Genomic DNA, 144179 nt, shown 5'->3' with positions numbered 1-144179 from the left:
TTATGACTGTCTACCTCACGAAGCATGTGTATTAAAATAATTTTTTGGCACATCTATTTTACTATTCAAATATGATATCTGTACAAGCCACACCAATACATTACTATTGCAAGTGCTGTTTTTATGGACATGTGGATACCTAGCATATCTTATCACATAATTTTTGGGAATGGGGTAAAATTGTATTTAAAAAAAATAGAGAAAAATTTCAAAAAAAATTTACAATGTGTAGACATTTAACTGTACATGTCTATTTTTGTACATCTGTAATACTAGTCTAATTTGATAAGCATACAAGCCATACTTACACAGCATCTTCCTGCCAAATTTTGTTTCCTGTATGTGAAACTACCTACCTACAAATTTTTGAAACTTTCCTTATGGCAAAGGTTGAACAATTTGGGTTGACAAAAAGGGTAAAAAATTTGTTTTAGAGTTGTACAAAATGTATAGTAAAATAAAAAGTAGCAATCGCACTATACGGGCACTGTAAAACGAAATACATAGGTGTATAAGCGTGGCCATGATTACAGGATATTATACCAGTGATCAGACTAGCGAGGGTAAAAAAAAGTAAATGACATTCAACACAATTTGTAAAAATCTAAAAAAAAGAGTAAATTACAAACAAAAATAATGGGAAATATTTGCAACTAAAAACACTTCTTTATGTAAAAATAAAAGTAAAAGAAAAATACATATAATTGGTAACACCACATCTGGAATGACCCAAAGTGTAAAACTGTCACAATTTTTAGCCCATCTATTAGCTACTTTAAAAAAATATTAAAAATATTGCTTTAAATTATATTGACACCAAAAAAATTGAATAAAGATTGGTAAGAGAGTCACATTAAAATATGTATCTCTAAATACATAATTGTGAAAAAAGTCCTTATTCAGCTGTCTCAGCAAAAAGATATTAAAAGTTGTAATCAGAGTTTGGCGATGCAAAAAACAAATTACTTGTTGCAAAAAATAGTTTTAAGGCTGCAAAAGTAGCAAAACGTAAAACAAAAACTATTTAAATGTAATATCAAGTTGTCTTATCACTTTTTTCAGATGTGGAATGGCGTTAATAAACGCATTGTGTGCCTGCATGCTAGTTTATTCTTTCAAAAATACTGCTGAATTCAAATGAATGAGATCTGAAAATAATGAAGCATAAAATATAGTAGAGAGTGCACTATTTTTTTTTTTTTTTTTGGGTGGGAGCAAATAAATGCTTTGTACAGAGAAAATAGGGCTAAACAGGAATAGCTAGATTGTCCAATGTGAATTTTAAATATTCAAAGGTTCCCTGGCAGAGGCAATGAGAAAAATACAGGACAATAGAATAATATTTTATTCGTGAAACTGGACAATACAAAATAATTACTTTGAAGATTTAGCTTCTATCTATAATAAAATCAAACTGATACATAAAAATTGAGCCTTGCAATCATCTCTTTGTTAGAATAGACAAGGAGCAATCAGAGTTTACTGATCATCATCAAAAATTAAAAGGTAAAAATTACAGGATGTTAATATAAAGAATTGCAAAAAGGATGTGAAGGCTTTGATCAATATGCTAGCAATATGACGTCTGCTGAAAAGTGGTTGTCATTGAAACTTACAGGACAAATTAATAGTATCTTAATTAGAAAACAATGGGGAACAAAAATCAAGCCTCTTTGGATTAAACGTAGATTAAGACCTTTCTAATGAAAATGGTATATTAATAATTGACTAATTAGTAAGGTCTTCTAATTTTGGTTAATTAATGTTAAGACTGAATAATTCTGATTTGTACTGCCCTGGTCTGGTATTCAGTCCAATCATCTGTGTCAGTCATGAGATTGAAAGGATTTGTAAATGCCAAAGGTGCCCAGGATCATGGACCAAGGATGACGGTCACAATATTTAAGATCAGCTGCAACTGACTACAGAAGTGGATAGCACTGCAGCCTTGCAGCGCTGGAGTCCTGGGTTCAAATCCCACCAAGGACAACATCTGCAATGAGTTTGTATGTTCTCCCAGTGTTTGCGTGGGTTTCCTCCGGTTTCTTCCCACATTCCAAAGACATACTGATAGGCAATTTAGATTGTGAGCCCCATGGGGGACAGTGATGATAATGTGTGCAAACTGTAAAGCGCTGCGGAATATGTTAGCGCTATATAAAAATAAAGATTATTATTACTGTTATTATTATTGCAGACTAGGGAAGCATAATTTGAATTGCTTATCTTTATTTACTGTACATTAAATTTAGTCTGGTATGAAAAATCACTTTAAATGCTGAACATGGTCACATATGGACTATTAAAGAGCGATATCTCTGCCATTGTCACAGATGTCGTATGTCATGAACTAAATGCTAACCTAAAGATGGACATGAGATTGCAACTATAAAGGCTTTGTCATGAAAAATCCCACAATCAAAGATTCTTGGTTAAAAAAGACAAATAAAGCTCTATGTAATTTTATGTGATTCCCACAGCTTCAATGGTCACAGTCATTTTGATCAAGTTAAGCTCATCTGATCAACAATGCAATTATTAACACAATTGCCAAGGACTTTATTTACCCAAAAGATCTCTAGAAAGTAACCTCCACTAGATGCCTTCATTTTGTCTAACTTGCTTATCTTCTCTGAACTTCATCATTATCAATATGACAGGAAAACAGGGAGGACAGCAGTGTACAAAGCTTACTTTTATCTAAGCACCCACTGGTATCTCCAATATTAGATCAGAATATCTGCTGTGAGTACATCTTATTTCATGGGATGAGCTAATCAGTTAGCAGAGAATCTAGTCCAAGTGGAATTTCCTGAAATCCAAACATTTTGAGATTCGTTTGCAGTTCACAAAACTTTTTTTTAAGAAACCTGCTCAGGACCATTGCTAACAGTGCTGAAGCATTAGAGAGTGAGCTAATGTCATTATGTATTACCTCGAGGGCTTCCCTATAATGCCCTGCAGCTGTGACATTTTACAGATTATCATACCTTGTACAGTGGTGGTCAGTATCTGGATTATCACAGATCAGAGGTGGAGCACAATTTGTACAGCAGAGTCATTTCCATCTCCATAGTCACTGGGTAAGACTCTGTCTCCTGTAGAGTGTACAAAGGAGTTTAAGGACTGGAGAGACACATGGCGCAAAATAGGGTCTTATCTGGTAAAAATGTTAAAAGAATTGCACAATGGTCTTCACCTGGTCCAGTTGTGTGCACACAACCACTGATAATGTGTTAGGCTGCGGCATACCCATGAAAAGATGAAAGTGCATGAAATGAAGAAACAAATGGGTTAATTCTGCACTACCGTGTGAGAAGTATAAAGGATGCTAATCTGAATATATGGGGTTTAATCATCAACACGTTTCAACGTATACAACTTCTTCTTCAGGACAAACAAGCTAGCTCGTGGTTGTCAGCAGTACGGAATTAACTCTATTTTCTCCTTTACCTGTCCTATAAAGTGTAAGCTCTTATGGTCAATGGGATCCTCGCTCTGTCTCTATCAACTGTAAAATGCAAGCTCTTATTGACAGAAGGGTTCTTTATCTCTCTCTTCTGTAGCGTGTAACCTTTTATGGTCAGCAGGGTTCTCTGTTATGATCCTTAGTGGTTGAGGATCACGAATTACTCCAGCTAAGTAACAAACATAGGACAAGCTCTAGGGAGGTGGCAAACTGGACTGACCGCAAATCTGAACCTATCCAAACACACTAGAAGTAGCCGGTGAACGTGCCTAAAAATCCTAGACGTCTCGAGCCAGCCTGAGGAACTAACTACCCCTAGAGAGAAAGAAAGACCTCTCTTGCCTCCAGAGAAATAATCCCCAAAGATATAGAAGCCCCCAACAAATAAGAACGGTGAGGTAAGAGGAAGGCACATACACAGGGGTGAAAACAGATTCAGCAAATGAGGCCCACTAATACTAGATAGCAGAAAATAGTAAAGGGGTCTGTGCGGTCAGTAAAAAACCCTTACAAAATATCCACACTGAGATTTCAAGAACCCCTGCACCAACTAACGGTGTGGGGGGAGAAACTCAGTCCCCTAGAGCAACCAGCAAGCGAGGAGATCACATCTTAGCAAGCTGGACAAGAAACATGATGAATGCTGATAATCAAAAAATGAACGGACAAAAACTTAGCTTCTCTTGGAGAGGCTGGGAGCAAGGTAATCACAAGGAATCTGAAGAGCACTGAATACATTGATAGCAGGCAAGGAACTGAGTATCCAGGTGAGCTAAATAGGAAACCTGTTATGACCCCAATGGCAGAGGGTCTCAGAAATATTTACTAAGTCTGCAAACACAAAAACCAGCTCATAGGGCAGTGGTAACTGGGCTGACCATATATCTAATCCTAGCACCCCAAATAACAGCAGCCGGGGAACGTGCCTACGTTGATTCTAGACGTCTCGCGCCAGCCGGAGAACTAACTAACCCTAGAAGGGAAAAGAAAGACCTTTCTTGCCTCCAGAGAAAAGACCCCAAAAGTTGGATACAAGCCCCAACAAATAATAACGGTGAGGTAAGAGGAAAAGACAAACGTAAGAATGAGCTAGGTATTTAGCAAAGAGAGGCCCACTAGCTAATAGCAGAATATAGTAACATAACTTATATGGTCAGCAAAAACCTTATCAAAAATATCCACGCTGGAAATTCAAGAACCCCCGAACCGTCTAACGGCCCGGGGGGAGAACACCAGCCCCCTAGAGCTTCCAGCATGGTCAGGAATCACATTTAGTACAAGCTGGACAAAAATGAGAGCAAGCAAATAACCCAAAAAAACAAAGAAGCAGGACTTAGCTTAATTTAGCACGAACCGGGACCAGCAGATAGGAGCAAACAGAAAGGATCTGATTACAACGATGCCAGGCACTGGACTAAGGATCAAGGAAGTTTATATAGCAACGCCCCTGGACTAACGGCCCAGGTGGGTGCAAACTGAGGGAAGAAACTCCCAGAGTAATATCACTAGTAACCACAAGAGGGAGCCAAAAAGTCTAATTCACAACAGTACCCCCCCCTTAAGGAGGGGTCACCGAACCCTCACCAAGACCACCAGGGCGATCAGGATGAGCAGCGTGAAAGGCACGAACTAAATCGGCCGCATACACGTCAGAGGCAACCACCCAGGAATTATCCTCCTGACCATAGCCCTTCCACTTGACCAGATACTGAAGTCTCCGTCTGGAGAGACGAGAATCCAAGATCTTCTCCACCACGTACTCCAACTCGCCCTCAACCAACACCGGAGCAGGAGGCTCAGCAGAAGGAACCACAGGCACAACATAGCGTCGCAACAAGGACCTATGGAACACGTTGTGAATGGCAAACGACACCGGAAGATCCAAGCGAAAGGACACTGGATTAAGGATTTCCAATATCTTGTAAGGACCGATGAAGCGAGGCTTAAATTTAGGAGAGGAGACCTTCATAGGAACAAATCGAGAAGACAGCCACACCAAATCCCCAACACGAAGTCGGGGACCCACACCGCGGCGGCGGTTGGCAAAACGATGAGCCTTCTCCTGTGACAATTTTAAGTTGTCCACCACATGATTCCAGATCTGCTGCAACCTATCCACCACAGAATCTACCCCAGGACAGTCAGAAGGCTCCACATGTCCCGAGGAAAAACGAGGATGGAAACCAGAGTTGCAGAAAAATGGCGAAACCAAAGTAGCGGAACTAGCCCGATTATTAAGGGCAAACTCAGCCAACGGCAAGAAGGTCACCCAATCATCCTGATCTGCCGAAACAAAACACCTCAAATAAGCCTCCAGAGTCTGATTAGTTCGCTCCGTTTGTCCATTAGTCTGAGGATGAAAGGCAGACGAGAACGACAAATCAATGCCCATCCTAGCACAAAAGGATCGCCAGAACCTGGAAACAAACTGGGATCCTCTGTCAGACACAATATTCTCAGGAATGCCGTGTAAGCGAACCACATTCTGAAAGAACACAGGAACCAGATCGGAAGAGGAAGGCAGCTTAGGCAAAGGCACCAAATGGACCATTTTCAAAAAGCGATCACATACCACCCAGATGACAGACATAACCTGAGACACCGGGAGATCAGAAATGAAATCCATGGAAATGTGTGTCCAAGGCCTCTTCGGGACAGGCAAGGGCAAGAGCAACCCACTGGCACGAGAACAGCAAGGCTTAGCTCGAGCACAGGACTGCACAAATGACCGCACATCCCGTGACAAGGAAGGCCACCAAAAGGACCTAGCCACCAGATCTCTGGTGCCAAAAATTCCCGGATGACCTGCCAACACCGAGGAATGAACCTCGGAAATGACTCTGCTGGTCCACTTATCAGGAACAAACAGTCTGTCAGGTGGATAAGAGTCAGGTCTACCAGCCTGAAATCTCTGCAACACGCGTCGCAAATCAGGAGAAATGGCTGACAAAATAACTCCCTCTTTAAGAATACCAACTGGTTCTGCGACTCCAGGAGAGTCAGGCACAAAGCTCCTTGAAAGAGCATCAGCCTTCACATTCTTTGAACCTGGTAAATACGAGACCACAAAGTCAAAACGGGAGAAAAACAATGACCAGCGGGCCTGTCTAGGATTCAGGCGTTTAGCAGACTCGAGATACATCAAATTTTTGTGATCAGTCAAGACCACCACACGATGCTTAGCACCCTCGAGCCAATGACGCCACTCCTCAAATGCCCACTTCATGGCCAGCAACTCCCGATTGCCAACATCATAATTCCGCTCAGCAGGCGAAAACTTCCTAGAGAAGAAAGCACATGGTCTCATTACCGAGCAACCAGGGCCTCTCTGTGACAAAACGGCCCCTGCCCCAATCTCAGAAGCATCCACTTCGACCTGAAAGGGAAGTGAGACATCAGGCTGGCACAAAATAGGCGCCGAAGTAAACCGGCGTTTCAACTCCTGGAACGCCTCCACGGCTGCAGGAGCCCAGTTAGCAACATCAGAACCTTTCTTGGTCATATCCGTCAAAGGTTTAACAACGCTAAAAAAATTAGCGATAAAACGACGGTAGAAGTTAGCAAAACCCAAGAACTTCTGAAGACTCTTAACTGACGTGGGTTGAGTCCACTCATGAATAGCTCGGACCTTGACTGGGTCCATCTCCACAGCAGAAGGGGAAAAAATAAACCCCAAAAAGGGAACCTTCTGTACTCCAAAGAGACACTTTGAGCCCTTAACAAACAAAGCATTCTCACGCAAAACCTGAAACACCATCCTGACCTGCTCCACATGTGAGTCCCAATCTTCAGAGAAAACCAGAATATCATCCAGATAAACAATCATAAATTTATCCAGATACTTCCGGAAAATATTATGCATAAAGGACTGAAACACTGAGGGAGCATTAGAGAGCCCAAAAGGCATCACCAAGTACTCAAAATGACCTTCGGGCGTATTAAATGCAGTCTTCCATTCATCTCCTTGCTTAATGCGCACAAGGTTGTACGCACCACGAAGATCTATCTTGGTGAACCACTTGGCACCTTTAATCCGGGCAAACAAGTCCGACAACAGAGGCAAAGGATACTGAAATTTAACAGTGATTTTATTCAGAAGCCGATAGTCAATACAAGGTCTCAAAGATCCGTCCTTCTTGGCCACAAAAAAGAATCCCGCACCAAGAGGGGAAGAGGATGGACGGATATGCCCCTTCTCCAGAGACTCCTTGATATACGAACGCATTGCGGTATGCTCAGGTACAGACAGATTAAATAATCTTCCCTTAGGAAATTTACTACCTGGAATCAAATCTATGGCGCAGTCACAGTCCCTATGAGGAGGCAGAGCACTGGATCTGGACTCGCTGAACACATCCTGATAATCAGACAAATACTCAGGAACTTCCGAAGGAGTAGAGGAAGCAATAGACACCGGCGGGGAATCAGCATGAATTCCCTGACAGCCCCAACTTGACACAGACATTGCCTTCCAATCCAAGACTGGATTGTGGGTCTGTAACCATGGCAGCCCCAAAACGACCAAATCATGCATTTTATGCAGAACAAGAAAACTAATCACCTCCCGATGTTCAGGAGTCATGCACATGGTTACCTGCGTCCAAAACTGCGGTTTATTTTCCGCCAATGGCGTAGCATCAATACCTCTAAGAGGAATAGGATTTACCAACGGTTCAAGAACAAAACCACAGCGCTTGGCAAATGACAGATCCATAAGACTCAGGGCAGCACCTGAATCCACAAACGCCATAACAGGGTAAGAAGACAATGAGCAAATTAAAGTCACAGACAAAATAAATTTAGGTTGCAAATTACCAATGGCGACAGGACTAACAACCCTTGTTAGGCGTTTAGAGCATGCTGATATAACGTGTAGAATCACCACAGTAAAAACACAACCCATTCTGACGTCTATGATTTTTCCGCTCATTTCTAGTCTGAATTCTATCACATTGCATTAGATCAGGTGTTTGTTCAGACAACACCACCAGAGGATTAGCGGTTTTGCGCTCCCGCAAACGCCGGTCAATTTGAATAGCCAGCGCCATGGAATCATTCAGACTTGTAGGAATGGGGAAACCCACCATCACATTCTTAATGGCTTCAGAAAGGCCATTTCTGAAATTTGCGGCCAGAGCACACTCATTCCACTGAGTAAGCACGGACCATTTCCGAAATTTTTGGCAATACACCTCAGCTTCATCCTTGCCCTGAGAAATAGCCAGCAAGGCTTTTTCTGCCTGAACTTCAAGATTGGGTTCCTCGTAAAGCAATCCGAGCGCCAGAAAAAACGCATCAATATTTGCCAATGCCGGATCTCCTGGCGCTAGCGAGAAAGCCCAATCCTGAGGGTCGCCCCGTAAAAAAGAAATAACAATTTTAACTTGCTGAGCTGAATCTCCAGATGAACGGGGTCTCAGAGAAAGAAACAATTTACAATTATTCTTGAAATTCCTAAACCTAAATCGGTCTCCAGAAAACAGTTCAGGAATAGGTATTTTAGGTTCAGACATAGGACTACTGGTAACAAAATCTTGTATGCCCTGCACACGAGCAGCAAGCTGGTCTACACTTGTAATCAAGGTCTGGACATTCATGTCTGCAGCAAGCACAAGCCACTCAAAGGTAAAGGGGAGAAAGAGAAGAAAAAAAAAAAAAAAAAAAACTCAGAATTTCCTTTCTTATTATCCCACTTCTGCAATGCATAAACATTCAATGTTGGCCTGTCTTACTGTTATGACCCCAATGGCAGAGGGTCTCAGAAATATTTACTAAGTCTGCAAACACAAAAACCAGCTCATAGGGCAGTGGTAACTGGGCTGACCATATATCTAATCCTAGCACCCCAAATAACAGCAGCCGGGGAACGTGCCTACGTTGATTCTAGACGTCTCGCGCCAGCCGGAGAACTAACTAACCCTAGAAGGGAAAAGAAAGACCTTTCTTGCCTCCAGAGAAAAGACCCCAAAAGTTGGATGCAAGCCCCCAACAAATAATAACGGTGAGGTAAGAGGAAAAGACAAACGTAAGAATAAGCTAGGTATTTAGCAAAGAGAGGCCCACTAGCTAATAGCAGAATATAGTAAGATAACTTATATGGTCAGCAAAAACCCTATCAAAAATATCCACGCTGGAAATTCAAGAACCCCCAAACCGTCTAACGGCCCGGGGGGAGAACACCAGCCCCCTAGAGCTTCCAGCAAGGTCAGGAATCACATTTAGTACAAGCTGGACAAAAATGAGAGCAAGCAAATAACCCAAAAAAACAAAGAAGCAGGACTTAGCTTAATTTAGCACGAACCGGGACCAGCAGATAGGAGCAAACAGAAAGGATCTGATTACAACGATGCCAGGCACTGGACTAAGGATCCAGGAAGTTTATATAGCAACACCCCTGGACTAACGGCCCAGGTGGGTGCAAACTGAGGGAAGAAACTCCCAGAGTAATATCACTAGTAACCACAAGAGGGAGCCAAAAAGTCTAATTCACAACAGAAACCAACCAAGGATAATGAACCAGCTGATGCAGCCAACCTGCAGAAAGACAACACTACACAGTACCGCTTGTGACCACTAGAGGGAGCCTAAAAATAGAGTTCACAACAGTACCCCCCCTTGAGGAGGGGTCACCGAACCCTCATCAAGACCCCCAGGGCGATCAGGATGAGCCGCGTGGAAGGCACGAACCAAATCGGCCGCATGAACATCAGAGGCGACAACCCAGGAATTATCCTCCTGACCATAGCCCTTCCACTTCACCAAATACTGAAGCCTCCATCTAGAGATACGAGAATCCAAATTCTTCTCCACCACGTACTCCAATTCTCCCTCGACCAGCACCGGAGCAGGAGGCTCAACAGAAGGAACCACAGGTACCACATACCTCCGCAACAAAGACCTATGGAACACATTATAAATGGCAAACGATGCTGGGAGATCCAAACGAAAAGACACCGGGTTAAGGATTTCCAAGATCTTATAAGGACTGATGAATAGTGTTGAGCGATACCGTCCGATACTTGAAAGTATCGGTATCGGAAAGTATCGGCCGATACCGGCAAAATATCGGATCCAATCCGATACCGATACCCGATACCAATACAAGTCAATGGGACTCAAGTATCGGACGGTATCCCTGATGGCTCCCAGGGTCTGAAGGAGAGGAAACTCTCCTTCAGGCCCTGGGAACCATATAAATGTGTAAAAGAAAGAATTAAAATAAAAAATATCGCTATACTCACCTGTCCGACGCAGCCGGGACTTCAGCGAGGGAACCGGCAGCGTTGTTTGTTTAAAAATCGCGCTATTACTTGGTTACGTGAATTCCCGGCTTGTGATTGGTCAGGTCGGCCGAAATTACGTCACGGCTTGCTGTGATTGGTCCGCGTCCCGGCAATATGGCCGCCCTGACCAATCACAAGCCGGGACGTCACGGGAGGCTGGACACGCGCTCATTTTAAAATGGGCGCGTGTCCAGCCTCCCGTGACGTCACGGCTTGTGATTGGTTGCGCCGCGATCAACCAATCACAAGCCGGGAGGCTGGACGCGCTCATTTTGAAATGGGCGCGTGTCCAGCCTCCCGGCTTGTGATTGGTTGACCGCGACGCAACCAATCACAAGCCGTGACGTCACGGGAGGCTGGACACGCGCCCTTTTTAAAATGAGCGCGTTTCCAGCCTCCCGTGACGTCACGGCTTGTGATTGGTTAATGGCGGCCATGTTGCCGGGACGCGGACCAATCACAGCAAGCCGTGACGTATTTTCGTCACGGCTTGCTGTGATTGGTCCGCGGCCCGGCAACATGGCCGCCCTGACCAATCACAAGCCGGGACTTCGCGTAACCATGTAAAAGCGGGAATTTTAAACAAACAACGCTGCCGGTTCCTGCGCTGAGGTCCCGGCTGCGTCGGACAGGTGAGTATAGCGATATTTTTTATTTTAATTCTCTATTTTACACATTTTAACATTAATGTTGTTCCGATACCCGATACCCGATACCACAAGAGTATCGGAATCCCGGTATCGGAATTCCGATACAGCAAGTATCGGCCGATACCCGATACTTGCAGCATCGGAATGCTCAACACTACTGATGAAGCGAAGCTTGAATTTAGGAGAGGAGACCTTCATAGGAACATACCGAGAAGACAGCCACACCAAATCCCCAACACGAAGTCGGGGACCCACACCGCGGCGGCGGTTGGCAAAGCGCTGAGCCTTCTCCTGTGACAACCACATGGTTCCAAATCTGCTGCAACCTATCCACCACAGAATCCACCCCAGGACAGTCAGAAGACTCAACCTGACCCGAGGAAAAACGAGAATGGAAACCAGAATTGCAGAAAAAAGGCAAAACCAAAGTAGCAGAACTAGCCCGATTATTAAGGGCAAACTCGGCCAATGGCAAAAAAGTCACCCAATCATCCTGATCAGCAGAAACAAAACATCTCAAATAAGTTTCCAACGTCTGATTAGTTCGCTCGGTTTGGCCATTAGTCTGAGGATGGAAGGCCGACGAAAAAGATAAATCAATGCCCATCATAGCACAAAAAGTCCACCAAAACCTGGACACAAACTGGGATCCTCTATCAGACACAATATTTTCAGGAATGCCGTGCAAGCGAACCACATTCTGAAAAAATAGAGGAACCAAATCGGAGGAGGAAGGCAACTTAGGCAAGGGCACCAAATGGACCATCTTGGAAAAACGATCACACACCACCCAGATGACAGACATTTTCTGAGATACTGGAAGATCCGAAATAAAATCCATGGAAATGTGCGTCCAAGGCCTTTTCGGGACAGGCAAAGGCAAAAGCAAACCGCTGGCACGAGAACAGCAAGGCTTAGCCCGAGCACAAATCCCACAAGACTGCACAAAGGAACGCACATCCCGCGACAAGGAAGGCCACCAGAAGGACCTAGCCACCAAATCTCTGGTACCAAAAATCCCAGGATGACCCGCCAACATCGAAGAATGAACCTCGGAAATAACTCTGCTGGTCCATCTATCCGGGACAAACAGTCTCTCTGGTGGACAACGGTCAGGTCTATCCGCCTGAAATTTCTGCAGCACTCGTCGCAAATCTGGGGAAATGGCAGACAAAATCACTCCCTCTGAGAATACCAGCCGGCTCAGAAACTCCCGGAGAGTCAGGCACAAAACTCCTAGAAAGTGCATCAGCCTTCACGTTCTTCGAACCAGGCAGGTATGAGACCACGAAGTTGAAACGGGAGAAAAACAGCGACCAACGAGCCTGTCTAGGATTCAGGCGCTTGGCAGATTTGAGGTAAATCAGGTTTTTGTGATCAGTCAAGACCACCACACGATGTTTAGCTCCTTCGAGCCAATGACGCCACTCCTCAAATGCCCACTTCATAGCCAACAACTCCCGATTACCAACATCATAATTCCGCTCGGCAGGCGAAAACTTTCTTGAAAAGAAAGCACATGGCTTCATCACAGAGCCATCAGAGCTTCTCTGCAACAAAACAGCCCCTGCTCCAATCTCAGAAGCATCAACCTCGACCTGGAAGGGGAGAGAGACATCTGGTTGACATAAGACTGGAGCTGAAGAAAACCGGTGCTTCAGTTCCCGAAAGGCCTCCACGGCCGCAGGAGACCAATTAGTCACATCAGAACCCTTCTTGGTCAAATCCGTCAAAGGTTTAACCACGCTAGAAAAATTAGCGATGAAACGACGGTAAAAATTAGCGAAACCCAAGAACTTCTGAAGACTCTTAACAGATGTAGGCTGAGTCCAGTCATGAATAGCCTGGACCTTGACTGGGTCCATCTCCACAGTAGAAGGAGAAAAAATAAAACCCAAAAAGGAGACCTTCTGTACTCCGAAAAGGCATTTTGAGCCCTTCACAAATAAAGCATTAGCACGCAGGACCTGAAACACCATCCTGACCTGCTTCACATGGGACTCCCAATCATCAGAAAAGACCAAAATGTCATCCAGATAAACAATCATAAATTTATCCAGATATTCTCGGAAGATGTCATGCATGAAGGACTGAAACACAGAAGGAGCATTAGAGAGTCCAAAAGGCATCACTAAGTACTCAAAATGGCCTTCGGGCGTATTAAATGCTGTTTTCCATTCATCTCCCTGCTTAATGCGCACAAGGTTATACGCACCACGGAGATCTATCTTAGTGAACCAACTGGCCCCCTTAATCCGAGCAAACAAATCAGACAATAGTGGCAAAGGATACTGAAATTTGACTGTGATTTTATTCAGAAGACGGTAATCTATACAAGGTCTCAAAGAACCGTCCTTCTTGGCCACAAAAAAAAATCCTGCACCAAGAGGGGAAGAGGATGGGCGAATATGTCCCTTCTCCAAAGACTCCTTTATATAACTCCGCATCGCGGCATGCTCTGGTATAGACAAATTAAAAAGTCGTCCCTTAGGGAATTTACTACCAGGAATTAAATTAATAGCACAGTCACAATCCCTATGAGGGGGCAGGGCACTGGACCTGGGCTCATCAAATACATCCTGGTAGTCAGACAAAAATTCAGGGATCTCAGAATTAGTGGAAGAAGCAATAGACACCAACGGAGTATCGCCATGAATTCCCTGACAACCCCAACTTGACACAGACATAGCTTTCCAATCTAAAACTGGATTATGAGCCTGCAGCCATGGCAGACCCAAAACGACAACATCATGCAAATTATGCAGAACGAGAAAGCGAATCACCTCCTGATGTACGGTAGTCATGCACATGGTCATTTGCGTCCAATACTGAGGCTTATTCTCAGTCAATGGCGTAGCATCAATTCCCCTCAGAGGAATAGGAAATTCCAAAGGCTCCAGGACAAAACCACAGCGCCTGGCAAACGACAAATCCATCAGATTCAGGGCAGCACCCGAATCCACAAAAGCCATAACCGAGTAGGACGACAAAGAACAAATCAAAGTAACAGACAAAATAAATTTAGGCTGTATCGTACCAATGGTGACAGGTTTAGCGATTTTTTTTAAACGTTTAGAGCATGCTGAGATAACATGAGTAGAATCACCACAGTAAAAGCACAACCCATTTTGACGTCTATGACTTTGTCGCTCAATTCTGGTCAGAGATCGGTCACATTGCATAGACTCAGGTCTCTGTTCAGAAAATACCGCCAAAGGATGAGCAGATTTGCGCTCCCGCAAACGCCGATCAACCTGAATGGCTAAAGCCATAGAATCACTCAGACTTGTAGGGGTGGGAAACCCCACCATAACATTCTTAACGGCCTCAGAAAGACCTTCTCTGAAATTTGCAGCCAGGGCACACTCATTCCATTGAGTAAGCACCGACCATTTCCGAAATTTTTGACAATACACCTCTGCTTCATCCTGACCTTGAGAGATAGCCAGCAACGCTTTTTCTGCCTGATTCTCAAGATTAGGCTCCTCATAAAGCAGTCCAAGAGCCAGAAAAAATGCATCTACATTAAGCAATGCAGGATCTCCTGGCGCCAGAGAGAAAGCCCAATCTTGAGGGTCGCTACGCAACAAGGAGATAACAATTTTAACTTGCTGAGCGGAATCATCAGAGGAACGAGGTCTCAGAGACAGAAATAACTTACAATTATTCTTAAAATTCTGAAACCTAGATCTATCTCCAGAAAACAACTCAGGAATGGGCATCTTTGGATCTGACATAGGGCTATGAATAACAAAATTCTGAATACTTTGCACCCGTGCAGTAAGATGATCCACACTAGAAATCAGAGTCTGAACATTCATGTCTGCAGCTGAGCTCAAAACCACCCAGAGTTCAAGGGGATGAAAGAAGCTAAACAGACTGCAGCAAAGGAAAAGCGGGAGGAAAAAAAAAATGTACTCAGGTCTTCTTTTTATCCCACTTCTGCGATGCATTAAACACTTTTTTGGCCTGCTATACTGTTATGATCCTTAGTGGTTGAGGATCACGAATTACTCCAGCTAAGTAACAAACATAGGACAAGCTCTAGGGAGGTGGCAAACTGGACTGACCGCAAATCTGAACCTATCCAAACACACTAGAAGTAGCCGGTGAACGTGCCTAAAAATCCTAGACATCTCGAGCCAGCCTGAGGAACTAACTACCCCTAGAGAGAAAGAAAGACCTCTCTTGCCTCCAGAGAAATAATCCCCAAAGATATAGAAGCCCCCAACAAATAAGAACGGTGAGGTAAGAGGAAGGCACATACACAGGGGTGAAAACAGATTCAGCAAATGAGGCCCACTAATACTAGATAGCAGAAAATAGTAAAGGGGTCTGTGCGGTCAGTAAAAAACCCTTACAAAATATCCACACTGAGATTTCAAGAACCCCCGCACCAACTAACGGTGTGGGGGGAGAAACTCAGTCCCCTAGAGCAACCAGCAAGCGAGGAGATCACATCTTAGCAAGCTGGACAAGAAACATGATGAATGCTGATAATCAAAAAATGAACGGACAAAAACTTAGCTTCTCTTGGAGAGGCTGGGAGCAAGGTAATCACAAGGAATCTGAAGAGCACTGAATACATTGATAGCAGGCAAGGAACTGAGTATCCAGGTGAGCTAAATAGGAAACCAACCAAGGATAATGAACCAGCTGATGCAGCCAACCTGCAGAAAGACAACACTACACAGTACCGCTTGTGACCACTAGAGGGAGCCTAAAATTAGAGTTCACAACAGTTCTCTCCTGTATAGTACAAGCTCTTATGGTCAGTGGGATCCTCTCTCTCTCCTGTAAAGTGTAAGCTCTTATTGTTCTCTCTCTTGTCCCACAAGTGTGTCTTACAAGCAATTACAAGCTTTCTAGTATTGAAATCAATGGAAATTTATTTGCAGCAAATTAAATTTTTGGAGAAAATTTGGGAAAGTTGTTGAATTTGAATTTCAAAAGAACCCTTATCTCTAGTGAATATATCTTCCAGTATAATCAGAATATCTACTCTCAGTACATCTTCTTGTACTGTAATATAATTCTTATCAAAAAGAAGAGATGCTGAAATGATTACAGAAAGCCGTGGCAGATCTTTGTGTCTCTGCTCCTGCTCTCCTGTCTGACAAGCTACAGTACATGCAGCTCCTGTAATACTAGCAGAATGCTGATGAAGAATCATGGGCTGAAAAGGAGTAAATGAAGGGTTACAGAGCATGAGAATCAGTTTATTGCCAAATTGGCTTTCGAGTCTACCAAAGGCAGATTTGTTGTGGAGAATATGGAAAGCGAGACCATGCTTTTACTCTGATCTTTGGTGAAATTACAGGAATTTTTAAACATTTGTGTTGATAAGCAGTGATGAGCGAATTTGTTCGGAAAACAATCATCAAACATAAATTTGGCACGAATATGGCACATTCGGATTCCTGATCGGAAACACAAGCAAAATTTTGTAAAATTGGAAAAATCTGAAAAATTCAGTAAGAAGTGCGGGAAAATACAGTACAGACCAAAAGTCTGAACACACCTTCTCATTTAAAGATTTTTCTGTATTTTCATGACTATGAAAATTGTACATTCACACTGAAGGCATCAAAGCTATGAATTAACACATGTGCAATTATATACTTAACAAAAAAGTGTGAAACAACTGAAAATATGTCTTATATTCTAGGTTCTTCAAACTAACCACCTTTTGCTTTGATGACTGCTTTGCACACTTTTGGCATTCTCTTGATGAGCTTCAAAAGGTAGTCACCGGAAATGGTTTTCACTTCACAGGTGTGCCCTGTCAGGTTTAATAAGTTGGATTTCTTGCCTTACAAATGGGGTTGGGACCATCAGTTGTGTTGAGCAGAAGTCTGGTGGATACACAGCTGATAGTCCTACTGAATAGACTGTTAGAATTTGTATTAAAGCAAGAAAAAAGCAGCTAAGTAAAGAAAAATGAGTGGCCATCATTACTTTAAGAAATGAAGGTCAGTCAGTCCGAAAAATCGGGAAAACTTTGAAAGTGTCCCCAAGTGCAGTTGCAAAAACCATCAAGCGCTACAAAGAAACTGGCTCACATGAGGACTGCCCCAGGAAAGGAAGACCAAGAGTCACCTCTGCTTCTGAGGATAAGATTATCTGAGTCACCAGCCTCAGAAATCGCAGGTTAACATCAGCTCAGATTAGAGACCAGGTCAATGCCACACAGAGTTCTAGCAGCAGACACATCTCTACAACAACTGTTAAGAGGAGACTTTGTGCAGCAGGCCTTCATGGTAAAATAGCTGCTAGGAAACCACTGCTAAGGACAGGCAACAAGCAGAAGAGACTTGTTTGGGCTAAAGAACACAAGGAATGGATATTAGACCAGTGGAAATCTGTGCTTTGGTCTGATGAGTCTAAATTTGAGATCTTTGGTTCCAAACACCGTGTCTTTGTGCAACGCAGAGAAGGTGAACGGATGGACTCTACTTGCTTAGTTCCCATCGTGAAGCATGGAGGAGGAGGTGTGATGGTGTGGGGTTGCTTTGCTGGTGACACTGTGGGGGATTTATTCAAAACTGAAGGCATTCTGAACCAGCATGGCTACCACAGCATCTTGCAGCGGCATGCTATTCCATTCGGTTTGCATTTAGTTGGACCATCATTTATTTTTCAACAGGACAATGAGCCCAAATACACCTCCAGGCTGTGTAAGGGCTATTTGACCAAGAAGGAGAGTGATGGAGTGCTACGCCCGATGACCTGGCCTCCACAGTCACCAGAAATGAACACAATCGAGATGGTTTGGGGTGAGCTGGACCGGAGAGTGAAGGCAAAAGGGCCAACAAGTGTTAAGCATCTATGGGAACTTCTTCAAGATTTTCATATATGAAATATCAGTGGCGCTTGCTAGACTGCTTCCTTGCAGCAGATATTGTCACAGTACCACTTATCTGTGTCATATACTAAAAATAATATAAATAATGATATATCTGCGCTAGGAATAATCCCCTTTTCATTTATATAGAACAATAAATCAGAGAGCAGCCTCTCTTGTTTCAGTTACCAACTAGTCCCAATTATATCTAGGATTTTACTTTTTTAGACGTAGAAAAAGACCTTCAGTTTTTTTTCCTCCTTTCTCTCCGTACCCACTAGGCTCTTTTCAATGTAATTCTCATCCAAATTTGGATACTATATCTCATCCAAATTTGGATACTATAGAATGAACGCACAGAATATTCTTTAGTATTATAGGGGCGCACCAATTTTCCCAGAAAAATATATATAAAATGGAAACACCTAAAAGACACACGTAAAAAACACATAAAAACAAATTGCTCGAGTTTTTTTAAGATATTTGCCAGAGAAGGGGTTACCTTCTGTATTCCTGTTTGTTCCTCCGCTCTTTTGTGGCTGTAAACACTCCTTGTAGTATATCCTGATGTCCAGGTAAGTGTATTACAACACTCTTGCGGGTGGTGAGCGCTGCCCCGGCCGGTAGCAGTGCTCCAACACACCCGTTACTTGCAGTCAGTAGCGTGGAGTGGCTGTGCGCTGTAGGTATTAGCCGCTAGGTCTCCTGGCAGTGCAGGACCTAGCGTGACGTCACATTCATGTGTTAACACACGTGACTGGCTATGGATAGCGCGATGGACCAAAAAGACCGACGCGTTTCGGAATAGACGTATTCCTTCTTCAGGGATGGTCCATGTAGGAGTGTATGTCCTTTTATTCACAGCCGCAGTCACTTAACCCCTTCATGCAATGAAGGCAAACAATTCGATCTCGCTATTCAGACCTTTTGGCATGAGAGTATCCAATTCAAAAATCATCCGACTCTCTTCTCTTGACATTTGTCTAATGTAGTCTCCTTTCCGCCAGCTTTTGTTCACTATTTTTAGGCCCGTAATGATGGTGCCTTTTATGATACCTCCATGATGATTCAGAAAGTGCTTTGATAATGGATGGACCTGGAATTTCTTTTTTACATTTCTCAAGTGTTCGTTTATTCTTATATATAGTGGCCTCTTTATTCTCCCTATATATAATTTATTGCATGGGCACTTTATGGAGTAAATGACTCCTTTGGTGTCACATGATATATGATCTTTAATCATCCATTCATTCGGCCCATTTGTAAGCGATAGTTGTTTCTTATAATTTAGTCGCCTGCATGGTTTAAACTTAAGACTTGGATAAAATCCTGGATGTGTACAATTAGGAGGATGCGTGATAAGGGCTTGTGGATTCGGAACCGTGGGGGCTATTTTGTTAGCCAAACTGTTAGCTTTTCTGTATACAAACACGGGATTTTCCGATATTTTTTCTCCTATAATTTTATCGTCTTTTAGGATATCCCAGTGTTTCTTTACTATCTTCTTAAACAAATAGGTATTAGCATTATATTGTGTGATTATAGGGACCACCTCAGACATCGTTTGATTATTATTTTCTTTATTTTGTAATAATTGGGCTCTTGGTAGCTCTTCAACTAGTTTTTTGTCCTAGATAGATGGTCCTGAGAATAACCCTTTTGAATTAATTTGGTGGTTAGAATCCCCACTTCCTGATTGAAATCCTGTATATTTGAACAGTTCCTATGGGCCTGAATAAATTTACTTCTTGGAACATTTGTTAACCAGCTGGGGAGATGACAGCTGTCAAGAGATATATAGTTATTAGCATCCGTAGGTTTGTGGAAGGTTTTTGTATGAATTTTCCCATTATCGATAAAAATAGTTAAGTCTAAAAAATTTATAGATTCGGAACTGGTGGTGCCCGTAAAATTTAAAAAATACTCATTTTTATTTAAATTAATGATAAAATCAGACAATGACTCAGGGCCCCCAGACCATATAAAAACAATATCGTCAATAAAGCGTTGCCAGAGTACCAGGTTCGCACAATCGGGTCCCTTGCTGTAGATGGTATGATGTTCCCATTTCCCTACATATAAGTTTGCATAACTTGGTGCGAACATGATACCCATGGCGGTGCCCCACTGCTGGGAGTAGTGGTGCGCCTCATATTTAAAATAATTATGGGTTAATATAAATTCTATACAGTCCAAAATAAAAATCACTTGTTCCTCTGGTAGTAATCCTTGCTTATCCAAAAAGAATTTTACTGCCTCACAGCCTTTGTTGTGCTGTATAATTGTATACAGCGAGGTGATGTCTAATGTACCCATAATATAGTGTGATTTCCATTCTACTTTTTCGAGGATTCTGAGAATATGAGTACTATCTTTCAAATATGATGGAAGTTGGGGGACTACTTTTTGAAGATGACAATCTACATACTTCAACATATTTGCTGTGAGACAGCCTATTCCGGATATAATTGGTCTGCCTGGTGGATTTATTGAGCACTTGTGGATCTTTGGAAGAAAATAAAAGTATGGTATCCTCGGATGTTCTATATTAATAAAATCGAATTCATGTTTAGTAAGAATTCCCTTTTCTTTCTCTTTTTTTATTAGCTCTTTCAATTCATTAGTATATTTATCTGTTGGGTCACTAGGTAAGACACAATATGTCTGTTGGTCTCCTAGTAGTCATAAGGCCTCTTCACTGACTGCAAGTAACGGATGTGTTGGAGCACTGCTACCGGCCGGGGCAGCGCTAACCACCCGCAAGAGTGTTGTAATACACTTACCTGGACATCAGGATATACTACAAGGAGTTTTTACAGCCACAAAAGAGCGGAGGAACAAACAGGAATACAGAAGGTAACCCCTTCTCTGGCAAATATCTTAAAAAAACTCGAGCAATTTGTTTTTATGTGTTTTTTATGTGTGTCTTTTAGGTGTTTCTATGTTATATATATTTTTCTGGGAAAATTGGTGCGCCCCTATAATACTAAAGAATATTCTGTGCGTTCATTCTATAGTATCCAAATTTGGATGAGAATTACATTGAAAAGAGCCTAGTGGGTACGGAGAGAAAGGAGGAAAAAAAACTGAAGGTCTTTTTCTACGTCTAAAAAGGTAAAATCCTAGATATAATTGGGACTAGTTGGTAACTGAAACGAGAGAGGCTGCTCTCTGATTTATTGTTCTATATAAATGAAAAGGGGATTATTCCTAGCGCAGATATATCATTATTTATATTACTTCTTCAAGATTGTTGGAAGACCATTTCCGGTTACTACATTTTGAAGCTCATCAAGAGAATGCCAAGAGTGTGCAAATCAGTCATCAAAGCAAAAGGTGGCTACTTTGAAGAACCTAGAATATAAAACATATTTTCAGTTGTTTCACACTTTTTTGTTAAGTATATAATTCCACATGTGTTAATTCATAGTTTTGATGCCTTCAGTGTGAATTTACGATTTTCATAGTTATAAAAATACAGAAAAATCTTTAAATAAGAAGGTGTGTCCAAACTTTTGGTCTGTACTCTATTTGCATTGCCTGAAATGTATTTTCAGCCCTTTTTCAAGAATGATGGTGGTTTATTATGAGTGTTTTGCATGTGCTTGATGAGGGAAGGGGGTTTGCAGAGGTCAGAAGCACAGCGTTCTTGTAAACTTTTTTTTCCCTAACTTTATGTCTGCACATTGTGGGTAGCCAATCAGGGCACGGGAAATATCCACAATGTCCTGACACCATGGCTTGTGTCATGGGCTGCTGAAATCACATGTCTTTCTCCATATAAAGATTGGACATCTTATTTTAGCGCCATTTTGACACTGTAACAGCGCAGAGAGGCTGCGCCAGACGCTAGCACTGTTAGCAGGAAGATTTTAGCAAGTTAGCTAGTCGGTTGTGTATCAGTCAGATAGTGTAACTAACCAGTTTCCAGTGTGGCTGCTACATTTACCTTCCAGCACTTTTTTGCTATTACTGAGATCCATAGACAAAGCCAGCAGGGCACATGCCCTAAAAGTGTGTTGTGCACTGCTTCTATTTTGCTCCATGCACGAGTATAGCATTCTAAATAATATTTTTTTCACTAGGTAAATAGCCTGCCACATCACACTTTGTCATTTTGTTGCTTTAAATTAAGCTGTCTGCAGTTCTCACACACATAACCAAAATATTGCTAAATGTCATTAAGTAGGGGCCCTGACTTTAAAATATTTTGTCGCATCCAGTGTTTTATAGAGGCCTGATCCAGAGGCCACAAAAAAAATGTTTTTTTGTTGTTTTATTTTGAATGGGACGAAAGGGGGGGTGATTTGAACTTTTATTTTTTTTTATTTTTTAACACTTTTTTTTACTTTTGCCATGCTTCAATAGTCTCTATAGGAGACTAGAAGCTGGCACAACTCGATCGGCTCTGCTACATAGATTCGATGATCAGATCGCCTCTATGTAGTAGAATTGCCGACTCGCTATGAGCGGCGACCACTGGGTGGCGCTCACAGCAATCCAGCAGTGAAAGCCATAGAGGTCTCCAGAATTTGACAGCGGCATTTAACTAGTTAATAGCCGTGGGTTGATCACAATTCCACACGCAGATATTGAGGGCAAATGTTAGCTGTTCAAAACAGCTGGCATGTCCTCGGAAAGATGTGAGCTCACTGCCAGAGCTCAGTCAGCGTACTATTACGTCCGATGTTGGAAAGGAGTTAAAATAGTTTGTAGCATCTAGTGTGTTCTAGAGGCCTGATCCAGAGGCCACAACAGATTCTTCTGTTCCTAATGTCATACAGTAGGGGCCCTGACTTTCAAATTGTTTGTATCATATCTTCTTTGTCATAAAGGCCTCATCCACACTAAAACAATTCCTTCTTCTGTGACTAATGCAATACAGCACACCATATTTGACCTTGGAAGTTACTGCCCCTGAAATTCAGCTGTTTGCAGAGGTGGTGCAGAGTTTGAAATCTAATTTTTTTTCTTGCTAATACTGTGCTCCTGCCACACTATCTGAGCAAAAAGTGAGGCTGTGGTGAAAGGGGAATTAGGCTTGGTGTTCATAGTGTACGTGGGGTAGGTGGTAAGTTTAGTGAAAGTTAACGTCACAACTTATGCAAAGACATCTGACAACTTCTGTTACTGGATGGCCTACTCCACTAACTTTCTTTGGCAGATGGCATAGCGGTATGCCTTGAAGATGAGACCCAGAAATAGCATGTGCTTGAGTGGATAGGAAGCAGAGCTTCAAGTGGCCTCTCCTCCTCAACATCACACCCACTATAGTCCACATAGGTGGCACCCAAATTCCCCTTGCTTACCCCTGTGTCTCAACTCTCCAACTGTACAATTGAATGTATGGAACCACAGATGGGTGAGTCTGAAGAGCTGTTCACACATTCTATGCCACGGTCATCTGAAGTGTACTCAAAAGCTTCAAAGAGTCAAAAGGAGGAAATCTGCACCAATGTCCCCAATTGTTTTTGCTTGGATCCGGGGCAGGACAAAGTAAGGTCTGAACAGTATCCTGACCATCATCATCAGACATTTACCTGTGGGGGGAAGGTTATCCTGATAAGACTCAAATATCTGAGGCTCACGTGGACTCTACTGTGCTGTCAGTGCAGGATAGAGGAGGAGTGTGACTCCAAGGGCGAGGAATGTGATTTCACGAGGATGATGATGATGATGAGATGTTAGATCCCAGTTGTGACTTGGCACCTGTCCACACTGCCAAAAGTACCAATACCTGGTTTTAAGGCAACAGTATCACTGTGCTTGATTGGCCAGCAAATTTGCTCAACCTTAACCCCCATAAAGAATCTATGGAGTATTGTCAAGATGAGTGACACCAGACCCAACAATGCAGATGAGCTGAAGGTTGCTATTAAAGCAACCTGGCCTTCCATAACACCTCAGCAGTGCCACAAGCTAATCTTCTCCATGCCACACCGCATTGATGCAGTAATTGATGCAAAGGAGCCTCGACCAAGTATTGAGTGCATTTACATACATTTCAGTAGGCCAACATTTCAGATTTTTAAATCATTTTTCAAGTTGGTGTTATAAAGTATTCTAATTTACTGAGATAATGACTTTTGGTTTTCATTGGCTGTAAACCATAATCATCAACATTAACAGAAATAAAAACTTGAAATAGATCACTTTGCTTGTAATGAGTCTATATAATATATGAGTCTCATTGAACTGAAATAAATTAACTTTTTGTTGATATTCTAATTTTGTGAGAAGCACCTGTATACTGTGTCCAACCATGCAGAGCTGCTAAAGCTCTTGGTCAGCAGAAAGTTTAGTGGCATGTGTTAGTGATTTAAAAAGTAAAAAAAAAATTATGTAGAGATTATTAAATTGTAAAGATCTTTTAAGACTAAGAAATAATAAAGATGACATAGATAAAAAAGCACAAACTGTCCTTGAAAAATAAGTTTAACTAAAAAACTTGATTTAAATAATAGATTAGTTTCTGAAGATGAATTTTGCCATTTCTGAATGAAAACCATTATTAAGTCACATAGCTATTTTAAGGTGTTGTTTTTTGGTGAGGAGTTGCATTTTTAGGCACTTTTTTTGGTGGTAAATATAGCAGCATTTATTGTACTTTTTTAATAATGGGGAATGTATAAAAAAGGAATTTCATCTTTTTAAAATATTTTTATGTCACTAAAATTTAAATTAGTAGGGAAGATTACTTTATTGTATAGGACATGGGTTAACATAGGTTAAATCAAAACTAACAGACAATTCTCTATTCTGCTCCTTCTTGACCTGTCCTCTGCCTTCGATGCATTTGACCACAGCCTCCTAGTACAGATCCTCTGTTCCTTTGGCGTGAAAGACCTTTCCCTATCCTGGATCTCCTCATACTTTATCAACTGCGCATTTAGCATCTCCTACTCCCACACTACCTCCTCATCCCACCTTCTCTCTGTCGGAGTCCCTCAAGGCTCTGTCCTAGGACTCCTACACTTCATGATCTACAACCTTGGCCTGGGACAACTCATAATGTCCTATGGTTTCCAGTAGCATCTGTATGCTGATGACACTCAGATCTACAGTACTTCTCTGGCCCATATGTCACTTCTCTGCTGTCCAGAATCCTAGAGTGTTTATCAGCCATATCCTCTTTCGTCACCTATCACTTCCTTAAGTTCAACGTGGACAAATCTAAACTCATTATCTTTCCTCCATTTTATGTATCTTACCTATCTGATTTATCCATCACAATAAATGGCATCACACTTTCCCCTATACCGTAAATCCATTGCCTCAGAGTCAAGGACTCTGCCCTGTCCTTCAAGCCGCACATCAAACCTCTCGCCACCTTCTGTTGCCTCCAGCTCAAAAATATTTCCATAATCTGTCCTTTCCTCAACCTTCAATCTACTAAGATGCTTGTGCATGCCCTCATCATCTTCCGCCTCAACTATTGCAACATCCTCCTCTGTGGCCTACCTTCTAACACTCTCTCTTGCACCTCTCCAGTCCATCCTTAACTCTCACTTCACTACTCCCCTGCTTTTCTCCTTTGTAAATCCCTTTATTGGCTCCTAATTCCCCAGCGAATGCAGTTCGAACTACTAACACTGACCTACAAAGCCCTCCATAACCTTTCTCCTCCATACATCTCCAAACTAGTCTCCCAATATCTTTCCTCATGTAATCTCTGGTCCAACCAAGACCTCCTTCTCTCCTCTACACTTATTCGTTCCTCACTCAATCGCCTCCTAGACTTCTGACGACTATCCCCCATCTTCTGAAATTCTGTTCCTCAACACATCCAATTAGCCAACACATTTGGATCCTTCAGAAGGAAACTGAAAACCCATTTCTTCAATAAAGCTTGCAAGTTGCAATGACCACGCTGCCACCTCAACACCTCCGGAGCCATGGAAACTCTCCAACCCTACTTTCTCTTTCCCCATCATTCTGTAGAATGTAAGCCTGCCAGGGCATGGTCCTCTTCCCTCTGTACCAGTCTATCATTGTTAGTTTGGTTACTGTAAGTGATATTTGTATTTTGTATGTAACCTCTTCACATGTACAGCACTATGGAATCAATTGCTATATAAATAAATAATAATTTATTAAAAAATAAATCTTTTAGGTTTTTTATGTTTCTGAAACATAATGAACAATAGTTTTCAAGCCTTTTTACATGAATAGAAAATACACAAGATAAAGAAAATAGAGAAGGAGCATATGGAAATTTAAACATATTATCTTTTTGGGATCTGTATTGAATTAGATTACCATTAATCATCCAGAATTGCCTCTAAACCTGTCACTTCCATGTGTACACTGTAGAGCTCACAGGAACAGTGGCCTTTTTGCCTGTCACTTGAAAATATATTGTTCCCTGCCTGTCTAAGGTAGTCTCACATGTGTAATCCCTCTCTCTCTCTAAATGCATGCTTGTAATTACAATGGAATTAGGTAAAAATTGATGAAGGGAAGGGGTGAGGACAGTTCTGGATCTTTGTTTTAGAGAATTCATACATTTAATCAATTTGACGGTCTCTTGGTATTTCCTGTATGAACTCACTAAGTACATAATCCACAATGTACTCTTCTATTTGAACTTCTTTATACAATGAAAAGCCATTATTTTCTTTGAAAGGCTGTTGCTTCATATTTTTCTTCTAATGTACTGTCCTTCCTTTGATATAGTAACTCACCTACAGTAACATTTAAGTGAATGGAAAATATATGGCTAGAAAAAAAATAGTTAACCCTTTTACTGATAACAGCAGGTAGAGCCATGTTCAATCATTTACATGCTATAGTTTAAACTCTTGAGGACATTGCCAATTTCACCTTTCGGACCTAAATTATTTCTTTTACCTTTTTTTGCCAAGTTGACATTCTGCTGATTATAACCTTTTGATATTTTTTATGATTTAGAAAATGATTTTAGAAGACAAGTTGTTCTTAAGTTCTATATAATTTTTGGATACCTAAGTCAGCTTTCTCTTCAATTGGTCCATGTGTGTATCTGAAAAATTAGATTGAGAGGCTCACTGGAGACATGGACTAGTGTGACTGCAATCTCTGTATATTACTGTGAAATATGTTTTTGTTAAAATAGAAATGTTATATTTGTAAAAACTGCCTAAATATCAGAGAGATTGTGGTAAATTGCAGCATATTCTGCCACTATCAGGACTTACAATCTAATTTAACAACCATAGAAAGGAAGCCCATTGATCTATTTGTAGGTTTTTGAAGTATGGGGAGTAACCTATGCTATACTAAGAGCACACAAACTCCATACAGATGTTATCATTGGGCACATGCATACCCAGTGAACGATAGATTTGTAGAATAGGTGAGATATAGGTAGATATGCAGATAAATAGATATTTATTTTTGGTTATAACAATATTAATCATGACATCACAATTGTTTTACATAAAATATAGCTATGATATGATAGATTACAATGGCCAAATTAATTTTATCCAGTATTAAATGTGTCCACACCTTCAATGCAAATGTGTTTTTTTGTTCTAATGCCTCCAAAATTAAATATTATGCTATTTTTCAAGCAGTTTTGAGTATATTGTTTTAAGTCTAGCGTTCCTATATGTTTCAATAGTGCCAGGCTACCACCAAGCTATAGGAGGCCATACCCATACTCCCTTCCATATGTCCCCTTCTTCTTTCTAATGCATCAAATGGATTGTTGGAAAAAAAGTTGGGGGCAGGTCAATAAGTGCATGGGCAGATGACAAATATTTTGCTCATAGTCTGGTACCATGGTAATGCTCAGAAGCCATAGGCACAAAATATCAAGCTTTTTTTTTTAACTAAGATCCATTACATAGTTGCTTCATGTCTCCATTTTGAAAGCATTAGAAAGATTTTTTTTTTTAAATGGAGGTTAATGTTGAACATATTCTTTAAAGGTTTTCCATGTTTATATTTATTACGTGTACATCTTAGTTTCACAGCATATAACACACGGAAATAGAAAAGAAATATTAAGTTTTCAATTGGAAAAGTTTTATTTTGTGCTAAACAAATAATTTCCAAAGACTGTAGCCTGGGATACAAAATTCACGGACATCTACTATCTACTATTCTTAGCTACTCACAACTAACACTAAACCACACATCCCTGTGCCCTGAAAGCAATATAGAAATCAAAATGTACATCACAGTTGATAAACTAGCCTGCAGGAAACTGAACTCGGTGTCTAAAATTGATTTCCTTTCTCAGTAACAGAATGACATTTGAGACTAATTGTAGAAGACTGAAACAAGAATTCCTTTTTTGTTGGACGTGTCAATGCATTTATTCAGTTGGATCTATAATCCTGATTATGAGACGTTAGAAAATCAAGTGTAAGTGAATGATACGTAAATTATGCTAAAATGGTCCTTCATCTCGATGGATTGGATACAAGAAGCCCTATTTTGTTCACATCTTACGTAGGGTGACAGAGTTTTCTCAAAATCGTAAGTTGTTCCGTATCGAGGTAAGTGATATCGGCATCCCCACTGATTAGCCACTAGCCGCTGTGGCCGCCAGGTATAACTACTAAACAGAGCTGCACTGCTCCTATTTTCTTGAACAGGAGCCAATCTGCAGCAGGAGGCTACAATCTGGAGTTTACATCCAGTCAACACTGCAGCTGCATCATGGGGATGCCAGGTGTTGGAACCCCACTGAGCTATTCCTCAGATAAATTATCAATATATTACATTTTGCATACAGGAAATCTGTGGGAAATTAGAAGATTCATTAGTAGTTTATTATTTTTTATATCTACCAGCCCATAATTTTAGCAAGTAAAGATTTGAAGTGCAAAAACTATTGGATGAAGTGCTATATGGAGAAAGAAGAACCCTAAAAGAAAACTGAAGTGCAGCCATAATGTTTCAAGCCCCTGAAGAAGCATGGTGAAATATGCATAAGGGTGAACGGTCACGGTGCCTGGTATAAACTATACAGTGGTGATTTCATTCCTGGAAAGCTACTTGCATATATATTATTGTCTGTATTGGCTACACTGGAAACTAGTGATCATAAGACTTAGCAAGCTTATACTATGGAGGGAGTGGTTTATTATACAGTGACATGAAAAAGTTTGCACAAGGGATTAAACTGCTGTTATTGTGAACTGTTAAGCAAGTAGAAGAGGAAATTATTTGTAAAAGGGCTAAAGTTAAAGTTGACCCATTTCCTTTGTACTTTAAAATATATTTGTTTTCATTTTTTACATTTTAAAATTACAAAAATGAAACTGGGCCAATGGAACAGTTTGGGCACCCTGCATGGTTAGCACATACAGTAGTAGCACCCACTTTTTACAGTTTCACAGCTTGTAAACACTTTTTGTAACCAGCAAACAATCATTCAATTCTTGTTGGAGGCATTTTCATCCATTTTTCCTTTGAAAATTCTTCCAGTTCTGTGAGATTCCTGGGTCATCTTGCATGCACTGCTTTTTTGAGGTCTAGCCACAGATTTTCAATGATGTTCAGATCATCTAATGAGTGTACATTTATCGCAGCACTCCTGATGCAGAGATTCTGCCTCCCATGACAATGCTCCTCTGCCACTTCCACATACCCCCTGGTTAGCTCACTTTGGATTTAAGACAATGTTAGGGCTAGCGGAATGCACAAAATGATAAAGAGATTGATACGAGGTGCATTTGCAGCCCGGGGTCCACCGTGCAGAGATGGTACCTGCTGCTACATAATGGCGGATGGACACTTAGCTCACACGTGGGTTAGACTTCACCCCGTGTGAAAAGGTAGCGAGCTCTGTTGCTTCACAGAGTCGCACAATATGCTGTTAGCAGTCACAAGGTGCAGCTACAAGACACTAGTGGGATCCCTAAGAATCACCCCCACTAATCTGGTGATTGAACTGGCTCTGACCCTCGGTGGCTTTTGAGCCCACGCCTGAGGATGCCCCGAGTCAGATGCACAGTTCAAGGGGGAATTCCCACCCTATACTGACGGTTGTCAGGAGAGTGCACCGTTTGCGCACGGTGCCGTAGAGACAGGCACTGCAACGTGTGCTTAGTGTGCAGATAGCACTGTCGGGCACTAGATAGCTTCCACTATTCACGAGCAGTCAACAACATGAGGAATGGGAATGATTAAAGAGCTTTCATCCATCAACAGTCATTCATCTACACACACACATTGTCAATGTTTATACTAGTGCATAGCCGAGCGCCCATGCAAACCTTTTATAGCAGTAGCAGACCGAGACCTTCCAGATGGTCCAATAGGAACCACAACAGGACCTGAACATGTGACCCCCGACATCCAATGGGAGGTCATCCCGTGAGCATGCTCAGTATGAGAAAAGCAGCACTTAGTCCAAGAAAGGCCTGCTCGCTGCCAGTCAGTACTGGCTACAAGGGTAGAGCCTGGAAAGGCAGCAATAACCAGTCACACAGTATCAGCCTGAGCCAGACGCTGGGACCGACATCTCCACTGAGCAGGTTCTACTGCAGCTGGAGAAGAATGGGAGTCTGCAGTGGACATGGTTCGAGATTCCCCCTGAACAGCGGCGGGAACTCGACACCTAACAGACGCAACCCCATTTTCTTACCAAATTTTGAGGAAAAAAGTGCATCTTATAATTGAAAATTAGCGTTATCTGAGGTTTCAGATGCACATATTCCGGCTTCTGCCAGATGAGTAGCTGCAATAAACTTTATCTGTGTTGTGCTTTAAATTTAACTCACACAAACTATGAGGGCATTATAGTCAATATTTCCTATTGCCACTGAAAAATAAATGGCCTTATTGGTGATCATACGCTTTAGCATTAACTGTAATGCTATGGTCTTATATATACGCTAATCATGTGTCATGCAAATATTGGCTATACTGTCTTTTCCTACCATACCTTTGTGCTTTCTCAGGACTCTGCTCAACATGGATATTCTTTATTATTGATTGGTCGATCAGTATTTTTTGTGATACATCTACCTTAGCACATTTTTCATACTCTTTATGATTCTTATTTTTGAATTGCAAGTCAGTATCAGTAATGTGACAACATTCTTTTATCATGTTTAATTGTCTTTTTATATGATTTGTTATTAAAGTTAAGTCCTAAAAAATTATTACTTTGCAAATTTAAATTCATATAGCATAATAAAAAAAATTAAATCTTCATACTTTCACATTATTTTTCTCATTGCGACAAATCGTGTTGTTTAAACTGACTTTTAGCAAAGTATTGCATGGAAGAAAATATATTCATTGCATTTATAACAAGATAAAAGCAGGCATATCCATAGCCATGAACTGCAAATATGGATAAAAATATAAAAAATAGTCACTTACAGTTATGAGGGCCTTCGTCAATGAATGCTGGAAAAAAAGAATAAAAATCCTTGTAATTCTTATCTATTTTTAACCCTGTATATAATATAATACATGTTTACTTGTCGATATAAAAAGTAGAGGATGAGACACATTGGACCATTTAGTATGAAAAATAAATACATTTATTGCTGACAAAAAGCTCGGCTTGCAAACATTTCAGAAACTGCATGTCATGAGTGTTTATTAAATTTGCAAATTGGTAAACTTTCTCTCGAAAGCATTCCGAGAATATTGTATGTTAATTCATATACTTAAAAAAAATCAATGAATAATCTTGTCCTTGAGTCTTACAAAGGTTGCCTTGGAAACAAACTTTACAAAGCTGGATATTGTCGATAAAGAGGCTTCCTACAGCCATAAAGAAACTTGTGCTCTTTCCTGTACACTCTTACAAACACATGGACACTTTGAGCAATTGCGGATTTCCAGGGATTGCTGAGGGTTTTATCTTCTTTAAGACAGCAGGTCTAAAACATAGTGCCAATATAATAGTTTGAAAAAGCTATATGACCAACGGTGCAATTACAACAAATGGCCCAATGTTATTGCTATGATAAATAAAGAACGAAAAAGAAAGCAGTAATCTTTTGTATCTGGTATGATTTTTTAAAAGTAATTCTTTAATTTTGTGCATCATGTAATCCATAACGCCCAACTTTCATACAACAGAAAGTCACAAACAAGCCACACTTAGTTATCATTTCTTTTTCACCCTGGCAGGAGGAGGTCATGGTGGTAATGAGGGAAATTTAGCATGGGACAGCAGGGAGTAGATCCAAATCCAAGACTGTCTCACTGTTTGCGGGAATATTGAGATTTATGACTTTTAGCAATGAGCGAATGTGCTTGGTGATATTCGGATGGCTCTGTACACTGTGGCCTCTGTTCACACAGGATGCATTATGGTGAGCCCGCTACAAGGCATCATTAATAGGCTTTGAGCCATATACTTTGCATTCCTGTGTGAACACTCCACATACAGACTATTTGTTTGCACAGGTGCACCAAGTAGCCAATTCCTGATTGTAGGGTGGCTGCATTATCGGTATTATTGCACCTGTGTACTTGCCATCTTAACTTGGGTCCGCTGCACCTTGGTTAGTGAAATTGTTGGAGGCCTTGAACAGGTAAGCATCTCTGCCTGTATACTGGTGTTTTTTTGATATTCGGATGTCACTCGAGTATCTGGATGCTCGAATATGCTCGGGACTCGGACTTGAATTTTGATGTTTGACACCTGCACCTGTTGCATGTTATACAGCCAATAAGCATGCGGGGATTGGCTGCCAGTCACTGTAATACTGTTGCCATCTTGGTAGTGGCATTATTGTGGTTGCCTAGCCGCATTACTTAATCAAAGGTTATAAAAGGATAGGCACCGCCGCGCTTGGCATACTGACGGCATAGCACAGCTAGAGACAGTCGTGATTGGAGGGAAAGAGCAGTTATCCAGGCCACTTGTGTTCATACTGGTGCTAAAGCTGAACCTTCTTACTATCAGTCCTTCTAAGGGCTAAGCCTGTGCTTTGCTGTTTGTATCAGACACATTCTGTATTTAGCCTAGGGACAGTTGCAAGAGCAGGAAGAGTGGCAGAACACAGCCTGTAGGCAGGGCTTAGGGCTTTGCAGTCCATTGCTAAATATATAGCTGCTGCATGTGAAAACATTATTATTATTTTTTTTGGGGGGGGAATGTACTATGTTGACATCCATACAGTTTATTGTGCTTAGTTTTACAATATGGTGGTATATAAATCTCCGAGGAAAAGTTTACAATTTTTTTCTGGATTCAATTAGTCATCCATACAGGTGCTCTGTGTAAAATGACAGTGATTTAAAATCCTCCTCTTCCACCTTCAAGTATTGAGTCTTAAAGCTGGACATCTGAGCATGAGCTGTCACTCTATAAATGAAGATGTTGTGCTGCTCTGCCTCTAGTGTCGTCTGAGGAGGTTTTTCGTGCCGTCGGGTGAGGGGGGAGCAGTCATAACAGATGCTTTTGGCCATCAACAGAAAAGGCTCATTCTGATAAAAATGAGCAAAGCCTGTTTGTGCCCCATCTTTTCCACACCAAAAGATGATGGCAGCACATAAAGTGTTTAATCTTCATTATTTGAATGAGGCCCACTAGTTGTTGTCTTCAAGGGTATATGGATGACTGGATGACCCTTCTTAGAATTTTTTTATGGCTTTCCACTGTGTGCAGAGCCTTTATGAATGTAGGAGTACCACAACTACATTTTCTTAACATTTGAATGAGGCACTACATTTGATGCCTTCAATGGTATATTGATGACCCTGCTTTTAATTTTCAATAGGTTTTTTACTGTGTGCATAGATTTTATGAGTGTATGAGTGCCACAACTACACTTTGTTCACAAAATGTAAATAATACACTACAGTTGGTGCCTTCAAGGGTGTATGGATAACCCTGATTGTAATTTTTGGCAAGTTTTGCACTTAGTGCAGAACTTTCATGTGTGTGGGAGTACCACAACTACACCTTGTTCACAATATTTGAATTAGATACTACAGTTGGTGCCTTGAAAGGTGTATGGATGACCCTGCTTGTAATTTTTGTCAGGCTTTGCACTGTCTTCAGACCTTTTATTAATATGGGATTACCACAACTATACTTTTTGTTCACAATATTTGAATGAGATACTACAGTTGGTGCCTTGAAGGCTGTATGGATGACCCTGCTTGCAATTTTTTGCAGGCTTTGCACTGTCTGCCAGGCTTTTATGAGTGTGGGAGCACAGCAACTACACTTTATTCACAGTATTTGAATGAGGTACTACAATTGGTGCCTTCAAGGGTGTATGAATGACTATGTTTGTAATTTTTTACATCCTTTGCACTTTGTGCATAGCCTTTACGAGTATAGGTATACAACTACATGACAATTTGAACAGAATGTGTATGAGACCCTCCTTTATGTATAATATAAGATGTATGTGAGTCCCTTTTTCACTCCATTTTTAGCAGTTTTTGCTTCCTTCATAAATTACAATGAAATTTCCAATTTACAAATAAAGATTTCAATTTATTTTGATTTACTCTAATTATTATTTTTTTAATGAATTTTAGATGTTGCCTTATGTACAAGTCATTATACAGGAAAGGATGTTTAATAACATTTTTTTTCCGTAAACTCAAATTTCTTGTCAATTTTGAATGTGTTATTGTCATTTATTATCCTACCTCAGCACTTCTGTTGCAACTTGACCTAGGTACCAGGGTACAAGAAGTACTCCAGAAGAATAGAGTTTTTTTTATTGAGTCGTCACATGGAAAGTGCTATTACCCACTGCTTCAATTTAACAATCAAAATTTTGATATGGTACTATAAATGGTATGATGACATAAAATACTTACTCTATCAGTGCACAACTGAACCATGTCTTAAGCACAGTGTGTCTTAAATTCCATACTTAACTTATCTGTCTAGTATTTTGCTATATTTTAATATTCTATGGTACTATAAAATCTTTGATTTCATTGGTTTCTATGTCTAACTTTACTGTAGACTTTTATAAAGAAATGTATCATTTGTTTGCAAAGGGATTACAAAGTTGTTGGAGAGTAAACGTGGGTATTTCCTTCATTATTATACCAGTCACACATTCTCTTTGCCAGAAGCCATATACCCCCACCTTTGTTTCAGAGCCATCAAAATAATAATCAAAAATGATGTCACAGCTGAAAAATCTCCACTACCACTATGTCAGTGCATATGGGAGCTCAAAAATCTCCTACATAGGTATACATCCATGATATTAGCTCTAATGCCTGGTGAAGATAATAACATTTATTATCTTGCTCAAATTACACCAGTCATGGAATAGGATATCTTTGACAGTAAGGGATCAGCCAGTTCTTGAAGTTCACATATTGGAAATTTGAAAAATAGGTAAGTGTTATGATCTGAGCAACCATGTCAGGAGGCAAATTGATGAAGTCTAAGAAATTGAATACGAGTATTTTTAAATGGCAGGTATTTTTAAGTTGTAAAAGGGGATCAAATTTGGGAATGTGTACTATGATATTTAACGCCTAATACCCTTCAAGTATGGATAGGTGACTAAAAAACACAGCAAGGTTTAATTCGAAAACATTTTTACTCAATATGAAGCAAAAAGCTTATGAATAGAGAAAAACTTGATAAACCCAGTGCTATTTTTTTTAGCAACATGTATCAAAATTGAGTTCTGTATTAAAATTAAATAGAGAAACCTCTAACAATATGAAGCCATCTTTAAAGTGTCTGCAAAAATTATTTTTTTCATTCTAAACTAGGATCTCTATCAGGTCAGCAAAAAAGACAGACATACTGTACCATGAAAAAGTTTAAGGTAGGCGTGAAACAATTTTGAAAAGTAAGAATTCTCTCAAATAGAACAATAGTTTATTTTATCAATTAATAAATTGCAAAATGAATGAACAAAAGAGAAACCTAAATCAAATAAATGTTTGATTTTCAAAACAGCATGAAGACTTTCTACAGTGGGTACACTTACCTACACTTTTGAAGGAATTTGGCAGGTAAGTTGTGCTAAACATCTTTGAAAACTAAACAAATCTGTGGATGTAGACTTGAATAATTCTTCTGTCTCTTCAGGTAATCCCAGACAGATTCAATGATGTTGAGATCAGAGCTCTGTGGGGACCATATAATCACTTCCAGGACTCCTTGCTCCTCTTTATTCTGAAATTAGTGCTTAATGACATTGTCTGCATGTTTGGGTTTGCTTTCCTGCTACTGAATACATTTGGAGCCAATGAGATGCCTCTAGATGCATAATGGATACGTATCTGCCTTAATTTCTCAACAATGAGAACACCATTAATCTTGACCAAATCCCCAAATCCATTCGATGGAGTTTTACAAAGAACTTGCTCCATTATAAATGAGCAAATGTATGAGAGTAGAATTGAATTATACTATAATACACTTTAAAGAAAAAACAAATCAGCATTGTAGATTTGTGCAAATTTGGTTTCTGTGAATTCAGCAAACTGGCGGTTGCCTGGCTGCCATTTTGCTAAATCTTAGATGGCTGGCAAAAACAAAAAAAATTACTTATACTCACCACCCTGTTCACTTGTCTCGCCCCTCCAGTGCTTGATGACTGACCTTCAGTCCTCAGAGTCAAGTCTTCTTTTACCATTATGAATCACATACCTAGGCCTGTCCACTCTATGCAGGGACTTCAGGCTGACACCAGTTCACTGTTCACTGTTCATCATGACATCATGGACATGAAATGTGCAGTGACCTCTGAGGACATCATTGACAAAATTTTCGGCCTATAGTGAACAGGTCAAAGATTCAACAGCTGAAAGAATAGTACCACCTGCTAATTGCCCTCTGTCCAGTCCATATGGCCTTATCTTTTTGCCATTGTAGCTCTGACCTGTTCACTGTAGGCCTTGATGGAACAAGCCGGAGATGAGGTTTGCACCAGGGGAAAGATGAGATGGCTCTGAGGACCAGACGGCAAGCATTGGGCAACAGAGGGGCTGGACAGTTGACTGATCACGTGAATATAAATTTAGTAGTTTTTTACATCTTACATTTATTATGCTCTGGGTCAGTAGAGGTTCTCAAACTTTATAAGGGGCATACAATACATAGATAACATTGCAGCTCATCTAATTTGGGAGGAAAATTTTCACAATTTGGCAAATTCAAATTTTGTCAGACCTGCTCATATGTATTTACCATGCTTCAAGATTACCTGCAGAAGCTCATTATTTTACTGCCCTCCAGCTCTTCACTGAACACACTGTCTTCTGTTATAGCTAAATACATCACGTATTAGCTCATCAGTCCAGAGTAGCTGCTGACATTTATCTACACCCCAATTCCTAGGTTTATGCAAATCACTTGCATCAAGCAAGGGAATCATATGATGGACTCCATATTAGTACTTTGGACCTATCTTCACCATAAAAAGAAAAAGGTGTCATAAATGTGATTATATGGCAATTTAAAGCTCTTAACTTAACATTGTTAGGCAAGTCTATATCCAGGAGCACAGCTAGACTGCAAGAAAGGATCTCTAGCACAAGGTCCCCACCAGCCCACATACTAAAACCGCCTCCAAACACCTACCAATAATTTTTTATTTACTTATCACTCTATAAAAGGAGTCATTTGAAGAACCTCTTGAAGCTCATCAAGAGAATGCCAAGAGTGTGCAAAGCAGTCATCAAAGCTACTTTGAAGAACCTAGAATATAAGACATATTTTAAGTTGTTTAACACTTTTTTGTTAAGTATATAATTCCACGTGCATGTTAATTCATAGTTTTGATGCCTTCAGTGTGAATTTACAATTTTCATAGTCATGAAAATACAGAAAAATCTTTAAAAGAGGTGTGTCCAAACTTTTGGTCTGTACTGTATATATATATATATATATATATATATATATATATATATATATATATATATATATATATATATATATATATATATATATAGTGGGGATAATAAGTACAGTGGGGGAAGTAAGTATTTGTTCCCTTGCTGACTTTGCAAGTTTGCCCACTGACAAAGACATGAACAGTCTATAGTTTTAAGTGTAGGTTAATTTAACATTGAGAGATAGAATATCAAAAATAAAATCCAGAAAATCACATTGTATAAATTATATGAATGTATTTGCATTTTGCAGTGAGAAATAAATATTTGATCCCCTACAAACCATTAAGAGTTCTGGCTCCTACAGACCAGTTAGACGCTCCTAATCAACTTGTTACCTGCATTGAAGACAGCTGTGTAAGGCTACTTTCACACTAGCGTTAACTGCATTACGTCGTAAATGCGTCGTTTTGCCGAAAAAACGCATCCTGCAAAAGTGCTTGCAGGATGCGTTTTTTCTGCATTGACTAACATTAGCGACGCATTTGCGACGCAATGACACACGTCGCAACCGTCCAGCGACGGTTGCGCCGTGCTGTGGCGGACCGTCGGGAGCAAAAAACGTTACATGTAACGTTTTTTGCTCCCGACGGTCCGCTTTTTCCGACCGCACATGCGCGGCCGGAACTCCGCCGGAACTCCGCCCCCACCTCCCGGCACTTCCCCGCACCTCACAATGGGGCAGCGGATGCGCTGGAAAAATGCATCCGCTGCCCCCGTTGTGCGGCGGGGACAACGCTAGCGTCGGGGACCTCGGCCCGACGCACGGCGACGGGCCGAGCCCGACGCTAGTGTGAAAGTAGCCTTACATAGTCACTGTTATAAAAGACTCCTGTCCACAGACTCAATTAATCAGTCAGAGTCTAACCTCTACAACATGGGCAAGACCAAATAGGCTTATAAGGATGTCAGGGTTAAGATTATAGACCTGCACAAAGCTGGGTTGGGCTACAAAACCATAAGTAAGATGCTTGGTGAGAAGGAGACAACTGTTGGTGCAATAGTAAGAAAATGGAAGAAATGACTGTCATTCAACATTGATCTCATTGATCTGTGGCACCATGCAAAATCTCACCTTGTGGGGTATGCTTCATCATGAGGACGGTGAGAGATCATCCTAAAATTACACGGGTGAACTTGTTAATGATCTTAAGGAAGCTGGGACCACATCTACCAAGAAAACCATTGCTAACAGATTACGCCGTAAAGGTTTAAAATCCTGCAGTGCTCGCAAGGTTCCTCTGCTCAAGAAGGCACATGTGCAGGCCCATCTGAAATTTGCCAGTGAACACCTAGATGATTTTGTGAGTGATTGGGAGAAGGTGCTGTGGTCATATGAGACAAAAATTGAGGTCTTTGGCATTAACTCAACTCGCCGTGTTTGGAGGAAGAGACATGCTGCTTATTACCCAAAGAACACCATCCCCACCATCAAGCTTAGCTCTGCTAAGGGCACAGGACTACTTCACTACATCAATGGGAGAATGGATGGAGCCATGTACCATAAAATCCAGTGTGACAACCTCCTTCTTTCCACCAGGACATTAAAAATGGGTCATTGCTGGGTCTTCCAGCAAGACAATGACTCAAAACATACAGTGAAGGCAACAAAAGAGTGGCTCAAAAAGAAGCACATTGAGGTCATGGAGTGGCCTAGCCCGTCTCCAGACCTTAATCCAATAGAAAACTTATGGAGGGAGTTGAAGCTCCGAGTTGCCAAGCGACAGCCTCAAAATCTTAATGATTTAGAGATGATCTGCAAAGAGGAGTAAACCAAAATTCCTCCTGATATGTGGGCAAACCTCATCATCAACTATAAAAAAGTCTGACTGCTGTGCTAGCCAACAAAAGTTTTGCCACCAAGTATTAAGTCTTGTTTGCCAGAGGGATCAAATACTTATTTCTCACTGCAAAATGCAAATAGATTTATATAATTTATACAATGTGATTTTTTGGATTTTATTTTTGATTCTATCTCTCAATGTTAAAAATAACATACCCTTAAAATTATAGACTGTTCATGTCTTTGTCAGTGAGCAAACTTACAAAATCTCCCGAAGAAGCATTGCGAAACATGCGTCGAGGCAGAGGGAAGCCAAGGATCTCAACACGTCCGACACTAGGTAATATGTAACATATACTTCATTTCTTTGCGGCTTAGCATTAACATTTACCTCAAATCACCTTATGGATTTTATTTTCATGCCTTGTTTCCCCAACAATAATGTAGCATGCTATTGTAGCTTATACTTAGTCCAATAGTTAGGGGCAATTATCTGGCATTCACTATGTTGTGCAATTTGCACTAAGAGGTTTTGTATGTGAATCATTGACATACCTTTTTATAGGTGTTTATTTAATGCATGGCCAATTGGTTGGAGTATCTTATGGCACTTCAGTCCCTCTACAATTGGATCTAGCACCTTCTTATTATTGTATGTAGTATTAACCTGTTGTTAATAATAAAAAAATATTTTATATTAAATTACCACTCTGTTTGGGATTATTCCTATTTTGATCACCAAAACCGTGAAATAAAATCTACAAAGGATCAAATACTTATTTACACCACTGTATATGAGTTTCATTTTTTCTATTGAAGAACTGAAATAAAATAACTTTTTGATGATATTCTAATTTAGTGAGAAGCACTTGTACATACTATATTATGCTATATACATCACATGGGATACAATAACATTGCTGTGAACACATTATGATGGAGACACTGAAGCTGCTGTCACATAGGAGATATTTTGAATGCTGGTTATACATCAACTAGGAGACTGTGACTGCTGCATATACATCATATAGGAAACTGCAACTGCTGTATTATATAACATAAGAAACACTGCAAATGCTGTATATACATCTTATAGGAGACACTTTGGCTGCTGTATATACCTCACATAGGATATCCTAAGACTGCTATATTCATCACATGGGAGACACAAAAAACCTGCTGCACATACATTACATAGGATACACTGTGACAGCTAAATACTGTATACATTACACAGAAGACACTGGGAACCTGATGTATATAGGAAACTCTGACTGCTGTATATTCATCACATAAAAAACACTGAGAAACTACTGTATATACATCACACGGAAGATACTGCGACTGTACTATATACATCTCATAGGAGAAGCTTACACTGGTGTATATTCATCGCATAGGAGACACTGAGGTTGATGTATATGCATCCCATTTTAACTGCTGGAGCTGATGCATATACATTACAAAGGACACAATGAGGCTGATGTATATACATAGCATAGGATACACAATGACTGGTGTGTGTACACCACATAGGATACACTGAACTGCTGTATATATACATCACATAGGTGACACTGGGAACCTGCTGTATATACACTATGGTTCCAAAGTTTAGGGTCACCCAGACAATTTTTTATTTTCCATAAAAACTCATAGTTTTATTAATCAAATGAGTTGCCAAATGAATTGAAAATCTAGTCCAGACATTGACAAGGTTCTAAAAAAAGATTTTTATTTGAAATAATAATTTTCTCCTTTAAACTTTGCTTTCATCAAAGAATGCTCCATTTGCAGCAATTGCAGCATTGCAGACCATTGGCATTGTAGCAGTTAATTTGCTGAGGTAATCTGGAGAAATTTCACCCCATGCTTCCAGAAGCCCCTCCCACAAGTTGGTTTGGCTTGATGGGCCCTTTTTGGGTACCATACGATCAAGCTGCTCCCACAACAGCTGAATGGGGTTGAGATCTGGTGACTTTGCTGGTCACTCCATTACAGATAGAATACCAGCTGCCTGCTTCTTCCCTAAATAGTTCTTGCATAATTTGGTGGTGTGGTTTGGGTCATTGTCCTGTTGTAGGATGAAATTGGCTTCAATCAAGTGCTGTCCACAGGGCATGGCATGGCGTTGCAAAATGGAAAGATAGCCTTCCTTATTCAAAATCCCTTTTACCTTGTACAAATCTCCCACTTTACCAACACCAAAGCAACCCCAAACCATCACATTACCTCCACCATGCTTGACAGATGGTGCCAGGCACTCTTCCATCATCTTGTCAGTTGTTCTTCGTCTCACAAATGTTCTTTTGTGTGATCCAAACACCTCAAATTTGGATTCTTCTGTCCATAACACTTTTTTCCAATCTTCCTCTGTCCAAAGTCTGTGTTCTTTTGCCCATATTAATCTTTTCCTTTTTTCAGCCAGTCTCAGATATGGCTTTTTCTTTGCCACTATGCCCTGAAGGCCAGCATCCCGGAGTTGCCTGTTCACTGTAGACTTTGACACTGGCGTTTTGCGTGTACTATTTATTGAAGCTGCCAGTTTAAGGTTCGATTTCTCAAACTACAGACTCTAATGTACTTGTCTTGTTGCTCAGTTGTGCAGTGGGGCCTCCCACTTCTCTTTCTACTCTGGTTAGAGCCTGTTAGTGCTCTCCTCTGAAGGGAGTAGTACACACCATTGTAGGAAATCTTCAGTTTCTTGGCAATTTCTTGCATGGAATAGCTTTCATTTCTAAGAACAAAAATAGACTGTTGAGTTTCACATGAAAGTTCTTTTTTTCTGGCCATTTTGAGAGTCTAATGAAACCAAAAAATGTAATGCTCCAGATTCTCAACTAGCTCAAAGGAAGGTCAAGTTTATAGGTTCTCCAATCAGCTAAACTGTTTTCAGCTGTGCTAACATATTTGCACAAAGGTTTTCAAGGGTATTCTAACCATCCATTAGCCTTCTTACAGTTAGCAAACACAAAGTACCATAAGAACACTGGAGTGATGGTTGTTGGAAATGGGCCTCTATACACCAATGAAGATATTGCATTACAAATCAGACGTTTGCAGCTAGAATAGTCATTTACCACATTAACAATATATACAGTAGAGTGTATTTCTGAATCATTTAATGTTGGCTTCATTGGAAAAAAACTGCTTTTTTAAAAAAATAAGGAAATTTCTAAGTGACCTTAAACTTTGGAATGGTATACATTACATAGGAAGCACTGTGACTGCTGTATGTTCATCAAATAAGATACACTGAGTCTTCTGTATGTATAACATAGAAGACACCAAGACCCTGTTGTATACACATTATAGGAGATACCCCTATAACTGCATTATATACATCTCATAGGAGACACTGACACTGGTGTATATTCATCACATGGGAGACACTGAGGCTAATGTATATGTATTTCACAGGAACCGCTGGGGCTGATATATATATATATATATATATATATATATATATATATATATATATATATACATCACATAAGAGATAATGAGTCTGATGTATATACATAACATAGAATACACTGTGACTGGTGTATAAACATCACATAGGATGCACTACAACTGCTGTATATACATCATGTAGGATGTTTAGACTGCTGTATGCATCACACAGGACACCAAGACCCTGATGTACATACATTACATAGGATACACTGCAACTGCTGTTTATACATCCCATAGGAGACACTGGAAACCTGCTCTGTATAAATTACATAAGAAACAGTGACTAATGTTTAATCATCACATAGGATACACTGAAATTGATGTATATATCACAGAGAAGACACAGATCCTGCTGTAGATACATCACATAGGAGATACTGTGACTGCGTTATATAAATCTCATAGGAGACACTGACATTGGTGTATATTCATCGCATACTTGACACTGAGGCAGATGTATTTGAATCCCATAGGAGATGCTAGGGCTTATGTAAATACATCACGTAGGAGATAATGAGTCTGATGTATATAAATCATATAGATGACTATGATTGCTGCTAAAAGGCTGCAAGAGGCTCCATCTCAGGACTCACACAGATCCTTGAGATGTGGAAGATGGAAGATTAAAGGCTGCATCAAGTTCAGCTCAAATCACAGTGGAGTTGGTTAACTTTCCACTTCAGGGACAGGAGAGAAGAGTGTGAACTCCTGCCACAAGACCACAGTCTGATGATGGCACTGGATGTTTTTTTACTTAGAAACAGCTCTGTGCTGTGCCACTTGTGTGTGCAAGCACACACGTATTGACAGTATAATGAAAATGTAAATGGCTAGCAGCAAATAACTGGGCTTGTGGCCGGATAACAGAGCTGGTGGCGCACTTTGTACTTCAGTGCTGTAGCCCACTAGGAATCTTCCTGGTTGGGCAGATGGACTCTCTGGGCCTGTCCACTTAATATCTCTTGCTAGCTCTCGTTGATGTTTGGAGCATCCTGCCTGCTAAGGTCCTTCAAAAACTGTGTGCAAGTATACCTAGCAGAACTGATGCTGTTTAGAAGGCAAAAGGTGATCACATGAAATATTGATTTGATTTTGATTTCTCATTTTTTTTACTAACTTTGCATTTTGGTAATGGATAAAAATAAACTATCAACATGTTTATTTTTGAAGCATTCTTCTTTGCAGTCCGAATGGCCAAAATCACTAAAACATGTCCAATTTTGTTCTGGGTTTTGTATTAAATTCATCAATCCAAATCTATGGGTGAGTGAAAAAAATTGGACAGCCCTCATGTGCAGTCCGTGTGCTGTATGTTTTTCATGGACTGATTGATAAGAGAAGCTTAAGAAACCTCCTCCAGTTTTTTTTTCATACGAAAAAAAAAAGAAGCTCTCACTAAACTCTGTGAGTAAAAACTAACATGCTGACCAATCTCTGAGGACAATATGGTCAACAACGTTTAAAGAAACTTCCACCTTTTTTGAAATTGTGATTTATTAAGATAAATCATTGCCGTCTGAATGAGACCTAAGTACAAATGTTTCTGCTCTTTTGGGGTCATTAATGGTAGAGAAAAATGTTACATACACGTCTTGGACAATAGCATTATGATTTACACAACATTTTCTGCGCAATAAAATCTCCATGGAAACAGCAATTGCTTTTAGGGTAGAAGGTCATACTAAATGTTTAACCACTTCATGACCTTCATGTGTATTAATGTTCTATTAAAAACATTGGAGAATGCTTATTTGACCTTCTGTCATCAGTAAAATTGGGTGGTCACATTTAGGTTCAGATTCCAGTTTTATGACAGGGAGCACATAGGTTCATAGTTATTATTGCAGGAAAACACTTGATAATACAAATGTAATTGTTCCACATAGTTGGAATGTTATTTTATTAATCAAGGTCTGATAATGATTGCACTCAGTGCCCTCAAAACCTCATATAAAGCATGTGTTCACATTTATTTTGCGTTACTTCATTACAGATATGACTACAATTTTGGAAAACATCAATGGCCTGTTAGAATAAAGTTGGGCAGTTGATGAGCACATTTTTTGAAATTCAAATTTTCTATATTACTCAAAATTTTCCCAAAAATGTGATTTGCAATCAATGCTGAAGCCAATCACCATTTTTGCTATATTACATATGAAAAGCATTTGAGGTCCACTTTTCTTAAAGCGGAAAACCCTTTTAACTCTGTGACTGTCTGTCTCAAAAAGTGTGCATGTCACAAACTAATGATTTTTTTGCACAACCATTTTATTATTCTAATGTTATGTATGCAAACGCCAAACCAATAATGTGACCTGTTGGTGTTAGTTTCTTGTAATTTACTTATTATTAGGATGGTCTTTTTTGGAAAGGGCTAAACGGTGTTAAAAAAATACAAAAGAGATGTAAAAAATAGAAACATTGAACTCTGTGACTGTCTCACAAAATGTTCATGTAATAAACTATTGATTTTTTTTGCACACCCATTTTATTATTCTTATTTGTCAATGGATGATGTAATGTAAGATAAAACATATTGCGGCATCTGGCAATAAGAATCTGGAAGCTGCAAGTAGCAGCATCAGACGTATCACTAGTGGCAATAGGCATCTGAACAATAGTACTTACAAATGCAGCTTCAATAAACAGATAGGGCATGAACAGCATTGTGGTCTATGGCACACCATTCTTCTAGGTCACAGCAGGATGATGTTACCTCTGACCGTGACACCATCAGTTTGAGCAAGTGTTCTATACATTCCACATTGATTCTCCTTCTCCACCTTAACAGTTGATCTTTTCTATTACAGACATTCAATTCTGTCAATTTAAATTTCTGTATTTTCTGTCTTTAGCACCCTAAGTCAAAACACTTCAGGGGCTAACTAAGATATTTCACAACAACTTCCTACAGTCAATGTGTTGAATGAGAAGAGCCTGGATTTTAACTTATGAGAAGGGTTTGGAGGACATAATATGATTCAAACACTTGTGGTGATGTTGGCTGTGGAAGTAGTGGCACTGGCTACCATAGGGGTAATGGCTTTGGCAGTAGCAGATGACATTGTGGTGCTCAGTCAGGACTTTTCTAGATGTGGGAATCAGAAGTTGGGGCAAGGAGCTCAGGACATTTCCAAAACAGACAACAATCCTCGGAGTCAGGGATGATGGTAATTGGGATGGTTGTGTAGCACACAGGGCCTGCAAACAGATCAGGGTGATGTTGTTGGCAATGAATATCGGAGAGGATGTCTTGCAAAAAGATCTTCATGTGGTAGATCTGCTTTTTTGTATATACCTCCTTAAATACACCTTAATGGATATCTTCTTCTCCAAAAGAGAAGCATGATAATTCGTATCAACTGTAACTCTAGATGGATCCATGTAAGCTACAACTGGGCTACTTAGAAAGTGACATTATCAAAAGCATCATGGCATGGCAGCAAAGAATCTAGGCAAAGTAATGAATTCCCTCTACATGGCACACATCTCAATTTGATTCAATAGATTTTGACAAATATACTGCTTGAAAATATTTGTTAGTGGTGACAACAGTGGCATGAATAATGTCATTCTCCTAAGAATGATATTGTAGTAAATACTGAGACGGATGTATCAAAAGACGGAAGACAAATAGCAATTTCCATGTTGCTCCATGACAATTCCTAACGCTTTATCATAGGCCAAATTATTCATATGGGCCTATATCTGCTGCTTCATATTGTTTTATAAATGTTCATACCTTCTTCAGGCTATCTTTGGGCAAGAATATGTAACATTTCTAGGTATTTTATTGCTGCTCTGACGCATAATAATTTTTGCAATAAATTAGAATTTTCCCCTAGTAAGCTCCTATGCATGACTGGGCAAGAAAAGGCTAAAGTATATATGTATATATATATATATATATATATATATATATATATATATATATATATATATATATATATATATATACATATATATATATATATTTTTTTTTTAAAGAAATCAATTTAAATCGTGTGAATTTTCCAGATAGATCCCTGCACAGAATTAAGCCTCAGCAGCACAGAACAGATGCAAAAAAGCAATTTTTTTTAAATCCATAGCTTGCATTATTAATGTTTTATATACAGTATCATCATCTTTAGTTATGTTTACCTTGGCATTAAATGGTGGGAATTCCCTTATTAGGCACTGGCAAAAGACTGAGTCACTGCACATGACTGAGCATGAAAGACTAGAATTAAAAAAAATCCATGACTTTCACAATTACTATTAAAAATGATGATTTTCTGGGCATAATAACATATTTTCCACCATTATCATTTTTGTGACAGCTACAGAATGGTCTAACTGATAACAACAAAAACAAAAAAATATGTATATAGCAGCAATAGTGTAAGCACATTGAGTCAGCTGCAAGTCAGATCCTAAACCACACAGGAATTTATAAAATACTAAAGGAAAAGTCAGTATACTTGCGCTATGAGTCAGAGTGCATATAGATATACAATAATGATTAATATAAAATACCTGTTAGATGTTAGTTGACATTCATATGCCTGTAGTAAGTGAGCAGAATCAGATTTGCGATATTGTAGAACAAATTGTATGGTGATAGGGGCATGTGCCGTTCAAAGAACTGGTGCCTGAGTCCTAATGACAGTGACAGACACTCAATAAGCCAGAGGCGTGAATGTCCTCAAAGGTGTGCTTGTAGTAGGAGCCAAAAACCAATGCGCTTTGGAATGACTATGGATTCCATTCCTTCCCTGATGAAGGAATCCGCAGTCATTCCTAAACGCATCGGTTTTTGGCTCCTACTACAATCCGTACTTGTCTCTGATACCACATGACCGCGCAAGTCACGTGACTGGAAATGTCACACAGGTCCTGCTATGTCCTGCAAGCACATCGTTGAGGATATTCACGCCTCCGGCTTATTGAGCATCTGTCACCACTCCAGACAGTGCTCCTTGACTTATTAAAGCCGACAACTGAGGACGTCTTCCACTACCAGCAAAGTGCCATTCCCTACTACTATCCATTAGGACTCAGGCACTAGTTCTTTGAACGGCACATACCCCTATCATATTACAGATTGATCTACAATATCGCAAATCTGATTCTGCTCTCTTGCTACAGGCAAATGAATGTCAACTAACATCTAACATGTATTTTATATTAATCTGTATTGTATATCTGTATGCATTCTGACTCATAGAGCAAGTATACTTCAAAAAGAACCTGAAGACCCACCTCTTCCAACAAGCCTACAACCTGCAGTAACCACCGATCGACCAAACCGCTGCATGACCAGCTCTACCCTCACCTACTGTATTCTCACCCATCCCTTGTAGATTGTGAGCCTTCGCGGGCAGGGTCCTCTCTCCTACTGTACCAGTTATGACTTGTATTGTTCAAGATTATTGTACTTGTTTTTATTATGTATACCCCTCCTCACTTGTAAAGCGCCATAGAATAAATGGCGCTATAACAATAAATAATAATAATAATAATAATAATACTGACTTTTTCTTTGATAACCACAAAAGGATACGTTTTAAGCCATTTTCAATTTGAAAAAGTGCTGTTTGCTACCATCTGGTTTCTTATAGCAATATATGTTGAAGACACTCTCTTTGATGTTAATAGGGCTGTCTTTTTTTAACCCCTTCATGACCCAGCCTATTTTGGCCTTAATGACCTTGCCGTTTTTTGCAATTCTGACCAGTGTCCCTTTATGAGGTAATAACTCAGGAACGCTTCAACGGATCCTAGCGATTCTGAGATTGTTTTTTCGTGACATATTGGGCTTCATGTTAGTGGTAAACTTAGGTCGATAATTTCTGAGTTTATTTGTGAAAAAAACAGAAATTTGGCGAAAATTTTGAAAATTTCGCAATTTTCACATTTTGAATTTTTATTCTGTTAAACCAGAGAGTTATGTGACACAAAATAGTTAAAAAATAACGTTTCCCATATGTCTACTTTACATCAGCACAATTTTGGAAACAAATTTTTTTTTTGCTAGGAAGTTATAAGGGTCAAAATTTGACCAGTGATTTCTCATTTTTACAACAAAATTTACAAAACCATTTTTTTTAGGGACCACCTCACATTTGAAGTCATTTTGAGGGTTCTATATGGCTGAAAATACCCAAAAGTGACACCATTCTAAAAACTGCACCCCTCAAGGTGCTCAAAACCACATTCAAGAAGTTTATTAACCCTTCAGGTGTTTCACAGCAGCAGAAGCAACATGGAAGTAAAAAATGAACATTTAACTTTTTAGTCACAAAAATGATCTTTTAGCAACAATTTTTTTATTTTCCCAAGGGTAAAAGGAGAAACTGGACCACGGACATTGTTTTCCAATTTGTCCTGAGTACGCTGATACCTCATATGTGGGGGTAAACGACTGTTTGGGCGCACAGCAGGGCTCGGAAGGGAAGGAGCGCCATTTGACTTTTTGAATGAAAAATTGGCTCCAATCTTTAGCGGACACCATGTCGCGTTTGGAGAGCCCCCGTGTGCCTAAACATTGGATCTCCCCCACAAGTGACCCCATTTTGGAAACTAGACCCCCCAAGGAACTTATCTAGAAGCATAGTGAGCACTTTAAACCCCCAGGTGCTTTACAAATTGATCCGTAAAAATGAAAAAGTACTTTTTTTTCACAAAAAAATTATTTTAGCCTCAATTTTTTCATTTTCACATGGGCAACAGGATAAAATGGATACTAAATTTTGTTGGGCAATTTCTCCTGAGTACACCGATACCTCAAATGTGGGGGTAAACCACTGTTTGGACACATGGTAAGGCTCGGAAGGGAAGGAGCGCCATTTGACTTTTTGAATGAAAAATTATCTCCATCGCTAGCAGACACCATGTCACGTTTGGAGAGCCCCTGTGTGCCTAAACATTGGAGCTCCTCCACAAGTGACCCCATTTTGGAAACTAGACCCCCCAAGGAACTTATCTAGAGGCATAGTGAGCACTTTAAACCCCAAGGTGCTTCACAAATTGATCCGCAAAAATGAAAAAGTACTTTTTTTTCACACAAAATTTCTTTTAGCCTCAATTCTTTCATTTTCACATGGGCAACAGGATAAAATGGACCCTAACATTTGTTGGGCAATTTCTCCTGAGTACGCCGATACCTCATATGTGGGGGTAAACCACTGTTTGGGTGCACGGCAAGGCTCGGAAGGGGAGGCGTGCCATTTGACTTTTTGAATGGAAAATTAGCTCCAATTGTTAGTGGACACCATGTCGCATTTGGAGAGCCCCTGTGTGCCTAAACATTGGAGATTCCCTACAAATGACCCCATTTTGGAAACTAGACCCCACAAGGAACTTATCTAGATTCATAGTGAGCACTTATACCCCCCAGCTGCTTCACAGAAGTTTATAACGCAGAGCCGTGAAAATAAAAAATATTTTTTCTTTCCTCAAAAATGATTTTTAGCCCAGAATTTTTTATTTTCCCAAGGGTAATAGGAGAAATTGGACCCCAAATGTTGTTGTCCAGTTTGTCCTGAGTACGATGATACCCCATATGTGGGGGTAAACCACTGTTTGGGCGCACGGCAGGGCTCGGAAGGGAAGGCACGCCATTTGGCGTTTTTAATGGAAAATTAGCTCCAATCATTAGCGGACACCATGTCGCGTTTGGAGAGCTCCTGTGTGCCTAAACATTGGAGCTCCCACACAAGTGACCCCATTTTGGAAATTAGACCTCCCAAGGAACTAATCTAGATGTGTGGTGAGCACTTTGAACCCCCAAGTGCTTCACAGAAGTTTATAACGCAGAGCCATAAAAATAAAAAATAATTTTTCTTTTCTCAAAAATGATTTTTTAGCCCACAATTTTTTATTTTCCCAAGGGTAACAGGAGAAATTGGACCCCAAATGTTGTTGTCCAGTTTCTCCTGAGTACGCTGATACCCCATATGTGGGGGTAAACCACTGTTTTTGCACACGTCGGGGTTCGGAAGGGAAGTAGTGACGTTTTGAAATGCAGACTTTGATGGAATGCTCTGCGGGCGTCAGGTTGCTTTTGCAGAGCCCCTGATGTGCCTAAACAGTAGGAACTCCCCACAAGTGACTCCATTTTGGAAACTAGACCCCCAAGGGAACTTATCTAGATGTGTGGTGAGCACTTTAAACCCCCAAGTGCTTCACAGAAGTTTATAACGCAGAGCCGTGAAAATAATAAATGTGTTTCCTTTCCTCAAAAATATTTTTTTAGCCCAGAATTTTTTATTTTTGCAAGAGTAACAGGAGAAATTGGACCCAAAAGTTGTTGTCCAGTTTCTCCTGAGTATGCTGATACCCCATATATGGGGGTAAACCACTGTTTGGGCACATGCCGGGGCTCGGAAGGGAAGTAGTGACGTTTTGGAATGCAGACTTTGATGGAATGGTCTGCGGGCATCATGTTACGTTTGCAGAGCCCCTGATATGCCTAAACAGTAGAAACCCCCCACAAGTGACCCCATTTTGGAAACTAGACCCCCCAAGGAACTTATCTAGATGTGTGGTGAGCACGTTCAACCCCCAAGTGCTTCACAGAAGTTTACAACGCAGAGCCGTGAAAATAAAAAATAATTTTTCTTTCCTCAAAAAAGATGTTTTAGCAAGCAATTTTTTATTTTCACAAGGGTAACAGGAGAAATTGGGCCCCAATATTTGTTGCCCAGTTTGTTGTGAGTGTGCTGGTACCCCATATGTGGGGGTAAACCACTGTTTGGGCACACGTCAGGGCTCAGAAGGGAAGTAGTGACATTTGAAATGCAGACTTTGATGGAATGGTCTGCGGGCATCACGTTGCATTTGCAGAGCCCCTGATGTGCCTAAACAGTAGAAACACTCAGTTTATAACGCTGAGCCGTGAAAATAAAAAATAATTGTTCTTTCCTCAAAAATTATGTTTTAGCAAGTAATTTTTTATTTTTTACATAGTTACATAGTTATTAAGGTTGAAGGAAGACTTTAAGTCCATCTAGTTAAACCCATAGCCTAACCTAACATGCCCTAACATGTTGATCCAAGGGAAGGCAAAAAAAACCCATGTGGTAAGAGTAAGCTCCATCATGGGGAAAAAAATTCCTTCCCGACCCCACATACGGCAATCAGACTAGTTCCCTGGATCAACGCCTTATCAAGGAATCTAATATATATACCCTGTAATATTATACTTTTCCAGAAAGGTATCCAGACCCCTCTTAAATTGAAGCAATGAGTCACTCATTACAACATCATATGGCAGAGAGTTCCATAGTCTCACTGCTCTTACAGTAAAGAATCCGCGTCTGTTATTATGCTTAAACCTTTTTTCCTCCAGACGTAGAGGATGCCCCCTTGTCCCTGTCACCGGTCTATGATTAAAAGGATCAGCAGAAAGGTCTTTGTACTGTCCCCTCATATATTTATACATTAACATAAGATCACCCCTTAGTCTTCTTTTTTCCAAACTAAATAGCCCCAAGTGTAATAACCTATCTTGGTATGGCAGACCCCCCAGTCCTCTAATAACCTTGGTTGTTCTTCTCTGCACCCGCTCCAGTTCAGCTATGTCTTTCTTAAACACCGGAGACCAGAACTGTGCACAGTATTCTAAGTGTGGTCGCACTAATGACTTGTATAGAGGTAAAATTATGTTCTCCTCATGAGCATCTATGCCTCTTTTAATACATCCCATTATTTTATTTGCCTTTGTAGCAGCTGCCTGACACTGGCCACTGAATATTAGTTTGTCATCCACCCATACACCCAGGTCTTTTTCATTGACGGTTTTGCCCAGAGTTTTAGAATTAAGCACATAGTTATACATCTTATTACTTCTACCCAAGTGCATGACCTTACATTTATCCCCATTAAAGCTCATTTGCCATTTATCAGCCCAAGCTTCTAGTTTACATAAATCAGCCTGTAATATAAAATTGTCCTCCCTTGTATTGATTACCCTGCAGAGTTTAGTGTCATCTGCAAATATTGAAATTCTACTCTGAATGCCCCCTACAAGGTCATTAATAAATATGTTAAAAAGAAGAGGGCCCAATACTGACCCCTGTGGTACCCCACTACTAACCGTGACCCAGTCCGAGTGTGCTCCATTAATAACCACCCTTTGTTTCCTATCCCTGAGCCAACTCTCAACCCACTTGCACATATTTTCCCCTATCCCCATTATTCTCATTTTATGTATCAACCTTTTGTGTGGCACCGTATCAAAAGCTTTTGAAAAGTCCATATACACTACATCCACTGGGCTCCCTTGGTCCAGTCCGGAACTTACCTCTTCATAGAAGCTGATCAAATTAGTCTGACATGAACGGTCCCTAGTAAACCCGTGCTGATACTGGGTCATGAGGTTATTCCTCTTCAGATACTCCAGTATAGCATCCCTTAGAATGCCCTCCTGGATTTTACCCACAGTAGAGGTTAAACTTACTGGCCTATAATTTCCAAATTCAGTTTTTGTCCCCTTTTTGAATATTGGCACCACATTTGCTATACGCCAGTCCTGTGGTACAGACCCTGTTATTAAAAATAATGGTCTATCAATGACTGTACTTAATTCCTGCAGTACTCGGGGGTGTTTCCCATCCGGGCCCGGAGATTTGTCAATTTTTGTGATTTTTAGACGCCGCCGTACTTCCTGCTGGGTTAAGCAGGTAACATTAAATTGGGAATTATTATCACTAGTCATATTGGCTGCCATGGGATTTTCTTTTTGCAAGGGTAACAGGAGAAATTGGACCCCAACAGTTGTTGCCCAGTTTGTCCTGAGTACGCTGGTACCCCAAATGTGGGGGTAAACCACTGTTTGGGCGCACGTCGGGGCTTGGAAGGGAGGGAGCACCATTTGACTTTTTGAACGCAAGATTGGCTGGAATCAATGGTGGCGCCATGTTGCGTTTGGAGACCCCTGATGTGCCTAAACAGTGGAAACCCCTCAATTCTAACTTCAACACTAACCCCAACACACCCCTAATCCTAATCCCAACTGTAGCCATAACCCTAATCACAACCCTAACCCCAGCACACCCCTAACCAGAACCCTAACCGCAACACACCCGTAACCCTAATCCCAACCCTAACCCTAATCCCAACCCTAACCACAACTGTAACCCCAACACACCCCTAACCCTATCCGTAACCCTAACCACAAGCCTAATCTTAACCCTATTTCCAACCCTAGCCCTAATTCCAACCCTAACTCTAGTTCCAACCCTAACCCTAAGGCTATGTGCCCACGTTGCGGATTCGTGTGAGATTTTTCCGCACGATTTTTGAAAAATCTGCAGGTAAAAGGCACTGCGTTTTACCTGCGGATTTACAGCAGATTTCCAGTGTTTTTTTGTGCGGATTTCACCTGCGGATTCCTATTGAGGAACAGGTGTAAAACGCTGTGGAATCCGCACAAAGAATTGACATGCTGCGGAAAATACAACGCAGCGTTTCTGCACGGAATTTTCCGCACCATGGGCACAGCGGATTTGGTTTTCCATAGGTGTACATGGTACTGTAAACCTGATGGAAAACTGCTACGAATTCGCAGCGGCCAATCCGCTGCGGATCCGTGGCCAATCCGCTGCGGATCCGCGGCCAATCCGCTGCAGATCCGCGGCCAATCCGCTGCGGATCCGCGGCCAATCCGCTGCGGATCCGCAGCCAAATCCGCACTGTGTGCACATGCCATAACCCTAACCCTAACCCTACCCGTAACCCTAACCCTACCCCTAACCCTAACCCTACCCCTAGTTCTAACCCTAGTTCTAACCCTAACCCTAGTGGAAAAAGAAAAAAAAATATATTTTCTTTATTTTATTATTGTCCCTACCTATGGGGGTGATAAAGGGGGGGTTTATTTATTATTTTTTTTATTTTGATCGCTGTGATAGAACCTACCACATCGATCAAAATGTACTTTGTAATGAATCTGCCGGCCGGCAGATTCGGCGGGCGCACTGAGCATGCACCCGCCATTTTGGAAGATGGCGGCGCCCATGGAGGAGGTGGACGGGCAGCGGGAGCCTTGGTAAGTATAAGGGGGGGGACATCGGGGCACGGGGGGGGGCGTCGGAGCACGGGGGGGTGACATAGGAGCACGGGGGGAGCGGACAGGAGGACGGGGGAGCGGAGCACAGGACGGAGGGGACTACGGGACAGATCGGTGGCTTGGGGGGGCGATCGGTGGGGTGGGGGGGGTCACTTCAGTATTTCCAGCCATGGCCGATGATATTGCAGCATCGGCCATGGCTGGATTGTAATATTTCACCAGTTTTTTAGGTGAAATATTACAAATCGCTCTGATTGGCAGTTTCACTTTCAACAGCCAATCAGAGCGATCGTAGCCACGGGGGGGTGAAGCCACCCCCCCTGGGCTGAAGTACCACTCCCCCTCTCCCTGCAGATCGGGTGAAATCGGAGTTAACCCTTTCACCCGCTCTGCAGGGACGCGATCATTCCATGACGCCACATAGGCGTCATGGGTCGGATTGGCATGGGTTTTCATGACGCCTACGTGGCGTCAAAGGTCGGGAAGGGGTTAAGATCTTGAATGGGGTTGAATAATGTCTAAATAAGTGTCATGCATATATTTTCCATGCAGTTGGAGACGAAAGAGAATATTCAATCAATGGCGAATCTATTTCCAATGACTCAAATATTTGGGGGAAAATTCACCTAAGCTGGCAATTTTAAGTGTCAACAGATTTTGTCTTCCCTAGTTTCAATTAATTCTAGACAAGAAGGAATGGGTGGCACCTGTGATGAACCCACACCTCGACACCCAGCCTGACGTCACTATTAAGTCAGAAGGATCACGTAGTACGGTCTCCACACCTTCACCAATGTGACATTTTGCACATGGGCACATGTAAAGTCAGCTTGACACAGTTTTACACAGACATTCCCTTTCCACATGGACCCATGGAGGCACGGGAAGTGAGGGGATGTGGCCCATGCAGTCATTGACTTGGCACCACATTAATTCACAACCTTGATGTTAGGAGTCGAGTTCCCGCCGTTGCACAGGGGGAATCTTGAGCCATGTCTGCTGCGGTCTCCCATTCTGCTTCAGCCGCAGTGGAGCCTGCTCAGCAGAGACTTCGGTCCCAGCGTCTCGTTTAGCCTGATACTGTGCAAAGGGTTACTGCTGCCTTTCCGGTTCTGCTTTTGTAGCCAGCACTGGTCAGCGGCATGCAGGCTTTTCTGGGACTAAGTCCTGCTTTGCACACACTGAGCATGCCCACTGGAGGACCTCTCATTGGAGGTCGGGGGCACATGCTCAGGCCTGAGCATGTAGCCTGCCATGTAGCAGCTCCGATTGGACCACTTGGAAGGTCCTTGTCTGCTACAGCTATAAAAGTTTCGCATGGCCGCACGGCCATGCTCTAGTATCAAACCAAAGTCTATGAGCTCAGCGCCAGTGTGGTCATGTCTGGATGTGGTTAGGGTTTGGCTGAAATAAGCCCCTAGAATACTGGCACCTCCGGTGAGGAGTTTGTATGTGTGTATTTAGGGCCTTGGTTGAAATAAGCTGCTAGAATACCGACACCTCCAGTGAGGAGTTGTTTGCCTGTTTCTCTGACTGCATGATCACAGTTTTGCTCTGTTTGGTAGCTGTGTACCTCTGCTCTGTGAGGTTAACAAGGCACAGCATCTTGTTTCTAGCGAATCTTTGGAGTTAACAGAGTTTGCTTATACCGCCATATAGCGCCACCATTTGCCAGCAGCAGGTTCCTCTCCTGCACGGTGGACCCCGGGTTGCGAATGCACCTATTAATACATATATACTCGGTGCATTCCGCCAACCCTAACATAATACTAGCGCCAGGGTCTGGCTAGTAAATGGAGGACAAACATCAATCCTTGCGGTACATCCAGCAGCTGGAGGGTAGGTTGGCGGCTCTTGAGCACACAACTTCAGCTGTGGATGTTACCGCAGTTGCTGTTCAGGCTGCTAGCGTGGCTGCAGCAACGTTGTCCACGGCCACCTCTGTTCTGACTCTATCTCACCTCCCACTGCCAGAAATTTTCTGGTGATAGTAAATCTTGTAGGGGTTTCGTAAGCAGGTGCTCTATACACCTTGAGCTACTGGCCGCACGTTTCCCCACAGGGCGGGCAAAGGTGGGATTTAATGTGTCTCTACTGTCGGACAGGGTGTTGGAGTGGGCTATGCCGCTGTGGGAGCATGGCGATCATGTGGTGCAGAGTGCTCCGCTGTTCCTGAGCACTCTGAAACAGGTCTTTTTAGGGCCTCGAGTCACCCATGATACAGCGCTCCAACTGTTGTCATTGACTCAGGGCTCGTCCTTGGTCAGCCATTTTGCCGTCCACTTCCGCACCCTAGCATCTTAGCTGGAGTGGTCGGATAAAGCCCTTATCCCTATATTTTGGAGGGGGCTGGCTGACCACGTGAAGGACGCTCTGGCCTCAAGGGAGATTCCCGCCACACTGGAGGAGTTAATAGCTGTGTCTACCCGCATTGACCTCCGTTTTCACGAGCGGAGGTTAGAGCGGGCCCAGTGTAGGCAGAGGTTTCGGCTGGCTCTCACCTTCGCCAAACCTTTGGAATCTCCAGTCCTGGTCCCGGAGTCACATGAGGCCATGAAAGTGTCATGAGCAGGATCTAAGTCCCAGACCGCTCGTGCACTCAAGGTCTGCCATGTTTTCCAGCAGTCAGAACATCTTGCCACCATATGTTCACAGCGGTCGAGGAAATGTCAGCGTCTAGTGGTAGTAGGTGAAGGTACACTAGACATGGCGACATTTGCATCCAAATTGTCCTTTAAGTTGACAATTACAATAGGCTCATTCACTCACTCGGTAGAGCTCTGTGTGGATTCTGGGGCAGAGGGCAATTTTATGTCTTCTGCCTTTGCCCAACATCACGCAATACCCCTGGTACTGCTAGCTCAACCAGTAACTTTACGAGTGGTGAATGGGTCGACATTTCCCTCACAGATAACACACCAGACCATCCCTTTCACTCTGTCCTTGTCGCCATCTCATCAGGAGATTATGTCTCTGCTCATCATTCCTGAGGGAATTGATGAGGTCCTGTTAGGGATGCCCTGGCTACGGTATCACTCTCCTCATATCGAGTGGTCCACAGGCAAAATTTTAGGATGGGGTGAATCTTGTGTGGGTTGATGTCAGAGGCAAAGCGTTCAGGTTGCTACAACTGAGGTACCCGCAGATCTATCCTCTCTCCCCAGGCAATATTGGCCCTATGCGAACATGTTCTCCAAAAGGGCTGCAGAGACCTTTCCGCCTCACCGCCCCTATGACTGTCCTATTGACCTCTTGCCTGGTGCTGAGCCTCTCCGGGGTCGAGTCTTTCCGTTGTCTCTCCCGGAGATGGAGGCATTGTCACAGTATATCCGAGAGAATCTGGCAAGAGGATTAATAAGGAAGTCAGTGTTACCTGCAGGGGCTGGGTTCTTCTTCGTACAGAAGAAGAGTGGAGAACTGCGTCCTTGCATAGACTACAGGGGTCTTAACGCCATCACCGTTAAGAATAAGTACCCACTACCCCTGATATCTGAGCTTTTTGATAGGCTATGGGGAGCAAGGGTATTTACTAAATTAGATCTGTGGGGTGCTTACAACCTGATTCGCATCCGTGAGGGGGATGAAGGGAAGACAACTTTTAACATCAGGGATGGGCACTATGAATATTTGGTGATGCCCTTCGGGCTCTGTAATGCCCAAGCCGTTTTCCAAGACTTTGTAAACGACATCTTCAGGGATATGCTTTCCACCTCGGTCATAGTTTTTCTGGATGATATTCTCATCTACTCTCCAGATATTTACTCCCACCGGAGAGAAGTTTACCAGGTCTTCGACCTCCTACATGCTAACTCCCTCTATGCCAAGTTGGAGAAGTGTGTGTTTGAGCAGTAGTCCTTGCTTTTCCTTGGCTATATCATCTCTGCCCAGGGATTGGCTATGGATCCTGCCCAGCTACAGGCTGTGATGGACTGGCAGGAACCCCATTCTCTCAAGGCAGTGCAGCACTTTATGAGGTTCATTAATTATTATCGTCAGTTCATCCCCCACTTCTCAACTTTGGTAGCTCTCTTGGTAGCCCTCACCAAGAAGGGAGCAAATCCCAAATTGTGGTCAGAGGAGGTCTCCAAAGCCTTCTTATCTGTTAAATTCCACTTTGCTAGCGCTCCCATTCTACATCGTCCCGATGTAGATAAGCCTTTTATTATTGAGGTGGATGTCTCATCTGTCGGAGCTGGAGCGGTCCTCTTCCAAAAGGACGCTCAAGGTCGGAAGCATCCTTGCTTCTTTTTCTCCAAGACCTTCACTTCATCAATTAATTAATTACTATCGCCAGTTCATTCCCCACTTCTCATCTTTGGTAGCTCCCTTGGTTGCCCTCAGGAAGACGGGAGCAAATCGGAGGAGGTCTCCAGGGCCTTTCTCCCAATTAAGTCACACTTCGCTAGCGCTCCCATCCTACATAGCCCCGATGTAAATAAGCCATTTATTATGGAGGTGGATGCCTCATCCGTTGGTACTGGCGCAGTCCTCTTCCAAAAGGATGCTCAAGGTCGAAAGCATCCTTGCTTCTTCTTCTCCAAGACCTTTTCACCAGTGGAAAGGAATTATTCCATCGAGGACAGGGAGTTGCTAGCTATGAAGTTGGCTTTCTCAGAGTGGAGACACCTCCTGGAGGGAGCTCGCTTTCCCTTCCAGGTGTTCACAGACCACAAGAACTTGGACAGCCCAGCGGCTAAATTCTCGTCAGGCTAGATGGTCCCTGTTCTTTTCTCGGTTCCATTTCACCCTCCATTTTCTTTCCGGGGAGAAGAACGTTCATGCTGACTCTCTCCCTCACTCTGTAGTGTCATCAGAGGAGGAGGAGAAGAAGCCTCGGCTAGGGCTGAGTGACTTTTATTTTTATAGGATCGGGTCGGGTTTCACGAAACCCGACTTTTCAAAAGAGTGAAATTGGCCGATCCTATAAAAAAGTCGGGGTCGGGGTCGGCTGAAACACGAAACCCAATGCAGTGCAATGGGATACTATGGTTCCCAGGGTCTGAAGGAGAGGAAACTCTTCTTCAGGCCCTGGGATCCATATTGATGTGTAAAATAAAGAATCAAAATAAAAAATATTGATATACTCACCCTCGGACGCACCATGGTACTAACCGGCAGGCTTCCTTCCTAAGAATGAGCGCGTGAATGACCTGCGGTGACGTCGCAGCTTGTGATTGGTCGCGAGCGGTCACATGGACAAGCCGCGACGTCATCTAAGGTCCTTCACGCGCTCATTTTTAGGAAGGAAGGCTGCCGGAAAGAAGCAGGGCGCGTCCGAGGGTGAGTATATTCCTATTAGGTATATACTCACCCTCGGACGCGCCCTGCTTCTTTCCGGCAGCCTTCCTTCCTAAGAATGAGCGTGTGAAGGACCTTAGATGACGTCGCGGCTTGTCCATGTGACCGCTCGCAACCAATCACAAGCCGCGACGTCACCGCAGGTCATTCACGCGCTCATTCTTAGGAAGGAAGCCTGCCGGTTAGTACCAGGGCGCGTCCGAGGGTGAGTATATCAATATTTTTTATTTTGATTCTTTATTTTACACTTAAATATGGATTCCGATACCGATTCCCGATATCGCAAACATATCAGAACTTGGTATCGGAATTCCAATACCAGATTCAGAAGATCGCCGACCTCATGGCCGACCCCACACAGGGGTCGGGTCGGGTTTCATGAAACCCAACTTTGCCAAAAGTCGGCGACTTCTGAAAATGGCCGACCCGTTTCGCTCAACCCTAGCCTCGGCTTATTGTCCCTTCAGTGATCTAATTTGCAATCGAATGTTCTCTCTCTATCTGTCACTCACAGCCTTTTGAGGCTTGACCACCTGCTGAGCTAGGTCCAGCTTTCTCTTTGCACAAAGGAAGAGGGGGCTATAATCTCATGCCATATAGGATACAAATGATTTACATTAAATTATATCTCCAATATTTTTCACAGCACCCTTCAATTTTTAAATGGTGGAGCAAATCCAAATTGCTCACAATAACAAAACAATGGGAAAAAAGTAGGATGCTTTGGGTTATTTTTTTGTATACTCATAACGATTATTATATAATGTAGTTCTTATATTCAATAATCACAAAACATACCCGCATACACACATACACACCACACACATGCATGTGTAGGGGATATGATATATTGCGGTTATGTTTTTGCCATATATCATCTGTTTGTATATATTTGTAATGGATGTCTACTTATTGGTACTACTACACCACTATGGTGTATTACCACTAGTTCCTTAATGGTATTGCTACACAGCTACATGAATTACCATCTACTGTAAAATGCAGCACATGTATAATTGATTATTTGTTTCTTTGTTCTGCATGTATATCCTTGTTCCTAATACTGTTTAACATATTTATGTATTAAATAGAGACAGTTTACTACCCCGGGTTGGCCACTAGATTGAGAATGAGAACGTTACCTCAGCTGGGTCACGAGATGGGGGAATTGTAGTACAATCCATTGTTAATTGTAGGAGGGGCTGCTGCTTGGTAAGTGAGGGAATAGTACCTGGAATAGTTCAGTGGGGCGGGAGCACCCAAAGGGTCCACATGAGCTGTAGGCCCAGGACAAAGCAGCAGCTCCACACCGTTAAAGTGGGACCTAGCCATCCACAGCAGATGGAAGAAAATACAGCAGGCTTGTACAGCTAAGTGCCCAAGGAAACGTCAGGATGTGGCAGCTCCTGGCATGGGTGGAAACTATGAGGACTGGGACAGAGTGGTTGGGGAACCTCACAGAAGCAGTGAGTACAGACAAAAGGAACCTGGCATCCACACATCGCGCAGCACAGAAGGGCAGTTTACTCTCCCAGTGGCAACTGACTCCGGTAATTAATGATCTTGTGTCTGATGTGAAGCAGACCGAGGGAAGCTTAACCGTAGCAGAGCTGTACAGGGAGTATTCAGTGGAGCCTTCAGGGACGGTCTGACCTGGGCCTGTGCTACATATCCATGAGAGAGGTGCAGGGAAAGAAAAGGAACAATGCACTGTGATGCCTGTTGTGAATACTGTAAAGACCATGGATGTGCTAAGTAAAGATGTTTTCGTTCAAGCTACTTTTGACTGTGTCTCAGTTAATACAAATCCGCCAGGAGTGGGTCTCCCGCATCTTAGCAAAGATCCAGACGGAGCTGGACCTGAAGACACAGGTATGCTGACTAAGGGTGAATGTTTTCCTGTGAGGAGAGGCCAGGACACAGAAGCACAGGTGTCCTTGGCCACAACTACAGTCCTGGCCGACTCTTACTCTTACACACACATACACACACAAACACAGACACTCATAAATGGGTTTAAAGGCACTCAAAGAAACTTCAAGGGCCCAATTTATCATTTGGAGTTTCTTCAAAGTCATATTTCATTTTTGTCCTGTGATATTCTTTGTTGTGTTTGGATCTAAATTCTTCAAACTGACGTTCACGGGTTCATGAATTTGTGCAAAACTAAAAATATATAAAATGTTGCACACAACTGTAACACTTGCACAAAAATATCTGGCAGTCGAAAAAATACTCTGAGAGAGACTGGAGTACATTGGTGGAAGAAAGTTGCAATTTTTCAGAAGATGAAAATAATGAATAGGCTGCAAACACCTGGATTACAAAAAACATGTCCGAAAATACACTTCAAAGTAAGAGCAACTTAAAAGAGAATTTGTTAAGCTGTCTTAAAACAGGAAAAGCTAGGCAACAAATAGGTGCAAATGTAACTATATATCAGACCCCAAGTGTTAAATTCCTGAGCAAATACCAATAAACAGAATCTGTTAACGATGGAGAACAGGTCCTTGGAATCTAACATTGTTTTGCCATGCACTGTGATTTCCTAATTTCCTGCATATGTTGTTATGTACATCACTATGTATAAACAGCTCTGTAATAACCTTGATAGCAGCCCACCCTCATCTGATGACACATACCTCGACATAGTTGTTTCTTGTTTGGGAGATGAATCTCAATCCCTCCTTGATAATCCAGCACCAATATACAATAAATTTGTACACTTCCCATCAAAAATAAAACATTTACGTAAAAAAATGAAAACCCAAAAATAATTGCAGACAAAATTGGCTTACCCACCATTTTTTCTTAACTTTCTAAATCTGTGGAAAATCTCAAAAAACCTTTAAGCAATATTTCAGAAACCCAGAAGTAATGAGAAAAGTATTCTTTGGATTAATATATAACACATTTAGTATAAACACAGCTAATGATATTGTTTAGACAATCACGCAATAACGCTCAAAGCTATCGTAGGTTTGGAATTAGCATGAATTTCTTTTAAGAGACAACTGAAACGCTACAAAGAAGTATGATGAATGATTTCTGAGCAGCAATGTCAAACATACATTGTCTAACATTATACATTAATAGAAGTAATATATCAACTGCTTGTCACTGGACTGGAAAAGAGAATTAAATCAAGACATGAGAAAGTGACCTAATGAATACCAGCTCACTGGATGTATGTATATTTTTTACATAATTTGCTTTTGTGTCTCCACATTCTGAGACCAGAATTTCTTAACTATTGACAATGCACAATGAAGGCTTAATTTTGCTTGGCTGGCTTAATCATTAGCATGAAGGCTCTGAGATCAAATTCCGAAGGCTTGATTTTGTTTGCTAACATTTTTAATATACAGGACATACAGTTTAAATCAGAAGTTTATATACACCATATAAATAGACACATATACATGTTTTTCTCAATATCTGAAATAAAATCAGAATAAGTCTTTCCCATTTTAGGTCAATTAGGATTACCATAATTATTAATATTTGCCAAATGCCTGAATAATGAGAGAGCGAGAATGTTTTAAGGCATTTTTATTGCTTACTGCAAAGTCAAAAGTTCACATAAATTTCATTACTATTTTGTACCATTGCCCTAAGACTGAATGACTTGGAGCAAACGTTTGGGATAGCCTACCACAAGCTTCTCACAATAGTTGGTCGGAATTTGGGCCCATTCCTTCTGACAAAACTGGTGTAACTGATCCAGTTTTGTAGGTCGCCTTGCTCGCACCTACCTTTTCAGCTTTGCCCATACATTTTCAATAGGATTGAGTTCAGGGCTTTGTGATGGCAACTCCAAAACATTGGCTTTGTTATCCTTAAGCCACTTTGTTACCATTTTGGCAGTATGCTTTGAGTCATTGTCAATTTGAAAGATCCATTTTGGCCCAAGCTTTAACTTCCTGACTGATGTCTTGAGATGTTGCTTCAGTATTGCCACATAATCTTCTTTTCTCATGATTCCATCTATTTTGTGAAGTGCACCAGTCCCTAAAGCAGCAGAACAACCCCACAACTTGATGTTGCAACCCCCGTGTTTCACAGTTGGGATGGTGTTCTTAGCCTTCCAAGCTTCTCCTGTTTTCCTCCAAATGTAACAACAAAAGTTTAATTTTAGTGTCTTCAGTAGTGTTGAGCATTCCGATACCGCAAGTATCGGGTATCGGCCGATACTTGCGGTATCGGAATTCCGATACCGGGATTCCGATACTTGCCGCGTATCGGATACCGGAATCGGAAGTTCCAAGATTCAAAATGCAGAAATTCAGCCAATGAGAATGATTCCAAGTGTGGGCACATCCTGTTTAGCATGGAGGGCATGAAACTACTGGCAAGGCTGTGATTGGCTGCTGAAATGATGTCATGATGCAGTTTAAAAGTCGCTGGCGCCATTTTGCGATCACTCTGCTGTGAATTCAGTTAGTGACAGGACGCTGTTTGCTGACTGAGGGACAGTTTAGAGATAGCGATTTGCTTCTTTGTGCTTTCCAAAGGCTAATTTAGCAACCGCTGTGTTCACCTACTATTCACCTTGCTTTTGCCTTGTAGCGCTGTTTTCACAGCGATCTGCAAGGTCTGTGTGTGTGTGTGTGTGAGTGCAGCCCACTCTCTAGTCTGAGTGCAGCCACATAGGCCATCCATAGCTGGTTGTATTCAGTTCAGGGAGGGTGGTTCATTGCCTCATACTGTTCTTTTTTTTTTTTTTTTTCAAGTAGTGTAGTCTGCTGCTAATTTATTCAAAAAAATCCTATTAGTGTCTTTCCACCCGTCTCCAGCTAATTTGTGGAAAAACACTACATAGGATAACGTAGAGGAGGGTTTTTGGGCCTTGCAGCGCCGTTTACGGCTGTCTGCACGGTCTCCGTGTGACTGCAGCTCGCCCTGTAGTCTGTGAGCAGCCATAGCCTGGTTGTCTCCAGCTCAGGGTTGTTCACTGCGTCATACCGCCAAATCAATTTTCATTTTGTTTTAAGTAGTGCAGGCTGCTGCACATTTTTTCCAAAAACTCCTATTAGTGTCTTTCCACCCGTCTCCAGCTAATTTGTGGAAAAACACTACATAGGATAACGTAGAGGAGGGTTTTTGGGCCTTGCAGCGCCGTTTACGTCTGTCTGCACGGTCTCCGTGTGACTGCAGCTCTATCCGTTGTCAGTTCAGCCCCCAAAAAATAAATAACTAATAAAGTTCACCAAACACACCAGTTACACCACTTTACATTTGTGTAGGCCACATTAGCTCATATTAAAGTCTAGTCCACACTTTAGAAAATTAGTGTTTCTTATACCTGTTAGGAGGAGTTGCTCAGGAATAAGCACACAAAGCCGATAGTACTTTTCTGCTTATCTTTATCAGTCAACCAAGATGAAGAAGGCAGTGAGTAAGGCACGTGGGCGTGGGCGTGGGCGCGGAGCAGGGAGGGGACGTGGGGATTCTGTGCCTGCTGCGGGCACCGGTGACTCATCAGCACCCACTTTCACCAGGCAACAGTCATTCATGCGCAGCTTTGTGTCAGAGCGCCGTACACCGCTGCTGCGTGAAGAACAAATTGAAGCCGTTGTCAGATGGATGGCAGCTAATGCATCAACTTCAATTAGTGCCACATCCTCTCAGACACAGAGCACTGGAGAGCAGCCATCTGTCTCTTCACCACCTGCCAAATTGCCCAGGCAGACAGAGAGCCCAGGACAGGAGCCGTCTCTACTTCTGTTCTCTGAATCTCTTGGCTTGGAAACAGAGGGCCAGCCAAGCAGCATTGGAGAAATGGAAGAAGAGGCAGGGTGCAGTGATGCCCAACAGCTTTTTCTCTCTTCCTCTGAAGAGGCGGGTGGGCCAGTGGCTCCGGTCACCACATCGCAGGCCGCACCAGCTGATGATGACACTCAGGTGCCACTTACTGGTGCGTGCTCTGCTGCTGAGACTACCCAGGAGGAGCAGTTGGGGGCAGAGGGTAGTGTAGATGATGAGGTCCTTGACCCATCTTGGCGTGAGGGACAGGAAGGTGGTGGGAGCAGCTCTGAGGAAGAGATTCCCCGTACGGCCCAAAGAGGGAGAGGGAGGGGGAAGACTGCGGATCCTGCAGCCTCCGCTTTGGCAGCCGTTAGGAGCATGTCTCTTCCAAAAGCCAAAAAGGGCGCTCCCAAGACTTGCAGTGCCTGGTCCTTTTTTGACACAGTTGCAGCTGACATTTGCTATGTCAAATGCAAGGTGTGTCATCAGAAAGTCAAAAGAGGTCGAAATGTCAGCAGCCTCAATACCTCCAACATGTGGAAACATGTGCGCACCAGGCACCCGGCGGAGTTAGAAAAACACAATGAAGAGCTAGGCCAACCAACAGCGGCAGCTACCACCTCTTCAGCTCGTGTTGCCTCTTCCTCCAGCTCACACGCAGCTGGTTCGGCTTCCTCCCAGGATCGCCGTGGAAGAACCTCTGGCCCTGTTGTCCAGAGACCCGCTGTAATTCCACCCGCAGCACCACTTTCCCAGTCATCCACACACTCCCAGCCCAGTCTACAGCCATCGGTAGTACAGGCATGGGAGAAAAGGCGGCCTTTCTCGTCAAACCACCCACGAGCACAGGCTCTGACTGCAGGCATTGCCAAACTTCTGTCACTGGAAATGCTGTCATTCAGGCTGGTGGAGACTGACAGCTTCCGTGACTTGATGTCATTGGCAGTCCCCCAGTACCATGTGCCCAGCCGCTTTTACTTCAGCAGGCAAGCCATCCCTGCCCTGCACAAGCATGTGGAGGGACACATAAAACACGCGCTACTGAACGCCATCAGTAGCAAGGTCCACCTCACCACCTATGCGTGGACCAGTCACCATGGACAGGGGCGATACCTTTCCCTCACTGCCCATTGGGTTAATGTCGTTGAGCCGGGTACAGACCGTGCGAGTGGCGCAGGACGTGTCCTGCCCACTCCAAGGATTGCAGGAATCTATTCTGTACGCATTGACTCCTCCTCCTACACCAGTTCCTCAGAATCATCGCTGCAGGAGCCGTCACAGTCCACCTCCACATGGACCCATGATGAACGTGTACCTGTTACGACCGACATGAGCACAGCCGTGGCCAAACGTCAACAGGCCGTCTTGAAATTAATTTCTTTGGGGAATCGAAGCCACACAGCGCAGGAGCTCTGGAATGCCATCAAGCAGGAGAGCGATGTGTGGTTTGTGCCAGCGAATCTCCAGCCAGGCATGGTAGTGTGTGATAATGGCCGAAATCTGGTGGCAGCTCTGGGCCTCGGCAACCTCACTCACATCCCATGTCTGGCACATGTGCTCAATTTGGTCGTGCAGAGTTTTCTGAGGGACTATCCGGATCTTGATGCACTGCTGCACAAGGTCCGCCTAGAGTGTGCTCACTTGCGGCGTTCCAGCACGGCAAAAGCGCGCATTGCGGCTCTGCAGCGCCGACACCGCCTGCCGGAACATCGCATCATATGTGACCTACCTACCAGGTGGAATTCCACGTTACATATGTTGGAGCGGTTGTGTGAGCAGCAGCAAGCTGTAATGGAGTACCAGCTGCTTCAGGCGCAAAAAAGTCGCAGTCAGCGCCATACAGACTTCACAACCACAGAGTGGGCCACTATGAAGGACGTCTGCCAGGTTTTGCGTCCCTTCGATTATTCCACGCGGATGGCGAGTGCAGATGATGCACTAGTCAGCATGACTGTCCCCCTTATCTGCCTGCTTGAAAAATCACTGCAAGCGCTAAGGGATGATGTTGTGGAAGAGGTGGAGGATGAGGATTCAGCATTTCCATCATCTTCTGGACAGTCAGCGCCACGTGGTTCCTCACAAACGCGTAGGCAGGGGACAGTTTGTGAGGAGGATGAGGAGGAGTCAATGGAGGAGGAAGACATCCGTCCAGAGGAGGGAGTTACACAATTGTCCAGTAGTCAGTGTGTACAGCGAGGGTGGGGTGATGACGAGCGGGCAGAGATCACGCCTCCAGCAGGGGACAGCGTTTCTTGGGCAGTTGGCAGTCTGCAGCACATGGTGGATTACATGCTGCAGTGCCTGAGAAACGACCGCCGCTTCGCCCACATTCTCAACATGTCTGAATATTGGGTGTTCACCCTCCTCGATCCTCGCTACCGGGACAACGTAGAAAGCCTCATCACACCGTTGAACCGGGAGCGAAAAATGCGGGAGTACCAAGACACACTGGTGAATTCCATCATCTTCTCCATTCCAAGTGAGAGAAGTGCTGCTAGTGCATTCCAAAGCAGCTCAGTGCGTCCAGGCAGTGGTGGAGGCTCTGCACAAAGAGGGAGCAGAAGCAGTGCCTCTGCCCAAGGCAAGACCAGTATGGCCCAACTGTGGCACAGTTTTCTGTGCCCGCCACAAAAGTCTACACCATCACAGACGGCTCCAGTCAGCAGGAGGCAACGGTTCCGTCAGATGGTGACAGACTACATGTCTTGCCCTCTTGCTGTACTCCCAGACGGCTCTTCCCCTTTCAAGTTTTGGGTCTCAAAGCTGGATACATGGCCAGAGCTAAGCCAGTATGCATTGGAGGTGCTGTCTTGCCCTGCGGCCAGTGTATTATCGGAACGTGTCTTTAGTGCTGCAGGTGGTGTACTAACTGACCGTCGCATGCGACTATCCTCCGATAACGTTGACCGGCTTACTTTCCTGAAAATGAACAAGGCCTGGATCTCGCAGGAATTTGCCACTCCTCTTCCTGATTAAATAATTAGGTGACTGTCTACAGTATCCAGGTCTCCTGTCGTGTTCATCTTTCTACCACCTGAACTTAAATTCCTGGGCTCCAACACCGCCAGTTGAGGCTCAGAAGTGCCGTCTGCACAGTCAAAACATACGACCCAGTGTTATTGGGTTTCAGTAACGTCAGCTGATCCCCAGCTGTGTAGCCGGCAATGTGTCATGCGACCGCCACGCTGACACAACAACTGAAATGTAAGGGAATCTGTCCCCCCCGCCCAAGGCGTTTGTTACTGAAAGAGCCTCCTTGTGCAGCAGTAATGCTGCACAAGGAAAAGGTAGCTATTTTGGTTTAGCTCCTTGCACACGCAGAACTTAACACTTATAAAATGTGTCCACTGATAACGTAAAACCGTCCCGGAGGTGGGACTTTCCTTCGTAATATGACGCAGCACAGCCGTCATTCCTCCCCCCCCCCGGCGCCGCGCCCCGGCTCCTCAGCGTTGTTTGATTCCGTCCCGGAGCCTGCGCTGTTATGTTATCCCGTGGCCAGGCACACTTAGCGCTGCCCGTCTTCTGGCATCATTTGGTGTCAGGATGGCTGCGCCTGTGCGGCCGCGCTGGCCAAGAGCCCGCCTCGCAGTGTCTTCTGATTTAATCCCACTGGGGGCCTGGGATCCATGGACATGCGCAGTGCATATCTGAACCTCCACCTCTCACTCATCTCCCTATGGCTTCTTCAGACTGTTCGGTGTCAGCTGATCCCTAATAGCATGCCACGGCCGTGACACCGCACAGTCTTAAGAAGCCGTAGGGAGGGGAGTGAGAGGCGAGGATATGCACTGCGCATGGCCATGGATCCCAGGCCCCCAGTGGGATAAAATCAGAAGACACTGCGAGGCGGGCTCTCGGCCAGCGCGGCCGCACAGGCGCAGCCAGCCTGACACCAAATGATGTCAGAAGATGGGCAGCGCTAAGTGTGCCTGGCCAAGGGATAACATAACAGCGCAGGCTCCGGGACAGAATCAAACTACGCTGAGGAGCCGGGGCGCGGCGCCCGGGGGGGAGGAATGACGGCTGTGCTGCGTCATATTACGAAGGAAAGTCCCACCTCCGGGACGGTTTCACGGTTTCAGGGGACACATTTTATAAGTGTTTAGTTCTGTGTTTGCAAGGAGCATGATGAAAAGAGCCACCTTTTCCTTTTGCATCTTTTGTGCTGCACAAGCTGGCTCTTTCAGCTACAAACGCCTTGGGGGGGGGTTAAAGGTTCCCTTTCGAATTTCTCAGGCTTTGGCCTACATTGTGTTCCTCTGCTTTTCCACCTGTCCCTGGGCTCCAACACCGCTAGTTGCCGTCCAGAAGTGCTGTCCGCACAGTCCCAACAGTCCCTCCTCTGTTATTGGGGTTCAGTAACGTCAGCTGTTCCCCTGCTGTGTGTGTGGCAATCCCTCCTATCTCCTCCACCTCCTCCTCCACCTGTCCCTGGGCTCCAACACCGCTAGTTGTTGCCTGGTAGTGCTGTACGCGCAGTCCCGACAGTCCCTCCTCTGTTATTGGGGTTCAGTAACGTCAGCTGTTCCCCTGCTGTGTGTGTGGCAATCCCTCCTACCTCCTCCACCTCTTCCTCCTCCACCTGTCCCTGGGCTCCAACACCGCTAGTTGTTGCCTGGTAGTGCTGTACGCACAGTCCCAACAGTCCCTCCTCTGTTATTGGGGTTCAGTAACGTCAGCTGTTCCCCTGCTGTGTGTGTGGCAATCCCTCCTATCTCCTCCACCTCCTCCTCCACCTGTCCCTGGGCTCCAACACCGCTAGTTGTTGCCTGGTAGTGCTGTACGCGCAGTCCCGACAATCCCTCCTCTGTTATTGGGGTTCAGTAACGTCAGCTGTTCCCCTGCTGTGTGTGTGGCAATCCCTCCTACCTCCTCCACCTCCTCCTCCTCCACCTGTCCCTGGGCTCCAACACCGCTAGTTGCCGTCCAGAAGTGCTGTCCGCACAGAGCCAAACACCTCGCCAAGGTGTTAGTGGGGTTCAGCACCGCCAGCTGTTCCCCTGCTGTGCAGCCGGCAACGTGTACTGCGACCGCCACGCAGGCACAACAAGTTAAATTTAAGGGAACCTGCCCCCCCCCCAGGCGTTTGTTACTGAAGGAGCCACCTTGTGCAGCAGTAATGATGCAAAGGGAAAAAGTGCCTCTTTTCGTGGTGCTCCTTGCACATGCTGATCCTAACACTTATGAAAAGTGTCCCCTCCTACCATGATACCGTACGGTTGGTGGAACTTTCCTTTGTGATGTGACGCAGCACAGCCGACATTCTTACCCCCTTGGCGCCGTGCGCCGCCTCCTCAGCGTTGTTTGAATCAGTCCCGGAGCCTGCGCTGTTAGGTTAGCCCTTGGCCATGCACACATTTTGCGCTGCCCGTCTTCTGACATCATTTGGTGTCAGGCTGGCTGCGCCTGTGCGGCCGCGCTGGCCGAGAGCCCGCCTCGTACTGTCTTCTGATTTAATCCCACTGGGGGCCTGAGATCCATGGACATGCGCAGTGCATATCTGAACCTCCACCTCTCACTCATCTCCCTATGGCTTCTTCAGACTGTTCGGTGTCAGCTGGTCCCTAATAGCATGCCACGGCCGTGACAGCGCACAGTCAGAAGAAGCCATAGGGAGATGAGTGAGAGGTGGAGGTTCAGATATGCACTGCGCATGTCCATGGATCTCAGGCCCCCAGTGGGATTAAATCAGAAGACAGTACGAGGCGGGCTCTCGGCCAGCGCGGCTGCACAGGCGCAGCCAGCCTGACACCAAATGATGTCAGAAGACGGGCAGCGCAAAATGTGTGCATGGCCAAGGGCTAACCTAACAGCGCAGGCTCCGGGACTGATTCAAACAACGCTGAGGAGGCGGCGCACGGCGCCAAGGGGGTAAGAATGACGGCTGTGCTGCGTCACATCACAAAGGAAAGTTCCACCTACCGGACGGTATCACGGTAGGAGGGGACACTTTTTATAAGTGTTAGGTTCAGCATGTGCAAGGACCATAATTAAAAGAGCTAAGTTTACCTTTTCCAGCATTAGTGCTGTACACGATGGCTCTTTCAGCTACAAACGCCTGGGGGGGGTTAAAGTTTCCCTTTCAACTTGCTCCAGTGCAGGCTTCGGCCTACACTCTGCTCCCTCTCCTCCTCCTGCTGACCCTGGGCTCTAACACCGCCAGTTGGGGCCCGGTACTGCTAGCTGCACAGAGAAAAACACCAGCCAATGTGTCAGTGGGGTTCAGCACCGCCAGCTGTTCCCCTGCTGTGCAGCCGGCAACGTGTCCTGCAACTGCCACGCAGGCACAACAGACCCAAAGCTGCCGCCAGTGCAGGCTTCGGCCTACACTCTGCTCCCTCTCCTCCTCCTGCTGACCCCGGGCTCTAACACCGCCAGTTGGGGCCCGGTACTGCTAGCTGCACAGAGAAAAACACCAGCCAATGTGTCAGTGGGGTTCAGCACCGCCAGCTGTTCCCCTGCTGTGCAGCCGGCATCGTGTCCTGCAAAAGCCACGCAGACACAAGAACTGAAATTGAAGGGAACCTGTCCCCCCTCCCCCAGGCGTTTGTACGTTTTTAAGGCCACCTTGTACAGCGGTAATGCTGCATGTGTGCAAGGTGGCTCATAAACGTATTCTCCTCGCACATGTGGAACTGAAAACACGTCTAAAATGTGTCCTCTGTGTGACCATTTAACCGTCCCGGTGGTGTGACTTTCCTTTGTAATGACACGCTGCAACCCCCTTGGTAGCGCTGCCCGTCTTCTGGCATCATTGTTTGGCTGCCTGCGCCTCTGCGGCCGCCCTGACCCACACAACGCCCCTCGGTGTCTTATTTCTTGGGACTGCGAGGGTGTGATTGATGGGCATGAGCGGTGCATCACTTCGCCTGTCCCTCATCTCCTTCCGCCTTCTTCAGACTGTGCGGCTTCATGGCCGCGGCATGCGATAAGGGATCAGCTGACGCCGCACAGTCTGAAGCGGGTGTAAGGACCCGAGTGCGAGAGGCGAACATATGTGCTGCGCCAGGCCATTAATCCCAGCCCCGCAGTGTTTTAACAATGTTAAGACACTGCGGGGCTGGGATTCATGGTCATCGCGAACCGCACCGGCCGACATTAAATGAGGTCAGAAGATGGGCAGCGCTAACAGCGCTAGGCCGGGGGATAACACGACAGCGCAGACTCCTGTACAGCAAATAACAACGCTCAGGAGGCTGCACCCAGCACCAAGGTGGGATTCTTGACATCTGTGCTGCGTCTCATTACAAAGGGAACTTGCGCCTCCAACACAGTTTGACTGTATAAAGGGCTAAATGTTATACGTGTTTCATTCAGCGTGTGCAAGGAGCAAAATTAAAAGAGCAACCTTTGACTTGTGCAGCACTACTGCTGCATAAGCTGTGGCTCTTCTACTTTGTAACCCCTGAGGGGGGGTTAAAGGTTACCTTTGAAATTGGTTCAAGTAGGCTTCGGCCTACACTCTGCTCCCCCTGCAGAGCCCGGGCTCCAACACCGCCAGTTGGGGCCCGGTACTGCTAGCTGCACAGAGCCAAACACCAGCCAATGTGTCAGTGGGGTTCAGCACCGCCAGCTGTTCCCCTGCTGTGCAGCCGGCAATGTGTCCTGCAACTGCCACGCAGGCACAACAGACCCAAAGCTGCCGCCAGTGCAGGCTTCGGCCTACACTCTGCTCCCTCTCCTCCTCCTGCTGACCCCGGGCTCTAACACCGCCAGTTGGGGCCCGGTACTGCTAGCTGCACAGAGAAAAACACCAGCCAATGTGTCAGTGGGGTTCAGCACCGCCAGCTGTTCCCCTGCTGTGCAGCCGGCATCGTGTCCTGCAAAAGCCACGCAGACACAAGAACTGAAATTGAAGGGAACCTGTCCCCCCTCCCCCAGGCGTTTGTACGTTTTTAAGGCCACCTTGTACAGCGGTAATGCTGCATGTGTGCAAGGTGGCTCATAAACGTATTCTCCTCGCACATGTGGAACTGAAAACACGTCTAAAATGTGTCCTCTGTGTGACCATTTAACCGTCCCGGTGGTGTGACTTTCCTTTGTAATGACACGCTGCAACCCCCTTGATAGCGCTGCCCGTCTTCTGGCATCATTGTTTGGCTGCCTGCGCCTCTGCGGCTGCCCTGACCCACACAACGCCCCTCGGTGTCTTATTTCTTGGGACTGCGAGGGTGTGATTGATGGGCATGAGCGGTGCATCACTTCGCCTGTCCCTCATCTCCTTCCGCCTTCTTCAGACTGTGCGGCTTCATGGCCGCGGCATGCGATAAGGGATCAGCTGACGCCGCACAGTCTGAAGCGGGTGTAAGGACCCGAGTGCGAGAGGCGAACATATGTGCTGCGCCAGGCCATGAATCCCAGCCCCACAGTGTTTTAACAATGTTAAGACACTGCGGGGCTGGGATTCATGGTCATCGCGAACCGCACCGGCCGACATTAAATGAGGTCAGAAGATGGGCAGCGCTAACAGCGCTAGGCCGGGGGATAACACGACAGCGCAGACTCCTGTACAGCAAATAACAACGCTCAGGAGGCTGCACCCAGCACCAAGGTGGGATTCTTGACATCTGTGCTGCGTCTCATTACAAAGGGAACTCGCGCCTCCAACACAGTTTGACTGTATAAAGGGCTAAATGTTATACGTGTTTCATTCAGCGTGTGCAAGGAGCAAAATTAAAAGAGCAACCTTTGACTTGTGCAGCACTACTGCTGCATAAGCTGTGGCTCTTCTACTTTGTAACCCCTGAGGGGGGGTTAAAGGTTACTTTTGAAATTGGTTCAAGTAGGCTTCGGCCTACACTCTGCTCCCCCTGCAGAGCCCGGGCTCCAACACCGCCAGTTGGGGCCCGGTACTGCTAGCTGCACAGAGCCAAACACCAGCCAATGTGTCAGTGGGGTTCAGCACTGCCAGCTGTTCCCCTGCTGTGCAGCCGGCAACGTGTCCTGCAACTGCCACGCAGGCACAACAGACCCAAAGCTGCCGCCAGTGCAGGCTTCGGCCTACACTCTGCTCCCTCTCCTCCTCCTGCTGACCCCGGGCTCTAACACCGCCAGTTGGGGCCCGGTACTGCTAGCTGCACAGAGAAAAACACCAGCCAATGTGTCAGTGGGGTTCAGCACCGCCAGCTGTTCCCCTGCTGTGCAGCCGGCATCGTGTCCTGCAAAAGCCACGCAGACACAAGAACTGAAATTGAAGGGAACCTGTCCCCCCTCCCCCAGGCGTTTGTACGTTTTTAAGGCCACCTTGTACAGCGGTAATGCTGCATGTGTGCAAGGTGGCTCATAAACGTATTCTCCTCGCACATGTGGAACTGAAAACACGTCTAAAATGTGTCCTCTGTGTGACCATTTAACCGTCCCGGTGGTGTGACTTTCCTTTGTAATGACACGCTGCAACCCCCTTGGTAGCGCTGCCCGTCTTCTGGCATCATTGTTTGGCTGCCTGCGCCTCTGCGGCCGCCCTGACCCACACAACGCCCCTCGGTGTCTTATTTCTTGGGACTGCGAGGGTGTGATTGATGGGCATGAGCGGTGCATCACTTCGCCTGTCCCTCATCTCCTTCCGCCTTCTTCAGACTGTGCGGCTTCATGGCCGCGGCATGCGATAAGGGATCAGCTGACGCCACACAGTCTGAAGCGGGTGTAAGGACCCGAGTGCGAGAGGCGAACATATGTGCTGCGCCAGGCCATGAATCCCAGCCCCGCAGTGTTTTAACAATGTTAAGACACTGCGGGGCTGGGATTCATGGTCATCGCGAACCGCACCGGCCGACATTAAATGAGGTCAGAAGATGGGCAGCGCTAACAGCGCTAGGCCGGGGGATAACACGACAGCGCAGACTCCTGTACAGCAAATAACAACGCTCAGGAGGCTGCACCCAGCACCAAGGTGGGATTCTTGACATCTGTGCTGCGTCTCATTACAAAGGGAACTCGCGCCTCCAACACAGTTTGACTGTATAAAGGGCTAAATGTTATACGTGTTTCATTCAGCGTGTGCAAGGAGCAAAATTAAAAGAGCAACCTTTGACTTGTGCAGCACTACTGCTGCATAAGCTGTGGCTCTTCTACTTTGTAACCCCTGAGGGGGGGTTAAAGGTTACCTTTGAAATTGGTTCAAGTAGGCTTCGGCCTACACTCTGCTCCCCCTGCAGAGCCCGGGCTCCAACACCGCCAGTTGGGGCCCGGTACTGCTAGCTGCACAGAGCCAAACACCAGCCAATGTGTCAGTGGGGTTCAGCACCGCCAGCTGTTCCCCTGCTGTGCAGCCGGCAACGTGTCCTGCAACTGCCACGCAGGCACAACAGACCCAAAGCTGCCGCCAGTGCAGGCTTCGGCCTACACTCTGCTCCCTCTCCTCCTCCTGCTGACCCCGGGCTCTAACACCGCCAGTTGGGGCCCGGTACTGCTAGCTGCACAGAGAAAAACACCAGCCAATGTGTCAGTGGGGTTCAGCACCGCCAGCTGTTCCCCTGCTGTGCAGCCGGCATCGTGTCCTGCAAAAGCCATGCAGACACTTGCTCTTGTACCTTCTGCTCCCCATACTGGTTCCAGTACCATCAGCTGGTTCTGGGCAGAGCCTTTGGCTTAGGTGCCTCCCTCTGGGTATCCGAGTTCCACCAACGTCAGGTGGTCCTTGGTAGTGCTTTCAGGCACGGGTACCTCCTGCTTAGTAACCGGGTTCCAGTAACGTCAGCTGGTCCTCGGTAGTTCCATTGGCTCTTGGACCTTCGGCTACCCATCCGGGTTCCAGCACCGTCAGCTGGTTCTCGGCAGTGTCTTTTGCTCTTGTACCTTCTGCTCCCCATCCTGGTTCCAGTACCGTCAGCTGGTTCCGGGCAGAGCCTTTGGCTTAGGTGCCTCCCTCTGGGTATCCGAGTTCCACCAACGTCAGGTGGTCCTTGGTAGTGCTTTCAGGCACGGGTACCTCCTGCTTAGTAACCGGGTTCCAGTAACGTCAGCTGGTCCTCGGTAGTTCCATTGGCTCTTGGACCTTCGGGTAGCCATCCGAGTTCCAGTTCCATCAGCTGGTTCTCGGCATTTTCTCAGCCTTCTTGTACCTTCTGCTACATTTCCAAGTTCAAGAGACTAAACACGATGACCCGGAAGACCACCCCTAAGATGACGACGACACCAGAGACGACAACCACCGTGATGACGACGACCCTGGAGACGATGACCCTGAAGACCACCCCGATGACGACGACCCCGGAGACGACGACCCTGGAGACGACGACGACCTGGAAGACCGAGAAGCAGAAGAACAAGAGGCTGCAGAACAAAGAGCAGAAGAACATTAAGCATAAAACTAAATATCAGAGCAAAAAATATTATCTAAATTATAAGCAGAAGAAGACTAAGCAGTGTATGGGGGTGAGTCCGTTCCTCCTCGTGGTGCCCCTGGATAAAGCCTGATGCTGCAGGCCAAACTGAACGCGGACAAATGTAACTCTTTTGTGACAGGCAGAACGGAAGGTGTAATCTTCAAACTTTTATAGATAACAACTACGGGAATGCCTGTCACAAATAAGAATATGATGAAGAAGTAGAATATGATGAAGATAATAGTAAAATAAAAAGAATATGAACAATGTAACAAAAAAAAATAATAGGTAGAAGATGAAGAAGAAGATGAATAAGGTGAAGAAGTTGATGTCAAAGAAGCTGATGATGAGGATAATGAAGAAGAAAGTGTGGGAGAAGTAAAAAAGAAGGTGAAGGGCGTGGAAGTAGTGAAACATCAATATCTGACAAAATAAAAAAAAAATTAACATAGTCAAAATCTTTCTACCGCCGAACGTCATAAAAAAAAACAAAATCCTGCTATTCTATTACATTGGGCTAAACCTCTGTGCCTTTAATGTCTCCGCCACGTCCCCCAATACATCCTACATTATTCTTAGTTGTTTTCCTTCATGTAGAATGAACCTACAAGTTTATAAAGGGTTTATTTTAATTCCGATATTTTCGTCCCATTGACTTGCATTGGGATCGGGTATCGGTATCGGATTAGATCCGATATTTTGACGGTATCGGCCGATACTTTCCGATACCGATACTTTCCGATATCGGAAAGTATCGCTCAACACTAGTCTTCAGACTACAGGACATGTCTCCAAAAATTAAGGTCTTTGTGTGCATTTGCAAACAGTCTGTCATTTTTATGTTTCTTTTGGAGTAATGGCTTCTTCCTGTCAGAATGGCCATGCTGATACAGTACTAGTTTCACTGTGGATATTGACACAATCTTACCAGCTTCCGCCATCATCTTCACAAGGTCTTTTGCTTTCGTCCTTTGGTTGATATGCACATGTCGGCCCGAAACACGTTCATCTCTAGGACACAGAACCAGTCTCCTTCCTGAGAGGTATGATGGCTGGTGTTAGGTGTCGAATACCCGCCGCTGTACAGGGGGAATATTGAACCATGTTCTCTGTGGTCTCCCATTCTTCCCCAGCTGCAGAGGAACCTCTCAGCAGAGACGTCGCTCCCAGCGTCTTGCTCAAGCTGATGCTGAGTATTTGGTTACTGCTGCCCTCCCAGGTTCAGCTATTCTAACCAGCAGTAATCAGCGGCGAGCAGACGCTCCAGGGACTAAGTCCTGCTTTCGGTCAACTGAGCATGCCCGTGAGATGACCACCCATTGGAGGTCAAAGGTCACATGTTCAGTTCCTAAAGCAGCCCTGATTGGGGAACAGGGAAGGTCCCGGAAGGACACAGCTATAAAAGGTTTGCATGGCTGCTCGGCCATGCTCTAGTATAAATCCAAAATCATGGATGCGTGTATGCAATCTGATGAAAGCTCCTAATTGAACCCCTTCCCTAGTGTTGTTGACTGAGTGTGGGAGATTGGAGCTAAGTAGCACCTGCTTTTGCCATCCAGCACTAGGCACGAGAGTACAGCATCTATTGTAGCATCCGTCAGAGTGGCGCCGTGCTCAATCAGTGCACTTTCCTGGCCCAAGTTTTAGGTGGATAATGGCATCCGCCAGAGCAGTGCTGACCGCACTTAGTGCGGTAAATCTTCAGTTTAGTTTTCTCTCTGGCACCGCAGTTGTGGCGCTGATTGCTTGTGGGTCTAGAGGGACTCTTACCCTGTGTCCTTAGGCCAGGGTCCTGTGACCAAAACACTTGTGTTCACTCCATGGTATTGTGGCCCTGAGACCTAGCAAGGTTCGCCTCCTACTTAATGAGTGAAGTTAACCTGCATGTGTTCATGTTATACCACCGTATACTGTCCGCCATTACCAAGCAGCAGGTGTCATCTTTGCACAGAGGACCCCGGGCTGCAAACGCCCCATATAACTTCATAAATATTATTTGGTGCATTTCGCCAGCCCTAACAGCAAGACATTCCCATCTTGTTTGTACTTGCGTATAATTGTTTGTACAGCTGAATGAGGCACCATCACTTTTCTTGAAATTGTACCCAAGAATGAGCCAGACTTGTGCAAGCCCACAATTCTCTTCCTGATATCTTGGCTTATTTCTTTAGACTTTCCCATGATTCAAGTGTGCATTAAAATACATCCACAGGTGTGTTTCTAATTAACTCAGAAGTTGCCAGTAGCTTCCAAACACATGATATCATCATATGGGCAGTCCCTTGGCAAATATTAATCATTATGGTAATCCTAATTGACCTCAAACTGGGAAGGTTTAGTGTGATTTCATGTCAGATATTGAGAAAAACATGCATATGTGTCTTTTTATATTGTGTATGTGAACTTGGTTTCAACTGTAACTGGCTTAATGGTTAGCACTGGGATCCTGGAATCAAATCCCAACAAGGCAACAACTTCCTGTTCTCATTTTTTCATTTGTTTCCTCCCACACTCTAAAGACATACAGATAGGGATTTTAGATTGTGAGAACAGTGATAATGAAAATGTTAAGTGCTGTGGGTTACGATGGCATTATGTAAGTAAAAATAATGATCAACCTTTATATTTATCTTGAGAGGGGGTAAAAGAACAACTTACCATTATTTCATTTTTCATATATTTCTCTTTTCTATTTTTTTGATAGAGCATTTGTTAGTGAAAAAGATTGTATTTCTTTTATACTTAACTTTTGTATTTTTTGGATACATGACCAACATCTACTGCTAATGGAACGGGCACTGCTCCTATGCCCTCACCATCCCGATGTCTGTCATTTATGGAGCAATGAGCTATTACATTGTACCATAGCCATAAATACATTACATGTGGCACTGAGGGATTAAAAAGCATTTGAGAGAGACAAAAAGACTACGCTTTTCCCAAATGTTTTGTCCTCATAGTCTAAGCTCAAAGTGGGGAAGGAGGAAAGATAAAATAATTATATCTTGAAAAATACAAGGTAAAATCCCTTTGGATTGTAGTTTGAAACAGAACAAGGACTAGAAAATGCACATTTCTCTTCAGCAGCAAGCTGCAATTTATATCTAGAATAACATGTTACATTGCAGGTGTTCAAGATTGCAAATTGTGAGCATTATGGAAGAGAATTTAATTTATTCCAGCATCAACAAACACATAGTCTTCATGCCTTTACTTTGTTTATTAATAATAATAATAATAATTTTTATTTATATAGCGCCAACACATTCCGCATCGCTTTACAGTTTAACAGTTTCAAACACAACAGTCATAAGTAACATCATTAACAATACAATAATTAAAGCGAAATAAGACAACCCTGCTTGTGAGAGCTTACAATCTACAATGAGATGGGGGAGATACAAAGAACAGGTGTGTATTTACAATGATGTATTTACAATGATGGTCCAGCCATCTTCAGGGTGTGGGGGATAGATGGAGATAGTGAATGGGCTACACACACACAAACATAAAATGACTTTGATTAGTGAAAGTGGTAGGCCGCTCTGAACAAATGTGTTTTGAGCGAGCGCCTAAAACTATGCAAATTGTGGATAGTCCTAGTATCTTGGGGTAGAGCATTCAAGAGAATCGGCGCAGCATGGGAGACGTCTTGGAGTCGGGAGTGGGAGGTACGGATTAGTGCAGAGGTTAGTCGAAAGTCATTTTCAGAGCGTAGCGGTCGGTTAGGCCGATACAGAAATGAGGGAGGAGATGTAAGGGGGTGCCGCACTGTGGAGAGCTTTGTGGGTGAAAACAAGTACTTTGAATTGTATCCTGTAATAAATGGGCAGCCAGTGTAATGACTAGCGAAGAGCGGACGCGTCCGAGTAATGATTAGCCAGATGGATGATCCTGGCTGCTGCATTAAGGATGGACTGGAGAGGGGAAAGTCGAGTGAGAGGGAGGCCAATTAATAGAGCGTTACAGTAGTCCAGGCAGGAGTGGATCAGGGCGACAGTGAGGGTTTTTGTTGCTTCCATGATGAGAAAAGGGTGGATCCTACAGATGTTCTTTAGGTGTAAGCAGCACGAGTGGGCAAGAAATTGTATATGGGAGGTGAAGTTCAGTTTTGGAGAGGTTGAGTTTCAGATAGAGAGAGGACATGATGTTAGAGACTGCAGACAGACAGTCCGTGGCGTTCTGTAGTACAGCGGGGGTAAGGTCAGGGGCTGACGTGTATAGTTGTGTGTTATCAGCATAAAGATGGTACTGAAAGCCAAATCTGCTGTCCAATTGAGGCTGTGTAGAGGGAGAAGAGAATGGGGCCAAGGTCTGAGCCCTGAGGTACCCCGACAGTGAGAGGAAGAGGAGATGAAGTGGAGCCAGAGAACAGAACACTGAAGGAGCGGTCAGAAAGATAGGAAGAGAACTAGGAGAGAGCAGTGTCCTTAATGCCTAGTGACTGGAGCCTAGAGAGTAGGAGAGTGTGGTCAACAGTGTCGAAAGCTACAGAAAGGTCGAGAAGAATAAGCAGAGAGTGGTCACCATTACGTTTTGCTGTCAGAAGGTCATTGGTCACTTTGATGAGTGCAGTTTCTGTCAAATGTAGGGGCGAAATCCGGACTGTGAAGGGTCTAGGAGGGAGTGAGTGGAGAGGTAATGGGTAAGGCGGGAGTATATCAGGTGCTCCAAGTGTTTAGAGATGAAGGGGAGATTGGAGACTGGTCTGTAGTTGTTTGTGCAGGATGGGTCAAGAGCGGGTTTCTTTAGTAATGGAGTAATGATAGTGTTTAAAGGAGGAGGGGAAAATGCCTGAGGAGGGGGAGAGATTAAAGATTGTAGTTAGGTGAGTTGTGACGACTGGAGAGAGAGACTGGAGGAGGTGTGAGGTAATGGGGTCAGTGGTGCATGTAGTCGGACGAGAAGAGGAGAGGAGCCTGGAGACTTCTTCTTCTTTGATGGGATCGAATGTGGAGAGTGAGCCAGGGGAGATGCAGGGAGGGATGGGAGTCACTGCACTTGGTGATTGGGAGTGCATTTCCTGACGTATATTGTCTATTTGTTTGTACAATGTTAGATATTCAAAAAAATATATGCTTATGACATATCAGATGCTGGAATTTTCTAGTCTATCTATTGCCTTGGGCTCCCAACAGCTCTCTGAATCTGAACTAAAAAAGTTTCAGTAAGCTGGATTCATATCTGAGATATGTCAAAACGTATGTACCTTTTAAAAACTTGGTATGTCCTACCTATTGGCATATGAACTGTTAATCTTGACAAATTGCTCCATCTCTGCATTAAGTCCAATATGTGTTGTATTTTCTTTAGGCTGGAGTCACACTCAATGTATAAAAAATCGGTCCTATTTTGTCTGCCAAGAATCGCACAAATGTTCTCCATATGGTGATCCGTATATCATTTGTGTGCAATACGAGGATGCAATTTTTTCTCAAAAAAGTATCAGTGTGTCATCCGTATGTCATCTGGATGGCGAGATTTTCTTGCACACTTGCAAAATGAGCAAATGATGGATCCCTGGCCTGAAAATAATTAGAAATGAATGTGGGACCCGATTTATTGGCTCAATAACAAGTCCCCTCCTGCTAGCTTGGCTTGAGAGTAGTGTTGAGCATTCCGATACCGCAAGTATCGGGTATCGGCTGATACTTGCGGTATCGGAATTCCGATACCGAGATCCGATACTTTTGTGGTATCGGGAATCGGAATCGGAAGTTCCCAGTGTATGGTTCCCAGGGTCTGAAGGAGAGGAAACTCTCCTTCAGGCCCTGGGATCCATATCCATGTAAAAAATAAAGAACTAAAATGAGCGCGTTTAGGACCTTCCATGACGTCACGTGTTGTGAATTTGGATTCTGGCTCCCCCGGTGGCTACTGGTGGAATTGAACTGGTGTTGTCATCTTCTCTGTTCACCTGTTCCCATCAAGATGTGGGAGTCGCTATATAACCTTGCTGCTCTGTTAGTTGCTTGCCGGTCAACAATGTTATCAGAAGCCTCTCTGTGCTTGTTCCTGCTCCTAGACAACTACTAGATAAGTTGGACTCTTGTCCATGTTTGTTTTTGCATTTTTGTTCCAGTTCACAGCTGAAGTTTCGTTACTGTGTCTGGAAAGCTCTTGTGAACAGGAATTGCCACTCTGGTGTTATGAGTTAATGCCAGAGTTTTAAAGTAATTTCTGGATGGTGTTTTGATAGGGTTTTCAGCTGACCATGAAAGTGTCCTTTCTGTCTTCTGCTATGTAGTAAGTGGACCTCAAATTTGCTAAACCTATTTTCATACTACGTTTGTTATTTCATCTTAATTCACCGCCAATACATGTGGGGGGCCTCTGTCTCCTTTCGGGGTATTTCTCTAGAGGTGAGCTAGGACTAATATTTTCCTCTGCTAGCATTATTTAGTCCTCCGGCTGGTGCTGGGCATCTAGAATCAACGTAGGCATGCTACCCGGCCACTGCTAGTTGTGCGTTAGGTTTAGTTCATGGTCAGCTCAGTTCCCATCTTCCAAGAGCTAGTTCCTATATATGCTGATGCTATGTTCTCTTGCCATTGAGAACATGACAGTTTGACCGGCCAACTAAAGGGTTAAAATCCTTGGCTGAGAAAGGAGAGAAATAAGAAGTCTGCTGAGAATTTTTTTATTTTTTTTTTTTCTCCTTCTAATCTTTGAATGGCTCTGTGTCCACCTGTTTGTAATGGATCTTCAGAGTGTAACTGCAGGTTTGAATAATCTCGCCACGAAGGTACAAAATTTGCAAGACTTTGTTTGTCATGCACCTGTATCTGAGCCGAGAATTCCTTTGCCGGAATTTTTCTCGGGGAATAGATCTGGGTTTCAGAATTTTCGAAATAATTGCAAATTATTTTTGTCCCTGAAATTTCGCTCTGCCGGAGACCCTGCACAGCAGGTCAGGATTGTGATTTCCTTGCTCCGGGGCGACCCTCAAGACTGGGCTTTTTCATTGACACCAGGGGATCCTGCGTTGCTCAATGTGGATGCGTTTTTTCTGGCCTTGGGGTTGCTTTATGACGAACCTCATTTGGAGCTTCAGGCAGAAAAAACTTTGATGTCCCTATCTCAGGGGCAAGATGAAGCGGAAATTTACTGTCAAAGATTCCGTAAATGGTCTGTGCTTACTCAGTGGAATGAGTGCGCCCTGGCGGCGACTTTCAGAGAGGGTCTCTCTGATGCCATTAAGGATGTTATGGTGGGGTTCCCTGTGCCTGCGGGTCTGAATGAGTCCATGACAATGGCTATTCAGATCGATAGGCGTTTGCGGGAGCGCAAACCAGTGCACCATCTGGCGGTGTCCACTGAGAAGTCGCCAGAGAGTATGCAGTGTGATAGAATTCTGTCCCGAAGCGAGCGGCAGAATTTTAGACGGAAAAATGGGTTGTGTTTCTATTGTGGTGATTCTACTCATGTTATATCAGCATGCTCTAAGCGCACTAAAAAGCTTGATAAATCTGTTTCCATTTGCACCTTACCGTCTAAGTTTATTCTATCTGTGACCCTGATTTGCTCTTTGTCATCTATTACCACGGACGCCTATGTCGACTCTGGCGCCGCTTTGAGTCTTATGGATTGGTCCTTTGCTAAACGCTGTGGGTATGATTTAGAGCCTTTGGAGACTCTTATTCCTCTGAAGGGGATTGACTCCACCCCATTGGCTAATAATAAACCACAATACTGGACACAAGTAACTATGCGTATTAATCCGGATCACCAGGAGATTATTCGCTTTCTGGTGCTGCATAATTTACATGATGATTTGGTGCTAGGATTGCCTTGGCTGCAATCTCACAACCCAGTCCTCGACTGGAAAGCTATGTCTGTGTTGAGCTGGGGATGTAAGGGGGCTCATGGGGATGTACCTGTGGTTTCCATTTCATCATCTATTCCCTCTGAAATTCCTGAGTTCCTGTCTGACTATCGTGACGTCTTTGAAGAATCCAAGCTTGGTTCATTACCTCCGCACCGAGAGTGCGATTGTGCCATAGATTTAATCCCGGGTAGTAAATACCCAAAGGGTCGTTTATTTAATCTGTCTGTGCCTGAACATGCTGCTATGCGAGAATATATAAAGGAGTCCTTGGAAAAGGGACATATTCGTCCATCGTCATCTCCCTTAGGAGCCGGTTTTTTCTTTGTGTCAAAAAAAGACGGCTCTTTGAGACCATGTATCGATTATCGGCTTTTGAATAAAATCACTGTAAAATATCAATACCCATTGCCGTTGCTGACTGATTTGTTTGCTCGCATAAAGGGGGCCAAGTGGTTCTCTAAGATTGACCTTCGTGGGGCGTATAATTTGGTGCGAATCAGGCAGGGGGATGAGTGGAAAACCGCATTTAATACGCCCGAGGGCCACTTTGAGTATTTAGTGATGCCTTTTGGTCTTTCAAATGCTCCGTCAGTTTTCCAGTCCTTTATGCATGATATTTTTCGCGATTATTTGGATAAATTTATGATTGTGTATCTGGATGATATTCTGATTTTTTCGGATGACTGGGACTCTCATGTCCAGCAAGTCAGGAGGGTTTTCCAGGTTTTGCGGTCTAATTCTTTGTGTGTGAAGGGTTCTAAGTGTGTTTTTGGGGTACAGAGGATTTCCTTTTTGGGATATATTTTTTCTCCCTCTTCCATTGAAATGGATCCTGTCAAGGTTCAAGCTATTTGTGATTGGACGCAGCCCTCTTCTCTTAAGAGTCTTCAGAAATTTTTGGGCTTTGCTAACTTTTATCGTCGATTTATTGCTGGTTTTTCGGATATTGCTAAGCCATTGACCGATTTGACTAAGAAGGGTGCTGATGTTGCTGATTGGTCCCCTGACGCTGTGGAGGCCTTTCGGGAGCTTAAGCGCCGTTTTTCCTCTGCCCCTGTGTTGCGTCAGCCTGATGTTGCTCTACCTTTTCAGGTTGAGGTCGACGCTTCTGAGATCGGAGCTGGGGCAGTGTTGTCGCAGAAAAGTTCTGACTGCTCCGTGATGAGGCCTTGTGCCTTCTTTTCCCGTAAATTTTCGCCCGCTGAGCGGAATTATGATGTTGGGAATCGGGAGCTTTTGGCCATGAAGTGGGCTTTTGAGGAGTGGCGCCATTGGCTTGAGGGGGCCAGACATCCGGTGGTGGTATTGACTGACCACAAAAACTTGATTTATCTTGAGACCGCCAGGCGCCTGAATCCTAGACAGGCGCGCTGGTCATTATTTTTCTCTCGGTTTAATTTTGTGGTGTCATACCTACCGGGTTCTAAGAATGTTAAGGCGGATGCCCTTTCTAGGAGTTTTGAGCCTGACTCGCCTGGTAACTCTGAGCCCACAGGTATCCTTAAGGATGGAGTGGTATTGTCAGCCGTTTCTCCAGACCTGCGGCGGGCCTTGCAGGAGTTTCAGGCGGATAGACCGGATCGTTGCCCACCTGATAAACTGTTTGTTCCTGATGATTGGACCAGTAGAGTTATCTCTGAGGTTCATTCTTCTGCGTTGGCAGGTCATCCCGGCATTTTTGGTACCAGGGATTTGGTGGCAAGGTCCTTCTGGTGGCCTTCCCTGTCACGAGATGTGCGAGGCTTTGTGCAGTCTTGTGACGTTTGTGCTCGGGCCAAGCCTTGTTGCTCTCGGGCTAGTGGATTATTGTTGCCCTTGCCTATTCCTAAGAGGCCTTGGACACACATCTCGATGGATTTTATTTCAGATCTGCCTGTTTCTCAGAAGATGTCTGTCATCTGGGTGGTGTGTGACCGTTTCTCTAAGATGGTCCATTTGGTTCCTCTGCCCAAGTTGCCTTCTTCTTCCGAGTTGGTTCCTCTGTTTTTTCAAAATGTTGTTCGTTTGCATGGTATTCCTGAGAATATCATTTCTGACAGAGGGACCCAATTCGTGTCTAGATTTTGGCGGGCATTCTGTGCTAGGATGGGCATAGATTTATCTTTTTCGTCTGCTTTCCATCCTCAGACGAATGGCCAGACCGAGCGGACTAATCAGACCCTGGAGACATATCTGAGGTGTTTTGTGTCTGCTGACCAGGATGATTGGGTTGCTTTTTTGCCATTGGCGGAGTTCGCTCTCAATAATCGGGCCAGCTCTGCCACTTTGGTGTCCCCGTTTTTCTGTAATTCGGGGTTTCATCCTCGATTTTCCTCTGGTCAGGTGGAAACTTCGGATTGTCCTGGAGTGGATGCTGTGGTGGAGAGATTGCATCAGATCTGGGGGCAGGTGGTGGACAATTTGAGGTTGTCCCAGGAGAAGACTCAGCTTTTTGCCAACCGCCACCGTCGTGTTGGTCCTCGGCTTTGTGTTGGGGATTTGGTGTGGTTGTCTTCTCGTTTTGTCCCTATGAGGGTCTCTTCTCCTAAGTTTAAGCCTCGGTTCATCGGCCCGTATAAGATATTGGAGATTCTTAACCCTGTTTCCTTCCGTTTGGACCTCCCTGCATCCTTTTCTATTCATAACGTTTTTCATCGGTCATTATTGCGCAGGTATGAGGTACCGGTTGTGCCTTCCGTTGAGCCTCCTGCTCCGGTGTTGGTTGAGGGTGAGTTGGAGTACGTTGTGGAGAAAATCTTAGACTCTCGTGTTTCCAGACGGAGACTCCAGTATCTGGTCAAGTGGAAGGGATACGGCCAGGAGGATAATTCTTGGGTGAATGCATCTGATGTTCATGCCTCTGATCTGGTTCGTGCCTTTCATAGGGCCCATCCTGATCGCCCTGGTGGTTCTGGTGAGGGTTCGGTGCCCCCTCCTTGAGGGGGGGGTACTGTTGTGAATTTGGATTCTGGCTCCCCCGGTGGCTACTGGTGGAATTGAACTGGTGTTGTCATCTTCTCTGTTCACCTGTTCCCATCAAGATGTGGGAGTCGCTATATAACCTTGCTGCTCTGTTAGTTGCTTGCCGGTCAACAATGTTATCAGAAGCCTCTCTGTGCTTGTTCCTGCTCCTAGACAACTACTAGATAAGTTGGACTCTTGTCCATGTTTGTTTTTGCATTTTTGTTCCAGTTCACAGCTGAAGTTTCGTTACTGTGTCTGGAAAGCTCTTGTGAACAGGAATTGCCACTCTGGTGTTATGAGTTAATGCCAGAGTTTTAAAGTAATTTCTGGATGGTGTTTTGATAGGGTTTTCAGCTGACCATGAAAGTGTCCTTTCTGTCTTCTGCTATGTAGTAAGTGGACCTCAAATTTGCTAAACCTATTTTCATACTACGTTTGTTATTTCATCTTAATTCACCGCCAATACATGTGGGGGGCCTCTGTCTCCTTTCGGGGTATTTCTCTAGAGGTGAGCTAGGACTAATATTTTCCTCTGCTAGCATTATTTAGTCCTCCGGCTGGTGCTGGGCATCTAGAATCAACGTAGGCATGCTACCCGGCCACTGCTAGTTGTGCGTTAGGTTTAGTTCATGGTCAGCTCAGTTCCCATCTTCCAAGAGCTAGTTCCTATATATGCTGATGCTATGTTCTCTTGCCATTGAGAACATGACAGTCACGGCTTCTGATTGGTCGCGTGCCGCTCATGTGACCGCCACGCGACTAATCACAAGCCGTGACGTCATTCTCAGGTCCTAAATTCCTAGAATTTGGAATTTAGGACCTGAGAATGACATCAAGGCTTGTGATTGGTCGCGTGGCGGTCACATGAGCGGCACGCAACCAATCAGAAGCCGTGACGTTATGGAAGGCCCTAAACGCGCTCATTTTAAGCAACGGAAGCTGCTGGTTAACAGCGGTAAGGTGCAGGGGCCTTAGGACAGGTGAGTATATCAATATTTTTTATTTTAATTCTTTATTTTACACATTCATATGGATCCCAGGGCCTGAAGGAGAGTTTCCTCTCCTTCAGACCCTGGGAACCATAAGGGATACCTTCCGATACTTGAGTCCCATTGACTTGTATTGGTATCGGGTATCGGTATCGGCGAGATCCGATACTTTTTGGGTATCGGCCGATACTATCCGATACCGATACTTTCAAGTATCGGACGGTATCGCTCAACACTACTTGAGAGTGTTTGCTGGTGTATTTTTCTAGCTGATTTGTCTGCAAAATGTCATATAGGCTAACCTTTAACCACACTGAGTAAGTGCTTTTACACTGGGTTTTGTCCCAGCGTTTTGGGGCACCTTACCCAGTGATCGTGGATCCAAGGAGGCGGAGAAGAATGTGGGTCCATCCACTTATGAGGCGAAGGGTGGCTAAAGGGCATTTTCACCATCTGTATGATTCACTACGCAGCCATCCAGACAAATTTTACCAATATACTCAGATGAGCCTGGCCACATTTGATATTCTTCTTGAGACTCTGCACCCTGGTATCACCTATAAGGACACCGTGATGCGCATGTCTATTTCGGCAGAGGAGCAGCTTCTACTGACTTTACTGTATGTCCAAAAACTGTATGTTGCGCATGTATTTGATGTATTTTCTACCCACACATTTCCCTTTTTTGCTGTTGGCCCTGGTCGACAGTGCATACATGTTTTAAATTGTTGATATTGGGGCCTATGGTAGAACAGGAGACTCCCAAGTGTTCCATTCTTCCATTATGGGTCATCGTATGTACAATAATCAGTTGGACCTCCCACTCGCACGTCAGCTACCACGGTCTAATCTTGAAGCTGTCCCTTATATAATGGTGATGAGGCCTTTTAATTAACTAGGAAGCTCATGATGCCCTATCAGCGTAGAGCCCTGGACCACCGGCGTCGAATCTTTAATTTCTGCCTTTTCAGTGCACGACATCTGGTGGAGTGTGCCTTTGGCATTCTGAGTGCCAAATGGCATGTTCTGCAGTCTGCTATTCAATTAAGTGAAGAAAATGTTAATCAAGTTATCAAAGCATGTGTTGTTCCTTACAACTTCACAAGAATTCACGACTGTAGTGCAAATGCTGGTGATGATGTGGAGGATGCAAATAATGTCCTGACTACTTCACATGGACATCATGCATGTCGTCCGCCCTCTGGACTTAAAGTGCGGGATGTCTTTACTAATTATTTTGCTTCACCGGAGGGATCTACTCCGTGGCAAGAGAATGTAGTGTCTTTGTTATAATTTCTTTTGGTTATGTGTGTAAAATAAACTGATGTTACATTTTCAAAATTGTGATGTGTTTTTCAAAATGTGTTCACAAAATTATGATATAAACATCATCTATATATTTGAAAAAAAGAAACACACATTTAACTAACTCAGTTTACTGACATAATGTTTATATGTCATAATCACCATATTCACATCATATGGAAGTTATGGGCACTATTATCAGCCCTCAAACCTGTTTTTTTTTTAACATAATAAAATTAAAACAAAAAAAAAACCATAAAAACAAAAATTTATAAACAAAACATTACAAATTTATGTATGAAGGTGGAGGAGATGGCGGGGCAGCAGCCTGAGTGCTTTGGCTACTTTGTGTGCCTAATTGACCATGAGCCGGAGTGGTGCCTGAAGCTGCATGATGGAGCATGGAAGGGACTGAGTGTGAAACATGCTGGTACTGAGCATTTTGGTATTGTCAAAGATAATAATCCTGGGTACTGGCAGTACCCATTTGTGGATACCCCACAGAATGTCCATGTCGATCATACCCATGTAGTGGCCACTCTCCGACACTGGGTATGGTCAAGTGGCCATACTGGTGAAGTGCAGCTGGTGGCATAAATTGGCCATGTTGTGGTCGGTGTTGTATTGGGCCTTCAGATATTTCTGGTGAAGGACTCCATGTGGGAGGGGGTTTACTATCAGATCTTGCATTCCCCTATGGTTGCGCAACCATTTGGAGAATGTTTTGCTGTGAAAGTTGCCATCTTTCAAGGTAAGATAAATTTGGAATGGGATTGTTGTGTGTGGTGCATGCATCTAAAACTATTTGAAGTGCACCTCTGGCCCGCAGCCTCACGTCTAGGGGTATTGGGCGGAGATAGCGTGCCAGACTCTGTGCATAGGCCTCTTCCTCGTCATCATTGGCAGTGCGGGACAGGTAGTTCAATACACCAGTATTTACTTGCCGTTTGGTCCCTGTGGTGGCAAGCTCCCTCCTGCTTCAGCCACAGAGTGAGACTACTGCAGGCTGTGGTGAGGTATCAATTGGTAGTGTTGGGCTGCTACTCTGCCCATGATCCTCCTGTTCTTCATTTGGCTTCTGTCCCGCAGAAGGCCATGATGGTGGTGATTGTTGGTGACTTGTTGACGGTTGGGAAGATGCTCCAGCCTGTTCTTCCTCTTCACCAATTGGGTGGATGTGGACCTCCGAATCTGACCCAGTCTCCCACTCAGTTATGTTTGATTCTGTTCTGTTTTTCATAAAAAAATATATATATATTTCATACTGTAAGACCGCATGGCAAATGTGTGGTTTGGTGTGCTCAAGAACTGGAGCCAGAAAATGTAAATGATCATAGTAAATATATATATATATATATATATATATATATATATATATATATATATATATATATATATATATATATATATATGTTTTTGGGTCCCTCTGACCCACTCCTGGCCCGATTCTAGCGCTCCCTGCGGAACTAGTCACGGCAGCTCCGCCACCATCTCATGACATCATACACTGCAAAGTAAACCAAAAAATGTTTGACATTAGGATGACAGAGCAACAATAGGCAAATGTAGATTAAAGCCTAATGTGGAATGCTACTTGACGAGTGTAAACTTTGAAACAGCCAGGCTAGCAAGCATAACATCACATATGATGATGTTTTTTGCATCTGTTGCTTCCTTTTAAACAACTTATTTTTTGCAAAAATTTAGGGTAGTGCTTACTCATTTCATGCTATACCTGAGTTGTACTTTCTTCATATGTAGCAAACATTTGCCGGCAGATACGCTTCCATGAGGTGTACTTCCGGGCACAGTCGGCATAATGTGTGTCACATACATCCCATATTTCGGGCCTCTTCTGCACCAAACGATCAGAAGCTCAACATTAGTTTGCCTTGCCATGTTGCTGTACTCCGTGGGGGCATGCTGGTGGCTTGTTGATGAACTTCCCAGACTAATTAGCATGCAAAAGCATCCTGAATAATGGCTGAGGCAATTTCCTGTCACCTGGCCAATGCCTGAGAATTTCTCGCAAGTCACACGCATGGTCCATGTGCTGTGAGATTTTTTATCGCACCCATAGACTTGCATTGGAGAGACTCGGCTAAGATAAGCAATCAATCGCAGCATGCTGCGATTTCACTCTCAAGTATAATACGGGCGAGAAAAAAAATGGATGATGTGAGCTGCCCAATAGATTAACATTGGTCCAAGTGCTATGCGATTTTTTATCGCATAGCACTTGTCCATATTACGCTCTGGTGTGACTCCGGCCTTACACTGAAAATCACAGTATCTATATTAGGTGTTGGAACTGGGTTCCAATAGTCCACCAGTAACATTTAATTTGGGAGTCTACTTTTCAGCAACATACAAATATTACATTACCCTCATTTATACATTTACCTCTGCTTCTATATAATAAAAAACTGGGTCGTTTGCTAATTGAATGAAGAGATGCTTGGATGCTATATGAGAAAAAATCACAACTCGTTTAGATTTTGGATAATGGAAGCTTACTCAGTACTGCAGATACAGATATCACAAGAACATTTACGAACTGAATAGAAGCACTGATCAGTCAAGAAAAAGTCAAAACAAAGTCAATAAAAAAAAACAATCAGAAGGTTAAATTTAACCCTTTTGCACCAGGGTTTTTTCCAACATTTTTTGCCGCTGTTGGCCTGGATAATTTTTAAACTTTTGATGCATACAAATGAAACCTAAATTCCAAAATAAAAATAGATATTAAACTCCCCATACTTATATACAATACTCAACCATGTAATTGTAACGTCAAGATGAAAAAGTTGAGGAAATAAGGAAACCACACGACCAATAGCTATGATAATCATATGAAAATGACAAATAAATAAAAACCAACCAAAACATCCCAATTTACTCAGTATGGATTATGAACACCAGACACAGAAATATACTCCCTTGCACTCCTTGGCAATCTATCATTGAGATTATTAATGGTTGTCTTAGGAATGGTCTGCAGAACTGAAAGAACTGGAGCATGGAAATCATCAAGATCATCTGATGGATGCTGCCTTTGCAAATACCCTGTTGTGCTTGATGGAAGACAAGTCCAGATATGCTGAAAGCCATGGTAGTATATGTAAACTATGCAGGCTGCTCACGGTAGTATGAGCCATATGCAGCCCATGTTGAAAAATGACTATTGGGAGAGAAAATAAAACTTTCCATTCTTCAAAAAAAGGTTTTTTTTATGTTTTTAATGTATACATAAATTATATATATATATATATATATATATATATATATATATATATATATATATATATATATATATATATATAATACACTGCTCAAAAAAATAAAAGGAAAACTTAAACAACAGAATATAGCTCCAAGTAAATCAAACTTCTGTGAAATCAAACTGTCCACTTAAGAAGCAACACTGTTTGACAATCAATTTCACATGCTGTTGTGCAAATGGAATAGACAACAGATGGAAATTGTTGGCAATTATCAAGACACACTCAATAAAGGAGTGGTTCTACAGGTAGGGACCATAGACAGCATCTCAGTACCAATGCTTTCTGGCTGATGTTTTGGTCACTTTTGAATGTTGGTTGTGCTTTCACACTCGTGGTAGCATGAGACAGACTCTACAGCCCACACAAGTGGCTCAGGATGTTCAGCTCATCCAGGATGGCACATCAATGTGAGCTGGGGCAAGAAGGTTTGATGTGTCTATTAGCGTAGTGTCCAGAAGCTGGAAGCGCTACTAGGAAACAGGTCAGTACACCAAGAAACATGGAGGGGGCCATAGGAGGGCAACAATCCAGCAGCAGGACCGCTACCTCAGCCTTTGTGCAAGGAGGACCAATGCCGGAGTATGCAACATGACCTCCAGCAGGCCACAAATGTGCATGTGTCTGCAAAAATGGTTAAAAACCGACTCCATGAGGATGGTCTGAGTGCCCAACGCAGACAGATAGGGGTTGTGCTCACAGCCAAACACTGTGCAGGATGCTTGGCATTTGCCACAATACAGCAGCATTGGCAAATTCACCACTGGCGCCCTGTGCTCTTCACAGATGAAAGCAGGATCACACTGAGCACATGTGACAGACGTGACAGAGTCTGGAGATGCCATGGAGAGTGATCTGCTGCCTGCAACATCATTCAGCATGACCGGTTTGGCAGTGGGTCAGTAATGGTCTGGGGTGGCATTTCATTGGAGGACCGCACAGCCGTCCAAGAGCTCACCAGAGGTAGCCTAACTGCCATTATGTACCAAGATGAGATCCTCAGACCCCTTGTGAGACCATACGCTGGTGCGGTTGGCCCTGGGTTCCTCCTCATGCAGGACAATGCCAGACCTCATGTGGCTTGAGTATGTCAGCAGTTCCTGCAAGATGAAGGCATTGAAGCTATGGACTGGCCCATCCATTCCCCAGACCTGAATCCGATTGAACACATTGGGGACATCATGTCTCGCACCATCCACTGTCACGTTGTATCACAGACTGTCCAGGAGTTGGCGGATGCTTTAGTCCAGGTCTGGGAGGAGATCCCTCAGGAGACCATCCACCGCCTCATCAGGAGCATGCCCAGGCATTGTAGGGAGGTCACACAGGCATGTGGAGGCAACACACACACACAACTGAACATCATTTCCATGTCTTGAGGCATTTCCACTGAAGTTGGATCAGCCTGTAATTTGATTTTCCACTTTGGTTTTGAGTATCATTCCAAATCCAGGCCTCCATAGGATATTCATTTTGATTTACATTTATCATTTTTATGTTTTATTGTTCTTAACACATTCCACTATGTAATGAATAAAGATTTGCAACTGAAATATTTCATTCCGTGATATCTAGGATGTGGTATTTTAGTGTTCCCTTTATTCTTTTGAGCAATGTGTGTATATATATATATATATATATATATATATATATATATATATATATATATATATACTGTATATATATATATATATATATATATATATACTGTATATATATATATATATATATATATATATATATATATATATATATATATATATATATGTCTGCTAGCTGAAGAGCCCGGTGTTGCCTGGGCATAGTAAATATCTGTGGTTAGTTATAGCACCTCACTTCTCTTATTTTCCCATCACGCCTCTCATTTTCCCCCTCACATCTCTCATTTTCTCCCTCACACCTCTCATTTTCCCCCTTACTCCTCTTATTTTCCCCCTCACTTCTCTCATTCCCCCCTCACTCCTCTCATTCCCCCTAACACCTGTCATTTCCACCTCACATCTGTCATTTTCCGATCACTCCACTATTTTCCCTCACTCCTCTCATTTTGCACTCACACCTCTTATTTTCAATTTACACCTCTCATTTTCACCTCACACCTCTCATTTTCAACTCACACCTCTCATTTTCCCCTCAGTATATACGTTCGTCATCTCCCTTATATATAGTATACACCTGTATGTCATCTCCCCTGTATATAGTATATACCTGTATGTCATCTCCCCTGTAAAGAGTATATACCTGCTGTATGTCATCTCCTCCTGTATATTGTATATACCTATGTGTCATCTCCTCCTGTATATAGTATATACCTGTATGTCATCTCTTCTGTATATAGTATATACCTGTATGTCATCTCCTCCTATATATAGCATATACCTGTATGTCATCTCCTGTACATAGTATATACCTGTATGTCATCTCCCCTGTATATAGTATATACCTGCTGTATGTCATCTCCTCCTCTATATAACTATGTGTCATCTCCTCTTTTATATAGTATGTAGCTGTATGTCATCTCCTCCTGTATATAGCATATACGTGTGTCATCTCCTCTTGTATATAGTATATACCTGTATGTCATCTCCTCCTATATATAGTATATACCTGTATGTCATTTCCTCCTGTATATAGTATATACCTGTAAGTCATCTCCTCCTGTATATAGTATATACCTGTGTGTCATCTGCTCTAGTATATACCTGTGTGTCATCTCCCCTGTATATAGTATGTACCTGTATGTCATCTCCTCCTGTATTAGACCTCGTTAACACGTTATTTGGTCAGTATTTTTACCTCAGTATTTGTAAGCTAAATTGGCAGCCTGATAAATCCCAGCCAACAGGAAGCCCTCCCCCATGGCAGTATATATTAGCTCACACATACACATAATAGACTGGTCATGTGACTGACAGCTGTCGTATTTCCTATATGGTACATTTGTTGCTCTTGTAGTTTGTGTGCTTATTAATCAGATTTTTATTTTTGAAGGATAATACCAGACTTGTGTGTGTTTTAGGGCGAATTTCATGTGTCAAGTTGTGTGTGTTGAGTTGTGTGTGGCAACATGCATGGAGAGACTTTTGTGAGATGAGTTTTGTGTGGCAACATGCGTATAGCAGCTTTTGTGTGTTGAGCTGCATGTGACAGGTTAGTGTAGCAAGTTGTGTGCAGCAAGTTTTGCGCATGGCGAGTTTTGCGCTTGGCGAGTTTTATGTGTCGTGTGTTTTGAGTATGGGCAAGTTTTGTGTGAGGCAACTTTTGCATGTGTTGCAACTTTTGTGCATGTGGCAATTTTTCCGCGTGTGCAAGTTTTGCGTGCGGCGAGTTTTCCATGAGGTGAGTTTTGCACGTGTGGCGAGTTTTGCGTGAGCCTACTTTTGCATGTGGCAAGTTTTGCATGTGGCGAGTTTTGCATGTGGTGAGTTTTGCGCGTGGCGAGTTTTGAGTGGCGACTTTTGTGTTTCGACTTTTATGTGGCGAGGTTGGTGTATGTGTGGTGAAATGTGTGCTGAGGGTGGTATATGTGTTCAAGCACGTGGCATTTTGTGTGTCTGTTCATATCCCCGTGTGTGGTGAGAATCCCATGTCGGCCCCACCTTAGCAACTGTATGGTATATACTCTTTGGTGCCATCGCTCTCAATCTTTAAGTCCCCCTTGTTCACATCTGGCAGCTGTCAATTTGCCTCCAACACTTTTCCTTTCACTTTTTCCCCATTATGTAGATAAGAGCAAAATTGTTTTGTGAATTGGAACATGTGGGGTTAAAATTTTGCCTCACAACATAGCCTATGACGCTCTCGGGGTCCAGATGTGTGACTATGCAAAATTTTGTGGCTGTAGCTGCGACGGTGCAGATGCCTATCCCGGACATACACACATACACGCACACACACACACGCACACACACACACACAGACATATTCAGCTTTATATATTAGATATATATATATAACACATATATTCTTCGTAATGACAAAAAGTGTCGGCACCCTTTAAATTGTTCTAGAAAAGTGTTTCTCTCATAAAATTATTACAATTACACATTGTTATGCAAATCTTCATTCTATTTGTGTATATTGGAACAATACAAGAAAGGCATAAAAAAAATGCAAATTTTACATAATTTCAGACAGAAGCCCAAAAATGGTCCAGACAAAACTGTTGGCACGCTCAACTTAATATTTGATTGCATACCTTTTGAAATAAATAACTACAATCAATGACTTCTTATAGTCATTAACAAGCTTCTCACACCACTCAACTGGAATATAAGACCACTCTTCTTTTGCAAACGGCTCCAGGTCTCTCATATTGGAAGGGTGCCTTCTCACAACAACAATTTTTAGGACTTTCCAATGAAATTTAGACCAGACTCATTACTAGCCACTTCAGAACTCTCCAGCGTTTTGTTTCCATCCATTTCTGGATGCTTCTTAAAGTATGGTTAGGGACATTGTCCTGCTGGAAGACTCATGACCTACAATAGTACACAAAACTAGCTTTCTGACTCTGAACATTTCATTGCATCTCAAAATCCTTTGTTAATCTTCAGATTTTATGATGACTTGCACACAGTAAAGGCATCAGGTACCAAAGGGAATAGAGGCGCATAGTTACAATTTATTTCATTTAAAAAAACAACTTAAAGTTAAATAATGTTTTTAAAAATAATGTTATTAGAAAACACATAAGTTATATGTTGATATCATGAAAGATTAAAAGATTGACCGTTACAGATGGAACTTTGAGCCATGTGCGGCTCTCAGAGGCAGATGATGGTTTATTAACCCCTTAGTGACCGGGCCAAATTTTAAAAATCTGACCAGTATCACATTATGTAGTAATAACTCTGTAACGCTTCAACAAATCACAGTGATTTTCAGATTTTTTTTTTTTGTGGCACATTATACTTTCAGATAATCATAAATTTAGGTTGATATGTTTTGTGTTTAGTTATAAAAAAAATCAGAAATTTTACAAAAATGTAAAAAATTTGTAATTTTTAAACTTTGAATGATCATCCATTTAATACAGATAGTCACATCACACAAAAATATTAATGAATATTGCCCTCATGCCTACTTTAAATCAGCACCATTTGTAAAATGTTATTTTATTTTGTTAGCATTTTAGGAGGTTTAAAAATGTAGCAGCAATTTTTCATTTTTTCATTGAAATTTTAGAAAAAAATTTTTTTTTAGGGACCTACCAGGTCTGAAGTGACTTTAGGGGTCTTATATATTGGAAAACCTCCAAAAGTGATACCATTTTAAAAACCACACCCCCTGTCATACTGAAAACTGCTGTCAGGGAGTTTATTAACCCTTCAGGTGCTTTTCATGAATTTATACAAAGTGGCATGATACGAATGAAAAAGTGTATTTTTGCCATCTAAATGTCGCTAACTTTTGAAAAGGCCACTGTAGCCGGCAAACTCTAAGGCCGCTATTTGGCCATGAACTACCTTGGCAAACATCAGGATCACACAATCATGATCTCAGGGTGCCAATTTGGTAAAGATGGAGCCCCCACACTCTTTTAACCATTTATATGATATAGTCATTATTGACAGCAGTATCTAGTGGGTTAAACAGATATGGACGGTGCCAACACTGATTGTGGCTGATACAGCAAGTGGTCAGCTATAGTGTACAGTTGACAGCTGCTGGATTGTCACCTCTATGGGGAGGCTATTCTCCTATATCTCAGGTCAGTAAAAAGATGTAGGGTTAAGACAGCCATCAACTAAAGGAAAAGATTCGGGCTCAGTCAGGGAGCCCACATTGGACATACGAGTACATCCAGCATTGATAAGAAACCTGGTTTCTGTTAAGTAATAAAAAAAAAGGATCCAATATTGCAATTGTTTAAAGAGTACAAAGACCTTACTGAGGAAAGATGGCAATGCGAGCCTTTAGTCATTGTGAAAAAAAACTCTCTGTGTCAGGCACGTGAAAATTGCTAAATTGTTTTTATTGTCTAAGGTGTCAAAATTCTCCTGTAATTTCCAGGCAGACCAACAGTATCTGGCAATGGATGCATGATCAAGAGATAGAGTCAATGGCTGGATAATAAATTATGTCATTATTAATGTTGAGCATTCCGATACTGCAAATATCGGGTATCGGCCGATATTCACTGTATCGGAATTCTGATACCGAGTTCCGATACTTTTGCGATATTGGATACCAGAATCAGAAGTTCCCATAGTGCAATGATGCACTATAATGGAGTGTGGGCGGTGCGTGGGCGAAGACTGCGTGTGTGTGTGTGGGCGAGGTCTGTTTTTTGACCGTGTGAAGTCTGTGCGGCCTGCTGGGGGCTGCCGGGGGTCTGTGCGTGCCTGCCGGGGGTCTGTGCAGGCTGCCAGGGGTCTGTGCAGGCCTGCCAGGGGTCTGTGCAGGCCTGCCATGGGTCTGTGCGGGCCTGCTGGGGGTCTGTGCGGCCTGCTGGGGGTCTGTGCCGCCTGCCGGGGGTCTGTGCGGGCCTGCCGGGGGTCTGTGCGGGCCTGCTGGGGGTCTGTGCGGGATGCCCAGGGGTCTGCGCAGGCTGCCGCAGGTCTGTGCGTGTGTGCAGGCATCATCCGAATGGACTACAAGTCCCATCAGATGATGCCTGCTACAGAGACAGTGATTGACACATTAGCCAATGATGGGACAGTAGTAGTCCCATCATCAAGCTAATGTGTTGAATGTAAACAAATACTACATACATACTACATACATACTACATACATAATACATGCATACTACATTCATACCACATACATACTACATACTACATACATACTACATACATACTTTATACTACATACATGCAACTTACTACATACAAACAACATACATACTACATACATAATACATACTTACATACTACATACATACTACATACTTTATACTACATACATACAACATACTACATACATACTACGTACATACTACATACATACATACTACATACATACATACTACATACATACTACATACTACATTCATACTAGATACATACTACACAATACTACATACATACTACATACTACATACATACTACATGCATACTACATACATACTACATACAATACATACATATAGACATACAGTACATTAAACATAGATTACATACTCACCATTACTTGTCATTTTGATCCCCGAAAGCCAGTGTCATCTGTAAAAAATATTAAAATAACAAACAACCAATATACTCCCTCATCCGCAGAAATCCACGAGTGTCCCATGACGATCTCCCTTGGGGAACGGCAGCATCAGCTGATGCGACCGCTCTCCAGGGGCTCTAGGAACACAATGACGGGAGGAAGGTATCCTTCCGCACTGTATTCCTCTGACAGAAAAAAAATAGTCCCTAGTCTCACTTTGGCATTGCTGTATGAGAAATTTTCCCATGCAGCAATTGCCATAAAGTAAGACTTTGAACTATAGTAACCTCAGTGATGCACTGCAGGAGCCATTGTCTCCTGTCAGTGTGTCACTGAGGGTCCTATAGAGCAGTGACATCACCCGATGTCACTGTTCTATAGGGGAGATCGTCGTGGGACACTCATTATTAATTGGACTACGGCGGTAAGGTAGTATACGGTTTATTATTTTACATTTTTTGCAGGTGCTGAAGTATGGTAAGTACGGTTAACTGAAGAATATTAAAATACTTTTTGCCTAATGTGTGTGTGTTTTATTAACCCTTTATTACTATTGGATTAATAATGGATAGGTGTCTTATTGATGCCTCTCCGTTATTAACCCGGCTTAATGTCACCTTACAATAGCAAGGTGACATTATCTCTTGATTACCCCATATCCCACCGCTACACGGGAGTGGGAAGAGAGGGGCTAACAGATGCGCCATTTCTGGGGTGGCTGTGGACTGGTATTTGTAGCCGGGGGGCCAATATCCATGGCCCCTCTCTAGGCTATGAATGTCAGCCTGCAGCGGTCTGCGTTGCCTTTCTGGCTATAAAATATAGGGGGACCACACATCATTTTTTGGGGGGTCCCCCTATTTTAATAGCCAGTAAAGGCTACGCAGACAGCTGCTGGCTGATATTCATAGCAGGCTACAAATATTGGCCCCCGGCCATCGGCTTTCCCCCTTTGGCGCAGAAAATTGCACGGGAGCCCACACCATTTTTTTCCTTTTTTAAAAATTCAATGCTCATTAAGGCCTCTTTCACACTTGCGTCGGTACGGGTCCGTCTCTATGCGTCGGTCGACGTTCCGACACACGTTGTGAAATTTGTGCACGACGTGGGCAGCGGATGCAGTTTTTCAACGCATCCGCTGCCCATTCTGAAGTCCGGGGAGGAGGGGGCGGAGTTTCAGCGTGCATGCGCAGCCGAAACTCCGCCCCCTCTTCCCCAGACTTCAGAATGGGCAGCGGATGCATTGAAAAAATGCATCCATCGGTACGCATAGCAATGGACCCGTACCAATGCAAGTATAAAAGAGGCCTTAATGAGCGTTTAATTTAAAAAAAAAGGAAAAAAATGGCATGGGCTCCCACGCAATTTTCTGCATCAGAGGGGGAAAGCCGACGGCCGTTGGCCAATATTTGTAGCCTGCTACAAATATCAGCCTGCAGCTGTCTGCGTAGCCTTTACTGGCTATTAAAACAAGGGGACCCCCCAAAAAATGACGTGGGGTCCCCCTGTATTTTATAGCCAGAAAGGCTATGCAGACAGCTGCGAGTTGATATTCATAGCCTAGAGAGGGGCCATGGATATTGGCACCCCCCCAGCTACAAATACCAGTCCGCAGCCACCCCGGAAATGGCGCATCTGTAAGATGCACCAATTCCGGCACTTAGCCCTCTCTTCCCACTCCCGTGTAGCGGTGGGATATGGGGTAATAAGGGGTTAATGTCACCTTGTTATTGTAAGATGACATTAAGCAGGGTTAATAACGGAGAGGCGTCAATAAGATGCCTATCCATTATTAATCCAATACTAGTAAAGGGTTAATAAAACACACACACATTAGGAAAAAAATGTTTTAATATTCTTAATTTAACCATACTTACCATACTTCAGCGCCTGCAAAAAACGTAAAATAATAAACCGTATACTACCTGTCGGCCATAGTCCAATTAATAAAGAGTGTCCCACGACGATCTCCCCTATAAAACAGTGACATGGGGTGATGTCACTGCTCTATAGGACCTTCAGTTTCACACTGACAGGGGACAATGGCTCCTGCAGTGCATCACTGAACTATAGTAACCTCTCAGAGTCTCACTTTATGGCAATTGCTGCGTGGGAAAATTTCTCACACAGCAATGCCAAAAGTGAGACTAGGGACTATTTTTTTACAGCAGCGGAGGAATACAGTGTGGAAGGATATCTTTGTCCCATCATTGTGTTCCTGGGGCCGCTAGAGAGCGGTTCGCATCAGCTGATGCTGTCATTCTCCACGGGAGATCGTTGTGGGACACTCGTGGATTTCTGCGGACAGGGAGTATATTGGTTGTTTGTTATTTTAATCTTTTTTACAGATGACACTGGCTTCATGGATCAAAATGACAAGTATTGGTGAATATGTAATCTATGTTATATTTACTGTATGTCTATATGTATGTATTGTATGTAATGTATGAATGTATTGTATGTAGAATGCATGTAGTATGTATGTAGTATGTAGTATGTATGTAGTATGTATGTACAGTATGTAGTATGTATGTAGTATGTATGTATGTAGTATGCATGTAGTATGTTGTATGTATGTAGTATGTATGTTGTATGTATGTAGTATGCATGTAGTATGTATGTAGCATTTATTATGTAGCATGTATGTAGTATGTATGTAGTATGTATGCAGTATGTATGTATGTAGTATGCATGTAGTATGTTGTATGTATGTAGTATGTATGTTGTATGTATGTAGTATGCATGTAGTATGTATGTAGCATTTATTATGTAGCATGTATGTAGTATGTATGTAGTATGTATGCAGTATGTATGTAGTATGTGGTATGTATGTAGTTTGTATGTAGTATGTAGTGTGTATGTATCATGTATGTAGTATGCTCTATGTATGTATGTAGTATGTATGTAGTATGTATGTATGTAGAATGTATGTAGTATGTATGTAGTATGTATGTATGTAGTATATATGTTGTATGTATGTAGTATGTATGCAGTCTGTATATGTATGTATGCAGTATGTATGTTGTATGTGTGTATGTTGCATGTATGTAGTATGTATGTATGTTGTATGCATGTATGTAGTATGTATGTTGTGTGTATGCAGTATGTATGTTGTATGTATGTTGTATGTGTGCAGTATGTATGTTGTTTGTATGTAGTATGTTGTATGTATGTATGTAGTATGTATGTAGTATGTATGTTTTTTTTACATTCAATACATTAGCCAGATGATGGGACTACTACTGTCCCATCATTGGCTAATTTGTCAATCACTGTCACTGTAGCAGGCATCGTCCGATGGGACTTGTAGTCCCATCGGACGATGCCTGCACACACGCACAGACCCTCGGCAGCCCGCACAGACCCCCGGCAGCCCGCACAGACCCCCGGCAGCCCGCACAGAGCCTCGGCAAGCCCGCACAGACCCCGGCAGCCCTCACAGACCCCAGCAGTCCCGTACAGACCCCCGGCAGCCCACACAGAGCCCCGGCAGGCCCGCACAGACCCCCGGCAGGCCGCACAGACCCACTGCAGCCCACACAGAGCCCCAGCAATCCCGCACAGACCCCCGGCAGCCCACACAGACAACCGGCAGGCCCGTACAGACCCCCGGCAGGCACATACAGACCCCCGGCAGGCACGCACAGACCCCCAGCAGCCCGCACAGACCCCCGGCAGCCCGCACAGACCCCTGGCAGGCACGCACAGATCCCCGAGAGGCCCGTACAGATCCCCGGCAGTCCCGCACAGACCCCGCCTGCACACACAGACATGCACAGTGTCCGCCCATGCACCGCCCACACTCTTCCCCCCTCCGGAACAGGATGCAGAAGGACAGAAAGGGCTTTTTTACATTCCGATATTTGTGTCCCATTGCCTTGCATTAGTATCGGGTAGGGTTGAGTGAAATGGATTGGACAAATTCAAAAATCGCCGACTTTCGGCAAAGTCGGGTTTCATGAAACCCGACCCGATCCCAGTGTGGGATCAGCCATGCGGTCGGCGATCTTCGCGCCAAAGTCGCGTTTCGTATGACGCATTCAGCGCCATTTCTCAGCCAATGAAGGAGGACGCAGAGTGTGGGCAGCGTGACGACATAGGTCTCGGTCCCCACCATCTTAGAGAAGGGCATGACAGTGATTGGCTTGCTTTCTGCGGCATCACAGGGGGTATAAAGGGGCATGCACGCCGACCGCCATCTTACTTCTGCCGATCTTAGCATAGGGAGAGATTTCTGCAGCTTCGTCAGAAGAAGGGCTATAGTTAGGGAGGGAAGATTAACCCCCAAAGTGCTTGTGCAGTAGCGATTTCCACTGTCCAACACCACCTTTGTTTTGCAGGGACAGTGGAGGCTATATCTTTGTGCATCAGCTCTGTAGCTTATTAGGCTGCCTTATAAGGCTCCCTGATAGCTGCATTGCTGTTTGCACCGCTGCTGTGCAAACCAACTGCTTTTTTAAAAGCAAAAATCCTGTTGCTCCTTTCTGCAGTTATCTTGTTTATTTGTCCACACTTTTGTGTGCAGCAGTCCTTTTTGTTGCTGCCATACTTGTCCTGAGATCATTGTAGGGAGATTGAAATTGTACTACAGTCCTTGAATTTTTTTCAGATATCTTCCAGCCACTTTCTGCCACTTACATTGTGTTGTGTTACACACTGTGCCTGAGTTGTGGTGCTGTCTCCCCCCAAAATAAGGGAGATTCAAAGTGTCACAAAGTGGATATACGTCAGTTCTGTTAGTTTGTCTTATATCAGCCAGCCACGTTCTGTCACTTACATTGTGTTGTAAAATACACTGGGCCTGAGTTTGGGTTCAGTCTCCCCCCAAAAAAGTGAGATTGAAAATCTCACAAAGTGGATATACCTCAGTCCTCTTAGTTTGTGGTGTATCAGCCAGCCACTTGCTGCCACTCACATTGCGTTGTAAAATACACAGGGCCTGAGTTTGGGTTCAGTCTCCCCCCAAAAAAATGAGATTGAAAATCTCACAAAGTGGATATACCTCAGTCCTCTTAGTTTGTGGTGTAACAGCCAGCCACTTGCTGCCACTCACATTGCGTTGTAAAATACACAGGGCCTGAGTTTGAGTTAAGTCTCCCCCCAAAAAAAGGTAGATTGATAGGGTTGAGCGAAACAGATAGGCACTTTTCAAAAGTCGCCGACTTTTAGCAAAGTCGGGTTTCGTGAAACCCGACCCGATCCCACTCTGGGATCGGGTCGGCGGTACACGATCTGTAATCCAAAGTCGGGTTTCGTTATATATATATATATATATATATATATATATATATATATATATATATATATATATATATATATATGTCATAGAGACACATATATATATATTTATATTTACTTTTTCCCACGCTCCAGGTCATATGAGGACATCCACCAGGGGGCGCATCACCGCGACTGAAGGTAACTATAGGTCATTGACCTACATTTCCTTCATTCGCCGGGGTTTACAGGCACGAGCACAGCTGCATTATAGCAGAGCTCCTGCCTGTAAACTATTTTAACCCCTTCAGATGGATTTACCTCGTGGGACGTGACAGTTCATCAGAGGGTATGTATATTGTTGGTTTATCATTTTTCCAAGTGAGAGTCTTCAGGTGGATTGAGAGAGCAATAAAATATTAAAACAACCTGTGTGTTTATTTCATTAAAATACTTTTTAATCATGTGTGTGTGTTTTTTAACCCTTTCATACTATCGGATTAATAATGGATAGGTGTCAGAATTGACGCCTCTCCATTATTAATCTGGCTTAATGTCACCTTACAATAGCAAGGTGGCATTAACCCTTCATTACCACATATCCCTTCGCTACACGGGAGTGGGAAGAGAGTGGCAGTTATGATCCGGTGACCTTGGAGCCGCATGAGTGACTTTCTCAGGAGTAGGTGGTACCTGTACTGACCGCAAACCCTAAACTAACACTGCAACTAGAAGTAGCCGTGGGATGTACCTAACACGTCCTAGACACCTCGACACAGCCGGAGGACTAAATACCCCTATAGATGGAAAATGGAATTCTATCTTGCTTCTGAGCAGAACCCCAAAGGATAGGCAGCCCCTCACAAATATTGACTGTGAGTATAAGAGGAAAGACACACGCAGGCAGAAAAACAGGATTTAGCAAAAGAGGCACTTCTAGCTAAATAGAAAAGGATAGGACAGAATTCTAAGTGGTCAGTATTAAAATCCTAAAAATATTTACAGCAGATAATACAAATATTCTACATCTAACTAAAGACATAGAAAGTATATCTGCATCTCCTGAGAATCCAGCATGACTGAAAAATCCAAACAAAGTCTAAGCTGGACAAAAACACAATGAATTGCACTGAATTGCAAAGCACACTGCATGTGTGCAGAGACAAAAAACCAGACACTTATCTTAGCTGAATTGGCAGCAGGGCATGAGGAACCAGAGAAAGATGCAATCCCTCCAAGAACAATGGACAACTGGCAAGGACTCATTGATCCTGCAAACCTAAATACCTAGTAGAGCTGCAATCAGCAGAAACACCTGCCCTGGATTACAACCCCAAGACAACTGCACTACCACCAACAACCACCGGAGGGAGCCCAAGAGCAGAATTCACAACAGTACCCCCCCCTTGGAGAGGGGTCACCAAACCCTCACCAGAGCCCCCAGGCCGATCAGGACGAGCCAGATGAAAGGCACAGATCAAATCAGCAGCATGGACATCAGAGGCAAAAACCCAAGAATTATCCTCCTGGCCATAACCCTTCCATTTGACAAGGTACTGAAGCCTCCGCCTCGAAAAGCGAGAATCCAAAATCTTCTCAACCACATACTCCAACTCCCCATCAACCAACACAGGAGCAGGAGGATCAACAGAGGGAACGATGGGCACAACATATTTCCGCAATAAAGATCTATGGAAAACATTATGAATGGCAAAAGAGGCCGGAAGAGCCAAACGAAAAGACACTGGATTGATAATCTCAGAAATCCTATAAGGACCAATAAACTGAGGCTTAAACTTAGGGGAAGAAACCTTCATAGGAGCATGATGGGAAGAAAACCAGACCAAATCCCCAACCCGAAGCCGGGAACCAACACACCGATGACGGTTAGCAAAACGCTGAGCCTCCTCCTGAGACAACGCCAAATTGTCCACCACATGAGCCCTAATCTGCTGCAACCTATCAACCACAGAATCCACACCAGGACAATCAGAAGGTTCAACTTGCCCCGAAGAAAAACGAGGATGAAAACCAAAATTACCAAAGAAGGGCGAAACCAAGGTAGCCGAACTAGCCCGATTATTAAGGGCAAACTCGGCCAATGGCAAGAAAGCCACCCAATCATCCTGATCAGCAGACACAAAGCATCTCAAATAAGTTTCCAAAGTCTGATTAGTTCGCTCAGTCTGGCCATTTGTCTGAGGATGAAATGCGGAAGAAAAAGACAAATCAATGCCCAGCCTAGCACAAAAGGCCCGCCAAAACCTAGAAACAAACTGGGAACCTCAGTCGGACACAATATTCTCCGGAATACCATGCAAATGAACCACATGCTGAAAAAACAACGGAACCAAATCAGAAGAGGAAGGCAATTTAGGCAAAGGCACCAAATGAACCATCTTAGAAAACTGGTCACAAACCACCCAGATAACCGACATCCTCTGGGAAACCGGAAGATCCGAAATAAAATCCATAGAAATATGCATCCAGGGCCTCTCAGGGACCGGCAAAGGCAAAAGCAACCCACTAGCACGGGAACAACAAGGCTTGGCCCGCGCACAAGTCCCACAGGACTGCACAAAAGAATACACATCACGCGACAAAGAAGGCCACCAAAAGGACCTCCCAACCAAATCTCTGGTACCAAAAATACCAGGTTGGCCAGCCAACACAGAACAATGATCCTCAGAAATCACTCTACTAGTCCATCTATCAGGAACAAACAGTTTCCCCACTGGACAGCGGTCAGGTTTGTCAGCCTGAAATTCCTACAGAACCCGTTGCAAATCAGGGGAAATGGCAGAAAGGACCACCCCTTCCTTCAGAATGCCGACCGGCTCAAGTACCTCAGGAGAATCAGGCAAAAAACTCCTAGAGAGGGCATTAGCCTTAATATTCTTAGAACCCGGAAGATACGAGACCACAAAATCAAAACGGGAGAAAAACAGGGACCATCGATCCTGTCTAGGATTCAGCCGTTTGGCAGATTTGAGGTAAATCAGATTTTTATGATTGGTCAAGACCACAATACGGTGCTTGGCCCCCTCAAGCCAATGTCGCCATTCCTCAAACGCCCACTTCATAGCCAACAACTCCCAATTGCCGACATCATAATTGCGTTCAGCAGGCGAAAACTTACGGGAAAAGAAGGCACACGGTTTCATCAAGGAACCATCAGAATTCCTCTGAGACAAAACGGCCCCTGCCCCAATCTCAGAAGCGTCAACCTCAACCTGAAACGGAAGAGAAACATCTGGCTGACGCAACACCTGGGCAGAAGTAAATCGGCGTTTAAGCTCCTGAAAGGCAGAGACAGCCACAGAGGACCAATTCGTTACATCAGCGCCTTTCTTCGTCAAATCGGTCGGGGGTTTAACCACACTGGAGAAGTTAGCAATGAAACGGCGATAAAAATGAGCAAAGCCCAAAAATTTCTAAAGGCTCTTCACGGATGTGGGCTGAATCCAATCATGAATTGCCTGAACCTTAACCGGATCCATCTCTATAGACGAGGGAGAAAAAATGAAGCCCAAAAAAGAAACCTTCTGCACTCCAAAGAGACACTTAGGCCCCTTCACAAACAAAGCATTATCACGAAGGATCTGAAATACCATCCTGACCTGTTTCACATGAGACTCCCAATCATCGGAAAAAATTAAGATGTCATCCAAATATACAATCATGAATTTATCAAGATAATTCTGGAAAATATCATGCATGAAGGACTGAAAAACAGATGCAGCATTAGAGAGCCCGAATGGCATCACAAGGTATTCAAAATGGCCTTCGGGCATATTAAACACAGTTTTCCATTCGTCACCCTGCTTAATACGAACAAGATTATATGCCCCCCGAAGGTCAATTTTAGTAAACCAACTAGCCCCCTTAATCCTGGCAAACAAATCGGAAAGCAAAGGTAAAGGGTATTGAAACTTGACCGTGATCTTATTCAAGAGGTGATAATCAATACAGGGTCTCAAGGAGCCATCCTTCTTAGCAACAAAAAAAAATCCCGCTCCCAACGGTGAAGAAGATGGCCGAATATGCCCTTTCTCCAAAGACTCCTTAACATAACTCCACATGGCGGTATGTTCAGGCACAGACAGGTTGAAAAGTCGGCCCTTAGGAAACTTACAGCCTGGAATCAAGTCAATAGCACAATCACAGTCCCTATGCGGTGGAAGGGAACTGGACTTGGGCTCATCGAATACATCCTGAAAATCAGACAAAAACTCTGGAACATCAGAAGAGGAGGAAGAGGAGATTGACATCACAGGAACGTCATTATGAACCCCCTGACAACCCCAACTAGTCACAGACATAGACTTCCAATCCAACACAGGATTATGTATCTGCAACCATGGAAAACCCAGCACAATAGCATCATGCAAATTATGCAACACCAGAAAACGACAATCTTCCTGATGGGCTTGCGCCATGCACATGGTCACCTGTGTCCAAAACTGGGGTTTATTTTTAGCCAAAGGTGTAGCATCAATGCCCCTTAAAGGAATAGGGTTCTGCAAAGACTGCAAGGGGAAACCACAACGCTTGGCAAATTCAAAGTCCATTAAGTTCAAAGCGGCGCCTGAATCCACAAACGCCATGACAGAAAATGACGACAATGAGCAGATCAAGGTCACAGATAACAGAAATTTAGGTTGTACAGTTCCGATGGTAACTGAACTAGCGATTCTCTTTGTACGCTTTGGGCAGACTGAAATGACTACCACCAACAACCACCGGAGGGAGCCCAAGAGCAGAATTCACAACAAGTGGCCAAGTGCCAGAATAGTCGCATCTTCCAGATGTGCCTTTTCTGGGGTGGCTGGGGGCAGATGTTTTTAGTCACGGGGGGGGGGGGCAATAACCATGGACCCTCTCCTGGCTAATATCTGCCCTCAGTCACTGGCTTTACCACTCTGGCGGAGAAAATTGCGCGGGAGCCCACGCCAATTTTTTCTGCGATTTAACCCTTAAATTTAATAGCTACAGCGCCGAAATTTTGCACATACACACTACTAACATTAGTAGTGTGGAATATGCAAAAAAAGGGGGATATGACATGGTTTACTGTATGTAAACCATGTCTCATATCATGTCGGGTTTAGGCAGGAGAAATGAAAAGCCGGCAATTGAATTACCGGCTTTTCAACATTATCGCGCTGAAGCAAATATTAAAAAAGTATGCTTCCCCATTGAATTGCATTGGGTTTCATGTTTTGGCCGATCCCCGACCCCGACTTTTCAATAAGATCGGCCGATTTCACTCGACCCGACTTTTGAGACTCGATCTCAAAAAATGAAAAGTCGCTCAAGCCTATAGATTGAAAATCTCACAAAGTGGATATACCTCAGTCCTCTTAGTTTGTGGTGTATCAGCCAGCCACTTGCTGTAACTCACATTGCGTTGTAAAATACACAGGGCCTGAGTTTGGGTTCAGTCTCACCCCAAAAAAAGTGAGATTGAATTTCTCACAAAGTGGATATACCTCAGTCCTCTTCGTTTGTGGTGTATCAGCCAGCCACTTGCTCCCACTCACATTGCGATGTAAAATACACAGGGCCTGAGTCTGGGTTCAGTCTCCCCCCAAAAAAGTGAGATTGAAAATCTCACAAAGTGGATATACCTCAGTCCTCTTAGCTTGTGGTGTATCAGCAAGGCACTTGCTTCCACTCTCATTGCGTTGTAAAATACACAGGGCCTGAGTTTCGGTTCAGTCTCCCCCAAAAAAAGTGAGGTTGAAATTCTCACAAAGTGGATATACCTCAGTCCTCTTAGTTTGTGGTGTATCAGCCAGCCACTTGCTGCCACTCACATTGCATTGTAAAATACACTGGGCCTGAGTTTGGTTTCAGTATCCCCCCCAAAAAAGTGAGATTGAAATTCTCACAAAGTGGATATACCTCAGTCCTCTTCGTTTGTGGTGTATCAGCCAGCCACTTGCTGCCACTCACATTGCGATGTAAAATACACAGGGCCTGAGTTTGGGTTCAGTCTCCCCCAAAAAAAGCGAGATTGAAAATCTCACAAAGTGGATATACCTCACTCCTCTTAGTTTGTGGTGTATCAGCCAGCCATTTGCTGCCACTTACATTGTGTTGTGTTATGCACTGGGCCTAAGTTGTGGTGCAGTCTCCCCCCAAATAAAGGGAGAAATAAATTCTCAACAAGTTTATATACACCTTCTACCTTGTTTTACAGTACCATATAATGGTTGTTATTTTGGTTAGATTTTCCCAAAAATGAGGAAGTCTGGTGGAAGAGGCCATGGGCGGTCGTTGCCAGCTGGTACTGATGGTGGTGGTGGTGGTGGAGCGTCTGGTGGTAGTGGGAAAAGCAAAATAGCAGCTAAGGCTGGAGGTGTTGAGCCAGCGTCATCGTCTGCCTACACAAGGCCTTGAAGGCTCCCTTATCTGGGAGTAGGAAAACCGCTTTTAAAGCCGGAGCAGCAGGAAAACGTTTTGGCTTTCCTTGCTGACTCAGCCTCTAGCTCTTTCACCTCCTCTTCTGACAGTTCGAAATATAAAAGCAGCGAGTCATCAGTGGATGCTCCCGGTCAGGAACAAGTTGCTTCCTTGTGTCCTTCACCCAAACCTAAAGTGAAGGATGCGGCAGGCGACACTACAATTTACTCCATGGCGCTCTTTACACATACCGTGCCTGGGTTAGAAAGAGAAATTGTTAACAGCCCATTACAAGATGAATCGGACATGGAGTGCACTGATGCACAGCCACAGCTAGATTTTTATGCTGTTTCATTGACTCAGATCACTACATTGCCCTCGCAGTGTACTGAGCCAGAAACTGACCCTGATGAGACTATGGTGCCCCGTCCCGAACGCTATAGCACCTTACATGGTAACACAGAGAAAGGTGCACATGACATTGAAGAGGAGATGATAAATGACCCAGTTGTTGACCCAGATTGGCAGCTATTGGGGGAAGAGGGTGCCGCTGACAGTAGCTCAGAAGCGTTGGAGGATGATCCGCAGCAGCCATCAACATCACAACAGCTTTCATCTGGCAGGCCCGTCTCAGGCCAAAAAAGTTTGTCAACCAAAAAAACAGTTTTAGGACAGCGTGGCCATCCGGTGAAAGTAGCACAGCGTGCAGTGCCTGAAAAGGTATTGCATAGTAGGAAGAGTGGAGTGTGGCAATTTTTTAACCAATATCCGAATGATCAGTGCAAAGTTATCTGTAAGAAATGCTCAAAGACCTTTAGCAGAGGGAAGAATCCCCTAAATTTAAATACATCGTGCATGCATAGACATTTAACCAGCATGCACTTGCAAGCCTGGACTAACTACCAAACGTCCTGTACCATTGGTGCACCTGCTCAGAATGAAGGTAGTCAGCAACGCTACATTGCTTCCCTCACTGTAAGATCACCAGTTAGGACACCACCAGCATCAAATGTGGAGGTATCGTCGCAAGGCCAAAGCAGTCAGGGAATCACAAGGTTTTTGGTAGGAAACACTGTATGTAGGTCAACATCAAGTATACCATCACCAACCCTCTCTCAATCGACCATGTCCACCACCACCACCACCGCTAGTTCCACCATATGCACCTCTCCAGTCCAGCTCACCCTACAAGAGACTCTCATTAGGAAAAGAAACTACTCATCCTCTCATCCGCATACACAGGGTTTGAACGCCCACATTGCTAGACTAATCTCGTTAGAGATGATGCCCTACCGGTTGGTTGAAAGCGAAGCTTTCAAAGCCCTGATGGCCTACGCAGTACCACGCTATGACCTACCAAGTCGACACTTCTTTGCGAGAAAAGCCATCCCAGCCCTCCACCAGCATGTCAAAAACCGCATTGTCCATGCACTGAGGCAATCAGTCAGTAGAAAGGTGCACCTCACAACGGATGCATGGACCAGTAGGCATGGCCAGGGACATTACGTGTCCATCACGGCACACTGGGTTAATGTGGTGGATGCAGGGTCCACATGGCACAGCCATAGTGGGACAGTTCTGCCTAGCCCACGGTCTAGGAAACAGTTGGCTTTAAGAGTTCTCCCCTCCTCCTCCTCCTCCTCCAGAAGCGAGAGCTCGTCCACAGAGCGCAGTCGCATGACCACTCCATCCGCAGCTGCCAGTGTTGCACACGAGGTGTCCCATTATGGAACAGCTAGTGGTAAGCGTCAGCAGGCTGTGTTGGAAATGAAGTGTTTGGGCAACAACAGGCACACCACGGAAGTACTGGCCGAGTACTTGCAGCAAGAAACTCAGTCATGGCTGGGCAGTGTACATCTTGAGGCTGGCAAGGTAGTCAGTGATAACGGAAGGAATTTTATGGCTGCCATAGCCCTTTCAGAACTGAAACGCATACCTTGCCTGGCTCACACTTTGAAACTGGTGGTGCAGTGCTTCCTGAAAAATTATCCGGGGTTACCAGCCCTGCTCCTGAAGGTGTGAAGACTTTGCTCGCAGATCCGCAAAAATATACAGGGGCCCTGGCCTCAATTAAGACCAGTTAATACTTTGCGCCAACTACCACTGTCTGCTACTCAGCAGAGGAGCCCACCCCTGTACCTAGCTATGTCATCTGTTTATTTGTGAACATTTTTTGGGCCTCACTTTATTATTTTGGGCTACTAACTGTGTCAGCCACTCCTTACAGTTGTCCTCCACTGAACAAAGCTATGCCGCCTGTGTACTCCTGTAACCAATTTTGAACTGCATGTGGCCTACTTTTTTATTTTAGGCCTACTAAGTCTGTCTGCGCCACTCCTTACAGTTGTCCTCCACTGAACAAAGCTATGCCGCCTGTGTACTCCTGTAACCAATTTTGAACTTCATGTAGCCTACTTTTTATTTTAGGCCTACTAAGTCTGTCTGCGCCACTCCTTACAGTTGTCCTCCACTGGACAAAGCTATGCCACCTGTGTACTCCTGTAACCAATTTTGAACTGCATGTAGCCTACTTTTTTATTTTAGGCCTACTAAGTCTGTCTGCGCCATTCCTTACAGTTTTCCTCCACTGAACAAAGCTGAGCCGCCAGTTTACTCCTGTTTCGAATACTAAACTGCATTTGGCCTACTTGTTTGGTTGGGCCTTCTAACGGTGTCTGCCGCTGCTTGTTGTTCTCCACTGAACAAAGCTGAGCCGCCACTTTACTCCTGTTTCAAATATTAAACTGCATTTGGCCTACTTGTTTGGTTGGGCCTACTAACGGTGTCTGCCGCTGCTTGTTGTTCTCCTCCACTGAACAAAGCTGAGCCGCCACTTTACTCCTGTTTCGAATATTAAACTGCATTTGGCCTACTTGTTTGGTTGGGCCTACTAACGGTGTCTGCCGCTGCTTGTTGTTCTCCCCCACTGGACAAAGCTGAGCTGCCACTTTACTCCTGTTTCGAATATTAAACTGCATTTGGCCTACTTGTTTGGTTGGGCCAACTAACGGTGTCTGCCACTGCTTGTTGTTCTCCTCCACTGAACAAAGCTGAGCTGCCACTTTATTCCTGTTTCAAATATTAAACTGCATTTGGCCTACTTGTTTGGTTGAGCCTACTAACGGTGTCTGCCGCTGCTTGTTGTTCTCCTCCAATGAACAAAGCTGAGCCGCCACTTTACTCCTGTTTCGAATATTAAACTGCATTTGGCCTACTTGTTTGGTTGAGCCTACTAACTGTGTCTGCCCCTCATTACAGCTGTCCTCCACTGCACAAAGCTATGCCTCCTGGGTACTCCAGTTACCAATTTTGAACTGCATTTAGCCTACTTTATTATTTTAGGCCTACTAATTCTGTCTACGACACTCATTACAGCTGTCCTCCATTGAACAAAGCTATGCCACCTGTTTACTCCTGTTACCATTTTTGAACTGCTTGGAGCCTACTTTTTTAATGTGGGCCTACAAACTGTGTCTGCGCCACTCATTACTGCTGTCCTCCATTGAACAAAACTTTGCCGCCTGTTTACTCCTGTTACCAGTTTTGAACTGCATTTAGCCTACTTACTTTTTTGGGCCTACCAACTGTGTCTGCCACACAATTGTCCTCCGCTGAACAAAGCTATGCCGCCTGTGTACTCCTGTAACCAATTTTGAACTGCATTGAGCCTACTTTTTTATTTTAGGCCTGCTAAGTCTGTCTGCGCCACTCCTTACAATTGTCCTCCGCTGAACAAAGCTATGCCGCCAGTTCACTCCTGTTACCAGTTTTGAACTGCATTTAGCCTACTTACTTTTTTGGGCCTACTAATTGTCAGCCTCTCCTTACAGTTGTCCTCCGCTGAACAAAGCTGTGCCGCCTGTGTACTCCTGTTACCAATTTTGAACTGCATTTAGCCTACTTTTTTATTTTAGGCCTACTAAGTCTGTCTGCACCACTCCTTACAGTTGTCCTCCGCTGAACAAAGCTATGCCGCCAGTTTACTCCTGTTACCTATTTTGAACTGCATTTAGCCTACTTACTTTATTGGGCCTACTAACTGCCAGCCTCTCATTACAGTTGTCCTCCGCTGAACAAAGCTATGCCGCCAGTTTAGTCCTGTTACCGATTTTGAACTGCACTTAGCCTACTTACTTTATTGGGCCTGCTAATTGTCAGCCTCTCATTACAGTTGTCCTCCGCTGAACAAAGCTATGCTGCCTGTTTAGTCCTGTTACCAGTTTTGAACTGCATTTAGCCTACTTTATTATTTGGGCATATATCTGTGTTTCCTCGTCATCCTGCCCATTGCCCAGCCACTGCTAGATGACTCTGCTGGTACATTGACCCAGACCACTACATTCCCCTTGCACTACACAGCCAGAATCTGACCCTGCTGAAAGTCAGGTTCCCCTTCCCGCATACTATACCACCTTACATGGGGACAAAGAGGAAGATGCAGATGAAAGTGCAGGTTCCTTCATCAGGTGGGGGCATACTCGTTGGCAACGTCACTGTCACATGGCCCCTCATAGTACGCAAAAGTGTCTCTGCCTGTGGGGGGTGCCCCCGCCATCATACACACCGCCATACTTTGAGGGGCCCTGTGCCAGTAATAATGCGAATGAGTGGGCCCCCCCTTCTTGCTCAGGATCACAGCACTTGCAAAGTTTAAATTCTTACCTCTCCCTGCTCCACCGCCATGATGTATTCCGCGTTTCCTGGGCCAACAAAAAACTTGAGCCAGCCCTACCCCCCCCCACAAATTTAGCCAAATGACCCCCAGTTTTCAATGCCTAACTATTATTATAAAGTAAATTAAGATTGACAAGCTTCAGTAATAAGAATTTATGTTTTTGGCATTAAAATGGGCACTGTAGGTGTTTTCCTGACCTCCACTCTCTGCAGACTTTGATTCCCCATTGACTTGCATTGGGTTTCGTGTTTCAGTCGGCCCCCGACTTTTCGCAATAATCGGCCGATTTCACCCAACCCGATTTTTGAGAAAGTCGGGTTTTGCAAAACCCGACTCGATCCTAAAAAAGTAAAAGTCGCTCAACTCTAGTATCGGGTATCGGTATCGGCGATATCCGATATTTTTGGGATATCAGCCGATCCAATCCGATACCGATACTTCTGGATATCGGAAGGTATCGCTCAACACTAGTCATTATGTATATAAGCTTTTCTCCTATGTGAGAGACATTCTGAAATTTTTAAATGAATTAGGTGTCCTCTAAGATGAGTTTGAGTTACTCATTAACTAGGATATTGAGAGTCTCTAAACAAGCAATAATCACATGACAGGTTTTAATGCAAAGTTCATTGTGAGAAATAATTTTGACCTTGATGGTCGATTCTATTTCCAAAAACCAGGTACAGCCATGGGTGCAGCCTTTGCCCCTAAATTGGCAAACATATTTTTAAGATATCGTAAAGAGGAAACCATTTTTACTGAAGATCTACATTTAATTTTTTCTTCTAATGTCCTTATATGGAGAGTCACATCAAAGATATATTAACCAATATGTATTAAAAATAAAAACAGCTACCAATAGTATTTTAGATGACCAAGACGCTCACTTTTGCAGGATTAACCAAGGTATTCTGAAACATAAATTCTCAAAATTAGGAAAAACTGTTCTACCTTTGAGAAATTTAAGGAAGGTGCAGCTGAAATACTACAAGATCGCCATTATTCTAATCAACAAATCAAGGCAGCTTACAATCACACAATGAGAACCTTATGACAATCAAATTAGATTCATTTTCACCTGTCATGAGAAGTAGGAAGAAATGAGTATGATAATCAATAGTCATTGGAAGAAGGATTTTACCAACTGATAAAAACTTGGCTGTATATCTCCACAAAAAATCCTTCATCTAGTTATATGAAAGGTATTGTGATTAGAAATAAAGTAATCTGAAATTTACTGTTATTGTGAACAGCTAGGCAAGTCAAAGTTAAAATGGTCTCTAAAAGGCCTAAAGTTAAAGATAACACATTTCCTTTGTATTTTAGGGAAAAAAAAATATTGTCTTTTTTTTAACCCCTTCACCCCCAAGGGTGGTTTGCACGTTAATGACCGGGCCAAATTTTACAATTCTGACCACTGTCCCTTTATGAGGCTATAACTCTGGAACGCTTTGAGGGATCTTGGCGATTCTGACATTGTTTTCTCGTGACATATTGTACTTCATGTTAGTGGTAAAATTTATTCGATATAACTTGCGTTTATTTGTGAAAAAAATGGAAATTTGGCGAAAATTATGAAAATTTTGCAATTTTCCAACTTTGAATTTTTATGCCCTTAAATCACAGACATATGTCACGCAAAATACTTAATAAGTAACATTTCCCACATGTCTACTTTACATCAGTACAATTTTGGAACCAAAATTTTTTTTTGTGACGGAGTTATAAGGGTTAAAAGTTGACCAGCAATTTCTCATTTTTACAACACCATTTTTTTTTAGGGACCACATCTCATTTGAAGTCATTTTGAGGGGTCTATATGATAGAAAATACTCAAGTGTGACACCATTCTAAAAACTGCACCCCTCAAGGTGCTCAAAACCACATTCAAGAAGTTTATTAACCCTTCAGGTGTTTCACAGGAATTTTTGGAATGTTTAAATAAAAATGAACATTTAACTTTTTTTCACACAAAATTTATTTCAGCTCCAATTTGTTTTATTTTACCAAGGGTAACAGGAGAAAATGGACCCCCAAAGTTGTTGTATAATTTGTCCTGAGTACGCTGATACCCCATATGTGGGGGTAAACCATTGTTTGGGCGCATGGCAGAGCTTGGAAGGGAAGGAGCGCCATTTGACTTTTCAATGCAAAATTGACTGGAATTGAGATGGGACGCCATGTTGCGTTTGGAGAGCCCCTGATGTGCCTAAACATTGAAACTCCCTACAAGTGACACCATTTTGGAAAGTAGACCCCCTAAGGAACTTATCTAGATGTGTGGTGAGCACTTTGACCCACCAAGTGCTTCACAGAAGTTTATAATGCAGAGCCGTAAAAATAAAAAATCATATTTTTTCACAAAAATGATCTTTTCGCCCCCAATTTTTTATTTTCCCAAGGGTAAGAGAAGAAATTGGACCCCAAAAAATGTTGTGCAATTTGTCCTGAGTACGCTGATACCCCATATGTGGGTGTAAACCATTGTTTGGGCGCATGGCAGAGCTTGGAAGGGAAGGAGCGCCATTTGACTTTTCAATGCAAAATTGACTGGAATTGAGATGGGACGCCATGTTGCGTTTGGAGAGCCCCTGATGTGCCTAAACATTGAAACTCCCTACAAGTGACACCATTTTGGAAAGTAGACCCCCTAAGGAACTTATCTAGATGTGTGGTGAGCACTTTGACCCACCAAGTGCTTCACAGAAGTTTATAATGCAGAGCCGTAAAAATAAAAAATCATATTTTTTCACACAAATGATCTTTTCGCCCCCAATTTTTTATTTTCCCAAGGGTAAGAGAAGAAATTGGACCCCAAAAAATGTTGTGCAATTTGTCCTGAGTACGCTGATACCCCATATGTGGGTGTAAACCATTGTTTGGGCGCATGGCAGAGCTTGGAAGGGAAGGAGCGCCATTTGACTTTTCAATGCAAAATTGACTGGAATTGAGATGGGACGCCATGTTGCGTTTGGAGAGCCCCTGATGTGCCTAAACATTGAAACTCCCTACAAGTGACACCATTTTGGAAAGTAGACCCCCTAAGGAACTTATCTAGATGTGTTTTGAGAGCTTTGAACCCCCAAGTGTTTCACTACAGATTATAACGCAGAGCCGTGAAAATAATTTTTTTTTTTTTTTCTCAAAAATGATTTTTTAGCCCCCAGCTTTGTATTTTTACAAGGGTAACAGAATAAATTGGACCCCAAAATTTGTTTTCCAATTTGTCCTGAGTACGCTGATACCCCATATGTGGGGGGGGAACCACTGTTTGGGCGCATGACAGAGCTCGGAAGGGAAGGAGCGCCATTTGGAATGCAGACTTAAATGGATTGGTCAGCAGCCGTCACGTTGCATTTGCAGAGCCCCTGATGTACCCAAACAGTACAAACCCCCCACAAGTGACCCCATATTGGAAACTAGACCTCCCAAGGAACTTATCTAGATGTGTTTTGAGAACTTTGAACCCCCAAGTGTTTCACTAAAGTTTATAGCGCAAATCCGTGAAAATAAAAATTCTTTTTTTTTTTCACAAAAATGATTTTTTAGCCCCCAGTTTTGTATTTTCACAAGGGTAACAGGATAAATTGGACCCCAAAAGTTGTTGTCCAATTTGTCCTGAGTACGCTGATACCCCATATGTGGGGGGGAACCACTGTTTGGGTGCATGACAGAGCTCGGAAGGGAAGGAGCACCATTTGGAATGCAGCCTTAAATGGATTGGTCTGCAGGCGTCACGTTGCATTTGCAGAGCCCCTGATGTACCCAAACAGTACAAACCCCCCACAAGTGACCCCATATTGGAAACTAGACCTCCCAAGGAACTTATCTAGATGTGTTGTGAGAACTTTGAACCCCCAAGTGTTTCACTACAGTTTATAACGCAGAGCCGTGAAAATAAAACATCTTTTTTTTCCCACAAAAATGATTTTTAGCCCCCCAAATTTTTATTTTCCTAAGGATAACAAGAGAGCTTGGACCCCAGAAGTTGTTGTTCAATTTGTCCCGAGTACGCTGATAACACATATGTTGGGGTAAACCCCTTTTTGGGCGCACGGGAGAGCTCGGAAGGGAAGGAGCACTGTTTTACTTTTTCAACGCAGAATTGGCTGGAATTGAGATTGGACGCCATGTCGCGGTCGCGCTTGGAGAGCCCCTGATGTGCCTGGACAGTGGAAACTCCCCAATTCTACCTGAAACCCTAACCCAAACACACCCCTAACCCTAATCCCAACGGTAACCCTAACCACACCCCTAGCCCTGACACACCCATAATTCTAATCCCAACCCTAATCCAAACGTAAATGTAATCCAAACCCTAACCCTAACTTTAGCCCCAACCTTAACTTTAGCCCCAACCCTAACTTTAGCCCCAACCCTAACTTTACCTCCAACCATAGCCCTAACCCTAACCCTACCCCTACCCCTAACCCTAAACGTGACTGAAATACGTGGCACTGAAATACGTGGCACTGAAATACGTGGCACTGAAATACGTGGCACTGAAATACGTGGCACTGAAATACGTGGCACTTAAATACGTGGCACTTAAATTCTAGGCACTGAAATACGTGGCACTGAAATACGTGGCACTGAAATACGTGGCACTTAAATACGTGGCACTTAAATATGTGGCACTGAAATATGTGATACGTGGCACTTAAATACGTGGCACTGAAACACGTGGCACTGAAACACGTGGCACTGAAATACATGGCACTGAAATACGTGGCACTGAAATACGTGGCACTGAAATACGTGGCACTGAAATACGTGGCACTGAAATATGTGATACGTGGCACTTAAATACGTGGCACTGAAATACGTGGCACTGAAATACGTGGCACTGAAATACGTGGCACTGAAATACGTGGCACTGAAATATGTGATACGTGGCACTTAAATACGTGGCACTGAAACACGTGGCACTGAAATACGTGATACATGGCACTGAAATACGTGGCACTGAAATACGTGGCACTGAAATACGTGGTACTAAAATATGTGGCACTGAAATACGTGATACGTGGCACTGAAATATGTGGCACCGAAACACGTGGCACTGAAATATGTGATACGTTGCCCTGAAATACATGGCACTGAAATACATGGCACTGAAATACGTGGCACTGAAATACGTGGCACTGAAATACGTGGCACTGAAATACGTGGCACTGAAATACGTGGCACTATGACTGTCAGAAAATGTTCATTAAACGGTTAGGGGTGAGGTTAGGGGTAGAGTTAGGGTTAGGGTTTGGATCCCTTTATCACAATGATGGTGGTGGGTGGCTTTTCAGTGTGTTTTCTGTTTTTTTTTTCGATAAAAATGCATGCGTTTTTAACGCAAACAAACACATGTGCTTAAAAACGCAAGAAAATACTGCAGGTTGTATTTCTGAAAATTAACGCATGCAGAAAAAAACCGCATGCGTTTGAAAACGCGACCAAACGTGTACAAAAAAAACGCATGCGTTTTCAATGTTAAATATAGGGAAAAAACGCATGCGTTTTTTTGTGCAAAAAACGCTGCAGACAAAAACGCAAGTGTGAAACCAGCGATGCTTTTTATAGCAAAAAAGTTTTTGCGTCTCCACATTTTGAGAGCTATAATTTTTCCACATTTTGCTCCACAGAGTCATGTGAGGTCTTGTTTTTTGCGGGACGAGTTGACGTTTTTATTGGTAACATTTTCGGACACGTGACCGTTTTTGATCGCTTTTTATTCCGATTTTTGTGAGGCAGAATGACCAAAAACCAGCAATTCCTGAATTTCTTTTGGGAGAGGCGTTTATACCGTTCTGCGTTTGGTAAAATTGATAAAGCAGTTTTATTCTTCGGGTCAGTACAATTACAGCGATATCTCATTTATATCATTTTTTTATGTTTTGGCGCTTTTATACGATAAAAACTATTTTATAGAAAAAATAATTATTTTGGTATCGCTTTATTCTCAGGACTATAACTTTTTTATTTTTTTGCTGATGATGCTGTGTGGCGGCTTGTTTTTTGCAGGACAAGATGACGTTTTCAGTGGTACCATGGTTATTTATATATGTCTTTTTGATCGCGTGTTATTCCACTTTTTGTTCGGCGGTATGGTAATAAAGCGTTGTTTTTTGCCTCGTTTTTTTTTTTTTTTTCTTACGGTGTTTACTGAAGGGGTTAACTAGTGGGGCAGTTTTATAGGTGGGGTCGTTACGGACGCGGCGATACTAAACATGTGTACTTTTATTGTTTTTTTTTTTAATTTAGATAAAGAAATGTATTTATGGGAATAATATATATTTTTTTTTTTCATTATTTTGGAATATTTTTTTTTATTTTTTTTTTACACATTTGGAAATTTTTTTTTTTACTTTTTTACTTTGCCCCAGGGGGGGACAATACAGATCGGTGATCTGTCAGTTTGCATAGCACTCTGACAGATCACCGATCTGCGAGAGGTGCAGGCTGCTTCACAGTGCCTGCTCTGAGCAGGCGTCTGTGAAGCCACCTCCCTCCCTGCAGGACCCGGATCCGCGGCCATCTTGGATCCGGGTCTGGAGCAGGCAGGGAGGGAGGTAAGACCCTCGCAGCAACGCGATCACATCGCGTTGCTGCGGGGGGCTCAGGGAAGCCCGCAGGGAGCCCCCTCCCTGCGCGATGCTTCCCTGCACCGCCGGCACATCGCGATCATGTTTGATCGCGGTGTGCCGGGGGTTAATGTGCCGGGAGCGGTCCGTGACCACTCCTGGCACATAGTGCCGGATGTCAGCTGCGATATGCAGCCGACACCCGGCCGCGATCGGCCGCGCTCCCCCCGTGAGCGCGGCCGATCGGCTATGACGTACTATCCCGTCGGCGGTCATGGGGGCCCACCCCACCTCGACGGGATAGTACGTCGGATGTCAGGAAGGGGTTAATTTTAAAAATTACAAAAACTAAAATGGGCTGATGCAAAAGTTTAAGCACCCTTGGAGATTTGTGTGCTCAGATAACATTAACCAAGGTTTCAAACCTTAATTAGCCTGTTAGATTTATGGCTTGTTCACTATCAAATCATCGTTAGGAAAGGTCAAATGATGCAAATTTTCCAGCTTTATGAAAACCCAGCCTCCTTTAACCTTGTGCCAAAAAACAGCAGCCATGGGTTCCTCTAACCAGATGCGATGTCAGCTACGGTGTGAGGTTCTCACTACCATTCAAAGTACCCTCAGGGGTTAGTTAACAAGTATAGCCTGGAGGGGTCCCCAAATATAAAAACATAACCTTTAATCAATTATTAAAAGGACAAATATCACAAACAAACCAAATAAAGTGCTCGTGCTAACCAGTGCTCATTAAAAAATGGTTTGGTCTCATCACTGTTGACGGACAAAAGATCCCGGCCTCCTTCTGGAAGTACCTCTCTGAGAAATGGATCCACACAAGAAAAAGGGGAATATATGTCATGCCATTCTGTCTGTTTCTGGTTTTCGGCATCACAATGCATATGTTTGCTTTAACCCTTTACTCTTTTCCCCCTAATTTGAGCTGGGATACTGTTGGCTGTTACCTGGATGGAGCCTTCTCAGTTCCCTGCTCTGCTGTGCAGCTGTACTTGGCGGTTAGGTCTTTTCTGTTGTAGAACCATCCGCATGTGCGGGCCCTGGTTGCTGCTGTGAAGGGTTGTGAGGTCATTTGCAGCTGGTGCATGACTTTCCACGTGAATCAGTGCATGCAGTCACAGCCTGGTGCCCTGAGCCTCAGTTCTTGCACTAATTGTGCTGTAATGGTTTCTTTGTGTGCTAAGGGTGTGCACGGCCACACCTCCCCTGCTTTTATCAGGGTTAGGCCGGCCTCACACTTGGCGTAAGACAATACGCCACGTATTATACGTCCGTACTATGGCCATAATACGGAGAAATGTTCCCAAAATATTGATCCGTAGTCAGGGTGTGTCAGCGTATTTTGCGCATGGCATCCTCCGTATGTAATCCGTATGGCATCCGTACTGCGAGATTTTCGCGCAGGCTTGCAAAACCAACATCTAATGGATTTATGTGCTCAAATGTTCGGGAAAACATATATACAGTATATATATATATATATATATGTCATTGAGACACATATATATATATTCTGTATTTAGATTTCATTCAGCGCGATATCTGTGAACAGCTGGTAATTCAATTGCCGGCTTTTCATTTCTCCTGCACAAACCCGACAGGATATGAGACATGGTTTACATACAGTAAACCATCTCATATCCCCTTTTTTTTTGCATATTCCACACTACTAATGTTAGTAGTGTGTATGTGCAAAATTTCAGCGCTGTAGCTGCTGAAATAAAGGGTTAAATGGTGGAAAAAATTGGCGTGGGCTTCCGCGCAATTTTCTCCGCCAGAATGGTAAAGCCAGTGACTGAGGGCAGATATTAATAGCCAGGAGAGGGTCCATGGTTATTGGCCCCCCGTGGCTAAAAACATCTGCCCCCAGCCACCCCAGAAAAGGCACATCTGGAAGATGCGCCTATTCTGGCACTTGGCCACTCTCTTCCTACTCCCTGTAGCGGTGGGATATGGGGTAATGAAGGGTTAATGCCACCTTGCTATTGGAAGGTGACATTAAGCCAGATTAATAATGGAGAGGCGTCAATTATGTCACCTATCCATTATTAATCCAATTGTTGGAAAGGGTTAAAAAACACACACACATTATTAAAAAGTATTTTAATGAAATAAACACAGCGGTTGTTGTAATAATTTATTGTTCTCTCAATCCATCAGGAACACCCTCGCTTGGAAAAATAATAAACGCACAAGATACATACCTTCTGGTGAACCGTCTCGTCCCACGAAGTAATCCATCTGAAGGGGTTAGCTAATATTACAGGCAGGAGCCCTGCTAAATGCAGCGGTGCTCGTGCTTGTAATTCCCCGGCGAATGAATGGAATGTAGGTCATTGACCTACATTTCCTTCAGTCGCGGTGATGTGCCCCCTGGTGGATGTCCTCATATGACCTGGAGCGTGGGAAAAAGTTCCCAGGCTGCAGTTCATGAGAACATCAACCAGAGGGCGCCTCACCGCGACTCAATGTAAGTACAGATTCTGCTTTCCTTTCAGCACCCGGGGATTACAGGTACGCGCGAGTGGTTTATCGCAGCTCGTGCCTGTAATATTAGTTAACCCCTTCAGATGGATTACTTCGTGGGACGAGACGGTTCACCAGAAGGTATGTATCTTGTGCGTTTATTATTTTTCCAAGCGAGGGTGTTCCTGATGGATTGAGAGAACAATAAATTATTACAACAACCTGTGTGTTTATTTCATTAAACTACTTTTAAATCATGTGTGTGTGTGTTTTTTAACCCTTTCCAACAATTGGATTAATAATGGATAGGTGTCATAATTGACGCCTCTCCATTATTAATCTGGCTTAATGTCACCTTCCAATAGCAAGGTGGCATTAACCCTTCATTACCCCATAGCCCACCGCTACAGGGAGTGGGAAGAGAGTGGCCAAGTGCCAGAATAGGCGCATCTTCCAGATGTGCCTTTTCTGGGGTGGCTGGGGGCAGATGTTTTTAGCCACGGGGGGCCAATAACCATGGACCCTCTCCTGGCTATTAATATCTGCTCTCAGTCACTGGCTTTACCATTCTGGCGGAGAAAATTGCGCGGGAGCCCACGCCAATTTTTTCCACCATTTAACCCTTTATTTCAGCAGCTACAGCGCTGAAATTTTGCACATACACACTACTAACATTAGTAGTGTGGAATATGCAAAAAAAAGGGGATATGAGATGGTTTACTGTATGTAAACCATGTCTCATATCCTGTCGGGTTTGTGCAGGAGAAATGAAAAGCCGGCAATTGAATTACCGACTTTTCACTAACTCCGCTGCGTATTTCTCGCAAGTCACACTGCTGGTCCGTGTGGAATCCGTATTTTTCTCACCCCCATAGACTTTCATTAGCGATTTTTTGGCGCAATACGCTGACAAACGCAGCATGCTGCGATTTTGTACGGCCGTAGAAAGCCGTATAATACTGAACCGTAATATACGGCTAATAGGAGCAGCCCCATTGAGAATAATTGTGCCGTTTATTTTGCGAGTTTTACAGACGTAATTTCTGCGCTCTTACATCCGTAAAACTCGCTAGTGTGAGGCCGGCCTTAGGGTGTGTACTTGAAATGCTGTCCCCAGCCAATTGCTGAGGGGCAGCTGCTATATAAAGTTCTCCTGCCCTATGGGCGGGGCCTGAGCTATTCACAAAGCTCTCCTGAACTTTGCTATGTGTGTTTGTGTTCCTGCACCTCTCCTGTCTATGTTTTGGTACCAAAGCCCTTGCCTTGATTCCTGTTTTGTCCTGTTCTGGTGCCTGTCCTGGAGGCGGTATATCCAGGCCCGAATCCTTGATCCTGTACCTGTCCTGTACCTGAACCTGTCTGTACTGTGTCTGCTGTGATTATCTTCCTGGAATCCCTCTGCATCTGGAGCCTCACTCCCAGTGACTTTGAGTCTCTTGAAACTGGTGTTTCTGCTGAGGATCTACTACTTTGTGCTCTGACTACCATGCAGTGTTAACCCCATCTGGCTCACGTCCAGTACGGCGGTGCTTGTACCATCACGCTTGAGTTCCTTCCTAGGTCCGATGCCCGGAGCCTGACGACCGCAGTCTGGAACCTGATGACCGCTGTCTGGAGCTTGGAGCCTGATGACTCTGGTGGTGCCTGTAGGTTGTGTCGGATGTCCGGAACCGAACGACTCCTGTCTGATGTCTGCCGGTGACCCTGGGTCCAGATGTCCTGTTGTCCTGTCTGTACCCTGATGTCCTGCCTGTGTCTTGATGACCTCATGGACCCTGATGTCCTGATATCCTGTCTGTTCCCTGATTTGCTGATGTCCTCCCTGTGTCTGATATCCTTATGTAACTGATGACCTGGGCTGCCACGCCAGTGTCCCTGATGTCTATCCTGTATTCCTCTGTCCTGATGCACTGCCTGTGTCCTGATGTGCTGAGGTCTTCCTGAGTCCAGATGTCCTGATGTCCTGTCTGTGTCCTGATGTCTTGCCTGCGCCCTGATGTCCTCATGTACCCTGTTATCCTGATGTCCGGCCTATATGTGCCTAGGTGATCCGTTGATGCCTTGGGGTCCACTGGGTGGTACCCTTCTGGAGGTGTGGAATCGGGAGCCTGACATCGTCATGTTTTGTTTATGTACTGTGTGACTTTACTTTAGTAAACTTTACTTTCTCTATACCTGAAGTTGTGCTGTGTAATCAAGTCCTACGTGTCTCTTTCCTTCTCCACATGCTTAGCTGCCACAGATCCCCGGTCTCTGCCCTTCCCTAGTTCAGGTAGGCCCGGGTCCCCCTCTGCGGTTTAAAGTGTCTGTATTTCATCCCTGGGGGACGCGCGCCCCACGCCTTCTGAGGTTAGTTGGCTTGGGGCGTCTATGGGCTGGGCCGCATCTGCGGCTGCAGCTTAACCGTGACAATATACAGTATATGGGGAGAGAGACATAAGCGGTATGTAATGATTTCCTATATTCCCTGTCGTGCCCCAGTATTGCTCCTGTCCTAACAAGGACAGGCCCCAAGTGGACCCTATAGGGATACCTCCAATGATATGGGGCTAAATACTCCCTACGCGTTTCTTACCCAAAGGTGGGGATTCATCAGGGGATTTACTATAAAGATTTGGGAAGTATGAAAAAACTAATCCTTTCCGTAAGTCAAAAAAGGCCCTGCAGTGGCAAAGTGCCAGGTCAGAGAAAGTGACTACCCATGTCACTGTCAAGATAAGTCACTTTCTCTGACCTGGCACCTTGCCACTGCAGGGCCTTTTTTGACTTAAGGACAGGATTAGTTTTTTCATACTTCCAAATCATTATATTAACTCCCCACCATTGGAGAAGAAATGCGTAGGGAGTATTTAGCCCCATATCATTGGAGGTATCGCTATAGGGTCCACTTGGGGCCTGTCCTTGTTAGAACAGGAGCAATACTGGGGCACCACAGGGAGTATAGGAAATCATTACAAACCGTTTATGTCTCTCTCCCCATATATATTCCCCTTTTTCTTGTGTGGATCCATTTCTCGGTGAGGTACTTCTGGAAGGAGCCCGGGATCTTTTGTCCGTCAACAGTGGTGACACCAAACCACTTTTTAATGAGCACTGGTTTGCACGAGCACTTTATTTGGTTTGTTTGTGATATTTGTTGTTTTATTAATTGATTAAACGTTATGTTTTAATATTTGGGGACTCCTCTAACCAGATGCCCAGCAATCTGAAAATGAAAATGGTGGAGCCCCATAAAGCAGGAGAGCTCTATAAGAGGATGGCAAAGCAGTTTCAAGTTGCCCTTTCCTCAGTTTGAAAGGTAATTAAGAAATTGCATTTAAAATCAACAGCTGAGGTCAAGATAATGTCCGGAGTTGTGGTGCGTTGTTCTACTGTTCAGGGACACCTGAACAAATATGGCCTTCATGGAAGAAAACCTCTCCTGTATCATTAGCATAAAATTCAGCATTATAAGTATGCAAAAGAACATCTAAACAAGCCTGATGCATCTTGGAAACAAGTCCTGTGTACTAATGAGGCTAAAATAGAACTCTTTGGCCACAATGATCAAAGGTATGTGGCACAGAATTTCAGGAAAAGAACATCTCATTAACCATTAAGCGTGAGGGTGAATCAATCTTGCATTACAGATGTGTTGCAGCCAATGGCATGGGGAACATTTCACAGGCAGAAGGAAGAGTGGATTCAATTAAATTTCAACAAATTATTGTTGCTAACATAACACAATCTGTAAAAAAGCCACTTGCATGGGGGAACATTTCACGGGCAGAGGTAAGAATGGACTCAATGAAATTTCAACAAACTCTTGATGCAAACATAACATCTAGTGAGTGAATACATTCGACACTATTCATTACTCGCACTAATACTACACTATTAGAGTTATTCGTTACTGGGTGAGTAATTTGCTATTCGCCTCGGTATGTTTGAGTGACCCTCCCAGCATGTTTGGCTCTTTATTTGCAGCTAATGAACATGCTGGGCTGGCTTGCCAATCATAGTAATGCCAGTGACATTTTTGTGTGGCATTACTGTGATTGACTGGCCTTCCAACGTCATACAGGATATTTAAAGGCTGCCAACACCATCTTGTGCACATTGCAGCCAGAAACAGCGCAGTGAGAGCATAGTGTGGGTGTAGGGAGAGAGAAAGCAGAATCTAGGGAGAGTTTGTGATTCCAAAAAGGGTGAACATTAGTTCTTTGTTAGGTGGAGATAGCATAGGGACTAGGAAGAGATTTAATACCAAGGAGAGTGAAAGGCAGGTGTCATGGTATAGGACATGGTTCATATCCTGCTCTCTCAGGGTTAATGTTGCTGGCCTCTCTTGGGATCTGGGACGGTTTATTTATACACACACCAGACTAGGATTCCCTGACAGCTATACTTTTGTTTAGTCTGTGTGTCTGACCCCTTGAGAGTGTGCTTGGTTTGCATTTGTTTGCCTGGTGCACCGTGAGTTGCTCTGCTTGTTTGTTCTGCTGGTTTTCTGACCTTTGGCTCCCTTTTCCCTATCCCTCCGCCTCACCCTTGGTTACCTCATTATCACCTGGTTTGATCTTGGCACTTTTAACTACTCTCCAGTGTACATCGTCTCCTCTGCACCCCGGTGTCTGGCACCACCCTCGACCACCTCCTTCCCTGTCACGTGGTCCAGGTCCTGTTTGCTACCCGGTGAGTTCCCCGCTGCTCCGCTCTCAGCTCCCTTGCTGTGGCATGCAGCTCTCCCCGCAGCAGTATACCCACGAGTCTTGACATTATAGCTGACCATACAGACTTTCCCTGGTGGTAGGGTGTTAGTATATTATGAATCCGGTACAGGCTCTCACGGGGCAGGTTAATGAGCTTTCCCAGCTTATGAAGAAGCTGTCCATGGAACACATGTCCTGGTTCGCTTGCACCTCTACAGGGGTCTGCTCCATTGAGGGGGGCCCCGCTGATGTATTCCTAGCGAACCCCGAGCCACTGGTAAAGTTACCCTACAGTTTTTCCAGAGATAAAAAATTGTTTAGAGTCTTTTAGGAGGGAGGAGTTGCTCTGTGAATTGCATCCCCGGACCTCTGGAAATGAAAGGCCGAGGGTGGGGGTTGTAATGTCCTTGTTAAGGGGGGCTCCACAGCCATGGGCTTTCTCTCTCTCTCTTCCTCTCCTCCTCCTGAACGTATGTCTGTAAACCTGTTCTTTGAGGATCTGGGGCACATTTATGATGAGCCTGATGGAGTGCCTCTGCCAGAGGAAATGGTGATGACTGAGACACAGGGGAAGCAATCTGCGGATTGGTTCTGCTCAGAGTTTAGGTGTTGGGCAGCCGAAGTATCTTGGAATGACGCCACTCTGAGTGGGTTGCTCCGCAGAGGTCTGTCTGACCGACTACAGGACACTCTGGCATTACATCCTCCTCCTGATACCCTGGAGGATGCCGTGATGCAGGCGGTCCATATGGATCAGAGACTCCATGCTAGAGGAATGATGCAACAAGAGACTCCCTTGTACTCCAAATTGTGTGACACTACACCCGTACGTGAGCCTATGGAGATTGGGGCTATCTAGGTAAAGGAAAAAGAGAGAAGGCACCGTAGAGACAACCTACTATGCTTTTACTGTGGAGCCTCTGGACATTGGAAAAGGGACTGTCCCTCCTGCCCTTCTTCGGTGAAAACATCGGAAAACAACTGAGTTTGGGCAACAATCAAGGAGGTTGTCCAGACTCCAAGGTACATTTTTCATTGCTTGCTAAAATTGTGCTCCAGGTGGAATTGAAACTTGCTGTTGGTCCTGTCGTGACCACCGCCTTTTTTGACTGTGGTTCCTCCATTATTCTGATTGATGCCCAAGTTGTGACACTTAATAAGATTGGGACTCTCAGGCTGAAAGACCCTGTTAAAATTGTGGCTGTTGAATCATCCCCTATTACCCGGGATGGAATTTGTTTCATGACTGATGTCTTTTCTCTGAAAGTGCGTTCTACTCACGTGGAAAAATTAAGTTGTTTTGTTATGAATAATCTGCCTGCAGGACTGGTACTTGGGATGCCATGCCTGCAACACCACAAACCTGTCACTAAGTGGGTGACGGGGGAGTTCACTCAATGGGGATGTAAGGATGACGGTACTTGTTGTGACCTGGGAACTTTTTTCAACCCGGAAAAATCTGTATCTGTGTCATCTGTCAGTCTGGAGGGTATGCCGGAATACCTTAAGGATTTCGAAGACGTATTCTCCGAAAGCGAGGCTGAGGCGCTTCCACCACATCGACCTTTTGATTGTGCCATTGAGTTAGTCCCAGGAGCCAAATTACCCAAGGCTCGTCTGTTTCATTTGTGCGGGCCTGAGCGCCAAGCCATGAAAGAGTACATCTCAGAGAGCCTCCGCAAGGGGCATATTTGGCCTTCTGTCTCACTCGTGGCTGCAGGGTTTTTCTTTGTTAAGAAAAAAGATGGTGGTTTGCGACCGTGCCTCGACTTTTGGGAACTTAACAAAATTACTGTAAATAACATGTACCCTCTCCCTCTGATTCACAATTTATGCAACCAACTCACGGGGGCCAAATGGTTCTCTAAGCTCGATTTACGGGGGACTTATAACCTTATTAGGGTCCGGGAAGAGGATGAATAGAAAACAGCATTCCTGACGACCAAGAGTCTGTTTGGAAACCTGGTAATGCCTTTCAGTCTCACTAATGCCCGCTGTTTTCCAGAATTGTATTAATGTTATTTTTTCTGACCTGATTGGGCATTATGTAGTCATCTACCTGGATGACATTCTGATATACTCAGAGGACAGTCAGTCTCATTTACACCATCTGAGTATGGTTCTTATGAGACTCAGGGAGAAACATTTATACGCAAAACTGGAGAAATGCTCATTTGTTGTGCAGGAACTGTCTTTTCTGTGATTAATTATTTCAGGGGAGGGGTTCCGCATGGATCCTGGGAAGGTTCAGGCCATTACGGACTGGGTACAGCCTCATGTCCTAAAGGGGTTGCAGCAATTCCTGGGTTTCACTAACTTCTATAGGAAGCTTAAAGGGTTTTCGCAGATGGTGAAACCCTTGACGGACCTTACACTCAAAGGGGCGGATGTAAAAAATTGGCCATGGCTGCAAAAAATTCCTTCCTGACATTGAAGAAATGTTTTACTTTAGCCTCTGTGTTGGTGCAACCCTATCCATCGAGACCTTTTATTGTAGAGATTGACGCTTCTGAGGTGGGGGTGGGGGAAGTGTTATCCCTCCCACCCTCACTAGCCTCAAACCCTGTGCCTTTTTCCCTAAAAAATTCTCTTCAGCAGAAAGAAAATTATGACATCGGCAATAGATAATTGTTGGCAGTTAAATTGGCCTTCGAAGAATGGAGGCATTTTTTGAAGGGGGCCGTTCATCCCATTTCGGTCATCACAGATCATAAAAATTGGGCCTTTATCAAGTCCGCTAAGAGATTGACCCCCAGACAGGCTCGGTGGGCACTTTTTTTTTCTCAATTTAATTTTACCATTATGTTCAGCTAGGGTATAAAAATGTAAAGGCGGATGCATTATCCTAAAGTTTTGATTCTATGTCCCATCCACAACCTCCTTTCTCCATTTTTCAACTGGGAGTGGTTGTGGCAGAAGTCTCATCTGAGTTACAGAGATAGATTCTGGAAGCACAAGCATGAGCTACCTGGAATAAAACCCCGGTAAATTGTTGCATCCGAACACTTCCGTCTCACACTCCTGCAGGAGTTTCATGATGCTGTGTTAAGTGCACACCCTGGGATTGCAGCCACTCGGGGGGCAGTGGCTAGGAGTTTATGGTGGCCCTCTATGGTTGCTGATATCAAAAAGTTTGTGAATACTTGTTAGGTATGTGCTCGCTCTAAATGCTCTCAGGTCCGGCTGGCCGGGGAATTGGTGCCTTTGCCAATTTTGGATAAGCCATGGACACATCTGTCCATGGACTTTATCCCTAATCTTCCTCCTTTCAAGGGCAACTCAGTGGTATGGGTGGTGGTTGATAGGTTTTCTAAACAAGCCCATTTTGTACCGTTACCCTCATTACCGGCTGCTGAAACCTTGGCCCACTTTTTTATTCAGCACATAGTTCGGTTGCAAGGGGTACCAGTGAATGTGGTGTCGGACAGGGGTGTGCAATTTGTGGCCAGGTTTTGGAGAGCATTTTGTAAGAGGTTGGGGGTCACTATCATTCTCCTCTGCTTATCATCTGGAATCTAACAGACAGACTGAATGCACAAATCATTCTTTGGAGCAAATTCTAAGATGTCTGGCCTCGTCCAGACAGGAAGACTGGTGTGAAGTATTACCCATGGCAGAATTTGCGTTTAATTGTCGTATTAATCAGTCTACTGGAAAGTCACCCTTTCAGGTCATTTTGAGTTTATCCTGCAATTTGGGGAATTTTCCTGTATGGATTCAGGTTGTCCTGGTGCTGAATAAATGGTACAACATTTGAGAACCCTTTCAAGGGAGGTCCAGTGGAACATCACTAAAGCCCAGAAAGGTACAAATGATTTGTGGACAGGAGGAGAGGGTCAGCATAGGTGTTGGCAGTAGGGGAGAAGGTGTAACATCAAGCTTAAGATACTCTCTATGAAGCTGGGCCTCAGGTTTATAGGTCCGTACAAGATTGTGGAGGTGATCAACCCGGTGGCCTATCGATTACAGTTGCCCACCTCCTTCAAAATATTTAATGTCCCTGTTAAAACCTGTGGGGATGGTTAGAGAATATTCCTTATCCAATGTTCCGCCAGTGATGTTAGAGGGTCAGCTGGAGTGCGAGGTAGGAATCATTGATTCATGGTGGGTGCGCTGAAGGTTTCAGTACCTTATACTTTGGAAGGATATTCCCTTGAGAATCGGTCATGGGTTCCAACCAGTTCTGTGCATGCTGATCGACTGGTGCGTGCCTTTCATGCCAGATACCCTGAGAAGCCTGGGGGTCCAGTGGCCTCCTGTTAAGGGGGGGGGGGTACAGTCATGGTATGGGATATGTTTCATGTCCTGCTCTTTCAGGGTTAATGTTGCTGGCCTCTCTTTGGATCTGTGAGGGGTATTTATGCACACTCCAGATTAGGATTCCTTGTCAGCTATACTTTCGTTTAGTCTGCGTGTCTGACCCATTGAGTGTGTGCTCAGTTTGCATTTGTTTGCCTGGCGCCCCATGCGTTACTCTGCTTGTTTGTTCTGCTATTTTTCTGACCTTTGGCTCCCTTTCTGACTATCCCTCCTCCTCACCTTTGGTTACCTCGTGATCTCCTGGTTTGATTTTGGCACGTTTAACTACTCTCCAGTGTACATCGTTTCCTCTGCATCCCGGCATCTGGCACCACACTCCACTACTTCCTTCCCTGTCACGTGGTTCAGGTCCTGTTTGCTACCCGGTGAGTTCCCTGCTGCTCTGCTCTCTGCTCCCTTGCTGTGGCGCGCAGCTCTCCCCGCAGCAGTATACCCAGGAGTTGTGACAGCAGGCACCTGGGTGTTTTTTTTTTCAACCAAAACAAATCAATTGAGATCCTAGATTAGCACAAAAAAACAGAAAAACAAGGATCCCTAAAATATAACTTTTAATAAATAAAGTTAAAAGAGTATTCCAAAATTGAAGACAATGCCACCAGTGAATTATCATAGGGGAAAGACAAACACATAGTGTGTCCTATTGAGCCTTGCGGGTCCACTATACTGGCTCCTGCCTGGCAGTGGAGGTTGGAACCCTCAGTTTCAGTGGTAGGCGCCCCCACTCAATGGCGGCTTGCCCTGATATGCCTACAAATCCCTATGGTAACTGAAATTGTGTCCCAATACACCAAATGCCCAGAAAAAAAAACAAAAACAAAATAACAAGCAAAATTGCAAAAAAAAAATAGAAAAAATAAAAAATACACAACAAAAAAATAATATAATAAAGCCACCGGTCAAACTTCTGTAAAGGTTATACTTTTAAATAATAGTGTCAAAAACAGTGCTCCACAGAGTCTGACCTGAGCCACCACCTTTTTCCACTTGGATGGCCAATACTCCCTGATGAACCCCCATTATTCCCATGGGGGGAACGCATTGGGCACTGTTTGGGATGTTATTCCCATATGAAGCTTCACTGGTATCTCAGGTCGGACGGTGATCTCCGCGCTGATAGTGGTGTAATGTAGCTCAGATGAGATCATTTGCACCATTTATGAGAATTTAAATACTATTTCAATTGTTCCCTATGTGTGTTTCTAAAGCCCTATTGTGGACAATATAGGGTTAACGAGTTATGACTCTCTGGAGCACTGTTTTTGACACTATTATGTAAACGTATAACCTTTATAGAAGTTTGACCAGTGGCTTTATTTGGATGGCTTTCTCCGCTGACTGTCACCTACTATAGCTTGATAGGTCATTGTACCATGTCAAGTGAGATGCCACTGTGAGTTTATATAGCTTTTTTCTAAGGGTATGAACAGTAAAAGAATTATTTGCTGCGGAGCTCCATCCTTTTCCTTTTTATTTGAATATTGGGACAAATGTAATTTTTGGCCCAGATTGTATTTGAATCCTAATAGGGATATCTAGAGGTAAAAACCAATAAGAGCCTCTATACAAAGGATTCAACATCCTTTTTATTTATATTATTTTTTTGTTGTGTATTTTTCATTTTTTCTAAAAAAATTTTTGCAATTTTGCTTGTTTTTTTTTTTTTTCTGGGCATTGGGTGTATTGGGACACAATTTCAGTTACCATAGGGATTTGTAGGGATATCAGGGCAAGCCGCCATTGAGTGGGGGGCCTACCACTGAAACTTAGGGTGCCAACCTCCACTGCCAGGTAGGGGCCAGTGTAGTGGACCCCCAGGGCTCAAAGGACACACTATGTGTTTTTCTTTCCCCTGTGATAATTCACTGGTTGCATTGTCATCAATTTTGTAATAGTCTTTTAACTTTATTTATTAAAAGTTTAATTTTAGGGATCCTTGTTTTTCTGGTTTTTGTGTTTTCATCATTGCAAGTAAAGACTGGAGATCTCTACTAGTTTGCATTGTGCTGTATAGTTTAGGAATATATTGTGGGATTAGGGATAGGTAGGCAGGGTTTCATTCACTACCATAATATACAAAGCAGTTTTTCTTAGAGCCAAATAAAATTAGTTCGTTCCAGCATAAACTAAACAATTTTTTTGGAGCTACATAATATTCCTGGGTATCAGCATATACATTTTTTTTCTATACATGTTCTATTATTAAATTTTTTTTTACTTTGCTGCCATTCTCACGGTCTTTTTAAGCATGTATCTGGGAGCTTGATGTTGATTTTTGGGTCTGCACTTGGATATTGTGGAACATCAATGCATTTATGTGCTCCACACACTTCTTCAGATTTCAGCCTTGCACAGAATAATAATATGAGTAATGTAATAATACATGCTCTATATATATGCTGCTAGTTTGAAAATCTTACCCACACATCACTTTATAAAGGGAAATTCAACATAATACCTCTGTTAGCATGCGCCATATACTGCTGAACGTTCACAGCAGGTGGGTGGAGCACCTGGGTACAAAATATGTGTCTGAGGGTGAAACCACTGGCCCGTCCCCTGTGTTACATCTTTCTCAATCTGTTCACCACCTGCGGTTGCACAGACACAAGAGTCAGCAACCGTGTCCAATTCGTTGTCCCAGCGCAGCGTTCAATTGTTCCTTGTCAGCATACAGTATATGTTTTTTCCCAAATTGTTAGTTAGATAGGGCATATATGTTTGTTAGCACTTTACCTTATATTGTTTGATGCTGGACCATTGCTGACGTTTCCAGGCTCCTAAATGAGACTTGTGTATCTTTATTAAACTGTCGCTTCCCTTAAATTTTCTAAATTTGGGTAAAAAAATGGTGGTGGGGTATTTGCCAGTTTCTGTACATTTTAAGCACATCTAAGAGACTGGGTTAATATGCTCCAGAAACCTATTCAAGCTGCAGCCTTACATCTATTGGAACATGGCCATTGCCACATTAAGGCCTTTACCTGAGCTCTGTAGCACTGCCTGTCACCTGAGTAATATGCTCCACAGACCTCGACACTCTCTAGGACATGTCTTGTAATTACTTTTTTGTTGCTCAAAACCATGCAAAAGATACATTCTGCCTGGTTTGGTAGTTTCCAGGAGAAGTGCGTAGGTTAGTGGAGATTGGTCAATGGCACTCCGTCTCTTTTCCTTGAGGAGGCTGCTTCCAAGTAAAATGAGGCTTGTACATGTTCCTGACATGGGTTTCAGGCCTCACAGGCTCACCACAATACTGGCCCTCGCTTGCATACTTTGTATTCAGAATATAATTATAATGCTTTTGATGTCTGATAGAATCCAATTTACTGACATTTAGTATACAGTTCCCCCAACTCCTGTATTATATTCACCCACTATGACAGAGGTTCCATTGGGATTCGGTGGCCAAAATGAACTGTGGATATCACAAAACTCAGGTTTCACAGCACCTGCTGGCCCTCTGAAAATGTGAAGGAGCCCAAATGAAGGAGCGTTAGCTATCCCACAATGTATGATAAAGGGCCACCTGAGGGCCCTTTCTAAACTCAGGACTCATGGAACTTGCTGGCCCTCTGAAAATGTGAAGCAGGGGCCGCATAATGACATAGTGGTGGATGTGGTGGTGGTGTCGGTCAAAGCCCAATGTATTTCACTATCTGGCTAACAATGTTGAATGAGGGAGGGACCTCCCAAATGTAAAAGTAAAAACTAAAGCCAAAACGCTAAGTGTGAACATATGGAAGAGGGGAGGTATAATTTTTTTTTTTTTAATTATTATTTTTATTTTCCATTATCTCATTAAGGAAAAAAATATTTCTTAGAATTTTTCCGTTTTTTTAAAAATAGGTTTGGTTTGGTTGGTGTTTTGATAAATCCATAAGACCATCGCAATAGTCTGACAACATTATTCCCAGAAACCATATGTGAGTCAGAAAGACATGCAGGCATCTTCTCCATGCTGTTCCCATTTAGTTTTAGCTCTTCCCATCCATTTCAGCTTTTTTTCATGCCTCCAGACCTGTTTGTTGGGTCCAGCAGAAAAATATTTGACTTTCCCATTGACTTGCATTGGATTTGGTACAAATACATGGATATTACAAATTATTTGTGCCAATTTTCCAGAGTCCAAATATTTCACTATTTGCTCATCACTAATAACAAAATGTGTAAAAAAGCTGAAGTTGAAAATAGGACAACATCTAGAAATGGATAGTTATCTTAAACACATGTCAAAATCCACAATAGCCTACCTCAAAAGGCGCAAACTGAAGGTTTTACAATGGCTCTCAGACTCCCCTGATCTGAACATCATTGAAAATCTGTGGCTAGACCTCAAAATAGCAGTGCATGAAAGACAACCCAGGAATCTTGGAGAACTGGAAGGATTTTCCAAGGAAGAATGAATGAAAATCCCTCAAATAAGAATTGAATGACTCTTCACTGGCTACAAAAAGTGTTTACAAGCTGTGATTCTTTCAAAAGGGGGTGCTACCGGGTGCTAACTTTGCAGGGTGCCCAAAAGTTTCCATTAGCCTATTTTCCTTTTTGTGATTTTTAAAATGTAAAATATAAAAATATATATAATTTTTTGCTTAAAATTCAAAGGAAATGTGTCATCTTTAACTTTGGGCCTTTTAGAGATAATTTCACCTTCAACTTGCTTAACCATTCACAATGACATTCATTTTGAAAAGAGTTGGCCAAACATTTACCTGCCACTGTATGTAACTACAAACAGAAAAACTGACTGGCACATCGGAGCTTGCGTCTTGCGTTCACAGGTGTCGGCCAACGCAATAATTCAAAGAAAAAATATAGCTGCACTCTTAAATTCAAGGAATAATAAATTTAGAAAACTGGAAGTGCATTACTGCCATAGAAAATAGGTAAACGTTACATTATGTACATGTGGAATTTAACAAAAATGTAGCTAAAAAATTGCTATATGTAAATTGTATGTAATTATTCTCCTTTTGCCCTTACAAAATTTTCTTTCAATTCAGGACCCTCGTAGCATCTGATTACACACCCACCATGGGCTTAATTGGACTCTGTGTCCGTACACATGCTGGCTAGTGACCAGTTCATGCAGTGTTATGTGAATACCCTATTTCATTGATGGCTGGACCATACAATACAAGCACTTCATCTCTATCTTTCGTGTCTCCCCTATTTCTTCATAGATTGTAAGTTTACGAGCACTCCCTACTCTTGGCATCTGTTGATTGTATGTGTTTCTCTGCAATGTCTTTATTGTTTGTACAAGTCCCCTCTGTAATGTAAAGTGCAGAGGAATATGTTGGCGATAAAGAAATAAAATTACAGTATTATTATTATTTTAAGGGGTAGTGCTGAGTGCATATAAAAAAATAATAATAAGAAAATATAAATGATATAAAATTACGGTAGAATATTACACCCTTACTTTGCCATTCATGGATAGCAGGCCTTCCTTTGTGGTCCTCGTACATGTGTCTTGATTTCATAAATCTTATATCTTTCCAGTCCTTGAAAATAGAACACGATGAACTTTATTCTATGAATCAGTATGATTAATGAGATATCATTATTATATTATAAAAATATTTAGTAAGAACACAAATATTTTTGTGTAACTTTGCCATATTTTTAAGACACTTTATATTCTTCTTTTGGTAGAGATGTATGAGGAGTTATTTTTTGCTTGAGTTATAAATTAAATTGATGTAATTTCGGGGGAAAATATGACTTTTGATGTCTTTTTGTTTGATTTTTGATAGAAAAATTTACATCAAATAGCAATTCTGTCATATTTTTTATTTGATGGTGTACATTAGATATACAGACTTTATTAAAATTAGACTTTAAAAGTAACAATTATAAAGGTGCAAGTTTTTAAATATCTCAGCGTTACATCTACAAAATCTTATTACTGAGGTCCACGTATTCTAAGTTTTTTCAAGTATAATTTTTCTACAGAGTGCACTGTTCAGTCTTATTCTCTCATTAACTATACAAAAAGTAGGTTTCCTATTTTTTTTGTCTACTTTAATGTTGGCTCTTCAAGAATCTATACTAGTTGCTCTGTCTTTAGATATGCTCATGCTATCACGTCTGCGAAGCTTAGTTTTTACAACCAGTCAGATGACCTCTGCTTATGTCAGAGAGCAATTATTCAGCAATGATAATGAGGACAATCAAATCAATTTAAATTTTACTTACAACTTTACCACCAATTAGTCATTTACAGCTTGTAAAAACTTCATTGAGTTTGCAATTTCAGCATCAGATATTGCGTCATCATGCAGATGCTTCTTAGTCAGCCGAGTTCCCAAGAGCCATCATTAGCAGCCAGTGCCACTTACTGGAAAAATATAATTGATAAAAAACATCCATTTCTCTAACTTTACAGGAAATTTAATGATTTTTTTCTTTATGCTGCCCTTTAGAGATCAAAGTAATAAGAAAGCCTTCTTAGCAGGTTATAATTAGGCAGGTCACTTGTTGGCATTGGATGGTATGATTTATCTCCATTGATCTAAACAAATACTATGAGCCAGTTCCGGTGAATATTTAGGTGGTGGTCATCATGTCCGAATTTTGATTAGAGTGTGTGAAGCATCTTATAGGTCTGCAAAGGATTACTGACATATAGTCAGCAGAAAAGAGCAAGTGATACTTTCTTGGCTCAAAATGAATCAAGTAAAAGTTTTCTAAAACTAAATGCATCATTTAAGAAAACTTCTTTTCTCTTAGTCCAAGGCAATGATGTGTATCTAATATGGTCATATTGTAAAGAAACACAAGCCAGATATTGTTTTTTCAACATTTTTTATTTTTTTTATTAATTTTTTTTCTTTTATTCTTTATTTTTGTCATATTCATTTTATTAATATATGACTTATTAATGACCTAAACAGTGTCCTTTACTAAAAGAAAAATTGCAGCAGCTCCTTTTGATTGGCAATTCCTTTCCATGTAGGTATTCAAATCTGTGCACATTTGAGAAAGATATGAAAAAACATGTAATGTTTTATAAGCTTTACAGGATTATATTTTATATTCTGTCCTCAGTATAAACCATCAACATGGGATTCATCAGTTGTCGAACTTTGGATTCCCAAGCAATAAGTAGAATGAGACTGAGCTACTGTGCTAGACACAGCCATATGAGAGATGTACCTAGGATTTCCTGCCCTGGGGCAAACATTTACTTTGGCGCACCAGCCCACCCATCAACTAATGCCTTAAAGGGGTTCTTCCAATTCTGTAAATTAATGTCCGCTACTGCAGGTTATTATAAACTACACTGTATTCATCTTTCCTGGGTCCTCGGTCGATTCTCCACTGCTTCTCCTGGTGTCTAGCATTGGCTGAAGTGGTGATGTACCACCACAGATAATACAGTGATAACACTGAGTACAGATAATGTAGCTGATATTACCTGCAGTCCTGTGTAGCATGAGAGATAACAGTGATAACTCTCTTAGTACATATAATGGAGTAAATGTAAACTGCAGTCCTATGTAAACAAACGATAACACAATGATACCATTCTGAAAACAGATAATGTAGATGTCAGGACTCTGAACATTTTTTACCTTTTGTGCATTATTGCCCTTTTCCAAGATGGCATCTTTGGTCTCATGTGCACTGTGTCTTCCTGCTATAAAACTCCACCCCAGCCTTCAGTCTGTGCTAGAGTATTTTGCCTTGCATCCAGCTCCTGACCTCTGATTACTCCTTGGCTATACACCTGCTCCTGTGAACCTGTGTGGTGATCCTGCTACTCTGCTCTGAGTTCCTGCTGCATACACAAGTTTCCAGTAATCCTCCTTCATCTGATGCTCGTGTTTCATCTGCATTTGCTGGACATGTAAGCTGTGCTGCTCTGCAATAACCTGAGACTATTAACCAGGCCTCCCTGGTTGAGCTAAGATATGATTTGAACTGCCTAATAAGCATATCTATCTGTGCCTGGACTAAGACAAGGATTTATCCGTGTCAAGTATCCTCAAGAATAACTGTGCTTCATAGACTTTCTGCATGATTGCGTTTTCCTCTGAAGTTTCCTATAGTCTGCCAAGCTGCGTTTATTATTTGCACCAAGTGTTGTGGACTTGAGTTTTTCTCTGCACCTGTTTGAATCACCGTGTGATAATATAGACTTCATCACTTATAAAACTGTGTCCTGTATTTGTCTTATTCCACGCAAAGAGTCTCCTGAGTTATCCCCTATAATTATTACAGTAGATGTAATCTGCAGTCCTACTGTATGTAATACCACAGATATCACACCGTGATAACTCTGAACACAGATTATAAAGTAGATATCACCTGCAGTCCTATGTAGAATCACAGATAACACAGTGACAACTCTTTGACTACAGATAATGTAGCAGATGTCACCTGTAGTTGGGGGTTGCGGGATCTTGGGTGGTGGTGAGGTGGCAGCAGGGTCATTGCAGGCTGTAAACCTTCTTAAAGAGTGAAGTTTTGAAGTTCAGTCTGAAAGATCTGAATGTGGTGGATAATTGGACTCATAGGCTGATTATAACGAGGGCAATCTGGGACATCGACAGATTTCTCTCATTAGAATGCTTTATGCGCTGCC

The sequence above is a fragment of the Ranitomeya variabilis genome, chromosome 4 (assembly GCF_051348905.1).
Source record: "Ranitomeya variabilis isolate aRanVar5 chromosome 4, aRanVar5.hap1, whole genome shotgun sequence".
In the NCBI taxonomy this organism is placed as follows: domain Eukaryota; kingdom Metazoa; phylum Chordata; class Amphibia; order Anura; family Dendrobatidae; genus Ranitomeya; species Ranitomeya variabilis.
This window is presented reverse-complemented; position numbering follows the sequence as displayed.